Source organism: Phoenix dactylifera, chromosome 3 (genome assembly GCF_051530095.1).
Source record: "Phoenix dactylifera cultivar Ajwa chromosome 3, Ajwa_hap1_PhDact_Kaust_v1.1, whole genome shotgun sequence".
Classification (NCBI taxonomy): Eukaryota; Viridiplantae; Streptophyta; class Magnoliopsida; order Arecales; family Arecaceae; genus Phoenix; species Phoenix dactylifera.
In genome coordinates, this window is record NC_143192.1 from 10,605,519 (window position 1) to 10,708,945 (window position 103,427).

General features: G+C 38.1%; 4 protein-coding genes across 8 annotated transcripts; 1 reads left to right on the forward strand and 3 right to left on the reverse strand.

The window, feature by feature from the left end:
* Positions 1 to 9,046: 9,046 nt before the first annotated feature.
* Positions 9,047 to 13,486, reverse strand: MIA40 (Cox19-like CHCH family protein). Of its 2 annotated transcripts, XR_015976122.2 has the most exons (5): positions 13,254 to 13,486; positions 10,253 to 10,284; positions 9,952 to 10,077; positions 9,249 to 9,699; positions 9,047 to 9,128 (listed from the first exon to the last, which is right to left on the reverse strand). XR_015976122.2 is itself a non-coding variant. In XM_008809579.6 (4 exons), the coding sequence occupies exons 1-4, from the start codon at positions 13,360 to 13,362 to the stop codon at positions 9,520 to 9,522; spliced, it is 447 nt and encodes a 148-aa protein (XP_008807801.3). In that variant the 5' UTR covers positions 13,363 to 13,486; the 3' UTR covers positions 9,047 to 9,519. The 2 variants fall into 2 exon arrangements, 1 of the variants encoding a protein (XP_008807801.3); XM_008809579.6 differs by having other exon boundaries at positions 9,047 to 9,699.
* A 10,575-nt stretch (positions 13,487 to 24,061) lies between these two features.
* Positions 24,062 to 49,039, forward strand: TIC110 (translocon at the inner envelope membrane of chloroplasts 110). Its single transcript, XM_039116905.3, has 15 exons — positions 24,062 to 24,712; positions 25,143 to 25,202; positions 26,050 to 26,173; positions 26,295 to 26,363; positions 26,471 to 26,569; positions 27,277 to 27,343; positions 29,217 to 29,281; positions 30,651 to 30,745; positions 34,543 to 34,670; positions 34,759 to 34,859; positions 41,647 to 41,863; positions 45,026 to 45,180; positions 46,533 to 46,658; positions 46,788 to 47,756; positions 48,568 to 49,039. The coding sequence occupies exons 1-15, from the start codon at positions 24,198 to 24,200 to the stop codon at positions 48,811 to 48,813; spliced, it is 3,036 nt and encodes a 1,011-aa protein (XP_038972833.3). The 5' UTR covers positions 24,062 to 24,197; the 3' UTR covers positions 48,814 to 49,039.
* A 1,455-nt stretch (positions 49,040 to 50,494) lies between these two features.
* LOC148714234 (proline--tRNA ligase, cytoplasmic-like) lies at positions 50,495 to 102,410 on the reverse strand. Of its 4 annotated transcripts, none has more exons than XM_088717746.2 (14): positions 102,018 to 102,410; positions 101,054 to 101,153; positions 96,021 to 96,087; positions 95,838 to 95,923; positions 95,645 to 95,737; positions 90,813 to 90,929; positions 88,669 to 88,856; positions 81,445 to 81,511; positions 67,325 to 67,447; positions 67,077 to 67,229; positions 62,400 to 62,684; positions 55,650 to 55,868; positions 52,576 to 52,669; positions 50,495 to 50,892 (listed from the first exon to the last, which is right to left on the reverse strand). In XM_088717746.2, the coding sequence occupies exons 3-14, from the start codon at positions 96,049 to 96,051 to the stop codon at positions 50,828 to 50,830; spliced, it is 1,521 nt and encodes a 506-aa protein (XP_088573872.2). In that variant the 5' UTR covers positions 96,052 to 96,087; positions 101,054 to 101,153; positions 102,018 to 102,410; the 3' UTR covers positions 50,495 to 50,827. The 4 variants fall into 4 exon arrangements, with proteins under 4 accessions (XP_088573872.2, XP_088573873.2, XP_088573875.2 ...); XM_088717747.2 differs by having other exon boundaries at positions 95,838 to 95,920; positions 102,018 to 102,394; XM_088717749.2 differs by lacking the exon at positions 62,400 to 62,684 and having other exon boundaries at positions 95,838 to 95,920; positions 102,018 to 102,335.
* On the reverse strand, positions 70,688 to 77,936 carry LOC149767889 (uncharacterized). Its single transcript, XM_089929347.1, has 2 exons — positions 72,536 to 77,936; positions 70,688 to 70,730 (listed from the first exon to the last, which is right to left on the reverse strand). Exons 1-2 carry the CDS (start codon positions 77,785 to 77,787, stop codon positions 70,688 to 70,690), a joined length of 5,295 nt encoding a protein of 1,764 aa, XP_089785473.1. The 5' UTR covers positions 77,788 to 77,936.
* Positions 102,411 to 103,427: the final 1,017 nt, after the last annotated feature.

The window sequence follows — 103,427 nt, forward strand, 5'->3', positions numbered from 1 at the left end:
TTTAAATTTGCATTTTGGTTATTTTAAATATTGAATTTGGGTGATTTCTAGTGATTATATCCACTAACTAATACTGTCTAAGAAAAGCTTGTCAAAAAGGCATACATGCCTAGAAAGACTGGTACTTAAGTGAGCCTAGTGCTCCACCACCGATTTGAAGCTGATCTGGCTATTAGTTTTTTGGATATATCAATTAGACATCCAAAGTTCAATATAAATATTAGTGCAATCTTTTGACATAGATTTTTTGCCTTCAATCAGGTTTTTGTCTCTATTCTGTAACCCTGATCCTATGGCCTCAAACACTAGTGACCACAAACCTGAAAAATTTGATGGCCATAACTTTAAGAGGTGGCAGAACAAAATGCGGTTCTGGCTCACCACATTAGGGTTAATCTCAGCCATAGGTGAAAGTACTACCGAAGTTGATAATGGGTCCAACCCAACTACCTCTTCCAACACTGAACATTCTGCCTCCACTGGCACACCCTCTAGGACACCTGATGAGATAGATTATCATTGTATCCATAGAATCCTAGGTGCTCTTTCTGAGAGGCTGTATGATATCTATTACACAGCCAAGAGTGCCAAATAACTCTAGGACACCCTAGATAGCAAATATGGTCTTGATGATGCTGGGGTAAAGAGGTTCAAGGCCTCCGACTTCAATAAGTTTAGGATGGTGGACTCAAAGCCTATGAATGACCAAATTCATGAATTTGAAATCCTGATCCACTAGCTTAGGGCTAATGGAACCAATTTGGATGAATCATTCCAGGTAGCTTGTCTGATAGATAAACTACCTACTTTCTGGTCTGATTTTGCCAAGACCCTGAGCCATACCCAAGGAGTTCTCACCCTAACCCAAGTCTTAAACTCCATTAGGATTGAAGAGCAACATAGGCTCAGAAATAATACCTCTACTGGACCCAAAAATAATGCATATAATGTAGAGGCTCCTCCTAAGAAAAATCAGAACCGACCCTTCCGTAAGAATTTCAAGAAGAAACCCTACAACCCTAGAAACCCTAACCACTACTACAATGGGAAGCCTATTCAATCCCAAGAGCAGAAGAAGAAGAAAGTGGAAGGTGGTGCTCATTTCTGTTATGTGTGTGGTCGGACCAACCATTTGTCTCCCCAGTGCTTCTATAAGAAAACTTCACCTCTTCAATCTAAGAAGAAGGGTCCACACACATCCAGTGCTCAAGTCAACATGGTGACTTCCGGCGCTGGCTCCTCTGAGACAGCTTTCAGGTCTGTTTCCTTCACTCCTGAAGTTAACATGACTTTACAAGCACTTGATTGATGGATTGATACCGGAGCTGGTATTCATATTTGTTCGGATCGCTCCTGGTTTTCTTCTTTCCAGATCTCAAGTGGAGGAGCTGTGATCATGGCAAACAGCTCGGAGGCGCGTGTGTTAGGAGTAGGATGTGTGGACTTAAAGCTTACATCTGAAAAAGTCATGTCCCTGCACGGCGTCCAACCTGTTCCAGTTGTTAGGAGAAATCTCATTAGTGGTTTCTTGCTTGTCCAGCAAGGCTTTCGTCTTGTTTTTGAGTCCAATAAGGTTGTAATTTCTCATGGTGTAATGTTTATTGGAAAAGGATTCCTTAGTGAAGGATTGTTCAAGTTGAATGTAATAGCTCCTTCAATAAATAAAAATCCTTTGATTATGAATATAGAACCCCCTTCTATTTGGCATGGTAGATTAGGTCATATAAATTATAATTCAATTAAGCAACTTATGAACCTAAATCTAATACCAAAAAGGATCTCAAGAACCATGAGAAATGTCAAACTTGTGTAGAAGCCAAACTCCCTAGGAAGCCTTTTAAATCTGTTAATAGGGATTCTGATCTATTAGAGTTGATCCATAGTGATGTTTGTGACTCTGGTAGAACTTCTAGGGGAGGTAACAGATACTTTGTAACATTTATAGATGATTTATCGAAGTTCTGTTACATCTACCTAATTAAAACCAAGGATGAAGTGCTCAGCAAATTTAAAATTTTTAAGATCGAAGCTGAGAACCAACAGGAAAAGAAAATTAAAATCCTTAGATCAGATCGGGGAGGTGAATATACATCAAATGACATAACTCAATTTTGTGAAGATCATGGAATCATTCATGAAGTGACTGCTCCCTATTCTCCCCAATCAAATGGAGTAGCAGAAAGGAAAAATAGGACTTTAATGGATATGGTTAACTCCATGCTTATAAGCTCAGGAGTACCAGAGAATTTGTGGGGGGAAGCTTTAGTTTTAGCCTGTTATACCCTTAACAGGATTCCCTATAAAAATAATGATCTAACCCCATATGAAGTTTGGAAACATAGAAAACCAAATCTTAGCTATTTGAAAGTATGGGGGTGCTTGGCAAAAGTTAAAATACCTGATTTTAAGAGAAAGAAAATAAGGCCTAAAACAGTGGATGCTATATTCATAAGTTATGCAGCCAATAGTAATGCCAATAGATTTCTAGTGATAAATTCAGAAGTAAGTGATATTAGTAATAACACCATCATAGAAGCCAGAGATGCAACATATTTTGAAAAAATCTTTCCACTTCGGACTAGAGTAGAGAGCGGTATAGCTAGTAGCTCTAGTAGAATAAGGACAAGAGAAATAGAAGTAGAAACTGAACCTAGGAGGAGTAAGAGATCCAGGGTAGAGAAAATATTTGGAGATGACTTCTATACTTTTCTTATAGAAGACTCTCCAACTACCTTTGAGGATGCAATGAAATCCTTAGATTCACCTTTTTGGAGAGAAGCTGTGGACAATGAGATGCAATCAATTATCCAAAAACATACTTGGGAATTGACTATTTTCCTCCTGGTTGTAAAACTATAGGGTGCAAATGGATCTTTAAGAAGAAACTTAGGCCTGATGGCTCTGTAGATAAATTTAAGGCTAGATTAGTTGCCAAGGATTTTACTCAGAGACCTGGGGTAGATTTCTTTGATGTTTATGCACCTGTAGCTAGAATTACTACTATTAGGGTCCTTATAGCATTAGCCTCCATTCATAGATTAGTGATTCATCAGATGGATGTTAAGACAGCTTTTCTAAATAGAGACTTAAATGAAGAAATTTATATGGACCAACTAGAGGGATTTAAAACCTCAGGCCAAGAAAATAAAGTTTGCAAACTAGTCAGATCTCTTTATGGTCTTAAACAAGCACCCAAGCAATGGCACTTGAAATTTGATGAAACAATAATGACATTTGGATTTGAAATCAATAGCACAGACGAATGTGTATATCATAAGAGAGTTGGACACAAATTTGTGATCTTGTGCCTTTATGTAGATGATATACTGATCTTTGGAACAGATCTTCAGATAATTGATGAAGTAAAACAATTTTTTAAGTCATAAGTTTGATATGAAAGACTTGGGACAAGCTGACTTAATTTTACATACCAAAATAATTAGAAGTGCAAATAGTATTGAGTTATCCCAAAGTCATTATGTTGACAAAATACTCAATAAATTTAATTATTCCGATTGTCAGTCTGTCTCTACTCCATTTGATCCCTCTACACATCTTAAGAAGAACTTAGGAACTCTTGTCCTTCAAAGTCTATATGCTCAAATCATAGGCTCACTAGGATTCCTAACAAATTACACCAGGCCAGACATAGCATATGCTGTAAATAGACTTAGCAGATATACTGTTAATCCAAATAGAGATCACTGGACAGCATTAGAAAAGATCCTTAGGTATCTTAAGGGTACCAAGTCCTATAGATTGCACTTTAGTGGATTTCCAGCTGTTCTAGAAGGCTATAGTGATGCCAACTGGATCAGCGACACCTTAGATATTAAATCCACCACAGGATATGTCTTTCTTCTAGGAGGTGCTGCTGTGTCTTGGAAATCCACCAAATAAATCTTAATATCTAGGAGTACCATGGAGTCTGAACTGATAGCTTTAGACACCACTAGCACTGAGGCTGAGTGGCTCAGAGATCTACTAATAGACCTTCCTGTAGATGAGTCACCTTTACCACCTGTCTCCTTACATTGTGACTGTAAATCTGCAATAGATAAATGTAACCAAGAAAATGCCAATGTAACAATGAACATGCACTTAAAAGTATGTCATAAATCATTAAGATATAAATTAAAAAATAATGTTATTGCCTTAAATTTTGTAAAATCAGAAAACAATTTGGCCGATCAGCTTACTAAAGGCTTGTCTAGAACAGTAGTTCTAGAGTCGTCGAGGGGGATGGGGCTTAGCCCATAAAGATAGATCACCACGGTGGGAACCCAACCTTAAAAGGTTCAATGGGTAGAAACAAACCGGAGTGTGACTAAGAGGAGCACTATTTCATGTTTTCCTCATCCCTATGGTGCTAGTGCTCATAAAAGCAAGCGGTAGGATGAGTTCGTTTGTATAACTCTTAATGAGTCCGAGATCCAAGAGGCAGGAGCTTCCTTGCTAGCTTCCTTATTAGGACTCACCTATATGTGTAGTCGTGAGGCCGTGATTATGGAAAATGGGTGATTCCCTAAAAAGCACATTAAAGATATCTGCGCATGGCCATAAAAGCGCAATCCGCTTAGAACCCAAATCGAGCTATATATGTGTGCTGTTGATTTAATCTGACCCATGGACCGAGGTTCAAAGTTAAGACCACATTGGCTCCACAGATGTAATCAATTGTCACTAAGTAAAGGTTCAAACCGAAAGATACCTACACCTATTACATAATATAAGATATCCATCATTTTATTTTGATTTTAAAATTATTTAAATTTTTGTGGAGGATTGTTAGGAAAAATTTAAATGCGCATGCGGCCCGAAATTTGGCCACGTGCGCGTTTGAGAAAAAGAAAGGCCAGCGGGCATTACGCGGACGCGTTTGAAAATGCGTCTGCAAAATTACCATATTGCCCCTGTGAAAATCCCTATATAAACCCCTTGTTTTCATCTCTTTGAAAAGCACGAAAAATTTGAGAAAAATAGTGAAAAAAAATTCTAGAAAAATTCTTCTCCCTCTTAGCCACTTCGAAATTTTGTTTTTACATTTTTATTCAGTTTATTTAGTTCTTTTCATTCCGCTCTTTGCTGGATCTGCAAGTCCGATCGGGTTCGCTTTGACTTCTTCCGAGACGTGCCGAAGAAGAAGTTGTAGGGTCGTCGTATCTCCGAGAAGGATTGCCGGGTGACCCGTACGTGGAGGCAAATACTTCTTTGGAACAGCGTCTATGCGCTTCGACCTGCCTTCAATCAGGCTACTTTCTTCTACTTTTATTTTTAATTTAATATTAGTAGATTTGTAGGATTTGAAATTCTATAATATAAATTTATTAAATGCATAGATTTATTTTGTGCTAGAATAGATTTATTTTGCATTGAAATAGAATTATTTGGATGCCGAATAATATGCATGTATATTATTGCCTTTAAGATTTTTTATTAATTAAATTAATAGATTTATTGTTTATTTATATGATATATTGCTAACAGCAAGTAGGTACATGATGTACATGACGAGAAGAATCGTCCTACATAGGATTTCATCAATAATGATGACTTGCTTACACCATTGTAGGGCCTAGTGAATAGATCAGAAGTTTTAGATTTTCTTGGCGCCGCTATTTTCATTTCATCTATAGGATGCTGAGAGGTAGAATTCATATCAAAATACGCCGTACCGATTCGGTATTGATATCCGGTACAGATGGCGTACCATACTAACACTGTGCTAGTGTGGCATCGGTACGGAATTCGGTGCCAAAACGATGAATTTTGATCCATATTATCCTAACCTGCTTCTGCTCGAAGGCAAACCACTCATTTTCATTGGCAATACAAGCCACCTCTCTTTTGAATTGCAACCACCGTTGAGTATGTACCCTTGAAATGTTCTATTCCAATCTAATACCTCCCATCTCATTGGATTTCAGACTCATTCATCTCCTCTTCTGCCTAATTTCATAACTGACTAATTGCAATATCATTTTAACAAAATTTCCACTAACTCCAACAATCAAATTCAACAGGCTAATATAAATCCACCCAATTTAACCCAATTTGCCAACCTGAACTAATTCTCTCCTAATTATACATTAATTCCACATTCTCTCTACCCAATGGCTGATTTGAGAGTCCAATAAAACTTGCCTTGCCAATTTGATCAGTTCCCACACATGAAAGATGATTGGATTTGACTGGTTCACTTTCAAGTCTGAATTTGACGACTTTTCAAACATGGTCATGGTCATACAAGCTCAAATTGCGACCAAATTTGAATCGTAGACTGATGCAGGATAGTAGGGAGAGAAAAGAAGAGAGAAAAGGAAGAGAGGAAAAATAGAGAAGAAGGAGAGAGGAGGACGGAGGAGGAGGAAGAATCAGGCTTCTCACCTGGCCCTGCTCAGGATTTCACATGCTAAAGCTCAAAGAAGGAGAATCAATTTTCATTCATCATAGCATAACCCTAAACAAGTGCATGGACCCATATATATAGGGTCACAAATTAGCAAAAAAACCCATGCAAAGAAAACAATCCCATAAAAACCCTAAAATGACAATATACAAACAAGTCCCTAAAAAAAATTAGTCTCACAAAAGACTCTCAAAATAACGAAATACCAAAATAATTCCTAAAGACTGTCAAATAACAAAATACCCTAATAAGCCCATATAACATAAAATCACTGCAAAATAAAATCAAACTGGCTGGACCATCCTCCTGCGACGATCGTAAACCCGAAAGACGGGTAACCTGGAACTGATGTCCGCACCATAGACTCTCCTTATAATTCAGGTATCCTGATTAAATTTTATATTCTTGAGCATCTCCATCCTCACCAATTGAAATAATACCAAAAAGGCTTAAAAATCTATCCAAAAGTCACTAAACATGGAAGAGTGTGAGAATAACAAATATATTTGATCTTTCTAGCTTTTACTGACTGTCTCCTGAAGTTGAATGGAAGGAAGCATTTTTAGCCGTCAGATTTAAAAAAAGAGCATCCAAACCATGAAACCAAGTCTTGAAACCATGGTACCCTCCCTAGGGCAAACCTAGGATGCCACTAAGCATCATCGCCACCTTTTTCCAATTCAAAAAATTTACACTTCACCAATTGGTCTAACCCTCCTCCAACTACAAATAGATACCTGGATAAAAGAAATGAAACTCCTTTCTAATTCCCTTCAACCATTTTCTAACTCTTTGATCTCTTAGTTTGAGCTAAAGTTTCCCTCAGCTTTAGCCCTCCCCTCTCTCACTCAAGTTGCAATCACATCAAAAGAAGGTTTAAAAACAAGGATTAGCTCAACCTAGGAGAGATCCCCATAAACTCCTGCAAATTCCTGCAAATACTGTCAAATTGGACAAGTTCCCCCCTTAGACTTAAATATGTTAGGCTGGAGAAGTTTCCTAAGCTTGAAAGAAAAAGGCCGGCAAGATAATTATTTGACAAGTCTAATATTGCGAGTTTCAGCAAATTTTGTATTTAATGAGGAATTTAGCCAGTGAGATTGCTGGAAGTTAACCTCAGCTTCAAGACTGGTAAGATTGGCAAAACATGGAGGGCCACTAAGCCATTGCTTAAAAGGTCAGTCACTGAAATTCTGGTGAGATTAATAAGGACATTCAGACTACTAGAAAACCAATTCTATGATAAACTGCGAAAAGTGAGGTTGGAAAATGTATCAATGTCTGATGGGATGCTTCCATATAGTAAATTACCACTGAGATCAAAGATGGATGAGGTTATGAAAGAAGGAGAAGCTAAATCGTTGAGGCCCGTTTTTGGATGGATAAATATCATGAAAAAGCTAGTCAACTTTTTCATTGGACAACTTACTCTTATTCTTATACTTCTTTAAATGAAAAAATTAGCTTCCCATGGATAGCATTTACTTATAAAATAGAAGGGTAAATTATCTTACCCAACTAGAAGATGGGTAAGTCATTCTGCCATCATACTTAAAAAAAAATTTATTTTATTTCTAAAATATCCCTAACCCTATAATAATAATATAATAATACAATATATATTATATTTTATAATAGATATTATATTATATATTATAATATGTTATAATATATAACATTATATGTTCTCTATATTATATTATTATTATATATAATAATATTTATATAATAAAAGATATTATGGAAAATACGGAAATGCAAAATAATATAGGCAAGAGATTCCAGAGCCATCTTATAATGCATAAAAGAACATAGGTAAATATTTTTCCATCTAAATGTTGTCTAAATATTGCCCGAGAAATACTTCCCCAAAAAAATTCAGATTGCTGGGTAAGTTTTTTACCCTCCAAAGAAAAAAAAAAACCGCGAGTGTCATCAAGTCTAGAAGATTGCAGACTTATTCTGGTCACACTTTAGGCTTTGTTGCATGCAATACCAGTCCAGTCGCATGGGTTTATTGCTTCCACATTGGTGGCTTTATCCGGCAGCCTCCATGATTGAAGAAATTAGCATTATTGAGACTATTTTTCCACCCCAAGGAGGGCTCCTGCTTCTGAATTCACTGAAGCTGGATTCTCCATTGCAGCCACGGTTAAGGACAAACCCAAATTAGGTATAGCCAGCCACAACAACAACAGCCAAAAAAAAAAAAAGGTAGTCTGTGGAAGAATGGGAGCCTAGTGCCTCTGCCTTCAACCATGCTATAGCTGTGATACCCACACATCATCATCTACTTGTTGAAGGAGTCTTCAAGGATATGCTTTGGCTTGGTATTTATTTAGCCTCCATTTGAAATTCCAATTGAAACATAGACTAGTATGTACATATTTGTTCGGTGGTAAGAGTCAACAAATTAACATTGGTCCTCTTCCAAGCCATCCCCCCAATCAAACATGACATTTGTCTTCACAGGGGGAGATGGTCCCTGGAAGGAGAACAAGAAATAAAGAAAATTTAGGGAGACAGATGTAAGCAGTGTGCCAATTGTTTATTTCTTTAGTCTGCCAAAAAGAGACCCAATTAATTCCACCAAGCTTTTTGTGGACCTGGTTTGGGTTGCTCTTCAGTCTTTATCTCCACTAGAAATTTTATATCAAGAAACCAATACTCTCCTCTCCCATTTCAGGGAGGAAACCTCGCCAGGATTTAATTTCTGTTACTGCAGTATTAATGCAAAATAAATTCATAAACAGGCTGCTTTTTCATTACTCACTACTCTTTCTATAGCCAAATCTCTCAATGCAGCAGAAATTAAGAAGAAAATCTTTTTCAAGGTTACTTGGTAAATATAGGCCTTCACTGCATGTTTGTAGAAGCATCACATGAGAGACACCTTTTCATCATAATCATCTGCTTAACAAAATTCAATCTATTTCACTGCTCCTCAAGATGTAATTGTAAAAAGCAGGATATAATGTTGGGATTTTCAAGCTAAAATTGAAGCCTGAATAGGTAATGGAAACAAAACCTTATTAAATCAGCAAAAGAATATATGGAGTCATAAAGTTCACAAGCTCCAAGATTGACGCAAATTGATAAGGTCTCAGATCTCAATTCTTTGATTTAGGTACTCTGGACCACAATGGAGGTATTATCTTGTAGTCTTTGACTTCCTCTTCCCCCTTACCGCTTTCACTTTCCTCTTCACCTAAAACATCCTTGGAAAATGCATCAGGATTTGCTTTGATGCAATCCTGCAAGGCAATAAAGGGTTTCACACAGTCTGATCCCTACAAAACCAAAACCAGATCATTAGACTTGCATAGCAGTTCAAAATCTTCCTTAGGACCGTTCACCGTATTAAATTAGTCCCACCTGAGAAAATAAAATCAAACAGCATTCTGCCAAAGAGCTAGCTTATTGAATACACAGTAGCAATAGTAATATTAACAGCAATTTTAGAGTAAGCCAAGGAAAGAGAGAGAAGCAATTGAAAAATACAAAAACTCATCAGAATTCAGCAGTTTTTAGATGAGGGTTACCTTCTCTTCAGCAGTGCTCTTAATAAAGCAGACGAAAGCCTCTGTGAACTGAGTCCCACAAGGACCCTTTCTCAACTCTGCAACGCATGGGCACTCCAGTGCTCTCTGTGCCTTCACATCTAGTGACTACAATAACCAAGAAACTCAGATTTTAATTGTCAAAAGAATCAACATATATTGAACAACAAAACTAAAAAATAACTCGCCCAAAGGAAAAGAAAAAAGAAACTAAAAAACAATGCCACCACATCTAAATTCAAGAACAAGTGTAACCTTGCCTAAATCATAAAAAAGAACAGACCTCGTTCTCATTGCTGCCCAAAGCTGTAGCTTCTGCACATTTCAAAACATGCAAAGATATCATGGGAGAATTAAACCACTAAAATGCAGGAATCAAGCATTCGCATTCAACTCAAAGAATATAACTGAGATTTGAAACAACTACCATGCCTCCAGCCATTATTTTTTTATTTTCTTATTTATTTATTTATCTCTATGTATTAAAATATTAAATTATAGAGGAATATGCCACTTTAGATTTGGTCTGTCAAATTTCGTCACCAAAATACCCTTACTTCAGCCCCATTTGGTATTGTAGTTGGAGAGCCAAAGAGCTAATTGGAAGGGTCGAAATCTCTTTTGGATGATTTTGAGGTATTTAGTAAAAATTTTGAAACAACTTTTTGCCCGCTCCAAAAATTGAAAAAAGCCTACTTAGGGAAAGCTCCAATTTGAAGCTTTTGGGCAAAAGCTTTGCTTGAGAAAACACAGGAAGCTGTTTAATTTTAATGAAAATTTTACAGAGATGAAAATGCCCATGTTCATCTGTCCCTTATTCTTGGACCTCGAAAGCAGCCCTCCCCAAGTCGATGCCTCTAATCCCTTCACCTTGCCATGCTCCAACCTAAATCCTTCCTAGACCATGTGGTGGGTGTCATCAAGATCAGCGAATCTGGTGCCACTCCAACTTCTGATGGTAGCTGCTCGAGGAGTTGAAGAAGATTTGAGGTCTGGCGAGGCGGCAGAAGAAAACGATGAAGATAAGGGGGGGCTTCACGATCTGGAGGGAGCAGGTTGACAATGGACTTAGGAGCTTGTGGAGGCAGAATTGTTACTGGGGTTTGAGAACATCATCTGGTCATCATCGAAGACTGGGACAAAGGCCAGGAGGATCAAGGGTTTTCTTCATTTATGCCATGCTCATGCTCCATGGCGGAGAGAACATTTTGGAGCGAGCCAGAGATGAAAGAGCAAGGGTTTTGGTGAAGGAAATTTTTCTTTTTTCTTAATGAGTTTTTTGAAAGAGTTCTAGGTACGGATGTTCAAAGGATTCTGTTAATAATCATAAAATATGTTATGTAGAAGTAAGTATAGTTGTAATGGAAGAATTAAGATAGCACTTTTCATAAATCTGCCAATTAGAGCAGAATGGCATTGTCTTCTTCTTCAAAAAAAAAAAAGCATGATGATACTAAAAGTACACAGTAATATATTTCTTTTTCCTCAAAAATTAAATAACTTATGTGTTGCAATTTATAATGATAATGAAGGTTCTTTGAAAAAACTCTAATTACATTAAATATATAAGGAATTTAAATAGCAATTGTAATCAAATTATTACCTTTCTCCGGTAGTTGTTAAAGAATGAAAATAACAGTTGCTACTCCCATTGTCTCACTATAATAGTCAGAAGTTATTTTATATTTTTACTGCTTATAGAAATGAAATTATATTTCTAAATTTGAAGTTTATACCAGCTAGAAAATTTCCCAAAGGTAGCTTGAGCAAATAAAACCATTATTTTTTTCTTAATTTTCATTATATCTTATCGTAACAAAGAACCTATTTTTATTTGCTGATCCAAACAAAGTTGATTGTGGTGTGGTGAATTTGAAGTTTTGGGATCAAAGATGCTGAACAAATAATGTATGATACTACAAATAATTTATAAATTAAAAAGTGGTGCGATGAATTTGATGTTTTGAGATCGGAATGACAATTATTTTTTAATTATATTATTTAGATTAAAATATCAAGATAAATTATTTATAAATTAACAATACTTTCTTAAAGCACTTTCTTAGTTTGGTTATCAAACAAATGTTAAAGCACCATGGCACTTTAGAAGTGTAGTTACCAACAATAAACATTTTTTTCTTAAAGGCTCTATATTACCCAAAACTCTACAAACAAAAGCTCTACTACCTACAACAATACCAAACTGGGCCTTCCTCTCCTCAAGAATATCTACGAAAAATACATTTAAGAAGATCCATGTGTGCCCGTATTTATTTCTTCAGCTCTAATTCTTACTTGCATTGTTTCTCCATCTCTTGTTCATGTCCCCAAATAACTGGACTCTTTTTAAAATTTAAAAACAAAAATTACTCTTTATCCAATCCACATATTCTATCTCTATTATCCCCAATTCTTTGAACCTTTTTTTAATAATTTATTTTTTATATGTGGTACATGTGTTCATTGCGAGTTTATTTTTGTAAGTTCTAGGACTTACCAACCATCCAGTTGACACCCTCCTGATTTCAACAAACTTGAACCCTAAAACCAGTCAATTTCTGCTGCATTCAAGTATCCAGCAGTTGGTGGAAACACATTTTCTGCTGCATTTGGTTCATGGAAAAAAGAAAGGTAGTATAGGAATAGTAATCCCTCTTGGAATAGTCATTATTTTGCCGTTTGATTGAATCTTTTATTCTTGGCTGAAAAAACCTTAGCGTTGGGTATTATTTTTGTCCATACAAAAAGGGAAGAATTAATTTTCAGGCCTTTATTCCAGGAAATAGTTATTCCATCCCCACCTTGGAAAATCTATTCCAGAAATAAGCATGCTCGACCATTTAAAGCTGTTTCTCATGAATAAGACTGACTCCAAGCCTTATTCCCACTTTACTCCCGAACCAAATGCAGCTAAATAAAACTTGTTTCGTGATTTAACAAAGACAAATTTCCTCCATCATAACCTACCACTCTTTTTTAATCAAAAAAAGTTAGTTTTGAAAGCCCATTTCTCTGAGCAGTTTAAATTTCCTCCATCAGTCAAAGATTAAATTCCTCCATCTCTAGAATTGCAAAAACTCTGCTTTAATTTTAATTTTTTGTTCTTTTACAATCTAAATTTTTCCAGCAAGCATTAATGGGTGAACACCCACTCCTCTAACATAAACTGGTTTCGTTGTTCAAATTAAAATACCATCAATTGATGACTTTAACGATCCGGTCCTCGCATTACTACGAGCTAATAACGGGAGGCAAATAAACTTCAAAAGGTTTGGCGCACGAACCTGCGACTAGATCTTCAAAGGAAGGCGCCGGTGATGGAGAGGGTTGGGTTGCAGGTTGAGATGTCTGATCTCCTTCTGATGAGGAGGCATCGCTCTGAGTTTGGCCCATCAAGAGCAGGAACAGGAAGGTTGCTTGGGATTTCTCTCCAAGGATCAGAAGTGAAAGGGAAGCGCTTTTCTCTCTCCCTCTCGCTTTCTATTATTTCCGCTCTCGCTGGGAAGGGCTTTTATCCCCACCGCGGTGCAAAACGAGCATCCAGCGGTCCCTGGAAGGTCAAAGGTGGGTAGCGGAGCGGGAATAGCAAGCCAACAGGGCCGTTTTTGGTTTGTAGCACCGAGTCCAATCGGATGGGCCGAAGTTCTGTGCCCAAAGAAAAAAAACTCGTTCGTTTGGTTCGGATTGTCGCAGCTTTTGGTGAATTACTCGGTTACGCAAGTTCCACCATTGTTGAATCAATTTCCAAATTGGCACATGCAACTCATGTAAAAAAAAGGATCTCATTGCGATATATATTTTTATAATATTTTGTTCAAAACTATAGAGTCAAATTCTTTGTGGTGCGCTGTTTACAGCTCATATAGTTGTATAGTCATGATAGCCCCCTTGACATATGATCACAGAGACGGACAGCTATCAAATATTCAAAGACGATGCATCATGTATAGCATGCAATCTCGTATAACGTGCTATGTCCAACAACCATCAGTCTTTATAATTTGATCAAGACTATATAGTGCAAAACATATTCCATAAATAGCGTATAGTGATCTAAATTGGATCACCGAAGTAATTTTAGATCACTCGCGATCCTTATCCTCAATGATTTAAGAACACCATATTTGGTATGCTATGTTCTACTGATCAGAGATTCTCAAGCATCTACGAGTAATCTGTTTGGTATTGCATGGAAATCCAAGAACACTCACCATATAATACTAAAATTATCACTGATATATTCTGAAAAAATATAATATTAGTCATATAAAATTTAGTATAATAAAAATTAAATATATTATTTATATATTAATTATTAATATATTTTAATTATTAATGCTACAAGATATAATAATTATTATTATAGAATTAATATTTTTATTGATACTTATAGTATATTTCTAATACTAATAATTATTTTGATTAAAAAATAAGGTAAATAGAAGTAAAATATCAAATATTTTCATTATATAAATATAAAGTACAATATATTTCTACTATAATTTAAAATATTATTAAATGATTAATAATATAATAGAATATAATATATCATAAATATAATACTGATATAATATATTAACACTATGTTAATAAATCAATTTTTTCTATTAGACTGAACGTCATTTTTATTCTCGACTTTTAACCAAAATCACTGCTCTGGAACGGTTTTGAATTTCTAACCTGAAAGACAGACATTCCGTCACTGAGCTGGGTGGGGATTTGAGAGGTGAGAGTGATTTGGGATCACTGGATCACCATGGTCAATCAAACACAGTAACCTCATCACCTCCGTCTATATTGTCTTTGATCTTGAGGTGATCATCCCATATCAAATGTCTCCTAGAGGATCCTAACCCAAAAATATAATAGAATCCAAGTTCTAAATTAATAGCTGATCTGGTGTTCTTACCAACTGATTGGAAGAGAGCCGATCTCCTCCTACTTTGATCCTATCCCAGTCGTCTGTCCTCTGGTACCAGTCCGGCCTTGTTCCCGCCAGCACCAACTCCCTCGTAGCCGCGATCGCAACATTCACTTTATCCTCCAACTTCCCATCCTCGTCATTGACTCCTTAATTTTGGCCTCATTGCCACCAAATCAACCTTCAAAATAATACATGATACAGTAGAGATGCGGAAGCGATGGTTCAAAAGGAGAAAGCCATAGGCCACGCCCTTAGCCGTGGTCAGGGGGGAAGAAGTCTTTTTCGTGCCATAATTATGCTACAAAGAAGATCCTAAAGAGTGCATTACTTCTACGACTACTATATCTCGTAGATGTTGACTTTGTAATTCACGGTCACGACTCCAAACTAATAGCAGTCAGAGATCGGCGTATCTTTGACACGTTTGTCTCCGAAGCAGAGCTGAGGGCTGCCTGGAAAGATCTTATCTATGTGAGGCTTGTTTGGAAGTGGATAGCATCCACTTCGAAGAAAATTCTGCCACGGTGATCTAGTGGATATTCGGGGTCTGCATAAGACCGGTGACAGACACCTGTTGCTACTGGATATCCGCAGGCTGTCGAGAGGTTGTGGCACATTTCAAGCCACTATCGGCTACCGAGAGACAAACATGGCTGCCGACTGAGTTGCCACTTTCGTTGCACTGCATTCGAGTGGGATCTTCTAGAAAACCCACGAGGCTGCCCATTTTCTTAAGGTACCTGTCAATCACACTATTACTATGAAACAACATTTGCCAATCAATTACTAAACCAGCTTGGTTGTTGGCTTAATATAAAGGCCCAGTCTTACAAGGAAAAAAAAAATCTATATGAAATTTTAATAGCACATGAATCAAAAGTATTAAAATCAGCATTATAACATAAAGCAAAAATATTCCATCAAAAAAAAAGAAAACACAAAAACAAAGAAAAAAGTAACAAATTAAAATAATATGAATCTACAAACTAAAATAATAATAATAAAAAATCCACAACATCAACATCACTACGCTCATAACCCCACTTCGCCATATGCGACAATTCCTTAGCATCCACTTTCCATTGAACGACTTAACAATGGAAAATTCTCTTATTAAATTTATCTCCGTGGGAACATGGCCATAAAAATATTGTCTAGTAACTAACTAAATATAATATCTAAGATTCTGATCTAACAATAACTGGCTTTGATACATAAAATATGCGTTCTGTTTTGTAAAATTAGATTTTTGATTCTATATATTCGAGTAAGGAAAGAGAAATTACAACCTATGAACCAATCTAGATCCTATTCTGAATAAGAAATTTCATTTTGGCAAAAGAACCCATTCACAAAGTGAGTCCTCCAAACTCCACAAATTCCTAGCACAAGAAGTGGGAGAGGCCTTAACTTCTCTCATTCGGTTTTATTTCATGCCTTTTCTTGAAAAATAAACCCCTCCCTATTAAATGAAATATGGAGAAACAATTACATGAAAACTACTCAAGTTTAAAAAAGGTTTTTCTTTATAAAATCTCTCTAATAATTAGTCATGATCAATAGGATCATGACAATCCACTGGATGTGTGTGTGTGTAAATATATGTATATGTATATATACCCACATGTGTACACACACATATCTATATATGTTTGTATGCATATATGTATATGATTATACCATATTTACCCGCCAAAAATTATTTTTTAGATTTATATATCCCTCAAATCATCTTAAATTTTACAATAATGTCTCCTCCTTCAGTTTTTTGCTGAAATTGTTATGGAAAAATACAACTCTTTGTACTATAAGTTAAATTGTAGATCTTTTCAAGGGTATTTATAGAAGAAGCTAATAATGTTATTTTATACTTAAAATAGTTAAATATTTAGTCAAAAACCTAATGAGAGGATATTTATACTCTTTGTAGTTTTTTTTTTGAGAAAAGAACTAAGCTATATCATAGCATTCTCCTGAAAATTTGACAAACCCCCTCTCTCTGAACTCTAGAATTCTTTCAAAACTCTTAAGAAAAAACCAAAAGAAAGGATTTGAAAAACTTAGGGGCAGTTATTATAAGGGTGTCAACCGGGTCGGGTTCGTCCGAATATGAGTTGAGTCGAATGCGGATCAGCTCAAAAATTTGTCAGCTTAAATCTAACCTTTTTTATTAAGTACGTAATTCAACCCCACTCACATAACTCGTTTTAAATGGGTTAAGCAGGTCGGGATATAAATTGCTACCCTAATCATATATTAAGGATGGCAATAAGTCGAGCCATGGTGGGATTCTAGTTAAAAACTTAAAAACTCCCAACTCAAACCCAACCAATTTATAATCGGCTAAAACATGCAATCCCATACTCATACATAAACTCTGTTGACCCTAAAGGGTTGATTTTGATGATACAAAACAGTTGAATCAAAAAGTTGACTAATCTATTACTTTGAGTTTAATTGATTAATTTTAAAAAGCAAAGAAGAAAGCCTCTCCACATCAAGAAGTTAAACTCCAAAAGGCTATGAAATATTTTTTGGAAGTTCACATACAAGCACAAAAAATTTTATCCTGAACTACCTCAAGAGTCGACCCCATGCTTGTAACGAGTTGACCCCAAGCCTGCAATAAGTCGACCCCGACACACTGTCACTAACTGATATATCTTAATGAGCCGACTCCAATAGATCGCGAGTCGACCTCAGAATAGTCTCAGAGGATAGACAAAAAGACAAGAAATTCATCACATTGATGAGTCGACCCATGAAGTACTCGAGTCAACTCTAGCTTAGCAAGAGTCGACCCCAGAGTGGCCACAGAGAAAAGAAAGAGTTGAAAAAATTATCGCATTGGCTTGTCGACCTATGAAATTCATAAGCCGACTCCAGTCAAACTAGAGTCGACCCTAAAATGGCCACAGTGGAAAGACAAAAAGCAGTGAAACTTAATCCATTAAAGAGTCAACCTCTAAAAGCAACGAGTCAACCCCAGTCATTTGACGAGTCGACCCCTTTACACCTGAGAGCAGTAACAGTTAGTTTTTATGTGAATCAGAATGGCTATTTTATTCTCACAACGGCTCTATTAATTATTTAACGACTAAAAAAGTATGCCAACCATATCCAAAGAGTATAAATATATGGGAACACCAAAGAAAAAGACGAGCTCAAGCACTACAAAGAAAAATTCACTAGAGCGAGAAAAAAAAAGCAGGAAGAAAGAGCCTCAAAAAGAATATCATTCAAGAGCTTTCCTTGCGAGCTGAAAGATCACATCTTCAACATCAGAGAGTTGGCAAAGCGCCTTCAAAAGCAATCAAAGTCAACCAAAAGTGTGTAGCTCCATTTACTATTTTGTATTTATTGTCTTAGAGTTGTATTCATTATGCTTAATTTTTTTTCATTCTTTACTATAACAAGTTTCAAGAATTTAAACTTGGGGAAAAGGTCCATCCAAATCTGAAATTGGATTGTAAAGGTTTTGGTTGATTGCCTGAAAAAATCAATTGGGTTGACTGTGAATCTGAAAAATAATCAGTGTAGGTTTTGATCGATTTTCTAAAAAAATCAACTAGGTTGATTGTCAATCCGAAAAACAATCGATTAAAGATTTTGGTTGATCGCTTGAGCAAATCAACTAGGTTTGGTTGTTAACTCAGAAAACAACTATGATGTAATAACTCGAAAATTTTCAAGAATGAAGTATTAGGGAGTGGATGTAGGTGTGGGATTGGCATCGAATCACTATAAATCTCTAGTATTTGCATTGCGTGATCTATTTACTTTTATCTTCAGCATATTTAATTATTAGTTTATTGTTAAAGTTTGTATTTCTCTATTAAACATTTAATTCCGCTGCATTCAGTTAGAATTTTTTGAAAAATCCAATTCACCCCCTCCCCCCCTTTGGCTGCATAGCTGGGCAACAAACCTGAACCCAGCTACCAACCTATTAGGATAATAATGGATCAGATCATGTTGGGCTCAAGTCAGAAATATCTCAACGAAACCCATAATTGAATGAGAAGAGCTAATCCATTCATGTAAACAAATGATTGAAATCATTTGCTTACAAGGTTGACAAGAATGAAAGCCTTGAGAAAAATAGATGTGCTATAAAAAACAGGAGGGTGAAATCATTACAATGTATAGTTTGAGGTGTGCTAAATAATGGCAGCAATAAAAATACTTATCAAAGTCAAAGCAAGTGATGTATAGAAGATCAACATCACAATCTGCCCCACTTGATGGAAAAAGATATCTATCATTATTTACCCCTAATAATAGATTATTCATAAGCTACTTTCAACTATGCAATTGGTGGGGAGGATGGAGAAGGCGATGTATTGGAGGAGCGGGCAAGGGGGGTTGAACAGACAAGGAGACTGGAGCGAACAAAGGGGAGGAAGTAGCCATGGATGAGGTGGGCATGGAAGATGATTTGGACATGTTATGTCTAGTAAGCCTCTACAAGAGCTAACTATCCTAATCGGAGCAAATGCTATTACCCTTGGTCCACAATCAATGGCATATTTGGCTATGTCTCACCATGCCTCGACTTAAGTCATAGGTACCAAGGTTTCAAATCCCATGAGATAGAGATGTCTCAGTTTCTCCATCGAATAGGATGCCCCACTATACTGCCCCGTTCCGGCGGCGGTCTTGATCATACATCCTGATAGATATCCTTCTGTCTCCCCCCTTCTTTTTTTCTTTTCTTTTTTTTTTCTTTTTTTTCTTTTCTTCTTTGTTTTTTTTTCTTCTACCTTCCTTTCTTTCCTTTCTTTTTCTATCCCTTTATTTCTTTTTTATTTTTTCTTCTTCTTTCTCTTTCTTTTTTTCCTTCTTACCTTACTTTCTTTCTTTTTCTTCTTCCTTTCTTTCTTTCTTTCCTTTTCTTCTTCTGCTTTCCTTTCATTTTTTCTTTTTTTCATTCTTTTCTTTCTTTTTCTGCTTTCCTTTCATTTTTTTCGTTCTTTTCTTTCTTTTCTCTTTCTTCTTCTCTTCCTACCGAATAGGTTTTGAAATTTCGACTCTATTCCAGTCCCGTTTCTCACATTAATGAAACAGGATGGCTAGGATGCCCCCCATCCTATGAGGACTTCAAACTTTGACATGTACCACTTTCACCATCAACCTACAACAACCTATCCTTCATCTTATGTCAGGACTCTTGGTAAACCACCACCACCCATTGAAAAAGCAAATTCCTTCCATGTAAGCCCTCAAATCCACTTTCTATTTCACTTGCATGTGAAGTCCCATTGTCCTTTTCCTTCTCTTGCTGAAACATGGAAAACAAATATACCAAAAACCATTTCTTTCAAACCCCTCTCTAAAAACCTCATTAGCGCTCTCCCTTTAAAAAGGTAGCTTGCTTTTGGTATGGTGATTTGGCCCATCTCCAAAGTGCTACAAACAACATTGTGTGGTTCTCCAAGCAAGAAGTCAGATGTGCCTCAAAGACTTGCCAAGCCTCTCCAAACCCCTCTCATCCACTAGAATCGATGATCGTTGGAGACCAGCCTAAGCTTAAGCCTTTATACCAATCAACACCAAAAATCAGGACCCTCTTCAATGATTCCTTATGTACATGTATTGTCAAAGATCTCCAGTTCCCATCTTGCTTCGAAATCTCCTCTCAAGTTATGATTGGAGGCTGCAATATTTTGGGTTTAATTAGTTTCTTGTTACATTCCCCACCAGAGGGCAGGTGGTTGGGCACATCTCAAAAGAGTGATCCAAATATGCCACTTTTTCTTAGTGTGACACCATGGTCAATGAGGAATGGTGGTTGACCATATAGGCTTAACCATTATACAATGCTTCAATTTTTAGGGTTGCCAAAATTCTATCATAGTGCAAATTACATCCATAGATCAATCGCTGCATTGTTACTAAGCAAGGTTGTTGTTAAGATCATTAGAAAAATAGGAGACTAGATCCATGTAAATATAGCCTGAAACAAGGGAACCCCTTGTCCCCGTTACTTTTAATTCTTGCAATCAATTCTCTTAATAAAATATTCAACAAAGTTGCTTTATCTAAGATATATATATATAGACGTGCTCATTGGGCAAGCCGGGCGAGGTTCGGGCTAGACCCAACACTATGTATAAACAAAATTAGCTAGGCCTGTGCCTGGTAGCTTCGAGCTTCTATCTGGGCTTGGCCTTGGGCTTTCACCAATTAACTATGAGCAGATAGATTCATACGGAGCCTACATCGGCGACGGGGGCAGAGAGTACAGAAATAAATACCTATCAAAAGTAGAGGTTGAGGGCCATATATTGGTGATGGTGGAGAGGGCGAGGGGTGGTGGTGGAAAGACGAGTAAATTTCGACATTGGTGAGGTTGGAAGGGAGAGCGATGGTGGAGAAGCCCTAGGGCCTACCTAGAGTAGATGTTCGATTAGGAGGTGTAGGAGCGTTGCATGGTTATGTGGTGCTTGTCGTCCTCCTTGATCTCCACCTCAGCCTCAAACGAACTTGAACCCGACTTGTTTAAAGGATGGGCTCAAAAATAAAGCCTGGTTCGGCCCTTTGGGCTTAAAAATCAGGCCCAATCCCATACAAAATGATCCGAGTTCAAGCAAGCCATTCGATATTTGAGCACATCTAGATATATGTTGGATTGGGCAACCCCTAGACTATTGGTGGCACTAAAATTTGACAATATACTGACGATATTCTCATCTTTGTCTAGGCTAGGAAGGATTACATATGTGTTCTGAAGTTAATACTATATTATTTCAAACTTGTGACATGATTGACTATGAACTTTCACAAAATCTCAATTTTCCTAGTTGGCATTGAGAGTGTAGACAAACCTCGATTTACTGCTCAGCTAAATTGCAAGATTCCCCTCTCTCCTTCACTCGCCATAGTTGATTGGATGCCATTGATTTGAAAAGCATACTTTTATATCTGGGAGATAGATTTATCCTTGTTAATGCCATTCTATCTATACTTCCATAGTACTTTATGTCGCTCTATAAAATACCTGAGTGGATGGTCAAAAGAATTGATAAATTCAAATGTGCATCCACACCATCCAATGCGATCTCATGCGTTGTAACTAGAAACTATATGCTTAGAAAAAGGAGGGCTCAATGTTTAAGATTTGAGGCTAATTAATCAATTAATACTAGCACAATGGCGCTAGCATTATTTGAAAAAGGTAAAACCCTTGGAGAGAACAAAGCCATTGAGTCAACCTACTGGATAGAATCTAAAAAGGAGAACCTCACCTTAGAAAGATATGGTTGCTTCCTTAACCCCACCATGGAACAAAACCATCAGATCGAAAATGACCCAAGTGCACTCTTCTGAGAAGATTTATGGATTAGAGAACAACCTCTATGTAATTGTTTTCGTAATCTTTGCAATTGTTATTATGACACCCAGCCTAGCTAATAAGAAACTAGGCCTAGTCTACTTGATCGGCCCAGATGTACAAGTTAGAGTAGGAGACGGAAAAGAAATATAATCATGTTCAACTTGGAATAGAAAACGGACTCTTCCATCTCGATTTTCTACGAGAGCTAGAAAACCTAGCATCTAATGGCTATTTAAAGAACCCGCACCCCTTGTTGCCTCACCACCGACAGGTTTTGCTGATCACCACCGCTAAACTATCGTTGGTTTCTTCATATTCTCTTTTTGACTTCCAACGGTCTTGGCTCACGGTGCTCATCGGAGATTTCAGTTGAGTGCTCGCTGAAGTTTCGGTTCTGAGGGAAATTTTCAAAATTATTTAAATATATAGGTTGGTTTCGCTCGCATGGTAAGTAATATAACCGTTTTTCTAAATTTATTGACAAATTATAATATTATTATATTAAAAAATTTGAATCATACTATTCATGATGCATGATTTTGATGAATGATATTTTATTATTTAATATACTTTATTTTAAAATATCACGATGATGCATGGTTGGAAATATTGAACTCATTTGATTGATTTCAATATCGAATGATTTCTTGTATTTTTGTTGAACTGAGATATGAACTGCATGATTGTTTCAAACTCTCAGCCTGACTATGCTAAGAACCCTACCAATGGGGGCTAATATGTTGGCACTTGATTTATCATGAAAGGTTTATGTCGCAAGAAGATGCACGACATACTACAAGTAGTTACGTGGTCCTGAAAGACTTTGCTGCAAGAAAATGTTTGGCACACCCCAAGAAGATACGCGGTATCATGACCCTACCATATAAAAAATATAGTCATAGCTCACGATTGACGAGATAAACTTGATGTTTTGAAAGAATTTGGATTTATGAATAAAATTTGATTTTGAGAAAGATTGAATTTGGCATGCATAATGTTTTGATGATATTTCATATTATGGCTTGGTTTGAATTAATGAATTCTATATACTTATTTCTATAAATAATTATTTAACTTATTACCTGATTAAACTAATTAAAGTATTCATTACTTACTAGGTTGTTTACCTCATTATTATATATCTTACTATTTTTACATATTTGAGAACTAAGATGGCCTAGGATTATTCTCGGGAGAGAGACCAGAGACCGAATTCGATATCTTTAATTTATATAGGATTTGATTATAAGATTATTTGAATATTGTTGGTTTGTTGAGATATTAAAAATTTAGTTTTAATTATTTAAATTAAAATTTGAATATTAATTAATTAAATTTATTTTATTATTTGTTTTATGTTACCGGAATGAGATGCCTTATAGAGAAAATTTATAGCATCACTGTTCCGCAGCTATTCTCAAATTATGGCTATTAAGAACACTCTGAGCTCCTCTAGTTTTTGTTGTTCTAGTTGACCTCTGCCTGATCGTAACTCCACTCGTGCTCCTGATCCTTTTCTTGTGGTGTTTCATTTTATATACCATTTTCTTCCAATAAAATAGGTGCATGCGCCACCCTTTTCATCCAAAAATAAAATAAAATAAAATATTAATTATTAAACTTAGGAGTAATGGCATATTTCATAAATAGCTATTAGTATTCATGAAAATCTTATTTTTATGATTTAATTATAAGAATATTTTTAATAAAATAGCATGAACAAAGAACAATCAAAATCGTTTTTTTTTTTTTTTGAATTTTTGGAAGTGATATGGATATTTTTTTAAAATAATTTTAAAATATCGTACTTGTGTGAAACGAGTTTCACCCATCGCCCATCGCCCATCGCCCATCCGTCGCGTACCCAAGAAAACCCTTTCTTCGCCCCCCCGCTATCCCCTCTCTTCTTTCCTGTCCTCCCACGAGAAAAGACAAGTAGGAGGAGGAAGAGAAAGAAGCCGGCGGCTAATGGATCTCGCCCTCCTAACCCCCGCCCCTGCCACCCCTTCTCGCCACCTCCTCTTCCGCCCCTCCAACCCCGCGACCCTCCTCCTCCGCCTCCCTCCCCGCCGCCATCGCGCCCGCCGCCGCTGCCGGGTCTCCGTTCCCCAGAGCTCCGCCTCCGATGCCGCCGCCCCCGCCACCACTCCCGCCGTAGGCCCGTCGATCTTCGGAGGCCGCCGGGAGCTCTCTGGACCCCAGGTGCTTGTCGACGCCCTGCCCCCTCCGGCTAGGGTGGCGAGCTCCGTCGTCGTCGCTGCCGCCGCTCTGGCGGCAGGGTACGGTCTAGGTCTTCGCTTTGTAGGCAGCCGGGTTGCGGCGCTCGGTGGGGCAGCCGCTCTTGGAGCGGCCGGTGGTGCGGTGGTCTATGCTCTCAATTCGAGCGTTCCGGAGGTTGCTGCAGTGAATTTGCACAATCTTGTGGCTAGTTATGATGATCCGACGGCAGTATCGAAGGAGGACGTGGAAGCTGTCGCCAAAAAGTTAGTTGGTTTAGTTTTGTTCCCGGAAAGTTTGATTTTTTTTTTCATCAGATCGTTTAGTTGTTTCCGTTTGAGGGACGATAAACAGATAAAGTAGATTGCTCGAGGGTGAACTTGATTGGCTTCTGGCTCCAGTGTTTTGGGTTGGCAGTGAATAGGGTTTAACGATCTAGGAATTTTGGCTTGTTAGTGGTTTCTGGATACCAAGGAAACGGGACCAAGAAGAATGCAGTTGGTTTCAGTTAGTGTTCTATTTAAGCTATTCGTTATTTGGGCGATGATTGATGAGTGTATCTCTCATTTCAAATTCAAATTATATTTAAAACGAGAGGTTCTGATTGGTTTTTAAGTTATTACATGGCTGTTAACTTTTTGTATTATTTATGGTTTAACCTTGTTTTATTTCCCCCCTCTGGATTTTACTTTGCAGATATGGTGTTAGCAGACAGGATAACGCCTTCAAAGCCGAGCTCTGTGATTTGTATAGCCGGTGAGCAGTATAATGAATACAAAATCATTTGAATATATATGCATCTACATTTTATTCCTTTCATTATTGCTTTGGTGCTGGCGAAAGTGCTAGTTTTTGACAGTGCTACAGATATCCAAAAATATGGGATAACACAGAGTAAACTTACGTGGATATATTTGTTGTCTCTAAGCATGTATACCTGGCTATGTTTTGTCTGGCACTGATTTACTTTGATACCATTTGTGTGTCATGTGCAAATATGAAGTTTATACTGATATTCAGGTATGCTTCTTATGAAATACTAAAGACACATATAAAGTTATGGAACATCTTTCATTGATTATGCCAAATCGTGGTGATAAAGTTAATGCACAAAAAGCACAATTGCTAATACATTTGAACTCTTAAGTGAAGGTCATCTATGCTGCAGAAGTATGTTCAGAATGTTTCTTAATCATATTTTATGCTACTTGATGATGTTTTTCTAATCTAGTTGGTCAGAGTCAGTAATATGAAGACATAGTAAAAATGCTTGGATAACAGTTGCAATCATTTGCGGAAGAGTTATAGTGGCAGCATATTGCCTTACTCTACATGCTTATAATAATCATCTTATTCATCTAGTAAATTTGTTTTAAGGGACTACCAATACTTAATTGGTAGTATCTCTAAAAATTTCGGAATACTTCCATTGACAAGCGCCTATTATAGTCTTTTGTCTCTAACAATTTATTATCTGTCCCTTTTAGTGCCTTCTGGTTTTATGAAGAACTGATTGAATAGTTGAAGAAGTTTAGCCACGAAGATCAAGTACCTTTATTCATTAACTCAGTTGATAAATTTTTTTTCTTCGTACTTCATTCAGGTTTGTGTCTTCAGTTCTTCCACCTGGTGGTGAAAATCTTAAGGGACACGAGGTTGAGACAATCATCAAATTTAAAGAAGCTCTTGGAATTGATGATCCAGATGCAGCATCTGTTCATATAGAGGTAAAATTCTTCTGTTTAGTTATTTGCTTGATGAGTTGTTTCTACTTATCATACTTAATTAAGCACATTATAAGTTTTTGTTTCTTCTTCTTGTTACTCTTTTTGCTTTCAAATTTTGCAGATCGGAAGGCATATTTTCAGGCAAAGGCTGGAAACAGGAGATTGCGAGGCTAATATAGAGCAACGCCGGGTAAGTTATGCATACTTTGAATCTACTGGGCAAAACAATCCACATCTGTTTAGGTCTTTGAAGGAACAAGCACTGGCTGACAACTATAAAGTGACTTTGCTGCACAGGCCTTTCAAAAGCTCATCTATGTTTCAACACTTGTATTTGGGGAAGCGTCAAAATTCCTTTTGCCTTGGAAGCGTCTTTTCCAAGTCACTGATGCTCAGGTATTTAAATCTTGTTGGTGCTTAGTATTTTATCTTGTAATCAGTCCATTCATTTCCTGTAGTAAAAGGATGGGCAGGGATGGGTTGAGCTTTAAGTTCTAGGTTCACTTGAAGACAAAAACGTGGAGCAATACCAGCTGGTCACGGTACACATGCACTCTTAGTGAAACCAGAAAATTCTGACCACTTGACACTGCAGCTTTTATGTAACATATCCAGGCCTCACACATTGGGCATATGACATGTAGGTGCCACAGTGTGTGTAGAGAGGGTAGCCATGCTGGACGACCAGATGCCTTGATGTTTTTTTCTCCCTCGCTTAGCATTTGAGTTAAAGGAAGAAAATATACCTTTTTGGATCTTATTTGGTGAAATCTTGATGACTGTGTATCACAACTCTCTTGAATAATTTATGGAGCAATTGATTTGAGTAGACATGTTTTATTCCAAGTTCTTGCATCATAAAGATCTTGCATTTGATAGAATTTCCCTATTACTTCTCCATTTTGTGAGTTTTCAGTCTACATATTTTGAATTACATAGGTTGTTGAAGTTTCATGTTTCGATAGTTTATTTGTGGATATATTTTCTCTCCATTCAATACAACTTCATTTTGTTACTGGGTTTCTGAAGATTTCAGTAACCCAGCTCTTGACGAAACATGCAATCTAGTTATCAATCTCACAAAATTAGTTATTCAATGCCAGGTTGATATTGCTGTGCGAGACAATGCTCAGAGATTGTATGCTTTAAAGCTAAAGCTGATCGGAAGAGGTGATGCACGAATTTTCTTTCTGTATCTTTACTTAAAACTGGTGATACAATTAGATTGTTATCACAATTTTTTAAGTCTTCCTAATTTGGATATATCACCATGTCATCTATAGGTCTAGTCCTATATGCCTGTAAAGATATAGGTTACAAAGTGTGCCATTACTAGAAATACTAGACTAACTGTTAATGTTGGCATAGCATCAATTATTGGAGCCACCTACTATATCTCCCTGTGATAACTTTTCTCTTCAAACTTTTGTGCCAAAGGAAATAGTCGTGAAGCCAAGGATTGAAGTTTTGGGCAAAAAGATCAATCTTGCCTTACATGTTCTGAAACTAACTGAAATTCTTGGTTGTTCAAGTTTGGTAGGTTTTAGTGTGGTATCAGCCTAAACTAATCGAAAATGCTGTTTTTTTTCTTAATACAGATATCAAATATCATTTTATGGTCATATTTCTTAATACGGATATCAAATATCATTTTATGGTCATATTTTAACTATAGGGTCGTTTTGAGGTCATTTCTTTTACTTCTTTAATTCAACTATATAGTGCCCATTTTGGATCATTTTTTTCATTTTTGAATTAAAATTCAAAAGATGCTTATGGAGGATAGGTCTAACCTATGAGGAACAAGTACTTTCTTAACACTAATCATATACTTTAGAACTTTTTTTTTAAAAAAAAAAGAAGCATGTGGCAGTTTGGATATAAGAAGTTTAATAGAAAGGTAGCTTTTCCTAGATATAAGAGAATCTTTTGGGTCTTTAAGATAATTTTTTTGAAGAGAAGTAGGAGAAAAAGTCCCAAATGCACAAGATTTGAGGTTGGATCTGCTGGATCTCAGTTTAAATCCTCAAGACATGTGTATGAGATATATCTAGTCATTACCTTTTCATATTTAGTAGATTTAACTGAGTCTTTCGTACTTAAACTGATTGTACTTATTATATCATGTTTCATATTCATATGTAATTATATGTTACTGCATTTTTCGGTGTTCAGGAATTAGATTATTAGTAAAGACTAACTCTATAATGTTTCATTGGTCTTCAAAAGGTCTTATGACTCTTCATATTTTAAGCATTCAGCCCCAAACAAGAAACCATAGATTTGATGATTAAAATAATATAATATGTTTTAAAACTATGTAGCATTTACTTCCTTGGCTTGGCTTATTTTGCTTTTCTCTTATTTTTCTTTGTTTTCCTATTTCTTCATTTTTTGAACAGAACTTGAGCTGAAATCAAAACCTAGCAAACCTAACTAAAACCAAAACAAAAGCTGAGCTTTCAAACCTTGTGCAGAACGTTCTACCTACCTGAGAAGGAATCTGCCTTTCAAACATATGTTTTGTTGGTTGTGAGACAAGTGTCTTGCTAGGGTACCTCTTCTCAAGCTCTTATTACTATTTTAATTTTTAGTGTTTGTGTCAAATCTGCTCGCCCATGACATGACTAGGAGATACTGTACTGACAAAACAACACTGGTTCTTGGTAAAAGAATTTGTTGCTGTAATTACTAATGGGTAAAATTTTCATTTGAGTTAAAATAAGAGCTTATTGTGGATTATATCTGTTCTGTATGTTTTGAGATGCTAAGTTTTTCAAAATTTAATTTCTCCTTAGAGATAATATGTCGAAAATGAGCTAAAAGTAGACTATAAGTGGAAATTTTTGTTTATTAGTCTAATTATCGAATGTTCACTATTAATTGCACCTCTTTTTAGTTTTAAATTAATATTAGACCTTTGGTTTCTTTGGGTGGACATCCAAAATCCAAGTAGATTTCTCTTTGTTCCAATGAGACTATTGACAATGAGTTTAATTCAGTTTGCATGCTATGGTTGATTGATTATTCTATCTTTTTTCAGACATTGATGTGAACCAGCTTATTGATCTGAGGAAATCACAGCTTCTATATAGACTCTCTGATGAGGTATGTGCACCTTTCACTTTTTTTTTTTTTTTGCTGTTTTTACTGTATTGTTATGAACATCTGACAGTCCATGAAGTAATTTATATTCTAACGTATCTTTGGTTTGTCATATTGTTGGCCTCTAGATCAATTTTTGAAATATTCCTGTTATGGTGATATAGTTGAGAAGTAATCAAGGTTTTAGGGAGATACAAAATTTCAGGTGAGAAATGCACAAAAGTGGGGAATTTAACAGATATACGAGAACTGTAATGGTCTATGGATAGTTTACAAACCACCTTTTCAAGTTTGCTAGGTTTTTTCTCAAAAGTTTGTCAGTTGTTTCTCCATGAATCTAGGACACATTCAGGGAGTTAATTTTATACTAAAGAAAGGATTATCTGTACCATATTACAGAAAGGGAATTTTCAATTTTGATATTCCTTGCCGGATTCCATTTGTCAACTTTTTTGGACCAAAATAATGTTCAATTAATTTAAAAGTACCTTACTTTGCAAAAAAAATTCTATTTGGAACCGTATTCCCATTATTATTTCCTAAAGAATCAATTCCTTGATACTGACTTTTCTTTTCCCTGAGTTCTTTCCAAACAAACTAGCTTTCTACTTCTAATCCCTAATAGACTACAATAAATAGTGGATGTAATGTATCTCCTAATTTGTTATAGTAAATGGATTTTTATACGAGTGTCTCATTGTTGAGATCTTGTAATAGAAACTGGATAATTAGAGTTTGTGGAACCTGGCATAAATTGGGCTATGAATGTGATTATATTGATGGCTGTGGAGCATTAAATTTTTGAATAATTTATTATGTTTTATATGTTTATATTACTAGTTTCATATGCCAAAACGACCTGCATAAAATGGAAGGCATTTGCTGATTTTGAGATTTTTTTATTTCTTAAGCATAGAAGGGGATGATTCGAAATGGAACTAAAGGCTTCAGTAGTCCAGCCTGCTGGACTCCAACTATTTCCTTTTAAGAATGGCACCATGGGAGGCTTCTAGAGTTCAGCACATGCTGGACTCTCAGCATTTATATTTTTAGTGTTGCAATCATGGGAGACCCCAGATTCTCACACGCATTCTGCAATTGGGGCCTTCCCATTATGTATTAGTAGATTTTATATTTTCATCTACTTTTTTATGCTTTCTATAATGAATTTTTATTTTAAATTACTTTTTGTTTATTTATTTTATAATTTTGTCTTCTTTATTTTGTTCTACAATTTTTTTATTTTATGAAATATATATATTTCTTCTTTATTGGGGTTAAGTCATATCTATTTCTTTAATATATATTGCATGTGCCCTTCTATAGTTTAAGATTATAAGTTGTGGACCTATTTGACATTGGTTACTTGCAGATTGCTTCTGAGATGTTGAGGGAACACACAAGAAAATTGATTGAAGAAAATATTTCAGTGGCGCTTGGCATGTTGAAATCTCGGACAAAAGCAATGTACAACATCTGTTCTTAATCTATAATAACATTGGGATTTGAATTCTTGTCAAATTTGCTTATCTTTATCAGTTTGCTGACTAAGAATGTTCTTTATTTTATAGTTAAATGTCTTGTCACTTTGTTTCAAACAATGCATGGTCATATGTGTAAAGTCTCATTAGGAAGTCAAATTCTATATTTTCTAGTAATCATGATGATTTTGTTAAGGTAGCTAAGCCAGTAAACACTCCATGTACATGTCTATCAATTAGAGCAATACATTAGAAGGAATTACCTAAACTTCATTTATTGACAGAGAGTCTCTTAAGCATATGAATAAGTTCAACATAATACAAAACCACAACTGCCAAGTTCTAGATCAATTAGACTTAATATTAATGCAGGGATTTAATTGAAACAAGTTTTTAAATTAAAATTTGTAACAATGTCACTTTTTACCAAGATTGTTAACCAGAGATGAAAGTCATCTTCTGGGCAATTCTAATGGGTTGTGGATGCGTTGCATCTGAAGATTAAAATGAACTAGCAATATGTATTGTTTCAGTATTATACAAATGATGAAGTTTAATACATTTAACAGTGACTTCGTATGCTTTTAATGAACGAGTAAGTACTTTAATCTTATCAAAATTTGGGAGCAAATGTCTTAAATATTGGGATGAGATATCTCTTAGAACATCTAGGGAAACCAAACACCAAAATATTTTTTCCAGTTCAAATAGGTCTCCAGAAAATCCCTAATTTTCTTCGCTCAACAATCTCTCATTATCACAAAATGATTGACACTATTTTTTCTTAAGACAATTTTAAAAATATACTCTATCAATTGAAACAGTGGTCATCAATATCATTTTGGTGTACATATGTAATTTAAACCTTCTTTTAGAACTGACAATAAAGAAAAGTTTTGGCTGTTAGAACCTTCTTCAGACAGTAATTTATTGATATTCTTTTTTTATGAAACCAACCAATAAAGATACTTTCTCTCGATTAGGCTTAGCATTTAGGTTTATTTAGTTTCAACTTTATGGTTTAGTGTTAATTTATAATTTGCTGTTTGTTAGAGGTTAGTCTTTTTAATCATTTCTCTGTATTTTCAGGTTTTATGGGGTTTGAACTTGAGTTTTGTTGTTCGTAAGTAGGTTATTTTGCTGGAAATTGGTGTCTACATGATGGAGTGAGATTTAGGAGTTTGGGTGGATATTTTTTGTAGTGTTGGTCCACTTTCTTAAGTCATAAGGGCCCCAAGTTATGCTCGTTTTTGATGGAACAGCTAGCCAGCATACATGGGTCCCATTTGAAGAAAAGAATGGTGTCAGATATGTATCTGCTCTCCCTTCTTATCTCATTGAGAGAGCGGGACTATGAACCTCTCTTAGGTGCCTAAAAGAAAGAAACTAATGAGAAAATAGAGGAGATAAAGGATATGAGAAAGAAAAGGAAAGCAGCGTGTTCACCCGTTTGCCCTTGATTGCTGTACCACCTCTTTCTGTCATGCTTGATCTTCTTTTGTCCATGTTAACCTTTGATTAGTCATCCAGCGATTTATTCTTAATTCCAATCTTCTTCCCATCCTCCTTTATTTTTAATACTTTTTCTGTGCTCTTCTTTCAAGTAGGCTTGAGGGTTGGGATCATGATTAAGGTGACCCTGAGAGTGTAGATTCATTATCTTTACAGATTTTTGCAAATCTAAAATTAAATCAGATTTAGGTTAAAAATTTTGAGTTTTCAAATAATTTTAGACCACAAAGTGTAAAACTGATGATCATGTTTTTTTTTTACACTCTTACATAGTTCCAAGCTTTGGGGGATTGGTAGCAATAACCACCTGGTGCAAAGAGGGTCCATTTGGAAAGATGCATAGGATCATTAGGGAACATGGAGAATTGGAGATTCTTTTTGGTGCATGGAGCTCAAACGATCCTTTGATTGGTGGAATTTCAGATTGTTGGGTCCCATGTGTTGACTGCCAAAAGAGTAGGGGCATTCTTTATTGCAAGGACGATAAGGTAGTTGGATATCCTTTGGCATTATGACCTGCAACTTTTGTTTCATTTTGAAATAAGTGGTGTCATTAAATATCCCATGTGACAACTGGCCACCATAGTGATGTAATTTTATTTTCACTCAGCAACTTTCCATCCGTGGGTTTTCGTTACATTTTGTAATTGCTGCTTTAATAGTGCTTTGATGACTTTGAATCTTATAATTGAGGAGTTCATCTCGCAGAGGATATTAGAAGGGTTGCCGCCTTTCATCATGGACATTCAAATATTCCTTTTGCAGAATCCTTGTCTCTTAGAGTTTGGGGTGGAGATGACTTTATATTCATCCTTAATTCTATTGAAAAACTTTTTAGTCCAAACTCCATAATGGACTTATTAATATGCCTTTTGCTATTATATCGGTGATCTTGATTGTTGGTCATTCTGAATCTTACACAGGCCAGAGGTCAAATAATGAGATCATTCTTCAGAGAAGATAAGAAGCTCCACTTGTATGATTCATATGCTTGGACTTTTGAGCCTAATCTCTCTCTCTCTCTCTCTGTGTGTGTGTGTGTGTGTCTCTCTCTCTCTCTCTCTCTCTCTCTCTCTCTCTTCTTGATAAGGGGAAGGAGACAATGCTGATTTTATTGCCGACTGACTTGTCCAAGACGGCAGGGCTATTACTTGAAATCCTGCAGGACACCATCCATATTGGCTGCAAAACTATCCCTTGGAGCTGTGTTTTGTCTTAAAGTATTGACCAAAACAAGAATGTATTTTTTGTCATTACCATGAAATTGTTCTACAACCGCTGTGGATTTGGCAATTGGGTTCTTTCATTGTGTCGCAGATATGAATGATCAACATAGGGAAGTCAAAGCCTGAAATGAAAATGAAAAGACATCAAATAGATTAGCCAAGCTATGTTGCACTATCTTCTAACTGTAGGCTGTGTTTTTATAGCTGGAGCTATGGTGATCAAGCAAGGGCTTAAGGACGGATTTTTTGAGGATGGAAGTGTGGCCAGATCTTGAAATCACCATTGTTCTGTGAAACGGAACCCTGTGGATTATAAACATTCATGATTTTAGTCTGAAGTACGATTGCTCAGATATGCTTAATGGGATATGAGTAGTCCACTTTACTGTCTTCCATACCTTGGAAGACTGTTGACATGGTTCAATAAATCAATCAACTTTCCTGGTGAGCTGCCCTCCTGATTGTTATAGATTTGTAACATTTGTTCCTTGTGTGGTTAGCAGAAGTTCACAATAGCCTTTCATCTCTCTCTTGTGGAAAAAAATCTTCTACTTTAGACTGATTTAGGCAAAACTAGAAAGTTCCTCAAGATTTAAATGGTGACTATATTCTCCAATCATTCATAAAGATTTGCAATTGAAGAAAGCCCCTTTTTCAGCAAAGCCCCTTTTTCAGCATTTTAAAGGGAAGATCAACATGGCAAGTTCATTACTGATTCTCTGTGTAAGGGAAATCAGGCCAAAACTCCTGACTTATTGCCTGCAGAATCTAAGAAGGCTGGTAACAAGATTGATGGTTTGCTTCCATTTTAGTTTCTCCATTGTTTATATTATCATTAAAATTTTGAATTAAAGAGCAAGAGAATTTATTAAAAAATAAGCATATAAATATATTATATATTTCCAGTAGTTTTATTATATAAGTTGTGGCATGAGAATGTTATAAATCTGAATATGAAGATTTGTTATACATAGTCTGCAAGTAGTTCATTTATCTGTTTCAGGTTTAGCTTTAACATATTCACTAACAAATCAAAGGGATGCAGCACAGGAACAACGCTTGTTATTGAGGAGCTCAATAAGGTTCTGGCATTCAATGACTTGCTGACATCATTAAGCAAACATCCTGAAGCTGACCAATTTGCCCCTGGGATCGGACCTGTTTCTTTATTAGGTGCATAGAATTCTTTCATGCTTAATTTCCTTGCCTCTTATTAGTCCAATGTAACAATAAAATGACATTGATGTGTATTCTTGCTTAGGTGGAGAATATGATGGTGATAGAAAGATGGATGATTTAAAATTGCTATATAGAGTGTATGCAGCGGATTCTTTTCCAAATGGACGTCTTGAAGAAAAAAAGGTGAACACAAATTTGGATAATTTGTCTGATATTTGACATATTTGGTATGTTAGATTCTGGCAATACAGATACATTGACATGTCGGCATAAACTATGAAACATCATACGTATAAACCAGTTTGTGAAATTGTACAAAGGAAAATATTGAATCATGACAAAGAAAAAGTGTTAGTGTTTTGTTTGGAGCAATGTACACCGAACCATTACCGAATGGCATACCGGACGACTGCTGGTTCAGTATTGGTAAGTACTAAGTACTATATCAACATGATGCATATTGATACCAAGGTGAGGGAGAGGGAGATGGGGAGAACGAGGAAAGGAGGAAGGGAGGGGGGGGGGGAGGACTCATCTAGCCATGAAGATCCTAGCATCAACTCGAGGAGGATGAGCTCAAAGAGGTCAAGGTGACAAAATAGGCCGTCACCACGGACGACGGCGACATTAGAGGGGTGCTAGGGTTTTCCTCTAGAGGATGGACTAGAACTTGAAGCAGAGGCCAGAGAAGGTAAGAGAGGGAGAGGGGAGAGGGAGAAGAGAGAGAGAGGGAGGGAGGGCGAAAAGAGAGGACTTACCTGGACATGAAGATCCCCGTGCCAACCCGAGGAGGATGAGCTTGAAGAGGCCAAAGTAACAAATGAGGCACTAGTGATGGACGACGGTGTCATCAGAGGGGGATCGTTCAGGGTTACCTCCAAAGAGTGGAGGACGATAACATGGAGCAGAGGCTAAAAGATGAGATGGGAGATGAAGAACTCACTTGGCCACGAAGATTCCGGCTTTGACTTGAGGAGGATGAGCTCGAACAAGTCGAGGCGATAGGCAGGGCCTTCTCTATGGATGGTATTATCGTCGGAGGGGGCACTAGGGTTTTCCTCTAGAGAGGACTAGAATCCGGAGCAAAGAGGTGAGAGAGGACGATCAGGGGAGGAGAGAGGGGAGAGGGTAGAGAAAGGGGCACATGTTGCTTTCTGAGGGCCTTGTTTTCCCTTTTCATGTATAGGTATAGATTTGCAAGCTTTGGCCAACTCTAGAGATATGTTGTTAAAGATGATTGTACATTACTTGCCAATTGAGTGGAAGTCTCATTTTATTTGACTTATTAAATTGGGCTTCCTAGACCTTTGCTTATAACATAACACTATTCTTGGAGACTTGTGGACACTATTAGATATCTTAACTTTTCATCTGGGAGTGGATGTGCTTCGAGCTCCCAAATTGACATAAGTATTTGACAACAACAGGCTTATACAATTTTCTTTAAAAAAGAACATGATTGAGTGTAGTGGCTAATGGAATCCTAGGATCATTAGAGCACTTACAGTAGAATTTTAGGACCTTTGTTTATGATATTTAATATAAATAAGCATGCATATAGGTTTAAGATAATTATACCTTCTCATTATGGTGATTCTAGAGTTCGTTTTGTCTTATTAGGAGAGACTGTGGTCGTGAATGCACATGACTTGAGGATTGCTATCCTCAAGTCCGAGTGCTTTATCTTCCAAGTGCCAATATTTAGTTTTTCTATTCTTACACAAGCTTTATGTTGCAACTCTCCTCCATCATTCCAATGTCTCTTGTTTGACCATTGATAATTGCACAATTAAACAAGGATTGTTGAATTGGTATCGAGACTTGTATCGGTTGGCCATCAGTATGATACAATATGGGTTTGGTCCATACCGACACTCGGTACACCTTCCTTATTTTTCTCTTTTTTGTTTTCTCATTGTTCTTCTTTTTTCATTTATTATTTTGATAAATATTATTGTCTAATTTGTAATTTTATCATGGTTTTGATGTCGTTTTTACCATAAATAGAATTTAACTTGGCATGCATAATATATTTTTGAAGTCATGGTTATGTACAATATAATATACAACTAATAGAGTATTTTAATGTATTTAAAATACAAAATACGTATCAACCAAGGTCTGTCAAACTGGTATCAGGATCCGTACCGGTCGGTGGCCGATTCGGTACGGTACCAACACGGTATGCAGAAGTGTACCGGTTCCAAATCGGTATGCCAAATTTTATTTCCAATGCCTTTGAAGTTTGATTTATTGGTAATCAATTTTTTTTAAAACTTTTTCAATGATTTTAAGTATAATTTGATGTTTCAGGACTAGAGGAGGGGGAGAGGGGGGGGGAGAGGGAGAGAGGGTAGAGCGGAGAAGTGAGAGGGATCTACGAGAGATTGCGAGATAGGGAGAGGCTTTATACCGTTTGAACTAACCGAACCATCCTAATAATCGACTGGTCTGGTTCATGATGCCCCAAGCTGCCCAGTGTGGGATGGTTCAACAATCCTTACTCTGGAGTGATTGCTTCATAGAGCAAAGTGTCCTCAAATAGGGTCTTTTGAAGATCAATGTTATCATTAAAATCACCATGGCCTTTTATAAAAGCTTTGAATTATTAGGATATATTTTTCAATTTTCATTAGGAACCATACACATTTACCAACAAATAATCTAATATTGATCTTCAGCGAAGGTACCCAACTCTTGTATATCTAGGGAGCAGATTTGGGACTTGTTGCTATATTTTACATAGAAATTGGTCACAACATTTTTGACCAAAAGCTTTGATGTAAAACTTTTCTATCATAAAGATATTTTTCCAATGAGCTGAAGTCATAACGACATTAGATTCCATGGCAAAAATCTCTAAGCCTTGAAGACTTTGCCTGTTGTCTTTTTTTCTTTTTTAAGCGCTTAGATAGATCTTTGTTGATTAAGTCAGACCCTAGAAAATTCCCTATGTAGATGATAGAGTTATTATTGAACTTTTTCATAAATAATACAGTTGAGTATTAACCGAGAGGACCTCAGGAAAACCATCTAATTTTGTGAATAATTCGGTTCCAGAATTTCATTTGAAATTTGCAGCATCCTTTTTCCACTGAATTTTTTGAATATTGAGCATTTCTTGATCTTGAAATAGATATTTCAATGATATTTTTTTTAAAGATTCTCGAACCACAAATGTCATCATTGACGCATACTTGAATCTGTTCCCTTATATGTTGCTCCTATATATCATTAAGGGGCATCTGGATGCACAAACAGACTATCCATGGTTTGTAGGTGAAGAAGAGAAGAAAGTGAGAAAGAGCAGGGTATCTTTGATTCCCATGCTCATTTTGTCACGGATAAGGTAAATCACCATTTTGGGTGGCTTATATTGTCCCAAAATCAGCATTCTAGATTCCAGTGGCTCGCACCATCCCTTGCACAACTGTTCTTCTCCTTTTCCTTTCTTGACAAGTACTGGTGTCCTGTAAACGCAGATAAATAGTTGCCACATCCAAGCAGGCGCTAAAGGAGTATGACATATCAGTCAGCATTTTCTTAGTATCTGTATCTAATTGCAGTATTGTCACCTATATATTTATATTTATATATATATATGCAGCTTTATTAGATACAGAGGTGTAAAGAAATGCATTTACAATTACGACCAATTTAATGTTTTTGGTTGAATAGAAATCTAATTGTTGGATGGGATCTAGATGGCATAAAATATCTATCTATGAAAGTTCATATGTTTTGAAACCCCTAGGATATGCATCCTCCCAAGTAGATAATCATAATGGAATGATATAGTGCGTTGGATTCGGGACGCTTGCTACATCATATAGCAATCTCCAAAACACATGATTTTTTATTAGTAGACATTTTAGGCCTTTTAGTTCACATCCAAATGTTTAGATTTTCTTTTCTTAATCACCGGCATTAAATATAGCAGTGAGTGTAAAGTTTTTTCTTTGCACCCTGTGCCTCTTCCTTAGTCTTTGGTTGACCAGGCCTTTTGTTAGTCCTCTCTGTCTCACCCATATATATATATATATATATATATATATATATATATATACATATTTGCATGTATGTATATATATATGTATGTATGTATGTATTTACTTATTTGCATGTATGTATATATATATGTATGTATGTATGTATTTACTTATATATGCAAGGTTTGCCATCTTGGTATCAGGCCCTGTATGGGTACCAACACCGTAATAGTACGGTATAAGATGACGAGGCATACCGAGTGTCGGTATAATACGAGATTGCGTACCGGTTCAGTATGCTTGGTACAGTTTGGTACCAACTGGTACGGCAAACCTTGTATATATGCATATCTATACATGCATAGAGTACATACATATATACATATATGCATACATAAGCATACAAGTACATGTGCTTAGTAGCAAAAAAAAAAGAAATAGTGAATAACATTGAATAAATGGAAAATAAAATAGAAAATGAAGAAATAAAATGGAAAATAGAAATTAGAGGTGGATAAGGTTGTTAGAGTGGGAGATAGAGATAAAGAGGACATAAATTTGTTGGAGAGAAGTTAGTTAGGATAAAAAGAAAGGAATTTGATTTGGATGAGATTTAGTTATTAGCCATGTTTTTATTTCCAAAATTACCCATGTTGGCGATTATTGTATAACAAAGTTTAGTTTGTAAATCAAATAATATTCCCTTCGTGGGCAAATGTGACAGACCCAAAGAACCCTGATCACTCTTTTTAATATAGTAAAGTTATATATATATGTATATATATATGTATATATATATATATATGTATGTATGTATGTATGTATATATATGTATGTATATATATTTCTATTCGAAAACCACAAAATCGAGGCAACATTACTTTGACACTAAACTTTAATAAGGAAATCTTGATAATTCCAGGATATAATACTAGGGGGGCATGACACTTGATTTATAATATCATTTTGAGGTAGAATATGACCAGTAATTTGAAGATGAGTAACCTTTATATAGACTTATTGCATAAAAATACATGGATTTGTTATACTTTGAAATGTTTCATCGGTCTGTACAATGGATATTGAAATTTAGATAGATAATATGGAGTTTATCTTTTGGATGAGTATGCGTGGTGTTTTTGGGAGATTGACATTTATGGTGCTTGAGAGATTGGGGTATTAAATACCTTGTCAATAGATGCAGGTGACATGGAGAAGTAGTGATACTCAATCCTCTTTTCTTTTATATGACTTGCGTAGATGAAATTTAAATTCACCCAGTTGACATTTGATAGATATATGATAGTATGTTACAAACAACTTGTTGGTCATGCAGCATAGGTCTGAAGCATGGCTTGCTGATGGCATGCAGTCTTGGCACTGTCATCTAATGTACTGTGCCATGCCATGCCGTTCCATATCAGTACATGCCTAGCACAGGCACAGCTACATGCCAAGTTCTGGCATGAAACAGATATGATTCCAATGCTGCATGCCAGTGTTTATCATGGCATGTGTCATGTCATGCAAATCCAGCATTTACATTGATGTTTTACCAAGCAAGCAATTTCCGTTCAGCTACTCAAGCAATATGTGGAAATTTCTAGAAAGCAAAAGTTGGCCACATGAAAATCCATGTAACGAAGTTGGATCATGCATGTAATTCTTTTTCCTGTTTGTCCATAGTACTAACCATTTTTCAATCAAAATATCAGCCTTGATGTAAACTCTTTCTTGCATACATTTTTTATATTGGACAAAAGTCATCTTAGATTTATTGGTTGTAACAGAAACTGTTTGTTGTCCACCTTTGACAAGAGTTTGTAGAGTATATTCCCTTTCTCATCTGATATTTTATTCTATAAATGGATACATGTTGTACATAAAAATAGATTTTGCATCATGTTTTAAACTTTGATCAGAACTCTGAAATTGGAACTGAAACATAACTTTCCTTTGGAACATATCTGAAATAATAGTTGGTCTCAGAGTTTTTATTGAAATTAACCTGTGGGACTAATTTTGGTGTAAGATTGGCCATTTTTTAGATCATATGTTTCCTTTTTTTAAAAGAAAATGGAATATGCTTTGTAAGTTTTGAGAAAATCAGTGATCATATATTGTTTTTATTTGAAAAAAAATTAGAGACTTTTTTAGATTTTGCAAGGCTTCTATGGAAAGAGAGATGGGGTTTCTTCAAGTAGATTGATTCTAATAAGCAGTGGATATGCAATATTGGAGCCAAAAATCTCCTTCATGACTAAGTTAAAGCAAGGTTTGCCGTACCGATGCATACCACCCCGTATTGGGCATGTCGTACCATACCGTTACCGAAGCAAGACTTGGTATAGGGGGCGTACCGAGTCTTGGTATGCCAAACTGATCCCTGTACTAGGCAAACCGATACTATTTTAGCATGGTGCTTGTATGAAGTCCCGTACCAAGACTGTGAACCCTGAGTTAAAGTGCTTTTCATAATTTCTCTCCTATAAGATTCCAAGTAAATTCTTACTATGAATCTTGTGCTGTTATGTTTTCAAATTTCAAGAGAAAATGTTGCATTTTTTTTTGAAAAATGTGGATGTCAATTTTTATCATTGCAAATTGCAATCAAACAATTGAATGATATTACACACTTAAATGATGTGAAACATGTATTTTAATTTTGTATTTATTAAAGTAACAGATTAAATAATGGAAACTATACATCCAAAGATCTGAGGTAATAAAAATGTACTCTAAAAATGAACATATCTTTTTTGTTTATTTATCAACCTTTACTATATTTCCGAATATTTTAACATTTCTTAAATTTTTATTTTTTAATTTATTGTTCGTTACATTAGTTAATGAAGTTGCAATTAGCAACCCAGTTAAACTTTTCTTGATTGCTTAGAATAGCATTTGTATCTTGCAATTTTTTGGTTCTACATCAACCATATTAATTTCTCAGTCTAGTTTTTCTTTCTTAAAAATTGCAGCTTGTGGCTTTGAGCCATTTGAAGAATATATTTGGTTTAGGAAATCGTGAGGCAGAAGCCATTATGCTGGACATTACCTCCAAGGTCTACCGGAGGCGGCTTTCACAATCTTTTAGTGGTGGCGATCTGGAAGCAGCTCCAAGCAAAGCAGCCTTCCTTCAAAACCTTTGTGAAGAACTACATTTCGATCCACAAAAGGCTAGTGAGATTCATGAAGGTACTTGATGATTCTTAAGTTTCCTTTTCCTATGGAGCCATTGATGTGTAAACAATAAAAACATAGCTTCTTTTTAATCAAAGTAATTTCTTTCCCTACATTATCTAGGAGTAGATTCACAACAATGACATATACAGGGTATACCTGCAAGCTTTTATCATGATAGATTAGCTTTATAATAATGCGCTAGATTTTTACATATTTAATATTATCATGCAACAATATCCATCTTCTTTACTGCCTTAAGCCAGCTCAAATTCAAGTCAGATTGTTGGAGGGCCAATTCATCTCCTTCGCTGAGGTAGTTTGAGGTTTTCCACACCATTTTCTCTAATAATAAGTGGTTTGGGGTGCTTGACCTCCGCTATTAATTTCACAAATAGACCTGTTTGTTTCTTCGAATTCGTTATTCAAAGTTGTTGAAAAAAGTTGATATATTTGTTGATATACATTTCTATGTTTTCTTTTAAGTGATTAAAAATTTATTAAGGTATAACTAGGAGGTAAGTATAAAGATAAAAGGGGGGAGATAAAATCAACATAGATGATCCTTTGGCACTATTGCCTTATGCTTTATGGAATGCCTGATTAAGAACGATATCTCAAGGTTTGACATGTTGAGAATCAAACAAATATCAACTACGTGTGGGCTGTGCACCATATCAACAAAGGGCATGAACTGGTCCTCTAACATGGTCAGCATGCCCTTGGTACGGCCTTTTTTGACCTCCAAAATTGTTTTCCCCCTTTTCCTTAGTTTTACTGTCTTGATGCTTTGTCTCTGTGATATGGTAAGCGTATCAATTTGAATGCCCTAGTCATGGTTTTTGTATGGTATCTTCTATGTCATAACAACACATAACTTGGAATTATAGATATTTTAAAACATGTGTTATAATTAATAATTGAAATGCAATTAGGTTACAAGAAATCATTGAATCAATGAATGCTACTGGAGCTTTTGAAGATTCAAGATGAAATAGTCTACAACCAGTACTCATTCCAAAAGTAACAAAAAAATGTATACATATATGATATTATTGAACAACTTTGAAATGTTTCTGGCATACAACTGCAGCCTCTCACCTTGATACCATATTGAGTGCCTAGAGGGCTTGTCGTTGTCACCGCATAGCAGGTTGATGTTGTGCACTTGGTAGAGGGAGTCACACAACTGCTCGAGTATAATGTACTAGTATGGGACTGATGGTGTTGGCTCATATCCTCCTTGTATTGCACCTCGTCATAAATATGCGGACCTTTGTTTCCTTGATTGTGATCTGGGAGTCATCCTTTTAAGTCCCACAACTTAAACCTCCCAAGTTTTTCTTTTTTGAGAATTAATGGTACTTCCTTTGAATCTCGGGGAAATGTATCTGGATAGCTCCCGGATTTTCCCTAAGCTTGTTCCTACCTTGAAATGGTGGAAAACAGACTAAATAACCAATTCAAAAGTTACCTTGAGCAGTATTAAGAAGTATAGATCAGTCTGATTCTAGGGTGATAGGTACCCAATAAGCCCCTCGCTGCCCTGATTTGGCCTGAGATGGGCAGTATTGGTCCAGTTTGGCTGATTCTAGAGAAAATTGACATTTCCTATAGTGGCCAATATGGGAACCATATTACCCAGCTTTTCATAACCCGAGTAAATGTGCTATTTAGTTGGTTGAATTTCTACGAAAAACCTTCTAAATCCATTGATCCAAGTGACAGTTCACTTGATGCTCTCAACATATAAACATTTAGAAGGTTCTGGGATTTGAGTATAATACCATGTGTGTTCAGAAGGGCATGGTCCTTCTGTTGTCACTGACTGGAATATTTTGGAAATTCTCAAATCTGGAGAAATTGTAATCCTACCCAAGTGATCTTTATTGAACTTACATCTAAATCTTAGTAAGTGTCAGTGATGAAACTATGTTTACTTGAGAATGAAGGTTGCAATTGGATGCTGCTGCGTGCTACTATAGGATCTCGGATAAATTTCTGCTGGTTATCTGAAATCTTTGAGTAGTTACCCCCCCCCCTTTTTTGCTTCTTTGAGCTCTTTTAAGTAGCTTTCTGTGGCCAGTTTATCTTTTTATATAGATAATGCGGTATCTTTTAAGGTTAGACTAACCATATTGCAGAGAATATCACCTTTTAAGATTGCATCAAGGTTTGTTGTACCAGTGTGTACAACTCTATCTAGACGTACCATACCATGCTGATATTGAATCGAGACTCGGTACGACGGATGCACCGAGTCTCGATATGCCGAATTGACCCTCATCCCTAGCATACTGACATCACATCATCATGGTATCGATGCGGGGTCTGGTATCAAGACGGTGAACCTTGGATTCATACTAAGGAAATTGATGCATAACCATTTTGGTGTGAAGAACTTAATTTCAACCTCTCTAGATTGGAATTTGTCAACTTTTGGTATTGTTGGGTTTGTCCATGCATAACCTTTGAGATGAAAATCTGCTTGTTTTTGATGTTCCTGGGTATCTTTTCTACATAGCTAGAAGTCATGCATTTGTGGAATCTCTTTACATTGAAGTAGCAAGTCTGGTAGAAGTTTTACATGTCAGTGTGTGAAATGCTTTGCATGTGAGAGAGGTGCCTTTTGTATCATCAATGAATTCAAAGCACTTCATAGTTTCTTCCCCTGAAAAATATTGTTGTACTTTTTTTATTTTTTATAGGCATGTTCTTTGCAGTGCCTTCTGGTTAGATCCTGAGTTTTTGCTCCACTATGCTAATGTCTTGGGTCAATCACTGCTGATATGCGTGGCAGTAACATAAAATTTCCTGAATACAAGGCTTTTACTTATTTATTTATTTAGTGTGTGTAAAGAAAGCTGCATCTTCGGATGTAATTCTAGATGAATGGCCAACTGCTAAACTGCTACTTTATTTGGCAACCAAATTCAGTTGCTTTTATGTAAAATGAAGCACGGCAAAGTTTCCTGGCAGTGCATAAAATATATGCAGAAGAAAGATAGCAGAAGTCAACCTTCTTTGTTGGATGTTTGTCATCAAAGATCTGTGATGTATGATATTTTTCATGTTTAAAATGTCTTTCCTTATGCTTAGAGGTTGAGTTGGTGTCTTGCAATAAGATTGTTTTTCTTTCAATCACGTGCTTACAATTTTTACATTTTGAACCCGCAGAAATATATAGGCGGAAGCTACAGCAGTCTGTAACTGCTGGAGAATTGAGTGAGGAGGATGTCGCTACTTTACTGCGTTTACGAGTTCTTTTCTGTATTCCTCAGGAAGCTGTTGATGCAGCACATGCTGACATCTGTGGTCGCCTGTTTGAAAAGGTATCCAAGTTTGCCATGCTGGTCTCTGAGCTTGGACTCGTAGTTTCTAGTTTCTCTCTGTATGCATCTCCTGAAATATAGCCAGTATGTTATATATTTTAATAGCCAGTATGTTATATAGTTTAAGTATTGTTGAGCACTTCCAGTGTGCTTCATCTAAGTAAAGAAGGAAAATCATGAAATGTTCCGTTTCCGAAGTCAAGTGATGAGTCAAACTATGTTGATGCTACGAGATAGCTCATGATGTTCATATCGATCTATTATGCACCTCTGCATCTAGCATTGGGTAGACCTCGTACAATAATTATCCTAGTTCTAGCCAATAATATAACAACCTCTTCCCTGCTCCCTCAATCTTAATTAACTCCCGTCCTGTCAGCGCATTGTGTCTAATTATACTGGAGCAAATCGATACAAGTAGCTAAAGATCTCGCATTTGACATCTCTGGCCGAACAATTAGGCAACACTACAACGCTTAGGTCAAAATCTTTGTTTTCCCGCAAAGGTCGATACAATATGACTAATAATACCGGATCCAGGCAGAATGGGAATATACACCTCTGGATGACCGAAGAACCGAAAGAGATGCTGGTAAAATATGGGGTCTCCCCCTCCAGATATTCTTTGGCAGATTATCTAGATCTAGATACTCGCTCAGTAAAGAGAGTTGTAGGTTCATAGAACATAAAAAGAGTACGCACGCTAACTCTGGATAGTTGCGAAGCCTTCTATGGTATGGATACTTTGCTTGCAGTAGAGAGGGAAGTAGTGACTGTAAGCTAAAAGTATCCCACTTGCTTCAGTCAAATCTAAGTCAGTGTTGAGATGCTAAAAGAAAAGATTCTACTTTACTTTGAATAAATTCAATAGTCTAAAAACCAGTAGAAATCTAAAATTGTGATAGTAGATTATTATATCCCCAAACTGCATCTATGGTAGGCAAATGGATAACTAGCAGAGTACGAATGCAATTTAATCTTTCCTTTTGTCCCATTCATATATTTTAAATATTCAACCCTTTTTTGCTTTTGCTGTTTGTTTTTTAATTCTTCCCGCCGAGTGTTAGTCACACTGTTTGCACTTTTTTGTTTTGTTGTTTGCTTTGTAGTTCGACACTGTATTCTTTTTTAATCTTCGAAGGATGGGAACTTATGTACTTATGTACATATTTGTGTAAAAGTGAAAACAGACTGAAGACTTATAAATTCTGGTTGCAAACTTATATTGTGTTATTTTGCATATCAAAGAAGATTATCTTGTTAATGAATAATTATTTTATCATGAATCCATTGATTGATAATTGACATCTGTGTTTCTGTGTTTTTGACTAATGCATAATTGAATTTTTCAGGTTGTGAAGGATGCAATTGCATCAGGTGTTGAGGGGTATGATGCTGAAGTTAGAGCTTCCGTAAGAAAAGCTTCTCAAGGCTTGCGCCTTACAAAGGATGCTGCCATGGCCATTGCTAGCAAAGCAGTATGTTTTTTTTCCCCTAATAGCAAGACCAACTTTTGCGCATGTGAAGGCACTTCTTTTGTGAAACTTGATGATGGTTGAGCCCTATTAAAGCAGCTAGACATGTTACTGAAAATATCTTTCATTCAGGTGCGCAAAGTGTTCATGAATTATATACAACGATCAAAAGGCGCAGGCAACAGAATTGAGGCTGCAAAAGAGCTGAAGAAAATGATAGCTTTTAACACCTTGGTCGTCACGGAATTGATATCTGACATAAAAGGAGAGCCCACAACAATTTCAGCCGAACCTGTCAAGGATGACTCTAAACAAACCGATGAAGAAGATGAATGGGAGTCCCTACAGACGCTAAGGAAGACAAGGCCCAGCAAAGATCTTGAAGCAAAGCTGGGCAAAGCGGGTCAGACAGAGATAAACCTCAAGGATGACCTTCCAGAGAGGGACAGGGCTGACCTTTACAGGACTTACTTGCTCTTCTGTCTTTCCGGGGAAGTTACTGTAGTTCCATTTGGGGCTCAAATCACTACAAAGAAAGACAATGCAGAATATTTGCTGCTAAATCAGCTTGGAGGAATTCTTGGGCTTACTGGTAAAGAGATAGTGGAAATACACAGGAACTTAGCTGAACAGGCATTCATGAAGCAGGCTGAGGTGATTCTAGCTGATGGGCAATTGACAAAAGCCAGGATCGAGCAGCTCAATGAGGTGCAGAAGCAGGTGGGCCTGCCTGCAGAATATGCCCAAAAGGTCATTAAGAATATAACCACCACAAAGATGGCAGCTGCAATTGAAACAGCTGTGAGTCAAGGGAGGATTGGTATACAACAGGTCCGAGAGTTAAAAGAAGCAAATGTTGATTTGGACAGCATGATCTCAGAACGCCTTCGTGAAAACCTCTTTAAGAAAACAGTGGAGGAGATTTTTTCATCAGGTACAGGTGTCTTTGATGAAGAAGAGGTTTATCAAAAAATCCCATCAGATCTTAGCATAGATGCTGAGAAGGCAAAAGGGGTTGTTCAGGACCTCGCTAAGGCTAGGCTATCCAACTCGTTGGTTCAAGCTGTTGCACTTCTTCGGCAGAGGAATCGAGAAGGAGTGGTATGGACTCTATATTATATATGGTGTTGAATTTTTATTCTGCTTATTCATCAGTAGTCTTAACATCTGTTTGTCAATTGCAAAAAGGGCAAAACAAACATCTGCATTAGATAAATGATTTGCAAGAAACGGTTTCTTTTCTTATCTAAGCTGGCAAAATACACATTTTTTTATTTTCCAGTTCTTATTCCTTTCAAACACACCCACCTTCAACATTGTCTGTGTGAAATTGCTTTTGTGATTTTTTTTTTTTTTTTGAGGTCAGAGAAGTGGAAAACCCTGTGAAGTTGTTGATTAATTAGAAAGATAATTTGAGTTCACGGTTTTAGCAGCAGTATAGTTTTTTGCAATTATTCTATTGATAAAGGGTGTCATTTATTCTGCCCCTCATGATGGGTTAAGTTTTAATTCAATCACAATCAAGTAATCTATTATTATCTAAACACAACATGCCACTGTGTTAATTAAAAAATGATGGGATTGAGATGGATTAGATTACAGTTAATCATGATACAACTTACCAAGAAAGCAGTTTCTTATGTTTGCGGTATTCTAGAAAAGGTTGTCAACATAAGTGTTTTGTTGTTGGTGTATTTTGTGCTTCCTGGCACGAAGTAGCTTGTGCAGGTCTTATGCTAACAGTATGCGCACTGGAGTAGGTAATTTCACTTTTCTTGTATTAAACCTGGAAAATTCTTTTTAAACTATAAGCAGCATTCTGAACATTCATATTCTGCAAGTAATACAGATCAGATCTGTTGTTTTGACGACTCAAATGACATTGAAAAATGGTGAAAAATCTTGGCTGCAGGTTTCCTCCCTCAATGACATGCTTGCCTGCGACATGGCTGTCCCTTCCGAGCCCTTGTCTTGGTCCTCACAAGAAGAGCTTGCTGACCTGTACTGTGTTTATCTGAAGAGTATTCCAAAGCCAGAGCAGCTCTCCCGGTTGCAGTACTTGCTTGGGATCAGCGACTCAACGGCTGCCATGCTTCGTGACACAGCAGAGCGAGGAGCATTGCCAACGGGGAATGAGGAAGAGGAATTTGTATTTTAAATGCTCTCTAAGTTTTGTTTGTATTCTGCACTGTGATTCATATTTTACCTGAGAAAACTTCTGGCAACATTTGAGGCCTTGAGTGAGTGGCTTGCGTTTTTCTTGGACGATTGTACAGCTAGATATGGCATTTACATCCATCTATTTATGTTGTTCACCACTTCTCTTGGCAACTTAATTATGCCCTAGAGGCAACAGAGCTATCAGCAAGATCATTTACTCTGAACTGGAATCTTTAGATTTGATTTTAAGTTTAAAAATTACATAATCCAGGTTATGGCATTTTTTTTTCCCGCATGCTAAGATATGTCGTCTATGTACCGAGTCTTATACTAGTGCCATGCTATCATTATGTTATGGTGCGGGACCGGTTTGGCATATCAAATGTCAGTATATTCTTCATACCATGCATATGTTTCGCACTGATTTGATATGGTATGGCATACAATGTTTGGTGCTTTTGCAATTGATATCGTGTCAAAGCTCTATACCTTGCTCTATACAATCAAATGCCAGTGCTCATTTGATTGGTCTTATTTGTCAAGTGGGAGTATTGGATGGCTTTGAAGACCGCACTCAGCTAACGTATGCAGGAAAGTGAAGACCGGTTAAATGGCAGTACCATTGGTGGGGTTTCTCAGTTTAGGGAAATGAGAAAGGGGAAGGACTCGGCACAGATGTTGGGGGGGGGGGGGGATCGTTGAAAGAATTGGCTGAAGATTATGGGATGGACGGCGGCTTGGCAAACAGACAAATCACCGAAATATTCCACTGATTATAATTTTTGTTGGCTAAATTAATTTTCCCCAATAAGAAATGAGAAATGTGCAGGATTCCCATTATCAAATTCTACCAAATATTTAACTGCAAAAAATATTATAACGGAAACTCCACCCAATTTTTTCTGCAGTTTCATTTACAAGATTTGGACCCTTTTCCATAATTCAATCGTAACCTGCAATTCAATTGTACCATTTGCAACTGGAACATGCCCGATTACCAGCAAACAAGCAGCCCTTAGCAATGCTCAAGGAAATCCGTAACAAGTGCACACTTATACATCATGCACTCCTGAACAATGATGATTGATGCAACTACAGCCATCTATTAAGTGATCCTTTTGAATAACCTCGCACATTATGCATTAGCATCATGAATTACTAGAATAAATTTGGCGTTTAGTCGTCATAGCATTTGCAATGTCACTGGTCATGGGAAGGGTTGGGTCAACCCCGATAATTTGTCATTCCTCAGATGAGGGTCCGGGAGTATAATTTACAGAGAGAGAACCATCATCCACCATTCCAAATTGTTTACAATAGCAATATATTAGTCTTAAACTATTATTCACTGATTGCTCCGGGGAGAACTGAAATCTTCATGGTCCAAAGTTTAGCAAAAAATTGTCCAATTCAATTCTCAATTTTTATCCATTTCCTGTTTTAATGCAATGCAGACTCGCATCCAATTTCTGTCCCAAATGATTAACATAGCCATCCATCTCTAGAAATAAACATAAAGTAGAACAAGCATATATCGAGTGCTCTAAAGGTTTCAGCAAACGCAACCATACAAAAAATTACTTTATTCTCACGAGGCTCAAAATATATGTATGAAGGTTTTCTATGAAGAATGGAACCTGCTAGCCCGCATGCAATGCACCCATAGCCAGGAAAACATATAATAAAGTTGATATTTCTTTCAACTCAAGTGAGGGTGAACTTTATAATTGTTACCGTCTATTCAATCTTCTAATATATAGCTTGCACGATAGACAATAATAGGTTGCACAATGTAATATACCAATCTCTCATAATTTAAAAGCTCTGCAAAATCAGCCAAAGTCCAGTAATGCAACACCTCAATTTAACAAAATCAGTTGAGCAAAGCTCAAAAAAGATAATGTGTTACTGGGTGAAAAGTACAAATCCGTGCCCATGAGATAGGCACCATCTATTCTGAATGAATTTGGTGAATGACTATGAAAACCACAATCTTCAGATAGGCCAACTGGTTAGTAGCTTCGGCCCCAGTAAGTCCACTTCTTTGCAGGCTTTCCCGAGGCAAAGCAGAGAGTACCTACACATGAATTGATAATACTGTCGGTATGACCAGAAACAGTAATTCCACAGAAAGCACACGAATAAAATACCCATTGGAAAATATAAGGAAATATGGTTGGAATACAAAACAAACAAATGCCTAAGGCACTGAAATTCTGGAAGGTGAATTCATTTTGAGTGGAAGCAGATCGAAAAGACGAAAATGAATCAAACAGAATATTAATATGCGTAATACAAGTTAGCATATTTTCCATACAGAGGGACAAGACATAAAATACCGTAACTCAGGGAATTTGTTTTCCAAGATCTCCATTTTCTTTTGTATGATATTCCATGCCTTCATATGCCAAATGAAGGCTCATGAATCAGACACTTTATATTTGAAATGACCAGATTGTCCATGATAGGCTTAAGGGCTCCCACGAAGGAAATGAGTACATTTTAGTCAGTTAAATAGTTCAAGTAGGAAAAGTGGATTAAATTCATCCCAGGAGTTGTCAATGCAGGGATGGCCCAACCATACCAAACCGGACAATTTGGGGCATATCAAATAAGACTGGTCAGCGACCGGCACGGTTCAGCCTATTTATTTGAGACGGAGCTAATTCGCCTATTAAATACCCTCCAGCCCCCCAAAAAATGTGGTTCGCCTGCTCGTGAATCACGATAGTTCGAGCCCCCTTCCTTCCACATTCGACGGTTCCGATAAGTCTCTCTCTCTCTCTCTCTCTCTCTCTCTCTCTCTCTCTCTCTCTCTCTTTTCCTCTATCTCCTCCCTCCATCCCTACCTATCCAGCTCTCCCTGTTTCGACACGTCTCGGAACGGCATGGTATGGAACCGGTTGCTAGCTGGTACAACCTCCAATATTAGTTCGGCAAACCTTGTCTCAATGGGTAACAACTAGGTAAGCAGTTGCTCAAAAATATTTTATAAGCACAATATGCTCAACATTGGATCTTACAAATCAAATAGAAAGATTTCATTATTAATTACATTACTCATTTTTTGATCCTCCCCAAATGCTTGGGATAGGTTAGTTAAACATCTCGAGCACTTAATCAAAGAAACAAAGATTGATCTGTCTTTTTCTTTCTTTTTTTTTGGCGCGCTAAGATAAAATTTAAATATTGATAAACCATAAGACTGGTAAAAATTGGCCAGTTCAAGAATTATGATCAGATCCATGGTATGTGCATGCAACATACTTGTATCTCTACTACATTTTATTATTCCTTGTAAGAGCTGCAATTGGTTTTAACGCTTCATTCATCACGAGCATTTCAAATGATTAGCATGAAGACTATTGATGTTCTTAGAATGTAGATCTACAATACTCTCAAATTCTATATAGACATACTTGATACATTTAAGAATTAAAATCATTAACTAGCACAATTAGGCATATATTAATGATATGGGGCCAATGATGGTAACAAAGAGAGTTTTATGCCATCCGATATGAGAGTATTGGTGCCATTCGCAGGGTAGTGCAATGCACAGTGTTGTGATATAAAGCACCAATCCCCTCGTGACACACAGTAATATAGCTTTTCTTGGTACTAGGGTTGGGCCCCATAGCATTTTTGCCCTTGGATATAGATCTCTCAATTAACAAAACCTGCTATAGATGAAGGCTTCATTCCACAACTAATCAGAAAGAATTCTAAACTATAAATAAAACATAAGCACATGGGATACCTTCAGGAAGTCTAGGCTGATCAAATGGCGTGCACAATGTCTTAGCAGCTCCATGTTCTCCCTTCGTTCGAGCCTTCACATCTTTTTCGACATCCTATATAAAGAAAACATATCACATCACTAACTTATATAGGACATAGCTGCACAATTTCAATTGTCTATTGAATCTAGTAATAAGACATCTTCAAAAATTCAGGCAAGTAATTGTGTTTCTACAATTAACTAGAAAAATAAATAAATAGAAGATATAACTCATAGAAAAAACTAAAAGCCCATTTCATCGTTTTAAATACTAGTACCAAACCCTATTCCATTTTTTTATTGGAATAATATAGTACCAGTCCAGTACCGACCATACGTACCAAACCCAGCAGCTTCAAAAGAAAAAGAAAAACTGCCGGTACGCAGCAGTAAGGTACCATCACTATGCACTGATATAGACTGGAACTGCCAGTAAGTACCAGGACATAGGGTGTCAACATCCTGGCACCTGGTGCCGGTTTCACATGGGAACAGTATGGTAACATTCTTGTTTTTTCCTTTTTTTTCCTTTTCTTTTCGAGAACCCAAGAAAAAAATAAACTAGACTGAACAACATGTCATGAAACCCTTGTTGTCTCAAATTGTTTCTGAGATATTTAGTGACTTTTGTAAGCAAGGAATTCACTGCTTTCAAAAAATGTGCGAAACAAAAGCAGGGGGTAACAGGAATTCTGTGCAATGCTATCTTCAAATTCAATCTCCATTTGATATTTTGCTAATTTGTAGAGGAACAAAATACAAAACAACAATGATACCAAACAAGCCGTAAACATCCAGACAACTCAAGAAAGACTAATTTTCTTACCAAAATCCCATATTTACAAGCACACAAACACACCCACACACCCCAAGCATGCACACATACGTGAACAAACACATGCACACACACACCCATGCTTGCAATGCAATCTCACACACACATGCACCCACATGCAAGAACATATGCATGCATGCATGCATGGATGTGCCTATTCTGAACCTGTCAACTCTCCAAAGAAAGCTATTTGGTAGCATCTGGAGTGAAAACGAAGTGTTCTAATGGAGTTCTACAATGAAGATCGCTTTACAAATTAAATATGACTTCAACAAACCGTTTAACATCATCCCCATAAGCTTATATTTAAGGTAGGAGGAAATAGAAAGAAGCCATGACCATCATTCATCAGTCTTTATCCTGCCTACATAAGTCTTGTCCATGATACTTCACTCATTTACATTCAAAGAACCCCCTTGCAACAAGCACCATCTGATTATTTTTTGCCTCCTTGTGGTAGGTTTGCCTTGGTATCTAGAATTTTATTATGCATCTCAACACCAAAAAGAAAAAAATGGAACGAGTCCTATTTGGAAGCAACATCAATGCTACTCCTTGTTTTTTTCTTTTTTGAGGAAAACTTAGGCTCAAGGATCCTAACAAAATTTCACTGAGACAATGAAAGTAACAAAAAACAACAAGACCCTATAAAGAGGCAACAGCAGGTCCTGAACAACAGCTCCTGGCAATGCATCCTAACAGAAACCATAGGAAATACAGGACCAATCCAATGCAAAAAATTAAATCGATCACAAAATTGAACTCAACCTCTTAAAGGTCCTACGTACTGTGCTGCTTATAAGCTGAAGCAGCTCTAAACCACTCTTTTACCACTTCATTGCTCTTCTAATTAGCTGCAGGCCTCTTTGCTTCTTACTGCCGAACCTTCCTGCATTTCATGCCAACCACAATGCCCAACAGATACAAGCGGCTACCATATCCTGACCAGGTTTCCATTTATGCATTGACTTGAGTCCATGCGTCTGGTGGGTTGCATGTGTAAGCATCGGATCCTTTTAGATATCTAAGAATTTCTTCTTATGTCATACCAATGTCTGTGGTCAAGTGTCAGTGCAGGTATTTTAGGCTAAATTGAAGTGCCTGTATAACACAGCAAACAATTAAGTTCCTCCAACACCAACCCTCTCCGCCGCCCCACCTGGGGTCTTCCACGAAGCTTCTTAGGTACAGCCTACGGCCAAAATTTCTGCCAAAAAGACTTTGCAACAAAGCAACAACCGAGCAGAAAATGCTTTCCAGTATCCTCATGCTTACCACAAAAACTGCAGACTAACCGGCCTATTCCATTATGTTTTCTCAGATTAAAACCCATGAAAATCTTGTTCCAACAGAACACCTTGATTTTCTCAGGCATAAGGAGCCTCTTTGCTGAAGTTAAGGGTAGAAGCTATTAACTGAAAATTGATTGTGCCCACCAGCATGTCACTTGATCCTCCTCCTCAGATACCCTAACCTCAGCCAGTGAATTCAACAAGCCGCCCAGGTCGTCTTCTTCCTCCCTAAACATATATCTGAACTAATGCTCCCGAGTAACTATGTCATTCTCTTACTGTCAAATTTTCCCTTAACTTCCCACAGCTTTGAGAAAGTTCTTTCTTTAACTTCTTAAAATAACAACTAAACAACTCTATATTGTAAGGAAGCATATCTAAAAATAACAATATTATTTCTTGAAAAAACAAATTTTGCACCCACTCAAATCATCCCAAAATAAAAGAACATCACTAGGCTAAGATAATAATTGATTTCTAGAGTAAAAGGACTAGCACTTATACGTTTCTATAGACTAAAAAAAGGCCATCAACACTTTAGACTTCTTAGCAGGCAAACTATATCACATGTAACCTTGACTGATTTTTTTTTTTGAGGGAAAAAATTAGACAAAGTCCACTGCAATTCATTAAGGTAATGAACACTGACTTGAACATATTTAATTTAAAAGATACAGAAGTATATATATATATGTAGATAACTAATGGTTTTAGCAAATCAGGAGCACCTAAAATAAAACATTTGTTATTCCATTTCATGTTCATTTGTCATTCCACACCGTCAATATTAAAAATAATGATATTACCTAAGCTAGAATTATGATTTCGCCCAATCAAAGAATAAATGACCTAATAGCCCCACAAATGAGTAGATAATATTATATAGATTATAACTAAATAACTTTCATGATAAGGATATACCACACCTCTTCATCACACCAGGGAGCCAGAATCAACTTTTTGTCGTTAAGAGCTGCTATGAATTCATCCCATGTATTGATGACCTTGATGCAAGCATCTCTCTTTTGTTTTGCTGCATTAAAAAGGCTCTCTTGAATATAGGATAGTATCTCTTTTACTTTTTCTACCAAACTGTGCATTGGTATGTCCATCTTTGCACCATTGTCACGGCGAACAACCCGTACCTGAAAATTAAACAACAAAATATGTTCTAGGGCAAAACGAAATATTAAAGTAACATGCTTAATGCAAGATGATATAACAAAATCCATTATCAGCTGTAGCACCCAGTCAAGAACTCCATATCATATGATTATCAAGGAAAATTCATTTATGCCAATGGAAAAAAGCCAGCTTTCAGAATGAGATTCCAGAATAAATCAAAAATACTCTTCTGAAAAACTAAATCACCCATTCCATCCATTAGCATATACTTCTCTACTGATATAGTTCATAATTAAATGTATCGAAATTTGATGAATATCATACCCAAACAACCAGATAATACTCGTTTATCTGAGATCAGTTGTAAAATCACACTTAGCATGTCTTGTTGATTATAACAATCCCTGAAATGATTATGGAAAGGTACCCAGTGGCATCTATAGTGATCTCCACCATGCATTCAAGTTTTTTTTTAGAGATATACCACATAAAAGAAAGGAAGCAACGATTCAAGAAGCCAAGAAACCCTCTCTACCCAGCTATATAGAAAACTGGCAAAACCTTAGAGATGTTGTCATCAATTATATTGTAAATTGATGCATGTTAACGAGGTTCAGATAAGTCAACAATAAGATGGCATTCATTTCACACTTGATGGAGCAATCACATAGGTAATTCCTGGGAATCCATGTTACATCCAACCAGAATTTCTGTGTCATGCACAGATCATGCAGCATGATATTCCAAGAAGCATGCCTCTATCATCAAAACAAATCCTTTTTTTTACAACACATTGGTATATACATCACTCAGAAACATCATATGCAGAGTGATAAAGAGAGGATGAAAAACAAGTGTATAACCCAGAAAGAATGTATCAGTATATGTGTTGTAAAAAATAACTAGAATAGATGTATTTTATTAATCCAAAACAACTGTTTGGAGAAAGAAGCATTTTTTTCCCTCAAATCTATCCCTCAAAATTTCACAAATGTATTGCATGTGCTCAATACATATACTGATAACAACTTTTAGATATCTGCTGCATGTACAACTAACATTTGCCGTACGAGTCGGTACCAATGCATACCGGCCATACCGTAGCGATACTGAACCAATATGCGGTACGGGATGCGTACTGACACTCGGTATGCCGAACCTGCCTCTGTACCAGAACACTGTAACAAAATAGTACCGGTACGGGTTCCGGTATCGAGACAGTAAACCTTGTGTGCAAGGTTTAATAATGCAAAGAAAGCTGGAAATTAAATAAGTTAGATTCTAAGGTGTTCAAAAGAATATATGAAAAGGAGAATTTTTTAATACAAAATAAAGAATAACTAGGTGGCTGCATGCAAAACTTTTTTCTATCAGTAGCATCAGATTTTAGATATTTAAGGCTTATTAACTTATAAATCAAAGTTTGACAAGTATATGCAAGAGTTTTTTGGTTATTAAAGTTGAAAATTTAAGATTGCAAAGGGGTCTAAAGTAACAATTAACTTCAGCCAGAGGTGGAGATGCTGATGATGATGATTAAGGAATATGTACGCTCGTGCTTGTGCTATATAATAGTATAGGTAACAAAAGAGAGAGCAGATTACTAGGTATATGCAGATTTACAAATCTGTGAAGTAACCATGTCACTGCCTTGTAAAGAAACAGTTCATTGTACTTTAACTGGCCAGTACTTGTATGGGTCTGCTACAGTGCTGTGATGTAAATGAGGTTCCTTGTATAATTCCAATGAACAGCACACTTAAAAGGAAACAAACAACAAACCTCCCTTTAATTGAATGTAGGCAAGGTTTGAAATATCGAATGGCTTAGTGCGTACCACTCAGTACATAAGGGATCAAGGCCTCCACGATACAAGGAGGCTAGATAGAACAAATATTACCTTAACCTCCTTTGGACAACCTAAATCGAGGGTGGGTCGAATATTTTGAGGACAGATCAATGTTAGTTTGCCCTGAATGGATCCAAGTTCGCTCTTGGACCGATTGGTACATCTGGTTACTGCCAGGGAAGTAATGTTAAAGGGTGATTCTCTCTTGTTTTCTACCATTTGAATGTGAAAACAAGAAGAGAGACAAGTTGCTAAAGGGGTTTTCGCATCAGATTGACAAATCTACAACCATTCCTGCACCAGTGATACGCAAATGCAAACAGAATTTCATCCACAATAGGTGCAACTTAGGTGTGCCAGGACCCACCCATGACAAGGACTGAAATTATTATAAATTTCAAATAGTTACAAGCAAGCGTATCGGATCAGAGAAACTAAATCGTTTTAGGGTAGTCGACTAAAGAAGATAATGCCGTTAAATCACTAAAGAAGATGAATTGCTAGACCGAAAGAATCAATGAGCATTAATCTTATGACATGCTATAAGAATTTTGAAAAATTAAGAAATTGATAAAAGAAGATGGATAGGTAAACTAGTGCCAAGTACTTGATCATCCACGATAATAGTGACCATTTGAATGATTTTGGGTTACAGGTGCTACCAAAGTTGTCAATAGGTGAAAGTTGCAGTAAGGCACAAGTTCTCTTGGAGCCTCGGCGGAGGGCATAATGCAAGGCACACGCCTTGACGAAGTGAGGAGCAAAAAAATATAGACATACATGTAAATAATAATAAATACAAGATTCTAAACATATTAATAATGAATTATCAATTTCTATCCACTGTTCTGTTTTTGATGAATAAAACCATAGCTGCAACAGCAGCTAAAGATGAAGAGGAAGAGGAAGAGTAGGGTGTCGCTTGTTTCTGATACATATCTAGCAGCAGCAGTAGCAAGAGCACAAGAAGTAGAAGAATGCCAAAATCCACCTCTTCAGATCCCAGAATCTGCATGTTTCTCTCAATCAGGCCATCAGAACACAAGATCCATCTCTTCTCCAGTTCACCTATCTCTCCGTTTCATACCTCTCTCTCTTTTGGCCACAAAATCCTCAAATCTTGATCAAACCCTGAATGATTAATGGCTAAGAATAAAAAAAATGTACGGCACACTTTTTGCTTCTAAGGTTTTTCTTGAGGCACAATGCACTTTTTTTAGTGCCCAAGTAAAAGGGTTTCGCCTGAGGGTAGGCAAGATGCTGGGGTTGAGCCTTGTTGCACCCTGTGCCTTAGGCTTGCATTTGACAACACTTGGTAAAAGTTGTTATGAACTATTCCTTCATTGTTTACTTCCTTTTTGGGGAGACTAGGACGAGAGCTAACCCAGCCACAAATCGGGCTAAGGCAAGGGTCGAACCCAAGTCATTGGCACCATCTGTGTTTACTTTCATTTGGATTGTTAACTTTAACATGTATATATTTTAAAGGTATTTTAAGTTGCAAGCTATGTGATGTTGGGTGACACATACATGTTAATGACTTCAGCATGCAGCCATGCACAGAAAACTCTAGCGCACACAAACTTTGATTAGGGCATTTAACTCGATATTCCTGTCTTATTTCTTGCAGAACCATAGCTTTTAGGAAAGAAAAACATGATAAAAAGCCCAGAACTGGAGTTTTGGATGACAAAAATGGCTGTATCTACATCTACCTATCAATACCCTTTTTCAATAAATCCTCGATATGACACCAAACCACTTCTAGTTGATACAACATCAATTCTTGACATTTTGAACCTTGGATGTAGGTCATGTCTTGGAATGTGAAAATTATTAGCAACAATTGAATATTTTATTGTCTTATATAATTTAAGTGACTTGACTAGGACATTGAACCACTTGCTTGGTTTATACATAAAAAGAGCATGCCATGCCTACTGCTGATATATCTATAGGTGTATCAGGTCTTGGTCATCAAACTTAAAGATACCTGAACGCTTTGGTGTCATGTCCAACTATCCCAAGTGTTGGACATTGTAGCCTCCTAAAATTCTAGGCATCATGACATGGTATACATACATACACATCCGTGCCTATGTATACACATTTATATAGGCACAAATAGGTACAAATAACAAACATACAAGACATAAATGTATGCATAAAAGCACTCAACATATACAACATTAAGGCATTCTTAGGTGTATTTTAGTTGATATCCTACTAAGTTGTAAAAATTATTCCTTGTGCAAATTTAGGGATGTTTACATTAATAAAGAATAGTTGAGATAACTTTAATACACAGTTGATAATTGAAGTGTCCAATACTTGAAACTATGTCATTTCTGCATGACACTTCAATGTGGAGTGTCCAACTATGTCGTGCCAAGTTATGTCAGATCCAAGTATCCAAAAGTGTCAACATTTACAAAACCTAAAAATGAAATCTCTAGCTAACACAAGTTACAAATAAACTTTTCATCTGATTATAGACATACGATGGCATCCAAGCAAGATCAGACACTGGAGCCATGTACAAGCCAAACAATCTAGCACACATGACTCCACTCTGGTGTGCATCCGATTTAGTAAACAGAAAATTCTGGTTGACAACTAATATGAGGTCATATTCTTAAGAGGATTAGTTTGTAAATCAAAATAGAAAATAATGTGAAAATCCAAGGCCATCATTCTTCACAATTTGAGATTTGTTACTTATGGGAGAAGGCCATCATTCTTCACAGATCTTTGGTGCTCAGAAGACGCTCTTGTTGATCCTTTCCTTGGACTTTCTATTCCTTAAAAGAGAACTGCAGGTGCAGCTGTGCAACAACTTTTGCATATAAAGAGAAAGTAACATGAGAATCTTGCTTTCAGAGACTTCTAACACACAAGAAGATTGTGGAGTGTGGAACCTCTCGATACCATGTTATCAAATTTCAAGGACAAACTAAAGCAAGGCAATTGACGGATCTGAAAACTGGTCTTCAAATGCAACCTTTCTTTTAATATTGCACCTATAACAGTCATACCAAAGAAAATCCATTTCAAGATTTCCTGACCTAAAGCTCCGGCTATGTTACATCAATTCAGGTTTGTGTGTTAGGTGTGTATCCAAGTCTCCAATCCTTTCAATATCTAAGAATTTTTTCTTATCAAGCTGGGTCCAAGTGTCATACTAATATCCATGTTTCAAGGTCTAGTATGTGTATGTCATGCTAAACCAAAGGGTTTGGAGAGTACAAAGTATAGATCCCTTTTGGTTGATTTGAAACATTTTCTGCTTAGATCTAAATGTATACATGGAAGATTCGCAGTTATAAGTTATGCAGTTTTGTTCATTTTCAGTTCTCTATAAAATAAAAGAGAGAGAAAGAGGGAGCTAAAAACACTCACCTTTTTATGATGTGGTTGGACTTGCTGATTGGTAGCCTCGATTACAAGGGATAGCTGCTGTGGATGCACTCATTTTCAATGCTAGATAGAATTGGATATGAACACTAGCCTTTCATTTTGTAGTAAGATTTCACAGGAAGGAGAGAATTTTTCACAGTAAAGGACCACAATGTGGTCCCAAGAGAATCATACAGCTGCACAGTAGATGTATTGAGCATATTAATTTCGAGTGTCTTATGTTCTGCAAATCCAGGTTATGACAGCCAGGATTCTTGTTTCTTGTTATCTCTTTCCTTCATTAGATACTTTCTTCACCTAGGCTTCTCTTTCCTAGGGTTCTTAAAAGAACCGATGATCCGACATACTAAAAAGATTCCCCTGCCGTGCATTATAATAATACCACTAAGGCACTAAACATAAATATAATTGTTAAATCTAGATACTATTATTTAATTCCTTTCTTATTTCCTTCCTTGTCCTCATACAACCTTCCTTGTTTCACTAACCAAAGTAGTCGCTCCTCTTATTCCAATCAGTAAAAGAGTTCACAATTTGGATTTACAAGCATCCAACATTATCTTAGGTTTAGCCTTTATAGCAAACACTTTAAAAATAGCACATGATTTTTCTTCCAGAAATATCTTGTTGAAACACGTCCAGAAAGATTAATAACACATTCTTCCATTTAAGAGTACAGAAACACAGTTCTATTCTCTATCACCAACTCATCTATATCACCAACTTAAACGGTATAAACAGAAAACTTACTAATAATATACAAAATAGTGTCTAACTGGATAACACAAAATAAAGGAAGTATCGCATCAATTAAATCACTAATCATTCATTGAACTATCACAATAGTCTTAGTATTGTGCACCATCGACATTCTCCGTACATTAGACAACCAGGAACAACATTGGATACAAAACTGAGAAGAATACAGCAATATTCCATTTGACAAACTATGAAATATGAAGAGCAATTTACAGAACAGGAATTTCATACTTTAAATATAAAGCAGGTAAGCATTTATGCATTTATTGCTATGGTGTTAGATAAGATAATTTTCAGAGTCTTTTAAAATGATTATTACACTGATACCACACTAACCAACAGGAAAAAAACAGCAACGGAAGTGCATAGATGCACAACTTTGTTACCACAATAAATGCATGCAAACATGCCAGGACACACATAAAATCACACATGCATGACAAAGCATGAGTTTCAATGGATCAATTTGGTTGCTACCAAAGAAAACTAACTATGTACCAAAAAAAATAATCAGCTCCTTATCTACCTGATTATTTGCTAAATCCTTTGGCCCAATTTCGAGTCTCAATGGAACACCTTTCATTTCCCAGTGAGAGTACTTCCAACCAGGTGAATAATTATCTCTTAAGTCCACCTCAGCTCTGAAACCTGCTTTACATAGTGTATCAACTGTCGATGTGCAGGCATCAAAGATGGCCTGTGCATCAGCATCCTTATATGGTACAGGAATCACAATAACTTGGACCGCTGCTACTTTAGGTGGCAGAACCAAGCCTTTGTCATCTCCATGAACCATCACCATCACCCCTATCTGCAAAAGCAGTGCATCTTAGACATGGTATATGGTTTCCTTTCATTCTTAAAGTACAGATAGCAATGATCCCATCACTTCATATTCCTTAAACAGGAAAGAAAAACAAATTTACTACTGACAAATAAACAAGTTTTAGGCATGCAGAACTTCAAAGGAAAATATTAGACCAAAGTTTTTTTAACAAAAACATCGGAAGGATCACATAAAGAGGACACTCTACAGACTACAACACAAAATAAGATTTTTACAGTAGAAATCATTTTCCAATTTTCCAATAGAAAGAAGAAAGATGTTACAATGCATTCTAAGTTAAGAGCATAATCTAAAATGGATCTAAAAATAAAACATATACCTAACACAACATGTTCCTTAACATTCTTCAGACACTGGGTAACAGGACATGATTATTCATTCATGCATAGCTAAAATGATGAATATTTAAAGAACTTAAAAGCTTTAGAGTTTTGAGTGCTATTAAAATAAATATGCTTATTTTTGCTTCTAATTCCAACCATGCTTTCCAAGGCTTGTAACATGAAACAAAGGAACATGTTCTAGCTTTTGTACTTCTTCATCGTGGGTGCCTTGATGAGATGATCATTTTGGATTTGTTAGAAGCACTAGTTGGTTTGCCTATGCCAAACAACTTAGACCCAGGGGAAAAATTAGATTGCCTTAAAAAAGAAACACTCTAATGTTAACAAGTAGCAGAAAGGCCTTTCATTTAATACCTAATGTCCACACTCTAGCCTTTTTAGCAAGATGACAAATTGAAGGCTTTGCAAACTCCGCAACTTGAGGTAAGACAACAACTATACATGATATTGTAGTGCTTGTGTTATATTCTATTTTATGCTTAGTTTTAAGGTCCACCAAACTAGTGGGGGACAGGGTCAGTTCACCTATTTTTTTCGAAACTGGTCCCGAACCGATAGGAACCGACCGAAACTGATCACGAATTGCCCGGCTTAGTCTGAACTCTGAACCAAGTGGTTTCATGTGGAACCGGTGCGAACCGTCCGCCGAACCAGTTCCGAACCGGTCCCCCTCTCTTTCTTTGGTTTTAAAGGCTGGTTGGGAAGGCCAGAGAAGCTTCTCAGACCTTTCCAACCTATCAGAATACCCTCCCTTTTTCCACAGCAAAAAATACGCTGATTCGGAAGGATTGAAGAAGGATCCAACCCTAAATAAGGTATATCCCATTTTCTCTCTTTTTTTTGAACGCCCAAAAATATCTTAAAAATTGCAAAATAAGAAAAGATCATGCCAAATTTTTTTATTTTATCTTCATTTTATGATATGTTGTAGATTATGGATGATCTACATGATGACATATAAATTTTTAATTTTTAGATGATATAATTTTTAAAAATTAAAAATATATTTTTGGATTAAAAATAAAATAGTAAACAATAATTCAAAAAAAATAAAATCAAAAGCATATTTAGGGGCATGCAAGCTACTCTTCTGCTAAATTTGATGTCTTTTTATTCAAGTTTTAATGCAATCATACGCATAGTGGCCTAGGCCTAAATTTGAAAAAAAATTGAGAAATAAGTAGCCTTTGATGCATGCCGACGGACCTTAAAAAAATATGTAGCATCCATTGTAGGGATCTACATGGATCTGAACTCAAATTAATTTTTTAAAAAATTTATATTTAAAAATTATTTTTATTTAAAAATAATTAAAAATATATAATTAATACCAAAAATTATGAAAAATTAGTAGTACATAATACATATTTCAGAAGTATTTTTTTGAATTTATGGTGTTTAAAAATATTTTTTAATTTAAAATTATTAAAAATTTATTAATAAAAAATAAAAAATAGTACTATGCGTTAGATAAATCAAATATATTTTCTTAAGTAAAATATATTATTTTAATCATAATAAAAAAATTAAATAATTGATAAACTGACGTACTTGATAAACTTGAAAGGATGAACCATCAAGAAAAAAGGAGCCAGAGCGTGATATTGGTTGGAATAATGGGCAAATGCTCTCAGTCGGCACCATTGAAAATGCAACTGATACAACACAGAGTTCAAGAGAGGAGGGGTAACTAGGCTGAAGCAAGTGATTACCCCGACGTATCTATATGCCAGAAATGCACACAAGAGGCTCGGTAGCTGATGAAGACGCACTCGCCAATTTCAAAGCAACAAAAGAGAGGATTTCCAAGAAGGCGGAGGTGGATTGTCGAACTGCAGAGCCATCTTCCTATCACTCTAGGGAGTCAAAGGCATCTGCTCCAGATGACGAGGAAGCACAGATTCAGTCTGCCATTCAGACGAGCCTGGATGATTAACGGCAGCAGGATGAGGTAACCAGGCATAGGTCTCGATTTGTCCCATATACTACGAGTTGGGCTCCGGTCCTAAGCAGCGAGGAAGATCCAGAGTTTAAGAGGACCTCTTCAATTAGAGAGGTCATATTGCATCTATGCTGGAGTTTTTGGTAGCAGAAAGAAGTCCTCCAAGAAGATTCTACCAGGATCTACCATCAATGATTTAGATCCACATGCCTTTTCCAGCAATGATTCGAAGCAACAGGGAGTTGACACAATGCTAAAGAAGGATATGTGGCGAGCTATTGGATCCTGAGTCCACTTTAACCATATCCCAACGAATGTGGTAGATAATACGTACTATAGGTCTGTGATTTCCTCCATACAGGTTGTCGGTCATGGTGTAAATCCTCCAAGACTAAAGAACATCTACAGTGGGGTTCTCGCCAATAATGAGCTAGAGAAATTGATTGCCTCATACAAGAGCAAGTAACCCACATATGAATTGAAGGTGATGTATAATGGTTGGACCGATCAAACCAGACAGAGCATTATCAACTTCTTGATATATTGTGATACAAAGACTTTTTTCCTCCATAAGTCGATTGATGCTTCTGATCATATGCAGGACGCCATATACATTCTCAGATTAATGGAGGAGGTAATTGATCAGGTAGGAAAGAATGTCGTGTAGCTCATCAATGATAATGGGCCACAATATAAGACCACCAAAGATATTTGATGGAATTGCAACCACATTTTCTAGAGCCAATATGGTGCACATTGGATCAACCTCATGTTGATAGATATTGTGAAGATTCATAAGGTACAACAGACAGTGGAGACAGCCCAAACCATCACCAGATATATTTATAACCACATGGGTCTTATCACTAATACCATCACCAGATATATTTATAACCATACACGGGTCCAATCACTGATGAGGAGGTATGTAGGGGAGAAATCTTGAGACCAGTAGTGACATAGTTTGCTACCAACTACGTTGCACTAAAAAGCCTTCCTAAGATAAAAGTAGCCCCACGTCAGATATTTGTCAGTCTCGAGTAGCAGAAAAGTGGATTTGCGAGAGCTAGCAATGAAGGCAGCATTGTCGAGACTTGGTGATGAGGCAAATATTCTGGTAGCGGGCCGAGAAGATAATGAAGGCTATCAAACTATTATACGAGTACTTCAAGTCGTAGACAACGAGAGGTACCCCCAGATGGAATTCTTGTATCATATGATGGAGAGAGTAAAGATTCATATCAAGGAGGCAGATCCAACGTATTTCCAAGAGTACATCAACATCATTGAGCAGCGGTGGAACTACCAAATAGGTAGAAACTTGCATCTAGCAGGTAAGTAAAAGTATTGAAAATTAGACTACTTTTGTACTTGTATAATTTTACTAAAATAATTACGAACTCTATTTGCAGCATACTACCTAAACTTGAGGTTTCAGTACACCGTACCAACTACGGCAATAAGGGTATTTGATAATGCATAACAAAAAGCATTAAACTTAATACACATTGCTTTATAAAAATCAACATGCAAAGAATAGAAGAATAACTGAGCAATTTACAGTTGTTAGCCCATGCTCGATTAGTATACTAATAAATGGCCGAAACTTTCACCTCTGCACACCGCAAGAAGACTACAAAACTTCTTCCATATCTTTCTCTCCAAGATACTCCTTCCATTTACAATGAGCGTGTCATTTAAATGAAAGAGAATAAGAAAATTCTATATAATATCGGCTGTTCCATGTGGTCCCTACTGGATTGAGAAAAGCTGGGCACAGCCCATAACTGATTCAGTACAGAACAATTTGTCAAAATTACCTTCCTAAAAAAAGCTCAGAAAAGAGGAAAAGAGAAGCCTTAAAAATGCAACAAGAACTTGCCCAATGGATGAATAAGACATAGGCTAACTACCAGTTGCATCCATCATTTATCATCACATGTTCTGTAACTATCAGCGAAGGGAATGTCTGATGAAACTCTTTATAAGAACAAGAATACTTCAGGCTTATTGATTCACAAGTATCCTAATTACTATTGATAGCTTACAAATAACCGCTCAAGAAATTACCGTGCGCGTGCTGTATGCCCAAGAATTCTGCCAGACCATAGCCTTTTCACCTTTCTCATTCTCAAAATTTATCTGGAACATCTTTGCAAAATTTTGACCAAGACAATGTGAGGTGGCACCTTGTATCCCACGACCTGTATTTGGAACAAAAGCCTGGAAAACAGTTGAATAGCTATCGTCAGGTTTATGCAGGAAAATAAACAAAAAATAGCATGCAACAGTCACAACTGTTTTAACTTTTTGAATACCTCAACACTTGTAGTATATAAACCGCCAGCAAATTTTTCTAGCTCACTTTTCTTTCCCTTGATAACTGGAATTGCAAGCAATTCTTCATATATCCTTCGATATAATTCCAAAATTTCAAGAACCTGAAACCAGGTGATGTGAAACAATCACAAAAACAATGCAATCATCATATTTAAGCATTAAATTCATGACCAGCTAAAAACATAAGAAAATAATGTGGACTACAGAATAAATACAATGGCACCAGATGTAACTTATAAAATGAAGAAGGGCTCATGCAATGTTCAGCAAAGGAAGCTTTCAACTGCTACCAAAAATGGCCAGTTTCCTTCTGAAAAGTATTAACGTCTTTATTATTTAATATATATAAGTGCTGAAGGACTGGAAAGTACAAAGGTATTTTCTCTTAAAGGTATCAGATCTCTGACAACTTGTGCCATATGGAAAATCTGATAATTACCATCTCATATGTCCCGTGACATTCAAGTAAATTTGCAGTACAGTCATAACAAAAAGATAACAGAATGGACTGCAGGGTAAATTCATGGGTGTATTACCTTCTATGGACATATTCCCTTGCATTATTGGTTCGCATGTGTTCATGGAATTTTAACTGGTATTTGTTCATTCGTGACTAATAAATGAGGCTGAAAACAATGAATAGATAATCAATTACTCCAAGCTCTGCCTTCAGAATACCATTGGGACAAGGAAGAGCTTTTGAGAGCACTTAGGTGGAGGACAGGCCGAGCGTCAACACAAGAACAACCCATCCAACAAACAACCCAAATCTAACCTGAAATAACCATACAATGAGCCCTGCCACCAAAACTACCTCCAAAATTTGCAACCCAAACACTCTGGGTTGGGTTCGTGATGCAGGGCAGTAGTACTATAAAAGATCCAAAAGTCCATGTTTTATCAAAGAGTTTTAGTTATGTTTTGAAAGTCTTTAATGTCAAGTTGCTGTAATATTACTGTAGCTGAAGTGTTCATCAGTATAATTCATGATACTGGAGCAGAAACTTCTTAGGGACTTTTTTGTCTTTTATATTTTTCCTTCTCATGTTTTAACTGATGGCTCGGATATGTCTTCAGTTCAAAGGTCAAGATTTAAAATTGTTGGGTTTTGAGTCTATGTATAGGTTGTCATCCTCTTTTTTGAGAGATGGGTTTCAAGGTGATTTCATTGAAAGAAGGAACATAAACCAAGGTATCTTCCCGCCCTTTATTATTTCTTCTTCTTTCCTCTGATTCTTCTATCTTTATTGCTGTTCTATTTTCCCTATCATTCCATGTTCCTACTGTTTATTTTCTGCAGTTGATTACTGATTTTAGATCTGATTATGCTCGGACATATAATCAATTTATTTTGCACTACTATGATCCTATAAGACCGCTAGAAAGTGGTCATCCATTATTAACCCTAAAAGGGAAAAAAAAACACTTCACAAACCTTATCCCTATTCATCAACCCCTAAAACCTATTCTTCCAAGACTCTAATCCTTCACTTCTTGGTCCACCATCTCACATAAACCGTCCCAATGACAGAAGCAAAAGCAGGTCTTTTTTTTAAGTCTATAAAACAATGTTGTCTAGTCAATGGACTGCTGGAAACAAGTCATTAAGGTTGCATCTCCCTCCATCATGCTCACATTAGTTATCATGGAAAAGCCTCCGTACTATAAAAAGTAGAGATTAATCAATATGAAATCAATATGTCAAAGAATTCAAGAGCCATAGTGTAGGTATAAAACGACCATTAGAAGGCATGTCATTCTAGCTAGCATATTTGTTCTAGTGAAAAGAGTAGAAAAGACAAGGCAAGTCCAAGTTTTGGTTTAATCTACTCAATCAAACCAATTATATTGAAAAAAATAAATAACACAGCCACATTAAAAACAAGCATACAAGATGGAACAAGAGCTCCTAGAAAATCATTTCCCATGCCCCTAGGTGAATGGACTCATAGAAATGGTAAAGTTATTTGCTCTGCACCTAAGTATTATAATCTAAACTTAAATAAATTAATTAATTTACTAATGGGGGGGAGAGTTTGAGTTGGGGAAGGGAGGTTTAAATTTTAAAAAATGTGAAGTTTCAGAATGCTTCTTTCAATTAACAGAAAGGCAATATTCCAAAAGGTGTGCAAATGGGAAAAAACACTCATAAATCCCTAAAATCCATCTTTCCAAAATACTAATCCTTCACTTCTAGGTACACCGTCTCACACAAACAGTCCTAACCACAGAAGCAAACTCTCTGCTTAAGTCTAATAGGACAGCATCTAGTTGATGGTCAGTCCTCTACTTACCTAAGTAGGGGACGAGGGCTCCTTCCCTCCACTTCACCTCCGGATCTACTGGGAACATGTCATTAAGGATGCATCTCCTTTGTGTCTCCAGCTTATCATGCTAATGCTTTTGTTATCAAGGAAAAGCCTCCATACTATCAAAAGTAAAGATTAATCATTATGAAAGCAACATGTCAAAGAACTCAAGAGCCATGGTGTAGCGATGCATCAACCATTAAAAGGCACGTAATTCTAGCTAGCGTATTTGTTCTAGTGAAAAGTGCACAAAAGACAAGGCAAGTCCAACTTTTGTGTTTAATCTAATTAATCAAATCAATTATACTGAAAATTTTTAAATAACGTAACCAATTTTGCTTTAAAAAAAGGCATGAGATGGAACAAGAGTTCCTAGAAAATCATTTCCCATGCCCTAGGTGAATGGACCCGCAGAAATGGTAAAGTTATTTTGCTTTACACCTAAATATTACAATCTAAAATTAAATAAATAAATAATTTTACTAATAGAAGAGAGAAAAGAGTTTGACTTGGGGAAGAGAAGCTTAAAAAATGCAAAGTTTCAAAATGCGTCTTCCAAACTTAACAGAAAGGCCATATTCCTAAAGGAGCTGAGTTAAGGACTCTTTGGTTTTCATGATAATTCTTACTTTTTAAAGTGGTGTAATAAAAAACATTTTAGGAGACACATTAGTTCTAAAATATCTCAAGATACAAATTTGAAGCACATGTCTATCCTTGTGACAGCACCATACTTGGATTTCATTTTGCAAATAACTAGTAATGGAAAATATAAGGATAGGACAATGAGCATCCATGTGCATAAAAAAAAGGTAGATTGCATATCTCAGCGACTAGGGCTTAAAAAATTAAAGATACAAAACCTGATAAATTAACAACATATCAACAGTCACACCCCCAGCCCTATTGCGCACAAACCAGGCATGTGAAAAACAGCCATATATCCCATAAAGCTCAGCCCCAAAAGACATGCAAGGCCTTGTACCAGTAATTCACATATGTAGGAATAATACCAATAAAAAAATTTATCTGCTAAATTCCTAGAACAATGGCTAGTGGTAAAACATCAAAGCATCTAAAAATCCACATAACAATATTTAAAAGATACACTCGAAAGCCTCAATTCAACAAACTCCACAACTAAGAAAAATCCTTGAAAACTACCAATATCATCTATCCACTCAACTGTGTCCACAAGACCACACAAAGAGTCCAACACAACTAAAAAATAACCAAAAACAGCATAATGGGTTCCAAGCCTCCACCTTTCACTTGCACAACCCGTAACCAAATGTCTAAAAGCTAGTTATTCTTAGAATCTGAGAAATGGAAAGAGAGAATAGTGAGTAGCTAGTAAGGCACCTATCACCACCACTAGCTGGATCATGCATGGGTAGAAAAAAAATAAATAAATAATGATTTCATGGAATCCATCAGAAGGTAATTTGTGAAACATCTAAAAAAAATATTTATATAAGAAATAACAGAATTGCTATAATCAACTACTACGTACAATCAATGATTTTTCAAAGGGCCAGACATGCAAATCATTACAGCCATGGCTAGTCCTGTGATAAGGTGCAAAACCATATCATGCACTATGAAGGAGGCCTGAAATTACATTTAGCCCTGTGGCAGGGGCCCTAAAGAAATTGGTTTCTCAGCACAAGCAATACTAACAATCATGGTATGCTGAGACCGGTCCGATTCAAGCGTGGAAAATGGTTCCGGCCCCAAACCGAGCGGTACAAGCCCGGTAACAGGACCGGTTCGCACCGGTACCCGCCCTTGGGGCAGCATGCCTGTGCGCGAGGAAGAGCGTCCGTGCATGGTTCTAGGCGCGATTCCCCTGGGCAGTGCACCCATGCGGGCGTGCTGCCCAACGCACGCCCGCACGCGGGGAAGAGCGTGATGGGGGCTCACGGTCCAAAGCCCCTCACCAAGCCTCTTTTCCTTGCGCTCCTCGCGTGCGCCTCCAAAATCCTTTGATGGTGGACCGATTGTAGGTAACGCCGGTGGATTAACTCAATGAAAGAGATCAACAATGAAGAAAACTTGATTTGTATTCCACTAACTTGAAGAACGAAGAACAATAGAAAAGAAAGCAAAAGAAATCTAGAAAGAGATTGAAGAGATCTCTTCCTAGCCCAATCTAGTGGAGATTGATGTATCTACCACTAGCCCAAGTCCTAGAACATAAGATCTAAGACCGAACTCGGCACAAACGCCGCCCAAGCCTTACGGCCGACATGACCATGACTCTCAAAAGAACTCTTCATGCCTCCAATGGCCCCTTTACATCTCTTTTTATACCCTAAGCCCTAGACAAAACATGGTACTATGGAACCAAGGCTTCTCCTCCGTTGATTGGCATGAGATGGATGGCTAAAGATCACCCAAGAAGGGCCCTCCCACGGCTGGACTTTGGCTTGCACTTTGGCCCTTGGATGAAAAGGAATGGAGGGTGGGATCTGCCAGGTTCCGCGGACCGGACGCACGGGACGCGAGTCCCGGTTGACCGGGTCGCGCGTCCCGGCTGGGCGTGTCCCAGTCCGGGCGGGACTGGGACTGGGCGCGCGCCAGGCGGGCGGGCGCGCACGGGCGCGCGCGTGGGCGCTGGCGCACGGGCGGGCGCGGTCGGCTGGCGCTGGCGCACGGGCGGGCGCAGGCGGGCGGGCGCGGGCGGGCGCGGGCGCGCGGGCGCGCGGGCGCGCGGGCGGGCGCGGGCGCGCGGGCGGGCGCGCGGGCGGGCGCGCTGGCGGGCGCGCGGGCGGGCGCGCGGGCGGGCGTGGGCGCGCTGGCTGGCGCGCGGGCGGGCGCGGGCGGTCGGCCTGCTGGGCGCACGGGCGGGCAGGCGCGCGGGCGGGGCTGGGCGCGGGCCTGGGCGCGCGGGCGGGGCTGGGCGCGGGCCTGGGCGCGCAGGGGCCTGGGCACGGGCACTGTAGCACTGTAGCATGCGAGGTTCTTGGCCAAGAACCTCGCTGCACTGTAGCAATGGCAGGATTGGGCTGTGGCTTGGCTTCGGCGGGGCGGTGCGCGCGGCGGGTTCGGCCAAGGTTGGGCATGCTTGGCCATGGCTTGGGCATGCATGGGCACATGTTTGGCTTGGCCGAGGTTGGGCGTGCTCGGCCGTATGAAGGTGCTTGGCCAAGGCTTTCCAAGCAAAGTAGTTGGCCTTGGCTTGACCCCCCGTTGGCCTCCTTGTGGTCCGATGGCCCTCTTTGGTTGGCATGGCTACTTTGGCCCTCAGTTGGTGTGCGACTGTTGCTCCTCTTGCGGCGTGGCTTGCGGGGGTCCTCAACATTCCTCCTCCCTTGAAGAACATCCTTGCCCTCAAGGATGAAGTTAGGGTACCTCTGAGAGACCTCGTCATAGTCCTCCCACGTAGCATCTTCCTTGGGCAAGCCGCCCCACTGAATCAAGACTTGCCAGATTTTGCGTCGTTCTCGGCCTCGTCTCCATATGCGGTACTTGAGAGCTTCAACTGGTTGTAGAAGTAGTCGACCCTCTTCGTTGAATGTGGGAAGGTCCGGTGCAACTAATGTCGGGTCACCAACCTTTTCTTTGAGCAACGACACATGGAAGACTGGATGCAGATGAGATGAGGCGGGTAACTCCAGTCGGTAGGCAACCTCTCCGATGCGTTCTATGATTCTGAACGGTCCATAAAATTTTTGAGATAGCTTGCGGCTGAACTTGTCTTTTAATGATTTCTGTTGGTAGGGCTTCAGCTTTAAGTAGACATACTGGCCAGGGTTGAAGACAACTTCTCGGCGACCTTGGTCATAGTACCTCTTCATTCTTTCTTGTGCCTTCCGAAGCTCTCTTTTTGCATTTGCTAGGACTTCGTCTCTTGTCATTAATTCTTGTTCAACTTCCTCACTTCGGGCCGTGCCTCTTTCATATGTAGTCAGTAGTGGAGGGGGCCTCCCATACACAAGTTCAAAAGGACTCAATTTAATGGATGAGTGGTAGGAAGTATTATACCAGAATTCAGCCCAGGGTATGAAAGCTTCCCATCGTGATTGTTGCTCATGGCAGAAGCAGCGCAAGTATTGCCCCAAGGTCCTGTTGACTATCTCTGTTTGTCCGTCCGTCTGCGGGTGGTAAGAGGAACTGGCTTTCAGTTTGCTTCCTTGCAAGGTGAACAGCTCCTTCCAGAAAGTACTCATGAAGACTCGATCTCGGTCGGTGACGATGCTCCTTGGTACTCCATGGAGTCGAACAATGGTCTCCACGAATGCATGTGCAACTGACTTGGCTGTGTAAGGATGTTTAAGAGGTATGAAGTGTGCATACTTACTTAGCCGATCAACCACCACTAGGATCACTTCGTAGCCTTTGCTTGCTGGTAGACCCTCGATGAAGTCCATGGTCAGATCCTCCCATATCATGTTCGGAATGGGAAGTGGTTGCAGCAGTCCGGTGGGTGCCCGTGGATCATATTTGGTCTTCTGGCATGTCTCGCACTCGGCCACCAAGGTTTTGACGTCGCGCTTCAACCCTTCCCAATAGAAAAAGTGCTTCACACGAAGATAGGTGCGAAGCCATCCTGAATGGCCACCTTCCTTGCTGTTGTGGAAGTGGTCTAAGATGTTTCTTCTCAAGTCGGGGACATCGGGGACATAGATATTTCCCTTGTAAAAAATCAGACCATCACGCACCTTAAATTCTGCAACACCCGTAGCCGCTGCATCAAGTTTCTCTTGGATTTCTTGTGCTCGGGCGTCAAGCTTTGATGCTTCACGAACTCGGTCCCAAATCCTCCAATCAACGCCGCTGATTGCTGCAAAATTCTGCGGCTCATCCATGTCTTCAGCCACCCACAACATCTGGTCGTTCTCCCTTCGCGACAACGCGTCAGCCACCTTGTTTTCTTTGCCGGGTTGATAGATGATGTCGTACTCGAATCCCAGCAATTTGACAAGAAATTTTTGCTGCTCGGGAGTCACTATCTTCTGTTGAAGTAGATGGCGGAGGGCTTGCTGGTCTGTGATGATGGTGAAGCGCCGGCCGAGAAGGTATGGCCTCCAAATCTTCACCGCATGTACAACCGCCAACAATTCTCTTGCGTAGGTGCTCCAAGCCTTCTTTCTTGGCCCTAATGCTTTGGAAATAAAGGCCAAGGGTCGTCGTTCCTGCACCAAAACAGCACCTATACCTTCGCCACTAGCGTCGGTGTAGACCTCGAACGGTTTGGAAAAGTCGGGCAAGGCAAGTACCGGTGTTTGTGTCATAGCTTCCTTGAGGTCTTCAAATGCCTTGCGTGCTTGAATGGTCCACATGAAACCTCCTTTCTTCAGCATGGTGGTTAGTGGCTTTGCAATCAGCCCATAATCCTTTACGAATCGTCGGTAGTAGCCTGTTAGCCCCAAAAATCCTCTTAGGGCTGTGATATCCTTCGGCCATGGCCAATCGAGCATGGCCTGAATTTTTCGCTGATCCACCCGAACTCCTTCGGCCGAAATTATGTGGCCCAAGTACTCGAGCTCCACTTGTGCGAATGCACACTTTGAAGGCTTGATGTGAAAGTGGTGCTCCTCCAAGGTGCGTAGAACAATCTCCAAGTGCTCAAGGTGCTCGTCCATGGATCTGGAATATATCAAGATGTCATCAAAAAATACTAAGACAAACCTTCGCAAGTGGGGTCTGAAAATTTCGTTCATGGCCGCTTGGAATGTTGATGGCGCATTGCATAGACCGAATGGCATCACCAAGTACTCGTAGTGGCCGGAATGTGTCCTGAAGGCCGTCTTATGCACATCCTCCTCTTTCATTCTGATTTGATGGTAGCCGGCTCGTAAGTCCAATTTGGTGAAGAACTTGGCACCATGCAATTCATCAAGCATCTCGTCCACCGTAGGGATCGGAAAACGGTCTTTGATGGTTGCTTCATTAAGAGCTCGGTAGTCGGTGCAGAACCTCCATGAGCCATCCTTCTTTCTCACCAATAGGACGGGTGAGGAGAAGGGACTTGAGCTATGTCGGATCAGCCCCTGGCTAAGCATTTCATCAACTTGACGCTCAATTTCTCCCTTTTGAAAGTGTGCGTACCTGTATGGTGGAACATTGACTGCAGCAGCCTCATCTTTCATCCGAATTGGATGATCAAAGTCTCGTTGTGGCGGGAGGGAAGTAGGCTTCTGGAGGACACTTTGATGAGCCTCTAACACCCTCCGGATTGGTGGTGGCAGCCCCTCAAGTGCTTGCTGCTGCTGCTGAATTTCTGCATCATCTTGGAGAGGACCTTCTTGGTTCGGGCTAGCCATAACAACGGCAAAGCAGCTAGCCCCTCCTTTGCATAGTTTTTCTATCATGTTGGCCTCGCAAGGCCGTACTTCCTTGCTGCTCAAGGCCGTCCATGTCCTCTTTCGGCCACCAAGTTTAAACTCCATGGTCATCGCGTCGAAGTCGGTCACCACCCGGCCTAGACTGCGTAACCATGCATTTCCCAATACAATGTCTAAGCCGACTAACTGAAGTACATGTAGATCGGCTTTAACTCTCACCCCTTGTACATTCATCTTTACATTATTAACAATTTCAGCACATAGTAATTTTTCACCACTAGCAATTTTGACGTCAAACGGTAAAACCGGTGTACCTTTGAGTCCAACCTTGCGTACGATTGCTGAGTTGATGAAATTGTGAGAAGAGCCGCTGTCCACTAACAAGGAGACTTCATGCTTGCCGATCCAAGCCATTAGCCTCATTGTCGAGGGTTTTGGTGCGCCGCAAAGTGCATTGAGTGACAATTCGGCTTGCTGATTTTCTGCACATGGTTCGGTCTCTTCGGGGTGATCTTCCTCCTCACTACTGCTATCTGAATTTTCAGATGCAGCGGGCTCTTCGTCGCTGCTTGCATCAAGGACGTAGACTTGGCCGGTCTTACAACGATGCTCCCGGCTCCACTTTTCACCGCACTTGAAACATAGACCCTTTTTTATGTAGTCTTGCAGCTCATCACGTGACAACTTCTTTACCTCCCTTTGCTGATTTTTGGAACCTGTTGAAGTTACCTCTTTGGATCTGAAATTTACCTTGGATGGTTGTGGTTTGGTGAACTTGCTGATGGCACCATCCTTGGTTGGACGTCGTTCCGGGTTGTAGCTTTGGTCTAGGATCTCCGCCATGCGCATTGCCTCTTGTAGCCGTGTTGGTTGTTTGAGTTTGATCTCCTTGGCTAGCCATGGTTTGAGGCCGTCGATGAAGGTACCAAGCAAGGCTTCGTCGGACCATCCGCTGACCATAGTTTGTAATTGCCGGAACTCATCGATGTAGGTCTGGACTTTGCCTTCTTGTTTAAGTTTTGCAAGTTGACCATGATGATTGACAACGGGGGATGGTCCCCATTGTTTCATGAATTCATCCATAAAGGCCGTCCACCCCAACCTTCTCCCTTCTTTCTCATACAAGGCCCGGATCCACCTCCACCATCGGCTAGCCCTACCCTCTAAGTGAAAACTGGCTAGGGTCACCCGATCAGCCCGTGGGATGTCATAAACGTCAAAGTACTGATCCGCCTTGTCAAGCCACTCATACGGGTCTCCTCCACCAAACTTTGGGAAGTCAATTTTGGGTTTCCTAAGCCCTTCTCCTCTAGGCCGTGGACCCCTATAATCATCATCTCCAAAGTCATTACCCCGCATGTTTCTTCCTCTCCTTGCCATGGGTTCTCTCCGGCCATAAGGCCTTTGAGCATAGAAGGGGCGTTCTTCGGGTTCACTATCGGCTTCTTCATGATTGTTATGGCCATTACTAACCCGCTCATCATCAAGCCACCTCTCAAACACTAAGCCTTCGGCTTCAATCCTTCCTCCCATTCGCCCATGGTGCCTAATGTCATGATCTACATGATGTGTACCCTGAACACTAATGGCATCGCTCTCATACCTTGCCCGGCCCTGCCGTGCGGCATGCGACCTAGGCACTTCTTCTTGCACCCTCTTATGTTCCCTCTCTAGCATCCTCCTTTCCAACCTCTCCATGTTGGCATTGTTTTCTCTCCTTATTTCAGCCATATTTGCAGCCATAGTATTGGACAAGGTTTCCAAGGCGCGGTTAAGGTTGGCTGAACTAACTTCCAGGGCTTCTAACCTCCTATCTTGGTTGCTATAACGGGGGGACTCCATCTCCTTTTAACCCTCTGTTTTAGGACTCTAAATCCTTGAGACAACAGCCCCTCAAACTCCCAAAAACCAAACCACTCAAGCCCCAAAGACTTGCTGCAGAAAATTTCTGGGCTGCAGAAAATTTCTGCGGCAGTCCACAAACTTCAGCAGCCAAGATCTCCCTCAAAACAGAACCAAATCAACACGTGGGGATGCCTATTACAGTGAATAATAAGCTCTGAAACTCTCCACCAAAACTCAAAATCAAAGCTTCAGAACCCTGTTCTTAACACCCAAAGCAAGCACCTAGTTGCAGAATTTTTCTGCAACAAAGGAACTTCACAAACCAGCCCCCAATCCTCCTGCGGTTGTCACCCAATGGATGAACCAACCCACCTCACGTGTACACCACTCAATCAGCCTCCGACAGGGGTTTTACAATAATAAAAACAGAAATTAAACATCCCCCAATCGTATACAAATTCGAGCCAAATATAGGATGCAGAATTTTTATGAACTTCCCCAAAATCTATGATCTGAATTTTAACTTTAGATCAAACAGAATATGCAACGAAAATTCAGATCTGGAAGATTGGGATTCAAGCGTTACCTCCTTGAGAGGACCTCTCAATGAAAGCACCAAATTGATGGGGGCTCACGGTCCAAAGCCCCTCACCAAGCCTCTTTTCCTTGCGCTCCTCGCGTGCGCCTCCAAAATCCTTTGATGGTGGACCGATTGTAGGTAACGCCGGTGGATTAACTCAATGAAAGAGATCAACAATGAAGAAAACTTGATTTGTATTCCACTAACTTGAAGAACGAAGAACAATAGAAAAGAAAGCAAAAGAAATCTAGAAAGAGATTGAAGAGATCTCTTCCTAGCCCAATCTAGTGGAGATTGATGTATCTACCACTAGCCCAAGTCCTAGAACATAAGATCTAAGACCGAACTCGGCACAAACGCCGCCCAAGCCTTACGGCCGACATGACCATGACTCTCAAAAGAACTCTTCATGCCTCCAATGGCCCCTTTACATCTCTTTTTATACCCTAAGCCCTAGACAAAACATGGTACTATGGAACCAAGGCTTCTCCTCCGTTGATTGGCATGAGATGGATGGCTAAAGATCACCCAAGAAGGGCCCTCCCACGGCTGGACTTTGGCTTGCACTTTGGCCCTTGGATGAAAAGGAATGGAGGGTGGGATCTGCCAGGTTCCGCGGACCGGACGCACGGGACGCGAGTCCCGGTTGACCGGGTCGCGCGTCCCGGCTGGGCGTGTCCCAGTCCGGGCGGGACTGGGACTGGGCGCGCGCCAGGCGGGCGGGCGCGCACGGGCGCGCGCGTGGGCGCTGGCGCACGGGCGGGCGCGGTCGGCTGGCGCTGGCGCACGGGCGGGCGCAGGCGGGCGGGCGCGGGCGGGCGCGGGCGCGCGGGCGCGCGGGCGCGCGGGCGGGCGCGGGCGCGCGGGCGGGCGCGGGCGCGCGGGCGGGCGCGCGGGCGGGCGCGCTGGCGGGCGCGCGGGCGGGCGCGCGGGCGGGCGTGGGCGCGCTGGCTGGCGCGCGGGCGGGCGCGGGCGGTCGGCCTGCTGGGCGCACGGGCGGGCAGGCGCGCGGGCGGGGCTGGGCGCGGGCCTGGGCGCGCGGGCGGGGCTGGGCGCGGGCCTGGGCGCGCAGGGGCCTGGGCACGGGCACTGTAGCACTGTAGCATGCGAGGTTCTTGGCCAAGAACCTCGCTGCACTGTAGCAATGGCAGGATTGGGCTGTGGCTTGGCTTCGGCGGGGCGGTGCGCGCGGCGGGTTCGGCCAAGGTTGGGCATGCTTGGCCATGGCTTGGGCATGCATGGGCACATGTTTGGCTTGGCCGAGGTTGGGCGTGCTCGGCCGTATGAAGGTGCTTGGCCAAGGCTTTCCAAGCAAAGTAGTTGGCCTTGGCTTGACCCCCCGTTGGCCTCCTTGTGGTCCGATGGCCCTCTTTGGTTGGCATGGCTACTTTGGCCCTCAGTTGGTGTGCGACTGTTGCTCCTCTTGCGGCGTGGCTTGCGGGGGTCCTCAACAGAGCGCCCACGCGCGATACTGAGTGCAATTCCCCGGGGCAGCGTGCACGCACGGGCGTGTTTAATGCCACAGAGGCATTTAACGCGGCGGGCGCACGCTGCGCGTTGGCTGGTTCAGTAGTGATTCAAACTGGTCCGAACCGGAACCGTACCGGTCTGGTACGCCTACCAGTACCAGTACAGCGTACCTTGCTAACAATTAGCCCTAAAGAAATTGTTTCTTTCAAGCATTCAACACGGGGCTAAATGTGATTTCTAACCTCCATCACATGATCAAATTTGGTTTCATGCCTTGTCAAGGCTAAGGCATAGTTAATGAGTTGTATGCCCGAACCTTTGGAAAATCATTGGTTGTACTAAATAGTTGATTTTATAACAATTCTGCTGTTTAATTTATAAATTATTCTGTTGAACCTTTGGAAAATCACAGACTGTGCATAACAGTCAGACTATAACTGTTCAAATGTTTCACAATTTCTTTCTGCTGGATTATGTCAAATGTAATGGCAAGGTTCGACGTACCAACCGTACCGGTGGACGCCGGTACCGGTTTGGACCGGTACGGACCGGTACCGAACCGGTACCACTAGTTCGTCTTGATTCACGCATCCAAAAGGTCCAAAAAAATTTGAAGCCAGTACGGGCCGGTATGGTTGGCCAGTACAGGCTGATACAGTTGGCCGGTACCGATTTTTAACACCGAACCGGACCGGTCAGAGCCGGTACCGGTTCGGTACAGGGCGGAACCGGCCGGTACGGGTCGGTTCAGCATTCCTTGGTCAAATCATTATTTATTTAATTGTTTCCTTACCCATGCTTGATCGAGCTAGTTATGGTAGGAGGTATCTTACTAGGATATCTGGCTCACTATTCTTTCTCTTTGTATTTTTCAGATTCTGAGTAACTAGTTTTTGAATGTCCAAATACAGGTTGTATGCATGAAAGGAGTAAGCTTGGAGCCCATTATGTTGCTTTTAGTTTTTTTTTACTTATGTTGGACTTTTCTATCCGTGTAATCCTATTGAGAGGATGGATAATATTAAGAATACTTGCTGTGGAAATCTTCTTAGTTGTGGAGTTTTTTGAATTGAGATTTTAAGTGTCTCTTAGATATTGTTATGCAGGTTTTTGGGCTCATGATAAGCACATATCTTTTTCATTTTCACCTGTGTATATCATTATATCACGGACTCCAAGGACTTTCTCAACCAATATACCAGATTATTTTAATTGATTTATTTCAAGTTTCTAATTTTTTGCAAGAAAAGGCATAAAGAACACACCTTTGTGGAACATCAAGAAATGATCTTCAAACAGCAACTAACAATTCAAGCATTAGTGCTTGTCCAAGACTATAAACTAACATACTTGAACAAACACATGATTCTTCATCTATGGCAAGATAAGAAGTAATTGATTTCCACATATTGAAAATACATTATTCCCAATTTCTTTGTACATTACTTTGACACATGATATATTCCTCAACTTTCATTGTCCTACTTGATAAGAGAAGATTAAGTCCATTATTAAGTTTGATGATTCCTAAAGCTTCTGACCAATTATCTTGTCTTATAAAATCGTAATTAAAAAGAAAATAGAAGGAAAAATTTCTTTAATACCTCTTGATCAGCTTCATCTTTTGTCGCAAAAGCTGTATGCCCTTCTTGCCAAAGAAACTCTCGACTCCTACAAATAAATAACATAGAAGTTTAGTTCCTACAACTACATGAATTAAATAGAATTATTCACTGACAGATATGTAGAGAGGAACAGACACATGGTACATAGATCTTGACCCATATAAGAGAGCTAAATTAAACGACAAAAATTACTTATCACATCAAAATCCAACCTTTATAAGTGAATTTTATTAAATGAGATAAATTACTTATCACATCGAGAATCCGAACTTAAATTACAAGACAGATATGCAATCTAAAGAATCTTTCCATCAGTGCGAATCAAAGTTTGAAACGATGAATTTTATCAAACAACGAAGTGCCATATCTTATAGAAGATATGTTAATCTTTTTCATTGATCCATGGTTTTCTTACTGTATTTTCTATCACCCGTCCATGGTTTCTTTAGTATCTTCTTGTTCTCTGCATTTGCCTTTTCAAATTGATAGTTGAGGATTAGGAGGAAGGAGGATTTTGTCAGACATAATGGCTGTTTAGATTGATTTAGAGGGAAAAAAAATACTTTTGCAGCTTTTAAAGAAAAAAGTGTTTTTCATAGAGAATAATTTAACTGGAAATTTTTCAAGAGAAGTGCTTAGATAGTTTGGCGAATGTAGAGAAACAGGTGCTGAGCCAGTATGGTTTGTTCTCAGTATAGACTTGTAGACTACAAATTCCAATCAAGTTAATTTAATCAAGCCTCAAAATATTGGATTCAATCCACTAACAACAAATAGTCAATAATTCAATATAGTTATCGCTGTTCTAAAAAGTGCCCAAGTAGGTGCCAAAGCATCCAACTAGGCACATAATATTTCCTAGGCAACTAAGCAATGATTGTTTAAATCTCGCTGAAGACAGGATTACTTGGTAGTTAGGATTTCCATCTGTGGGTAGGATTACTTGCTAGGATTTCCTTCCATGGGGAATGATGATTACATGCATCAATCACACCCCTAATGCTCACCCGCTGGAAGGAAAAAAAGGGAAAGAAAAAGGAGTGAACAAAGGAAAACTGAAGGGACAGAATCCCATCCACCCATAACGGGCCTTCTGATGTCCCTTGGACAATCCAGCAAACGGAAGAGAACAGCAAAAGTCAGCTCTCACTCCAGGCACGCACTTGTTCTTTTCCCATTTCCAATTCCCAGTAGTCCAGCAGTTCCCTGTTCTCAATCTCCAGAAGGAAGCATTCTTAGCGATTCCTCATCCACCATCTCCTCCTTTCTTCCTTTTTATTTTTTTTCTTCTGCTAAATACCTCCTGCAGATCTCTTCTTTGTCGTCCATGTTCTCATTGTTTCTTTGTTTTCGTACTACAGTATTACTTCTGCTACTGCCCCGCAGGCCTACACCAAGTTGGAGAGTGATTAGTGATTGACATTTGCAAAATGATTCAATTTCTTTAGATGCCTGTATTATTGTCAGCATTATGACATTTTGTTGTCCAAATGTTTTACTAATGTTTAGTTCTGATGAAATTTGTGATTTTTCAACTTGTCTAATTAGGAAATATATATTTGATGATGGAACTATTCTGCAAAGTGGTTTATACAAAAGATACAATAATATGTACAAGCTCATGTGCACATATGTAAGCTTAGGGATGCATATTTGAAGCATTGAAGGGCTTTCCTCCCTAGGAGGCCACCTAATCACCTAGGCCATGTCTAGGCCATAAGTTGGGGTCCATCGACTAGCTTCACTCAGTCCTTTTCACAACCTTGCAGGTTATGAAATCTAAGTTGTCCCTATAGAATTAAAACCCAAATCAAGCCTAAGATAGACTTGCCTCGGTCGGAGTTAGATACATGAGTGATTACAGGTCATCTCCTGAATCTTTATCCAATTTAGTTCATGTCTACTTCATGCCAGTAACCTAACCCAACTAGGCAAGTTGATGCATATATTCCTTCCTATGAACTTAATCGCATTTGCTTGCTCCCACAACTCACTAAAATGCGCTTTGCACTATATGTGCTTGCGAGAATCTAAACATAAAAAGCATTTCTCTTAGAAGTTAGAAGCACTTCTATGCATGGTATGTCGTATCATACCGAACCGGACAATACCAAGCGTACCATACCATGGCATACCAGCACTCGGTACGCCAAAAAAACTGCATACCATACCATACCGACACTATGTTAGTGTAGCACCGGTACGGGGTCCGGTACCGAGACGGCAAACCTTGCTTCTATGTGAAAGATTCCAGAAAAGCTCTTTTAGAAAAGCAGAATCAACATCAAACAATACCAGAATCTTCTGTTTTGAAGCATTAGAAACAGAAATGCTTTATAAAAACCATCTAAAAGAACAATAATACAAATCAGCATATAAAAATTCTGCTCCTGAACTCAAGAATATTCAAAATTAATGGCTTGTTGCAGGTTGAAACCTTTAATAGGATATCCAAAATATATAACCCAAGTTAATGAATGTGAAATTGCAAGAATATCTGCAGCTTTACTATCCTTAAAAACAAAATAGAAATTTTTAAGTAATGTAAGATAAAAAGAAAAATAAACCATTCAATTGCCAACAATCCTGCTGCCACCTAATTGGCGCGTGCAGCACATAAACCAGGAACAAAAAGGAAGAGAACATAACATCAAAACCTGAAAACATCTGATAATGTTTTATTATATTAAAAGAAAAGGCATCTAAGTACACACGGAAAAGTATTTGAAGGGCCAAGAAACTCAAAAATCATAGAAGTTGGCTTACTGATTGTTGCTAATGAATTCAAGAATGTTTTGTTAGCATGTAGTAGAAAACAATATTTGACCTGATGTGTAAAGCCAAGATTACAAGATGAAATCATGTCGAGTACACTGTAGATTGTGACGAACAGCCAACCACATTAATAGAAAGATAACACAGATATCTGACTCATTGTCTAAAATCTAAACTGAATCAGGATACTCAATTCTGACTTCAGACACAACATCAATCAGCATTTAACAAAGACATTTAGGCTGCTATCTGCAAAACTGGTATAAACCATCGAAAATACTTTATAAAATGCTTTAAAATTAAAATCAGCAATCATCTGAAAAAAAAGAGGAGGATGTTAAGTAGCTTGTAGTTTGAAGTCTAATTTGAAAGCTGGAGTCAACAGGTTTTCTCCGCCTTTGCTGAGCAGCTGGGCACTCTATTCAACATTCAGTAGGCATTTCCATAATCCTGCAAATCAGGCCCAAGCTCACCAACTTGGCCTATCACTAGTCAACCGCCTGCCACTTTGGTGAATTGATTTATAACTTACAGTATCTTGTTGCCCCTTTCTCCCTACTCCCACAAAATCCTCCAGCCCACTTTCCTTTACACCCATGTTGAGACCTCCACAACTAAAGGCTCAACAAATTGTTGCCACTTGAGCCCCAAATGGTGCCAATTGAAGAGATTGTAAATTTGTAGGCTAAACTTGATCAAAGAACTGCATGTTTTTTAAATGTGTGGATCCACATTAACCTTGGTTTTTGCCTATGGTGATCGGTTATTTTGCCAATAGTTTGGGAAACCAAAATAACAAAGGAATTTGGTTTGATTTGGGTCAAAGTTTCAAATAGCAGCTACCATAGCATTACAACATTTGTTATAATGGTTTTGAAGGCATCCTGATACATTATATAATATCAATTATAAAAATTTAAAGTTAATTCATATTAGTCAATAAATTGAGTGCAACCTAACTCCATTTTCATTTGAGTCAGATTGAATCAGGTTTAAGATATATCTTATCATTCCACCTGATTTTCAAATCAAATAGGATCAACAATGATCCAAAAAATGAAAACACAAGAAACATATACAAATTGGTTTCATAAACAAAATATGAAAAAGAATAACAATTAAACATGTAGACATTATTAACAATCTCCAAGTATATTCTAATATATAATGCCAACTCTCCTAATGTGCTTGTGTGTGAGGTGTATCCAACCGTCCGCCTTCCCTCTCTTCATATCGATATTTGCATTTCTCCTTCCCATACCCCTCCCATATATCACCTGCTGCCCTGCCTCAACCCGTTCATTTCCCATCCTGCATGAACCCACTAGCAGGGTAGCTGAAGTCCATTAAAGCTTGTGATTACTAGCCATGAGGTTCAAACCTCTCATCTAGCATTCATTATTTAACCGGATCGATCTTACCTTTCAAAAAAAAAAAAAGAAAAAAAAAACACACACACGCACACGCACACGCACCTCACATGGTACGTTCTAGGTTGATTTGATTGATGGCAGCATATAAATTGTAATAAAAATCAAAATTGAAGATTAATAACATAAAAGTTACTACTAAAAGCAAATAGAAATATCTCAAATTCAAGGATGGTTATGAAAAGTATAGTGCATTAGTTTCAGGTCAATTTAGGTGTTGGGGAACTTGGTGATCCATATCCAACACATTTGGCAACAAGTAATATTTTTTAGTACAAGCCTAATCCTAATTTTAGTTTTGATAAGACCATATAAATTTCGGGTATGTTCTCAATCGGAAAAGGGTCATGAACACAATTTAGATGAACAGCCATAACAGATTGGTCTGCCTCATATGGACAAACAAATACGATCCTAGCATCCTCATTTGCTACTTTCCCAGTAGAAGTGGGTTTTATCCATTCATCCATTGCTATACAAGGAATAAATGGTGAAGCAAGTAAAATAAAATAGATGTTCAATTTAAAATATTACATGCTCCATTGCCCCGCCCTTGGCTTGTCGCTAGATGCTTGACTAGAGATTCACTTACACCTTGTTATGTTGTTGTATCAAATGAGACTTTGAAAAGAGTTATACTTACAGCCTTTCCATTGTGGCCATGATTTGCCAAATCAAGTAGTTGAATAATCCACACCATAAATAAAAAAACAATATTTAAAAAATTCCATTCTCCAAACCAACTTAGAGAACCCAATAATACCATGATCTTTTAATTATTATCTGTACCTTCCTATTAAAATAATCAGTCCCAGATATTCCAATTTAAAAACTTAAAATGATAGCGTAGAAATAATGTTGTTGCTTTCTGAACATATTATTCACCAAATTGTTTTAATAGCTAGCAAAGATGTTTGAATTTTTAAAACATACTGTTTTATTTGGATGAGCTATTAATATTATATAACAAACATTAATTCACTAAACATCAACCACTACAACAAATTAAGAGCTACACAACTGTTGTCGTTTAAGCTTCCATCAGTAATATTATTTAATATAGTGGGATGTTTTTGAAACCATTGTAACAACTGTTACAATGTCCATGGCAATTATTTTAAACCTAGACACAGATTAATCCAAGTACCATTTCATCCTTGGCCTCCTATCTTGGCCTCCTAAAATATAGGTAAATCACTATAGACGAAAGCTAAGGTTGATGTGAGTAGATCACATTAAAAAAATATCAATCAAGTTTAGCACAAAGCCTCTCCAAATGGCATGATTCAGGGTTTACATGCAACAATCCAACTACTCGTTAGAAAGAGGAGGGGGGGGTGGAGAAAGGAGTCAGGTGAGGAGTTCGGACCTTGGGAGAGGAGGGGACAGAAGATATCCGGAGGTGCAAAACAGCTCACCAAGGCAACAGACGCTCAAGTTATAATGGTGGATCTGGATTGCCAGTGCAATGTACATAACCATTGAAGTAGCTACAAAATGCTAAATAGGGTGGCCCACTGGTTAGCATAGGTGAACAAAAACCTGTTGAACCAGCAGCTTTTATATTAGGCAGTAGATGACATTTGGGGGTTTTTAGGGGATGGGAATGAGATAAATAAAATGCATAAGTCATTAAGGGCGCCGTACTGGAGGAGGATCAAGTCTTCTCTCAGAAAGGGTTTCATTGGTAGGTGAGCAACATTATATCTTCTAGTTGTTACTTGCTGCAATCCAAACTCCAAAATCTCCTTGTCAGCAATAAATTCAATCTCACATAACCAGCTACACATTTTGCTTTAAAACACATGATTTACATATCTATAGATAATAAGTTAACAAACCATGAGCTGTTGTTCAAAAAATTATTATTTTTTAATCTTCTCTCTATTTCCTGCTTTCATTCTAGACAATCTATATGACTCCCAGTGGGTGCTTGTAAGGCTTAAGGTGTTCATTTCTAGTAAGATTACATGGTCTTAGTTCGAAGAATATAACTGTAAATGATTTTAGTTCCAAAGATAAATGAAATTGAACTAGCAACCAAATCTGGCAACAAGTACTCTCATTTTTAAAATACTAACAATAACATCTGATCTCAAAGGGCTTCTAAGCACCAAAAAGAAACAGGGAGGGCCACGCTCTTTCCGGAGCAGCCCAATGCCTATGTGCAACTCAAGAATGAAACTCCAGATATGCAATGTAGAGTCAACATGTGATGCAACTAAGCTTCAACAATGATTTTAATAATGAAAAGAATTATGAAAATGATATCATATAATCACTTTGTACTGCTTACCTGAACAAGTAATTGACCCCACCTCAAAGTCTGGCATACAAAATTATCCATTCTCATAATACTCATTATGTGCTTCCAAATATTTCTGCTCTAGATATATGTTGGATGAAACTTTTGAATAGCTATCACAAACATTTATGAAATTGTTCTTGTAGATAATTGTTAGCATGGTTTTGTCTGTACATGACATACTGACTTGTATCAGTAGTGAACCAATACTCGATAGACCCTCATACCAAGTGCCAGTACCAAGAACCAAACTGTATTGACATATACTAGATGGGTACCAGTATGGGTACCAAAATTGATAATGTAAGCCTTGATTGCCATACAAAAGGCATGAATTTTAGACATATCAATAAAGATGATGTGATTTTACAACTACATATATTATAGCATTTGATATTTTTTTCATTGCTTCAAATATGCCATTTTGTTATTATTACTTTAGTAAACAGATGAATAATGACTGAATTCACAATATTTTAAGACTAAATAACACAAATATTGATGTGTATTTGCAACTTTCTAGAACAGAGCTGGTAACTAAATTTTTAAACTGTAGCATTGATTGCAAGACAGATGAAGGGGGGAAGTGTGCTATGTATCAACAACATAATACAGCATAAAAGACATAACATAATATGACCGATACAAAAAATAGAGATGCAGGAAATATTTAACAAGCATTAAAAAATGTACCTGATAAAAGGAGTAGGATGGCTGAATTCCCATCTCACGACATTGCACCACTGGTTAAGCTTCAATGGTAAGTCACGATGCCCCCTTATCCATTTAGAGTAATATGGATACATAACAGTCTCGCTTGTAGGACGGATTGCAACAGGAATTTCCATTTCAGACTGTCCAGATTTAGTAACCCAAGCAACCTAGAAATGATGGCAAACACAAACAGAAATCATAGGACACTTGGTTGTATATAACTTGGAAAATAATAACAAACTGGATTTGAGATATCTAGCAAATCTAAAAAAGGAAAAAAGGATGAAACAGTCACTGCAATGCCATTTAATTTTGAGACATTAACAGCAGCATCAGCAGACAACAATCTCTACAAAAGAATCTTCAAATTGCAAAAAACATGGAGATGACACTAGAGCTGCAAGAGAACTGTAATAACAACAAATGTGTGTATATAGTAGTATATACAAACAATCATTTCAAGGGTCAATGTAACTAGCAGGAATTGCATTCTGAAAAACAAAATGCCACACCCTTGCCCTTATAACAGCAAGTAATTCCTAACAGATGTAGCATAGTCATCAAATGCAATCACATCAATCGTTGCAATTGAGACCAGATATAAAGTGTAGAAAGTTTAAATGATGAAATAAGTAATCTTCAGACAATTATAAGAGAAGTGCTAGAAAAATAAAAACCTCTCCACCTCTACCTCCAGTTTTGCCCAGCAATATGCCAACACCTGTGATTTTTAGGAATTCTAGGAGTGTAGTATCAGAAACGGTATTAGCTGAAAAATGGAGCAAGTGGTTGGAAATTTTAGCAAACGGGACACGGGGGGCGGGGGGTGTTGTGTGGGGTGTGGGGTGCTGATGTGCAAATAAGAAAAATCACATCTATCCTAAAGAAGAACAACCACCTTTCTCGTAGAAGTTAAAAGTTAAAACTCTTGTATTTGGCAAGATTTTTCACTTAAATTCAGTGGAAAGCAAGAAACCAAGGGAAATCTTATATAAGGATGAAATCGAAGGCCATTTGTTGCCTCTATGGCATTAGAAATGCATACAAATAGGGACACACAAAAAGACTTTCCATCAGTGTGACTCCTGCCCAATTTAAAAGCCATCATTAGATAGTCTTCTTAAGGAATCTAGAAATCTTTATGGGCATGCAACAAAAAAATAAAACTGAAACTATGACACCTGATAGTTTCTGAATAACTCTATACAAAATTAAAGGTATCATCAACACTAGCCCTGTAAATCATCTTCAGCCGATATTAAAGAAAATAAAGAGATGCTTGGGTCAAATAAACCCTATCTAACCCTTATCCTAACACTAACCAGTGTCTCTTGTCTTGCCAAATATCCACCCCATTTTATCCTCAGCTTCCTACACTTTCTTCCTCATATTCTCCTCCAATTCTCCCTCCTCTCCTATCCTCACCTCACATCTTCTCCACATGCACATGATTGAGCCAAGTTCAGGTAAGACCATTTGGAACACCTAGGCCCAGGGCAACACAGCCCAAACCTATCCATCCAGCCTATATTCACTTTCTTTGTAATATTTGAAAACCAATGGGCATCCATTTATTATTCATATATAATCTTCAGCATGGTTTCAAATACCAATATCGAACCCCACTGATGATGTGTACCGAAACTGACAGCATCAAAAAAAAATGAAACCTGTCAGTACATACAATTGAGACAGGTATCGCCGATACGGACTGATGTGGCATGTAGATACCAATACACAAGGTTTCAGCATCCTGACACCTATACCGGAGCAGATTTTATGTCGGAATGGAACAATATCGACGGTACCTTCCCATTTCGATGTTTTTCGAAATCATTATCTTGAATCTTTACAAACATTATTTTACTACAAGCGAAAATAGATATTTTTAAGAGAAAACGTCCATATATGGAAATACAACATCCACACACATGGGGAAAAAATCATGTACAAAAAGTTAACATCATAGGTCAAAAAAATCAATTTAATATAAGAAATAGAGGGAATAAAAGATATTGACAATATGCAATAACTTCCTCATGAAATCTATATAAGACATAGTCCCCTCAAGCCTTCAATAACGAATATATTAACATATTTCTACAAGAAAATCCTTATCATACCTCAGGAGCAAAACCTTCTATATGATCTTTCTCCTTTTGTAGAACATTCTCAGTTACAAAAAGAGGGAAATACGCATTCTTGATATTCATCTTCTTTATTTCTGGATCAAAAAATGCCTGCACATCCATGCAATAGAAGAATCAACAAATAAGGCATTTGACATCTTATAATACAAAAGCAGATATCAATAACATCCAAATTACTAATGTTCTTGAAATTCAAGCCATATAAACTCAAATAAAACATCAACATGTCCCAAGATACTAATAGTTATAGCATCCTTTTTTTGACATCTATAAGGCATATCCGAAATAAGAAAGCTAGTTTGCTGAATCTATCAATCGATGTTTCGGAAATTGAACCAGCAACGGACTATTAGCGCACAAAGAAATCAAATCAACTCTTCCCAACAGCCAATATTCTTCCCAAGGTCCGCAATTTCGATACTGAGTACCATATCGATACCGTATCGGCTCAGTTTGGTACGGTATAGTATGATGCGCCCCTATACCAAAATAGCCCCTTAGCCATTTTTCTCAATTTTTATCTCGATACGCCTCGGTTCGAGCCAGTATGCACCTTAGTACACCTCAATACAGGTCGATACATCTCGGTATGGGATGGTATGCCTCGGTGCGGGGGTACAGGACTTGTACCGACTTGAAGTTAAGTTTTATACTGGTTTCCTCCCAGTACAATGCGATACATATGAGGGACATGGTTGGGCCACAAAACCTATGATTTGTCCTAGACAATGAAGGGAAAAAAACTGATCAAAATATCTGTGATTCAGCCAAAAAGGAAAGAATAAAAGAAGAATCACAATTAGGACCTTCTGATCCTATATCTTGCCATAGACAAGGAAAAGGGAGGTAGAAAGGAAAGGAAGAATGGAATAGGTTTGCCTTGCCCTAACAAAAGAAGGGAAAGAAGAAAAAGGGGAAAAAAGGGGAAAAAAGGGAAAGGTTAGGGCTTGCCAACCTCTTATTCCTTCTTATTTAGTATCTACACATAAATGTGTTTATACACACCTATTGCAGTGACTCAATACCTCTCCCAAAAAAGGCTAGACAATAAGGTATTACTTGGATTATTTAGCCTTGTATAAGTATCCAATATCTCGCCAGTGCATGGGGACTAAATGCATGTCCTCACATGTCCTTACATACTTGCCTCGTTTGCCTTGGCATCCTTGCCAATCCAGGGGCCTAATCTCAAACACAATCGCATAGCATGATTGGCCCCTGGTCCACATGGACCATCCAAGTCCGCTCTGATACCGTTTGGAACGACCCACGACTCCACCCAGAAAGGGCTAGCCAAGAAGGTCTTATCTAGATTCCTTAGCCCTGTAACAAGTATTCAAATCTCCCCAATGCCAATAACCAATGTGGGACTAAAAAGGGTCCTTAGGCTTATAGATGTAATGTACATAAATTATTTACATACATTATATATATAGCCATGTCCACATGTTTTTGTTTTCAATGATTGCCATGTTAGATTCTCCAAGGCATTGACACCCATGTTTGATGTCCAGACGTCCAAATAACATTGCAGCAAACAAGTTTAATGATAGAATTTGGCTATTTATGTCTTAAAGTCAATCAGAATGATAAATCATTCTACACCTTAAAATGCCAAAGTGGAGACTATCCAAGCATTGCCAACAGTAACCTCCCAATGAATCTAGTGAATTGGGAGGGGTCTCGCACATCCTAGGGAAGCTTAAGAGATCCCTTTTCTCGAGAAGAAAAAGAAGAAACTAAGACACACATCCATCCCAACCTAGATCCATCAAACAAGTCGAGATCCACCGGTCCACTACTGCATTTTTTTTTAAATGGAGGTCAATGGCCTATGTTGGAATATACATATATCTATATATTCGCATGGTGCACATATAAGCATGCTTGTCCATGGAAATTTAAATTCATTACCAAAAGGAGGAAAAGTGAGTGAAACTACAACTATATTGCAAGCATATATTTTATGTGTAAATTGTAGATGTGTCCTTTATGCAAACACATACATATATATAAATGTATGTGTAAATATATGTATACCTATGTATGTATGTATATATGTATATGTATATACATATATCTATATATTTGTATAGTGTACATATATATATATAGACACACAAGTATTGATGTACACAAGTATATAAGTACGTATGTAGTACATAAAGATGCATGTATACATATGCATTTGCACATAATGTCTTTAATGAAAGAAATAGCACAAACAAGCACAAGGACACATCAAAACATATATAAACACCTAAATAATTTCAGCCACACCCACAGAAAGTTCCACATGTGCACATGCACACACACAACATACTCATTTCAATATACATACAAAATGCACTTGCAATCACCCACATTCACGTACACATGCACAACATATAGGCTTGCATTTAATGCACTTTGGCACCTAAGCAAGCATGCACAATGCTTGCTTTGTGAGCACCTTAACAGCATCACCTAGCCTCGAGGTAGGCAAGTTGCTAAGGTTGCACCAAGGTGTAACTTGCACCTTTAACAACACTAGTTTAAGTACAGTCATATTGAAGATAACTTTATCGAAGAGGTTAATGAAAGAATTTAGGACTAAGCAAGAAGCATAAAAAAACTAATCTAGTATTAAATTGGGAACCTTCCATAACCTATATGAAGATTTAAAATTAAGGTAGCAGATCCCACACAAGTTTCAAAACTGAAGTTGTGCAGCATCAGTACAGTTAAAACGGTTTGAAATTGTCAGCACTAACAAGAATAAAAAGGAACCAATACATATCAACTCCCATTCTCCCAATGTGTCCAATCTAATGGTATGCAACCAATATGGTCAATGCAAACATATTCAGGTGGGAACCAATATCCTGCTCCCGTACCAATCTTGTTTTCCTATCAGAACAGTAAGGTACTAGTACTATATCAAACCAATGATATTTTAAATCCTTGGATTGTAATTTATGGGATTAGTGGCATACAACTAAGTAGCCAACCCTAAAGTCAAAAAAAAAGATTGGAACTATAATCTGCCGACGTATGGTTGCCTACCTATCATTATCTTCATTCCATATTTTTCAGGTCTCTAAAGCTAGAAGGAAGCCCTAGATAGAAGTTAAGTCTAGCAAGAAAAAACAAATGTAAAAAGCAATTTGTGATATCTCGAAATAGAGTGAAAACCTAAAAGTTTATTAAGCTTAAATAATCCAAAATTTCCTATTAGAAAGTACTCATGCTGTATGAGGGAAAGATTGCTGTAAAAAATTCAAACAGAACATAAAGGGAACATTGCCATGGGCATTAATAGGAATCACTTTATCTGACAATCTTGAAGTTATCTTTCCATATATCTACTTGTACATCAAAATAAAAAATTAGTGGTAGTTGTCTTAAAATATTATTAAGATCATGACACTAGCAAAGCAATAATCTCAATATTCCAAAGATGCCAATCATGGCATTTATGTTAATATTTAATTTCCTTTATAAAGGATACATATGCATCTAGCAAAAAAAAAATTAAAAACTGTTTCCAGCAAAATTATTGTAATGAATTTTTATGTGCCATTCAGTTAAAGTTAGGCTACCAACTTTTGTTAATGAACATTTCAGAGGATGGCAAAGAAGCTGGCAGGACTTATCATGTGGTCGTTATAAAATCTGAAATATTCTATAAAAAAACAGATTACAGCTTCCTGTTATGTTTTCCTCAGAAAAAGCCAGTCCAAGTGAGGTTTATATGCTAACGAAATAGTAACATGTTGTCCTACAAAATAAATAATGCAACATATATTGTGATTGAAGGGCAAAAGTGTATGCATATATGTAAGTATGTACATACGTCTGTACCTACATCTAACTATATATGGAGTTATGGACCCTGTTTCAATATACATCCCTGAATGGGTTGTGTTTTAGATATTCATCAATAGATCTGCAGAAAGCATGATGCTTGTTGCACTCATAAATATTTATGGAGATCTCATGAAACACTGCCATCCATGTCTATTGCTTGTAAATAAGTATTCCAAGACCAATTTGCGTTGAGCGATGAACAAATTGGCCAGCCAAGTGATGCAAATTGACTAAATGTGGTCCATTTATTCCTAAACGATGAATTGGACATGGCTCTCACCTAGTTAAAGAACAAGTCTGGGTCAAAACTACTCTAGTTCAAAATGGGTTTAATCTTACTAGATAGAACAGGTCTACTCAAATTTATCAGAATTTTGGAGATCAGGTACAAAATCGCCTCAGATTCCAATATGAGACAACTCATACAGGATCATACGTATGTCTGCCTATCCCGTTGCACCATGACTGAGAAAACTGCAGCATTAACAATCAACAAGACTGGCTACTTATCCCTTGGAAAGCATGCAGTCTTCTTATTGGTTACGATTTTTCAGAATTGGTCCACATAAGAGTGAGCAAGTTGCCAGATCTGTTGGCTTTCTTGCTTGTGTAGAAACCCTAATCAGACATCACTAACGAACACTCCCCTCCCCTCTTTTACCAAAAGCCTTATACCTGTAAAAGATCACGGAGGAATAGACAGTTTATCAAATTTACAAACAAAATAGCCCAGTTCAATCATGTGATCTCCAGATAAATATTTTTTTAAGAGAAATAATAGCATAGCAAATACCAGCAAGGAAACAAAAAAAAAAGTGTATTTTAGAAAGGTTGTCGTCTCATAGATGAGTTAATAAAATTACGCTACAAGAAATTACATGACCAGACTACCAATAACTGGTACGACAAAAACAATTATAATTTACCAATACAAAGCCAGAAATCAAAGAACTTACTTGTAACATTTCCCAGATTGCCATCGTCCATGGCCTTAAGATATAGCAGCCAGAAATGTCATAGTATTCAATCATTTCGCCAGCAACACAAACCTAGAAACATGTAGAAAATAATTCATGTTACTACCATTAACAAGAAAGAATGACGATTATAATGTAGTGAGAAATTTAAAACATTTGTACTCCTGTGTACCTCAGAATACCATTCTCCAAAATCCTTATCTTTCTTATAGGTCAAACCTAGACGAGTTTCTTTCTTCACTTCCTTCTTCCTTGCTGCTAAGATACATTAAAAAATAATGCTGTTCATACCGCTAATAGACTAGAAAAGTACAATGGTATCTACGATGTACAAATCTGTAGGGTTAATACACACCATTACTGGTATCAATATTTCTAGTCGCCATGCCTTCTGATAGAGTAATGCCTGATCGAAAAATCCCCTAAATCACAAGCAAGATTAATTAGAGTTTAAGAATTGAAAGGAAAAAAGGATAACAAAATGGATTCTTTAGCATATACAGAGGAGATGGTTATAATATCAGCTCATCAGGGTTGTAAGTATCCTTGTAAACCAGCTAAGCAATATGCCAGAAAAGGAAAATGGATAATCCGTGGGTAACAAAGCAGCTTGCTTAAAGAAAACCGTCCCTATTTTCTTCCTTATCTAGTGTGTAATTTGTTTCAATCAAACACATTGAAGATGCAAATAATCCCATCCACAACAGAAGCAATGGGATCAAAGCAGAAACAATTATGAATCACAAAATAGGCGCTAGTGTCATATATAAGAGGAGTTCATATTACAACAGAAGAGTGCAGTTTGGCCCAGTTGAACAGATTTTCTGCAAGCTACGCACAACTCTGGCCTAACATTTAGCAGTTCAACAATGCCAGAGATATTATGGCCCTACCCAGGGGTAGTCTGGGTGATGGCTTACCGCCATTATGTAGCCCACTAGACCACTGGCCATGGAAGGGGGAAGGGGAAGGGGGTGAAAAAGAACCATCACCCATATTTTTCTTCTTTTGTTTAATGTCTAAGAATGGTTAAGACTTAAAAAGTTTTAACACCTCAACCAATTCCTCACTGACCAAATTAGAAATGTGTTTAGAAAAATAATCAAAGGGGAAAACATAACAACCATTGATAATAATCAATGAAACATATAGCATTATCAGGAGAAGTTATTTATTTATTTATTTTGTTTCTATATTCTCTTCAATGGGTAAAAAGGTTGCGAATTTAAAACCTCAAAATTTGCAATTTTCCTTATTAACAAGTCAAGTGAAAGGATGAATATCCTCATCATCCTCACCAACATTGCAATAAACACAGTTTCTGTTTGCAATAGTCTGCAGCCCGTCCCATTGTGCTACCATACCTGTCTTAACGTCATCCCGATCAAAAGGCGAGATCCATGCAAAACCCGCCCTAAACCGGCGGTTCGAGCGAGCAGGCCGGTTTTTGTGATATTCAATTGTGCTTTAGATGAGACGTCTAGGGTTTAGTTGCGGGTTTCCTCTCCTTTCACAACGCATCACCCACCAAGTCGCGAGACCAGATCTTCCACTTCCTACCCGGTGCCGCCGCCGCCCCCACCTGGTATGCCTCTCTGTTCCCCTCCCTCCATCTATCTGTCTCCTTCTCAACCCCAATCCTATTCTGGTCGTTGTTTTTTTGTTTGAAAAATGATCTCTTTTTTTAGTGTTAGATGTTTCACTAACTACCGTTCATTCTCTCTAGATCCCACCAATAATTCACTAATTCAGTCCCTAGTCGGTACTCTATAATTGGTTAGAGGAAGCCGCCTTTTTTAAGAAGAAAGATAAGAATCAGCCTTCAGTTCATTCCGTTTCATGACAGTAGGGAATACCTTGATTTAATTTGATGAAAATTGAAAGTTTGTTTTTAATAAAGTGACATCTTTCTGTTTGTTCCCTTTTTTTTCAAACAATTTGTGTTTAAACTTTTATACGCCCCCACAAAAATTATAAGACATAGTGTAAGTTGATTTTTTTCATGTATATATTTTCAGATCTATTTTCTTTTAAATAGATCTATTTTTTTTTAAATAGATCTATTTTTTCATGCAATTTTTTTCATGTAAATTGCATCCATTATATCATCCCTAAGATTTCAAATAGTCTCCCTCTCGGAGTACCTACCCACAAGATTTTGACATACAAAAATCACAGCATATCAAAACTTGATCCTTTCTATTTACCACACGTAGTAAGTTCTTTTGATCTCCTTCAAAAGAATTCCAAACTCCCAATCTTGGATTAAAATGCTATAATTATATCCCAAAGAAATTAATTTCTCTTGATTCTACATAGAGATCATAATTGGCTTAATAGAAATAGGAGAAATCTTTAGTATCAAATCCTCTTAATATTCTATAATCATTTTTTTCTTTTCTTTCTCCCACATCATTCCAACAAATAAGAGATCCATGTTAAAACATTCCAAGGCTAAGACCAACCAAGGAATCATCAATCGTAAATGCTAAATTTAACATGCCCAAGATTCTCCCAAAAGTTGTCAACAATAGAAGATCCACTGGTGAAAATTACATAGCTACCTTTAGATCATCCATAGAATCAACAACATTCTCCTGAAACTAACTCAAGTATTTCATCATAATGCCTTTTAGATCAAATATTAATGATCTTAACCAGTTTCAAAATAAGTCAAACCACCAGACTTCCGCTGTGCACTCTGATTTAATCCATTAAATACTCTAAGGTCTCTAAATGATTTATGACCAAAATATCACTTTGCACTAGGAATAAGAAAATCCAGATTTCAAAACTTTAATTGAAATTTATGTAGAAGATACTAACCATAACTAACCCTCAAGCCATTAATCAAGTTTAAGGTCACTACATGATCTCCACAACTTAGAATCCAAAATATCCAGATTTAATTAACTCTGGCTTTCTTAGCAATTCAATTACATAATTTAGATTAACCTTCCTTCCAAAAAAATTTACTTCAAATTCAATGGGTTAAAAATCATTGAGCCAATATCACTATGATTAGAAATTAACTCTATCAACCTTCAAATCTTTCTTCACCAAGATTCTTAATATGTATGATCAATGCTACATATGATAACTCACATAAGCATCTCAAAATCTAAATCTCTACTCAATGGCAAAGATTCCTGGTTAGATCATAAATCTACACTTTAGTTCAAGTTAACACATCCAATAGTCTCCAACAATTATAAGAAAAATTCAGTAGCCCAATCCAAATATATGAATTCAATAATTAGAATTTTCCCATCAATATGCCAACTCAATAGCCTCAAAATAAAATCAAATATATCAATAGGAAATAGACCTATTTGTAATATCCAAACATGCCCAAAAGAAAAAAACAAAAAAGGATGCAATGCCGCCCGGAATGCAAGGTTTTTTCCACGCGTAGACGTCTCGACGATCTTGCTCGGACCGATGAAACACCTGATAGATGAGGACTAGAAATTGCTGAATCAACTGCTCCTCCAGAATGGCTGGTAATACCACTTAAGGGCGGATAGACCGTCCACCCAGTGCCGGTACCCACTTCTACTAAGGCTGGGCTTAATAGGAGCAAGAGACTTGGTGGCAACAACCAGAATGATAATACCACATACAGATTCACATACATATTCAACTTCGAAGAACATTCCTTTCAATATTATGAGATCTTCTTAGCTCACTCCAATACTATGGAAGATCTACATACAAATCACACTCTAATAATTAGCAGCAAAACCAAAAGTACGATCACATCATAACCCATATCAAGTTTGAACTTCCAGGTCATTTAAATAATATCTGAATATGGTATAACCGATATGCCATTGTTGACCTTCGTACAATTATCTTAGGTCAAACCTCTTTTTTTTTAATCATGATCAAAGACAATTTATACTTTCCTTCCACACTCATCGAAAACCAAACCCGATGCATACATTTTATCACTATGCCCAGTGATCTTACACCCTAAGCACCGAATTTAATTGTCACGTCCCAAATGATCATAACCTTAAGCTATGATATTTTTCTATCACAATTCCTAATGATCTTAAACGTCAAACTCTAATGCCACTAAGGCTACAGTCCCTAGTGGTCTTAAACCGTAGATTATAATATCATTCCTGTTACAATCTCAGGTGATTATAAACCAAGGCTCTGATAGTTTTTCTATCATAATTCCCCACTCACACTCACCTGAACCTAAACCTCAGGATATCTTAACCTTAAGCTCTGATACCACTCTGTCACGCCCCAAACCCAGCTCCCGGGTCCGGTACGCGACCGGCCGCATGAGCCCTAGAGCAGTGCCCTAAAGATCATGCAAGGCCTATGATTAACAAAAATTCCAATAAATCCACAACTAATTTAGAAATTCAAATAGACAAATCCGACATGTCCAAATAATCAAATTAGTTCAATTACGAGCTCTTCAAATGTTCATCAACATCAAAGAAGAATAAACAACTAACTAACTAATGACTCTGGTGCTCGCACTCTGCGCCCATCCCATCCAACACTATGCATCCTGCAACTCTGATAAAGAAAAAGAAGAAAAGGGGGTGAGCTTTACAGCCCAGTAAGAATCCCTACACATCCATACCAACACAATAATAATATGAATTTGAAAGCCACGACAAATCGATGCACATTTCATGAAATCATAAACCGGCTATCAAAAGGCTCAAATAATCAATATAAGTATGTACGTCAAATATCAATGAAAGTCCAACCACGCAAGAATGATATAGCATACGATAGCACATAAATCTTCATTAATGTTTTCAATGCTTTTTCTTTCCATTCTATATTAACTTGATCCGGATCAATTATCTTTCCGACTTTGGGCTACATCCCGGTCACGTTTCCGGCCCGTGACGGGGCAATCGATAGTATCACATTTCCAGCCTGTGATGGGGCAATCGATAGTGTCACATTTCCAGCCTGTGACGGGGCAATCAATAGTATCACATTTCCAGCCTGTGACGGGGCAATCGATAATATCACATTTCCAGCCTGTGATGGGGCAATCAATAATAACGAGATAAGCCCAAAGTCCATGTTCATTTAATCAATTCACAAACACACATCCATTGCCTTTTTCACTTTATTTCCGGCCTAGACTAACCATGGTCACGTTTCCGGCTCGTGACAGGGCAATCACTATAACATGGTTAGTCCATACCACCACAACCATAAATTCAATTATGCAGGTATAAGTTATACACATACAAGCCTCCATCACACTACCAACCACAAGCCAACACGATCAAAATATAATTAAATATAAAACTATTTTGCTTTGTCTGGATCATAGCATATCAAACATATATAGTGCAAAAATATGTATATCATGTAGGATTGGCGTACAAGGAATCTTACCGAAATTGTAGACAGACTCAAACACAGATTTGGATCACAACCTACGAGCTGGGGTGCTGAGTCCCCTGATCAAAACCTCCTGGCACCGCTGACTCTTCCCCTACAACATCAATTATAAATCACAAACTAAATTATTTAATATTAAAATATTCTGAACTATAATTCTCATCTGTTATGGGGTCCATCATCAGGTCCCCAAACATCTCAATCCTCCCAGATCTAGGGCAGTCGGGATAGCCCGACTCCCATCTTGTACCACCGGCCTACGTCGTCGCCAGCCGTGGCCGCTGCCACGCCGGCGATGATGGCCGGTCCCGGTAAAGAGACCAACATAAAGGAATGATTCCTCTCTCTTCATGGTTGGGAGTACATCTCCCTCCCTTAAATCTTTTTGATCCAAGGGCAACAGCCATGGTGGCTTTGCCCTCTCCTTCCCCAACTCGACAACACCACTGGCCGAACCATCGCCGGCTGCCACTGTTGCAGTCGCCGGCGATGGTGGCCGACCAAGAGAGGGAGAGAAGGAGAAGTTTCTTCTCCTTCTTCTTCTTCTTCCCCCAAAACCGGCAGACCTCCCCTCCCCTCCAGCATCACTGACAGGAAGCCACCATGATGGTGGCTCGGCCTTCATCCGACGGCAGCCACACAGTGGCTCAGCTTCCTCTGTCGTCGCCGGCCGGCGGCCAACCCACGCGAAAGGAAGAGGAGGAGAGATGGGATCCCGAGGAAGAAGACCTCGGATCCACCCTCCCTCATCACATACAAACCCTCTCTGGCCCCCTCACAGACCCAACCAACCTCACCCGCCATGAATCCCGGCCAACCCGGCGGCCGACGGCGGCGGGATCGGGAAGAGAGAGGCCGAAACAGGGGTACCCTGTTTCGGACTCTTCTCCGACGATTCACCGGCCAAAAACCCCTCCAACGCCACCCAAAAACCAATCAATGAAGCACAAGGGCTTACCTCGGTCCGGCGGGATGCTCCGGCGGCCCTTCCGGCGAGAAATCGGTGGAGAAATCCGTGAGTAAACCCACGGATCCGAGGCCTCTTCGTGTGTTTGGTGGGGATCCTCCTCCTTGACCCGCCGGCTTGCGAAATCCGCCGCCTTCCCCCACGATCGCCCTCTTCTCCGGCGGTCAAGCTCCCCCGACGACCGGCCTCCTCCGGCGATTGCCCTCTCTAGCGCCGCTGCCTCCAACTTTTTTTTTTTTGTGGTGTTTCTTCTCCCACGATCGTATATGGTGGATGGGCCCGGTCTTTTCGGGCCGGCCCATCCACCCCTCTCTCTTTTTTTTTTCTTTTTTTTTTTTAGAGGTATTACATCAGTAGCACTGCGGGCCTGCGGCCCAATGGCCTGCATGTCTTAAAAAAATGATCCAAAAAAATTGGGTCGGGTCGGGTCGGGGTGCGGGTCGAAATTGGGCGGACCCGACCCGACCCGAAAAATAGAACGGGTCCAAATTTAAGACCCGACCCGGCCCCGCGGGTCCTAAAATGCGGGTCGGGTCGGGTCTTAAGCGGGTTGGGTCGGGTCGGGTCACGGGTTGACCCAACCCATTTGCAGCCCTAGCTATAACCCATACTTAACTCATGGTTGGAAACCACATTTCGTATCCATCTTTTAGCATAGAGTTAGGCCAAATGGATTGGGATGTGTCAGATGGGTAAAACTAAAATATTTTTTTATACAAATCAGATAAATATAAATATATAAAAAATAAATTTTAGTATTTTATATAATATTAGATAAAATAAAAGTTTGAGATATAAAATATACCAAATCAAATTTTAAATAATAATAGAAACAAAAAGTAGAAATAATTTTTTTTAGATAATCAAATATTTTTTAAATAAAAAAACTAACTATCAAATAGCTAAGCATGTACCTTGTAGTTTTTCATATGATTAATCATACTATTTTCTTCTCCATTATTTCTATAGTTATTATCTATGTTCTTTTTAAATCCGTTGCAAGTTTTTGAATGAAGAACCACCAATGCCGTCAGATCTAAACAAAAAACTGGCTCCACCATGGCTAAATAAAGTTGGATACAAATGGAGTAAATTGCTATTCCTATATTTTGATGGCACAGCTAACTAAATTGATAAACTTTGTCCGAATCTAGTAAGAGAACAAACAAAAAGTACCTATCTAATAATTTTAATTTTATTAGTCATTTCTCGTACTGTCGTTAATGGTGTTGAAGCTTGATGGACAGTACGGTCATATTGCAGTGGAAAAAAGAGAAATCCAATTAAAAAAAATTAAAAATTTGAAGTCGATATGCTTCTCACCTAAAATTGAAAGATGTCGCCGTAATTTTCAAAATACAAAAAACAAGCACCTTAAAAAAATCTTTTACAAAAACACGA

Coding starts and splice junctions, on each gene's coding strand:
- MIA40 (XM_008809579.6), bottom strand. CDS start 13,362: ATGGGCCAAACTCAGAGCGATGCCTCCTCATCAGAAGGAGATCAGACA. Junction 10,285..13,253: donor CTTTGAAGATCTAGTCGCAG/GTTCGTGCGCCA, acceptor TGAAATGTGCAG/AAGCTACAGCTTTGGGCAGC. Junction 10,078..10,252: donor TGGGCAGCAATGAGAACGAG/GTCTGTTCTTTT, acceptor TGGTTATTGTAG/TCACTAGATGTGAAGGCACA.
- TIC110 (XM_039116905.3), top strand. CDS start 24,198: ATGGATCTCGCCCTCCTAACCCCCGCCCCTGCCACCCCTTCTCGCCAC. Junction 26,570..27,276: donor TCCAAGTCACTGATGCTCAG/GTATTTAAATCT, acceptor ATTCAATGCCAG/GTTGATATTGCTGTGCGAGA. Junction 30,746..34,542: donor AAATCTCGGACAAAAGCAAT/GTACAACATCTG, acceptor AAAGGGATGCAG/CACAGGAACAACGCTTGTTA.
- LOC149767889 (XM_089929347.1), bottom strand. CDS start 77,787: ATGGAGTCCCCCCGTTATAGCAACCAAGATAGGAGGTTAGAAGCCCTG. Junction 70,731..72,535: donor AGCCCCGCCCGCGCGCCCAG/GCCCGCGCCCAG, acceptor GTGGATTTTTAG/ATGCTTTGATGTTTTACCAC.
- LOC148714234 (XM_088717746.2), bottom strand. CDS start 96,051: ATGGCGACTAGAAATATTGATACCAGTAATG. Junction 67,230..67,324: donor TATATACTACAAGTGTTGAG/GTATTCAAAAAG, acceptor ACTGTTTTCCAG/GCTTTTGTTCCAAATACAGG. Junction 50,893..52,575: donor TCAGCCTAGACTTCCTGAAG/GTATCCCATGTG, acceptor ATTCATGTGTAG/GTACTCTCTGCTTTGCCTCG.